The sequence below is a fragment of the Pyrus communis genome, chromosome 3, assembly GCF_963583255.1.
Source record: "Pyrus communis chromosome 3, drPyrComm1.1, whole genome shotgun sequence".
NCBI lineage: Eukaryota > Viridiplantae > Streptophyta > Magnoliopsida > Rosales > Rosaceae > Pyrus > Pyrus communis.
The window spans coordinates 24,634,577-24,759,655 of NC_084805.1; the positions used below are offsets into that span (position 1 = coordinate 24,634,577).

Below are 125,079 nucleotides of genomic sequence, written 5' to 3' on the forward strand. Positions count from 1 at the left end.
AATCTCAAAATTTAATTAAATTCACATAACAATGATAAACAAAGGCATTATCACAACTTAGGTGTGGTGAGCAATCCCATTAAAATAGAACTTAATGTGTATGTTTCATGCATGACTTGGAATAGTATTAGTCGTCGGGAGATTTTGCATCAATTTGTTTTTGTTTTTAATATGTACATATTAAAAACAAAAACAAATTGATGCAAAATCTCCCGACGACTAATACTATTCCAAGTCATGCATGAAACATACACATTTGTCTTTCTTACAATGTTTTGGGCATATGAATAACAGAAAGAAAACGGTCATGATACAAGCTGAATAATAGTACTAATTAGTAAACAACTTGTGCATGATGTTTGCTTATAACCAAGTGGCAAGAAGGGACAAATGTGTATGTTTCATGCATGACTTGGAATAGTATTAGTAAAGTCACACGGGCCAATCAACTTGTTGATAAGTGGCCCTTTACCACAGTAGTGAAAAAATGTTGTGCTCTTGCATGACGGCGTGGGTTCAAATTCTGTTAGTGACTAATCTAACATCTAACTTACTAATGTTATCGCTCAACTCAAAAAAAAAAAATCGAAATGTATGTAGTGGATAAACACAATCTCAAAATTTAATTAAACTCACATAACAACGATAAATAAAGGCATTATCACAACTTAGGTGTGGTGAGCAATCCCATTAAAATAGAACTTAATATATACATATTAAAAACAAAAACAAATTGATGCAAAATCTCCCGATGACTAATACTATTTCAAGTCATGCATGAAACATACATATTTGTCCCTTCATGCCACTTGGTTATAAGCAAACATCATGCACAAGTTTTTACTAATTAGTATTACTACCATTCAACTTGTATCATGACCGTTTTCTTTCTGTTATTCATATGACCAAGACATTGTAAGAAATAATGTTGATTATTCAAAACGAATCAACAACTAGTTGCACAGGGTTACAATGAGTGATACTCCCATCTTGATAAAGAAAGAAAGAAAAAAAAAAAAAAGGAAGTCGACTTCCAAACTAAAATAAAATGTATATAAATATAGAAAATTGTTATTAGCACTCCAAAAATCTCATTTGGCACTCCAAACTTTCTATAATTAGAAAGAAAAATACACTTGTGAGGAGTGTAGAATGAAATTTTTGGAGTGCTAATAACAGTTCCCTAAACGTCTTAACAAATATTGCACATGGCATTGACCTAGACTTTCGCGAATAGACTTATAATTTCGGGTATCTAATAAACATCCAGATTGAAAATATTCAACGATCTACAAAATTTTCTCATGGAGGTACCCATTTTTTTGCCACAGATACCAATATAGAGGCTAAAAGATAATACGATATTAAATTCATATGTGGTTGAGATATTTATGAATTTAATCATTAAAATGCATAAACTCAATTATACATTCAAGCAAAATCAATTCCCGAGGTTTTGGTCAACAATAAAACCGCTTACCTATGAGTTCATCTATAAAACATGCAAAGGCGATATACTTTTTAACCACAATTCTATGTATTGTGAATTTTTGTCCGCAACTTTTGTGGCATATAGAGGCTAAAAGATACTACGATATTAGATCCATATATGGTTGAAATATTTATCAGTTTAATCATTAAAATGCATAAACTCAATTACATATTCAGGTCAGATCAATCCCTGAAGTTTTGCTCCACAATAAAAACTGCTTGGCTATGAGTTTGCCTATAAAACGTGCAAAGACGATATACCTTTTAGCCACAGTTCAATGTAATGTGAATTGTTGTTTGCAACTTTTGTATCTAATAAATAATCACGGTTAAAAATATTCATTGATCTACCAAAAGTTATCATGGACGTACCCATTTTTCTACCATAAATAGGAATATATAGGCTAGAAGATTCTCATTTAATTGAAACATACCAAATTCATTAAACACTCTAACCAGAAGCTCATATCGATTATTAAGCTAATTAGTACTCTAGAAATTTAGAGATGTCAAATGATGAAGAAAAGGAAGAGGAAGAGGTTTGGATGACTACGGAGGAGTAGATGGGAGTGCAGAATGACAACCATGGGAGATGGAAGGATTTTTTAAAGATAGAGAGAAGGGGATTTGCTCCATGGAGATGACGGACTGGTTAGGATTTTATTTTTTATTTTTAAGTAGATTGAGTTGGATGTAAAAAGAAGTTTGATTGAGTTGAGTTTTGATAAGTAAGGACGGTTTTGGAAATAATGTTGGGTGTAAATAGATAATGATATATAAATCAAATACAATGTGAATATAAAAAGTAAGCAGGGCGTTGAGATACAAAATATGGGTTCAAATAAAATTTCCTAAAAAAAAATAGAGCACTTGGAGCTAACAGAAGACTTAGGACAAACACCGAGCGCAACAACGTTTTAGGATATATACAGCTGACTCCACTTAGTACGGTAAATCTTGGTAGTTGTCACGTAGACGAAAATTTTGAATTGAAAACGTATTAAATTATTTGCATTAGATTCATGTACAAATATTGAATTATTTGCATGAAAAGTCTCTTTTGTTAGGCAAACGTGTATGAAGGGGCTCTTTTGTTAGGCAATCGATAACCATTCAATTCTTCCAACTCATCTTGCCTATATAAGTGACTCATACCATTTCACATATGTAAAACAAATAAAGATGGAGATCTCACACATAAAACTACTTCCCCTACTACTTTTCTTCCTTCTAAACTCAGTTTGTTCTACAACTTCGAACCCGATTTCGGAAAGCTTTGTCCCTTGCTTTTCATCCCGCTTACATTCTAACTCAACAAGCAAAATCATCCTCACCGAAAGCACTTGGGATTATTCCTCAGTCTTGCAATCGTCCATACAGAATCTCCGATTCTTGAACACATCAACACCGAAACCACATGCTATTATTACTCCTTCTCGATACTCTCATGTTCAGGCAGCTGTGGTATGCGCCAAGAAAGACGGCATACAAATAAGAATCCGAAGCGGGGGCCATGACTACGAGGGCCTATCTTATGTATCCGAAGCTCCTTTCATCATCATCGATCTTTTCAATCTTCGGTCTGTCGACGTTGACATAGAGAATGAGAGTGCTTGGGTTGAGTCAGGTGCTACTCTCGGAGAGTTGTACTACACAATTGCACAAAAGAGTAAAATTCATGGATTTCCAGCAGGGACATGTCCAACTATGGGTGTGGGGGGACATATTAGCGGAGGTGGATTTGGCACTATATTCCGAAAATATGGTCTAGCAGCTGACAATGTTATTGACGCTAAGATTGTTGACGTTAATGGCAGGATTCTCGACAGAAAATCCATGGGAGAAGAACTCTTTTGGGCTATTCGAGGAGGGGGAGGCTCAAGCTTTGCAGTCATTTTGAAATGGAAACTTAGGTTGATTCCTGTTCCTCCATCTGTGACAGTTTTCACAATTTCACAGACCATAGAACAAGGCGCAACCAAACTATTTTCGAAATGGCAAAACATTGCAGATACGCTTCATGAAGACATTTTCCTACATTCAGTCATAAGTGTTGGAAATAAAGCTGGCGCAAATGGTGGCAAAACTATTAATATTGAATTCGGTTCCTTGTTTCTTGGGCCAGTCGAGAAACTTCTCACTTTGATGCAAGACAATTTTCCGGAGTTAAGTTTAGACCGCAGCAACTGCACTGAAATAAGCTGGATCGAGTCTGTTCTATACTTTGCCGGCATGTCGATAAACGAGTCGGAAGCTTTGCTTGGGAGAACACAACAATCTAAGAGCTTCTTCAAAGCAAAATCAGACTATGTGACTAAACCAATTTCGGAAGCTGGCTTGGAAGGTTTATGGCAAACACTGATTGAAGTGGAAGCTTATTTGATATTGACACCTTATGGTGGAAAGATGAGTGAGATTTCGGATTCGGAAACTCCTTTCCCACACAGAATCGGCAACATATTCGGAATCCAGTATATGGTCACTTGGGATGATGGCAAGGAAACTGAGAAACATGTTGGCGGGATGAGAAGGCTGTATGACTACATGGAACCATATGTTTCAAAGTCCCCAAGAGGTGCCTATTTGAATTATAGGGATCTAGACTTGGGGAGGAACAATGCTTGTAATACAAGCTATGGACAAGCAAGCATTTGGGGCTTAAAGTATTTCAAGAATAATTTTAGGAGACTTGTTCATGTGAAAACCTTAGTTGATCCTGGTAACTTCTTTAGGAATGAACAAAGCATCCCTGTGTTCCCATCTATTTGATTTGGGAACTTGTGATAAGTATCAAGGTTTTTATTTTATTTTTTTAATAATAATAAAGGATTAAGCGAGATTAATTTGTCAATGAAATGTCACAAGGTGCAAACCATATACCCTTAAACTCGAAGAATAAGGGGAAACTTTCTTGTCCCAAGTATTTTCAAATTTTATCACACCAAATTATCCCTTTGTTCCCATCTAGGAAGAAATAGATTGTTGGTATTGAAAATTTACTAACTCAATACCAAAATATGAGGATGGTAAGTTTACAAATTTTATCACACCTCTCACTTTACTCACTTTGTAAATGAACCGAAAGACAAAAGAAAAGGAAGCAGCAAGCTCTTGGGAAAAAATGCTCTGTAAAAGTTTTTAACTCTTATTGATTGTCTGCCCTCTCATTTTCATATTCTTCCCATACCCTCATATTTGTGTGGTAACGGTTAAGCCATGTCAATATTTTATATTCTTATTACTTTTTGTTTTATTATTTCTATAAAAAAAATTAATATAAAATGTTGATGTAACTTAATCGTGACCACACATCACAGAAGGGTATGAGGAAAGTATAAAAATGGAGGGCAGACAATCCACCTCCATAGAAATTACTCTAAACGTACGTGGACATCTCTCTTATAGATATTTTACAAGATTTTATAAACATAGCATTGATTGCTATCCATGCTAAAAGTCATATTGGCTGCTTGCATACAACAATTTCAACCATTGTCATTTATTCTTATTCGCTTTCATTTTGCTTTTGACTTCCAACATAGATGAGTTCAAAACTTGGAATTAGTTTTCCAGTCAATCATACTAATCAAAAGTGTCATATTTCTTTTTGTTCTTTTTAAATGATAAAGGATTAGGTGAGATTAATTTCTCAGTCAAAGGTTACAATATGCAAACCATCTACCTTCAAACTCGGAGGGAAACTTTCTTGTCACAAGAACATTTCCAAGGATTCAATGCAGAGTTTTAGATTATACTATTGTTTGTCACGATGGATCCTGAAAAAGATTTAGGTACCCATGTTTAGTGGGCCACCAAATTGTGCTTTGAGTTTCATAGAAGAACATAGGAATGGTCTTGCTAGGCCTAAAACTATGGCTAGAATTATATTGTAATTTTTTTTTTTCAGGGGTTTAGTTTCTACTTCTCTAAATGTTAATTTGGGATGGTGTTCACACTTCTTTTTAACTTCCACACACTTCTTTCAATTTTTAGTCATCTTATGAAAAAAAGTAAAGAAGGTCAAAGGATAAAAATTAACAAAGTGTATGTAGGAGGTAAAAAGATGTGTGGATAGCATCACCCTTTAATTTTTAGACAATCTTGAGGATCTTATTATCTCTTGTGTGTTTGGAGTTTGTCTTAAAAGTAGTGTACACACCTTTGAATTGAAAATAAATGAACGGAGAAACAAACAAAATATAACTATGAACATTATTTTATTAACAGAAAACAAATAAAAGAGATTACCACGATGACTACAAATTGATGGCTACATCATGACTAAGTTGTTCTAAAGTGAATAACAAGTATCCTATTTATAATAAATCAAACCTAATCTCTAACAAAACCTAATTCTAATGGCTGAGCCCAAATCCTAAACTTATTATTTTCCAACATCCCGGTCAAACTCATGACGGTAAACAAATGAGTTTGCCAACAAGCAGATGTGGATGCAGGCTCCATTAGTCGGACAGACAGCCAAGCTCTGCTACGTAGACAGACAGATAAGAGGCTCTGCTACGCTAATGGATAGATTCAGATAGGTATATTCACATTCCAGCAGACAGATGTTGAGAGTATTGAACTCGGTGGATGAGAATTCTCATATCACAACTGCAGTAACAAATAAACAAAAACAAAAATTATCACTTGAGCGGTCACAAGTCCAAGCGCTAGACTGACAGGCAAGCAAATTCTAGCAAAACTAATCCGTGTAGGCCTCAAAAGGCCTAACAAACAGCCAATAATTTTTTCCTTTTTCCCAACAATTCAAAAACATTCTCATCAATGTAAATGGCCCCATCATTCGGAATACGGTCAAGGCTTAAAACACATCATTTTTCAATGTACCAATCTTGTTTAATCGCAGATCACCAACTTCAGAACTTCCTCACTAAATCATTCACAACTCTCTCATCAGGTACAACGGCAAGCAGCGGTGGTGGTGGTCTCCAGCTTGAAGACAACAATGGTTAAAGCAAAGGAGTCACGCTGGTTCGATCAGATAGCAGGTGGCAAACAGAATTGTGCTCGTCAGATTCGAGTCCTTCGGGCTGCGGGTCGGGCTAGCGGGTCCAAATCAGGCAGACAGTGACATCGAAGCTTTAGCGTGATGGCGGTGCGAGACAGAGATTTAGCAGTGGAATGGTGGCTCCAGCAGCTGGGCACAACTCCGGCTCCAGACTTCGACATATTCATTTTATAATATTTTTAAAACGACCACAAAGTGTAACCCAAACTAGAAAACAAAAATAAAAAATTTTAAGGAACAAAACTAGACAAAACAAACAGTGGAGATAGACAAACTAATACAAACAACACACGAGCAGTTTAAACTCCGAATGAGAAAGAAGAGAGTTTTAACAAAAAAAAAACTCATGATACTATTCACTTTAACGAAAAATCATATTTTTACACTAAAAAGTCAATCATGGTACTATTTACCTTACCATTTATTTTATCATTATCATTGAAACTCAAAGTTTTCAAACTCTTTTCATTAGTTTTCCTTAGAAAAAAACTAGACGAAATAGACAAGGGAGATAGACAAATACAAACAAAACAGAAGTTCTTTTTAAACTTTTAATGTAATCTATAAATGGGTCTTTGTTATCATATAAATTGCTGTTTATATCCATGGCTTTAAGCCGGGTGCGTTTATCACTGCCTGTAAATTGTCCTACTTGTTGGGAAATGCAAACAATACACAAGCGGATTAAACTCCTAGGGTGCGTTTGTTGCACCGGACTGTCTCGGACTGGACTAGCTTCAGGGACTAAGTTGGACTGGCTTAGACTAGACTAAGCTGGACTAATTTAGTGAAGCGTTTGGTGTAGTGTCGGACTAAGAAACAGGATAACAAGAAAAATGAAAAAAAAAAACCCATGATATATTACAAAATATTTTATTTTCTTCAACTTCAATTTCAACCAAATATTAACGTTATTCCTGTTAAACATTTCATCTTCTCCATGTTTAAAGTATGTTGGTGTCACTCAAATACCGTATTTAATCCAACCTCCTTTCTTCTTCTAGCAATTGCCACCAGTGCCATCTACCATACTAGATATTGCAAATTCTTGAGATTTCAAAACCAACAATTGATAATTTGTTTCACATTTAAACAAAAACCCATCCACAACAAAGCAACCCATCACAATTTTTTCCCAAAAATATCAAATTTACACAAAAGAATCAATGTGGGTTTTGCGAATAAGGAAATATACCAACAAGAACAAATAATACAAAAGCCATACATCAGATCTAGCAAAAACATATACATACATATATGTGTGCGTGTATGTATATGTGTGTATATATACATATATATACAAACCCAGAAAATGGGGCTTTCTATAATCTCAGCTTAAATTAGAAAGAACCACCATTGCAAACACCATTAAACCAAACGGAACATATTCAAAAAGCTGAAATTCATATTATATTACCAAAAAAATAAGCAAATCTGAGGAAGATCGAGGATATATGTCATTACATCTTTCCATCTGAAAATATCAGTTCTTCGTGCCCAGATGGACTTCGCGGCCAACATCATCTGAATTCAACCTCCTTCTGAGCGAGCTGACGCGGTGCTACGGCAGTGGTGGCCATCGTCGAGACTTAGATAGAGAGAGCGGGAGATGACCTTGGGAAATGGAGTGGGGTGGCGCCGGCATCGATCTGGGTCTCAGATCGAATCGACCCATCGGTGGGTGCTAATTCGATTTTGGGATTTAGGGGTGGGTGGTAATGAGATAGAGCAGGGAGAGAAAAGAAGATCCATGCAGGGAAGGAGTGGAGGATTTGATGTCGAGGTCGTTGATTACGATGAGCAGTGAACAAACGAAGCAGACGAAGGAAAGGCTTAGCAGTCCGCTGCATTTTGGGGGGTTTCGCTAAGAACCTCTAACGAGGTCTCTAGTCGAGGCGAATCCCGTTTAATCCTACTAAAACTAGTCCCTGGGATTACCAAACACGGGACTACACTAATTTTTAATGTAGTCCAATCCAGTGAAGGTTAGTGAACCCAAACAAACACACCCCTAAGGATCAAACCTTAGGTACCGTTTGGTACGTGGGACGGGATGGAACAGAGTGGGACAAGACGTTCCGTCCCACGTTTGGTGCGCCTAAAACGGGTGGAACGAGCTGTTCCACGGGACGAGTTTTGGGTGAATTTTCGTTCCACCTCACCCCCCTGGAACGACTCGTTCCACATTTGTGGAACACAAAATTATAACCTCTTCGTCTCCTTCTTCTTCCTCCTTGTTTCCATCCGAGGGCATCTTTGCTCCCGCTCCGTTCCATTCCGTCATGTCCCATCCCGTCCCGTCCCATTCTGTTCCGTCCCGTCCCGTCCCATTCCGTTCCGTCCCGTCCCGTCTGCATACCAAACGATACCTTACAGAACGAAACTAGACGAAACAAACAGCTTAGATGGACAAACTAATACAAACAAAACAGAACCAGATTAAACTCCGAAGGATTTAACCTGCTCTGATGCTAAGTTAAAAATAAACAAACGGAAGAACAAACGAAATATAACTATGACATTATTTTATTAATGGAAAACAGATAAACGAGATTGACAAGACGGCTATAAACTGAGAGCTACATCTTAATTGAATTAGTAAATAATAAACATCCTATTTATAATAAACTAAATTCTAATTTCTAATAAAAGCCAATTCAAACGGGCTCAGTTCAAATCCTAAACTTATTATTTTTCAACATGACAAACAACAAATTTTAGGCTAAGTTTCATTATAAGGAAAATTAATGAAAATGACTTGAAAACTTTGAGTTTTAATCAAAAAGACAAAAATGTATTGTAAGTGAATAGTACCATGAGTGACTTTTTAGAGTAAAATTATTCTTTTTCGTTAAAATTAACTTCATTATATACAGGGAACTTATGTGCACATGCCTATTTGTACACGAATGTGATGCGAATAAAGTTTGAAAACCAATCATGTGCCATCATATTGATAATCATATAATCCACATGTTACAGAAACATTTCCAACAATGCATAACCGCATCTATGAGAGAAAGTCTTCCTCCAACCACGGAAAAAAAAATTAATAAAGAAACCGCTACATCATCAAAGAGTTACGCGCGACTTCAAAATCCTATGTATGAAAGCTTTAGAAGAGTCTAACATTTTTTACACTATATTCTACTTCTGGAGAAGATTTGAGCCAAGTCATAAATACAATGATCTATTCATAATTAAATTTCAAATTCTAACAATTTAAGTATTCTCATCATTTATACAAAACGAACATAAAACATTTTACTTGGTTAAAAAAAAAAAAATACCACTGTATTGCATGTTAAAAGGAGTATAACTTTAAACCAATATCTCGTCTGTTCTTTTATTTCTCATAAGAAAAATGATGATGTATGCATCCCTGCATTGAGTACGCACACCGATGATGTTTCTAAACCTTTTTAGGTTTAATTATCATACTTTACTATCCTTATTCTTTGGAATGATGGAAAGCTGACTCAACTTTCCTCAAACCAAATCCTTATTCAAGCCAGGTTTAATTATCATACTTTACTATCCTTATTCTTTGGAATGATGGAAAGCCGACTCAACTTTCCTCAAACCAAAGCTTTATTCAAGCCAAGTTGACTAAGGTAAATGTTCCTCACCCGTCTAGGCCGATACCAGCGATCTTGGTGAACTTCTTTGACATTTTCTCACTTATTATGTCCTGCTAGAGTTACTCCTTTATATTTTTCGTCTATTTACATTTCAAGTCATGTATCTTAGCTTATCGGCCTATATTTTACTTTTGTAAGCATTTGTAATCTCGACTTCATCATGAAATGATGACATTCAGTTTCTCGTTTTAGTTTTTACTTCTCATTCGCTTACTTTTTAGGTAAATACATGCAAATTCACATTAAATTTTAAGTCTTCATTTGCTTGAAACATGAAAAAACTTAATTGAATCAATGTCTCACTCGGTGCAAAATTTTTTGGTTAAGAAGTCAATTTGACAAGCAACCTTTACACACACTCAAACACAATCTCTGTATGTTGACAACCTCCAATAGTGGCATGCTTATTTTCTTTTTCTTTGAGTCATCCCATGACAATGAGACCGAAAACAACTTACAGTAAATACATGTTCAATCCAGTTCAGACTCTACCTAAATTTTGACACCAATACGATCATAGTGATTAATTGATGAGAGTGTCTCATCACCAAATTAATAAAAAAGAACTGAACTTTAGGAACACTGTGGACCGTATTTAGCAAGAAGTTATATCAATCAACTATATCATTAGTTTCTCTACTACGTAGTTATCTGTCTCTAATTAAAGTGTTAAAACACTTTTGTCATGGCATCTCCTGGATCCTAGCAAACCCAGGAATCTTGCCTCTAAACAATAGATTTGGTAGTTGCATGTCTAAAGATGTCTTCAGTTAAATCCAGTGGCCAATATTTTATAGCATATATATATGTATATATATACCTAGTCGAACTAACAAAACTAATTCAAAACTTAATAAAGATTATTACATGGGGGTTCCTTCTTTACATTCTGAATGGACTTGTACAAACTAATTAAGAAAATTAATGTTTATTAGAGTGCTTTGGCTCTTTAAACCCTTTACGAGTGTCCAGATTTTATGTTGATATATGTAACTAGTAATTCCTCTTTGTAAATAAAATAAGAATTTTATATGTGTATATAAACTTTTATTATCAAACTGTGATTTGCAGACGAGTTAAAAACACAATATTAGCACAAAAATTAAGTACAAACCAGAGGATTTAATGCATTATTTGATGGTTATATGAGAACATAGCAAAAACAACGAATTGGAAAAAAAAAATTAGGGAAAATTTAGAAACTAGCTATTGTCCATGCTCACAATTCACCTAATGATCTAATTTAATTAGTCAACATTACCAAATTTCCTTCAAACATGGCGTGCCTTAACACTATATATCCTTGGTGGAACTACATATGTTTCCAATAACAACCCACCAAATATATTCCACTGTACATCTGTAATAATATTGGTAAAGCGCTGACCGGTTAGAGGAGTGGAAAGTGGTGCAGATATTAACCCAACTGAAGTGGCAGATATTTGAATGTATATGCTCAATGTTGGCCGCATATTTACCAATATTTCAGTACCATGGCAGACAAAGCTTCTTTAGAAAATACAAGAATAGAACTTTCTTGAAAAGTCCAAAATTTGAGTGCAATGAGAGAGTAAATGAGGCATGGGAGAGAGAGAGAGCAATTAGTGGGGTGTAATGATGAGTCTGATGGATTGGTTGGGTGATATGGTGATGGAAACCAAAGGAAAATTCTAGAGATCCCACCTGAGAGAAGCAAGAGAAGCGTGCCACCCGTTCCATTTCTTTCTACGATGGCGGACACGCGTACAAAAAGGGTAAAATCCTCTCAACAAAAACATTGTCGATGATCAACACGTGGAAAGCATGTATTGAAGGCAGAGCAAAACCCAAAAATGTCCAAAAGACCACAGACGGAACGATGCAATTGAAGGAGATTTGGAGAGATGCATTTGAAGTGAACCTATCCACGATGATCCACGCGTTGCAAAACAATGGAAAACGCGTGAGAAGGCTGTGCAAAAGAAGAAAAGCAACGGGCAAACTACCATGTGGCCTGCTTTAATTCCCATTTTTTAAATCTTTTTTTGGTCGTGGCACCCATGCATTCAATTTCTTTATCCAATTTTTTTTATAATTGTTTATTGTTCACTGTGCCATGGCCTGGTTTAAGTTTTAACTCCCATTTTAAAAAAAAAATTTGTCCTACCACCGGTTCTTTAATTATTATTTTATATTTCTTCGTCTCCCAAATGACGTATGTGGGTCAAAGAACAGTGCAGAGCACCTTTCCGTATGTAGACTCACTCTACCAAGGGGCAAAATTGCCAATTCATGTAGCATCTTTTAAAAAGCTGAAAACCATGCGTTAGATTAGGGGCAAAATCAGAACGGCACTGTTAATGAACAGTACAAATAGCTGAGCTTTAGTATATGTAGAATATAGAGCACTTAGAACTAACAGAAAACCTGACGGAAAACGAGCGCAGTGACATTTTAAGATTCATACAGCCGATTCCACTTAATAGAATACGGCTTTATTGTTGTAATTATTCCACCATCACATAAATGAAAAAATTCGCATTGAAAATGTCTCTTTTGTTAGGCAAACGTTTATGAAAAGCTTCTTCTGTTAGGCAAACGTTTGTGAAAAGTCTGCCTATATATCTTTTCAAGTCTTCCAACTCCTATTACCTATATAAGTGAGCTCAAAGCTCATACCATTTCACATTTATAGAACAAATAAAGATGGAGATCTCACACATAAAACTACTCCCCCTACTACTTTTCTTCCTTCTAAACTCAGTTTGTTTTACAAATTCGAACCCGATTTCGGAAAGCTTTGTCCCATGCTTTTCATCCCGCATAAATTCTACCTCAACAAGAAAAATCATCCTCACCGAAAGCAGTTCGGACTATTCCTTAGTCTTAAAATCTTCCATACAGAATCTCCGATTCTTGAACACATCAACACCGAAACCACAAGCTATCATTACTCCTTCTCAATACTCCCATGTTCAGGCAGCTGTGGTATGTGCCAAGAAAAACGGCATACAAATAAGAACCCGAAGCGGGGGCCATGACTACGAGGGCCTATCTTATGTATCCAAAACTCCTTTCATCATCATTGATCTTTTCAATCTTCGATCTATCGATGTTGACATAGAGAATGAGAGTGCTCGGGTTGAGTCAGGTGCTACTCTCGGAGAGTTGTACTACACAATTTCACAAAAGAGTAAAGTTCATGGATTTCCAGCAGGGTCATGCCCAACCATCGGTGTAGGGGGACATATTAGCGGAGGTGGATTTGGTACTATACTCCGAAAATATGGTCTAGCAGCTGACAGTGTTATTGATGCTAAGATTGTTGACGTTAATGCCAGGATTCTCGACAGAAAATCCATGGGAGAAGAACTCTTTTGGGCTATTCGAGGAGGGGGAGGCTCAAGCTTTGGAGTCATTCTAGAATGGAAACTTAGGTTGGTTCCTGTTCCTCTATCTGTCACAGTTTTCAAAATTTCACAGACCATAGAACAAGGTGCAACCAAACTAGTTTCCAAATGGCAAAACATTGCAGATAAACTTCATGAAGACATTTTCCTACGTGCAGTCATAGGTGTTGGAAATAAAGCTGACGCAAAGGGTAGCAAAACTATAATAATTGAATTTGATTCCTTGTTTCTTGGGCCAGTCGAGAAACTTCTCACTTTGATGCAAGACAATTTTCCGGAGTTAGGTTTAGACCGCGGCCACTGCACTGAAATGAGCTGGATTGAGTCTGTTCTATACTTTGCCGGCATCTCAAGAAATGAGTCGGAAGCTTTGCTGGGGAGAACTCAACAATCGAAGAGCTTCTTCAAAGCAAAATCAGACTACGTGACTGAACCAATTTCGGAAGCTGGCTTGGAAGGTTTATGGCAAACACTGATTGAAGTAGAAGCTTATATGATATGGACACCTTATGGTGGAAAAATGAGTGAGATTTCGGATTCAGAAACTCCTTTCCCACACAGAATTGGCAACATATTCGAAATCCAGTATATGGTCACTTGGGATGATGGCAAGGAAACTGAGAAACACATTGGCATGATGAGAAGGCTGTATGACTACATGGCACCATATGTTTCAAAGTCTCCAAGAGGTGCCTATTTGAATTATAGGGATCTAGACTTGGGGAGGAACAATGCTTGTAATACAAGCTATGGACAAGCAAGCATTTGGGGCTTAAAGTATTTCAAGAATAATTTTAGGAGACTTGTTCATGTGAAGACCTTAGTTGATCCTGGTAACTTCCTTAGGAATGAACAAAGCATCCCTGTGTTCCCATCTATATGAGTTGGGAACTTGTGATTAGTTTTTATCATACTAATGATAAGTATCAAGTTTTTGTTTTTTTTGTTTTTTTTTTTTTCTTTCTAATAATAATAAAGGATTAAGCGAGATTAATTTGTCAATGAAATGTCACAAGGTGCAAACCATATACCCTTAAACTCGATGAATAAGGGGAAACTTTCTTGTCCCAAGAGTATTTTCAATGTAGAGTTTTAGAATATATTGCTGTCTGTGAAAATGAACCCTAAAAAGGATTTAGGATACCATGTATAATGGGCCACTAAAGTGTGCTTTGAATTTCATAGGAGAAAATAGGAATGGGCTTGCTAGGCCCAAAACTACTGCAAGAACGACAGTAATCATTTCAAGGGGCTAGTCTCTACTTTTTCTATATTTTAGTTTGGATGATGTTATCTACACACCGTCTTTTTTACCTTCCATACATTTTTTCTAATTTTTGACTGTCGGATGAAAAGAATTAAAAAAGATCAAAGAACAGAAATTAACAAGGTGTGTGTGGCAGGTAAAAAATTGTGTGTCGGTAGCATCACCGTTTAGTTTTTAGACAAACTTAAGCATTGTGTTATCTCTTATGTGTTTGGGTTTGTCTTTATAAGTAGTGTGCACAACTTTATCAAACAAGTGTTAGGCTAAGACCTGGTTTGGTACTGAGGTGATTCTGAAAAAAGCTGCTATAAAAAAAAGCTGGGAGCTGTTTTTGTGTTTGGTAAACCCTCAGCTTCAGCTTTTTTTCACAGTTTTGGATGAAAAAAAGCCAAAAACAAGAAGCTGCAAAACCTAGCTTTGAAAAACCGGCTTTTTTTCACATCTGTTTTACATAAAAGTTTACCAAACATTCTAATATTGCTTTTTTTTTTTCAAAAGCACTTTTACAAAAAAGTTTACCAAACACTCAGCTGCTTTATTTCACAGCTGCTTATTCTCACAGCACAGTTGAAGCAGTTTTTTTTCAAAGCACAGCAATACCAAACCAGCCCTAAGCTTCATGATATCCACGGAACTTATATGCCTATGCCTATTTGTACACAAATGTTAGACGAATGAAGTCCGAAAGATAATTGTACATGACCGCATCGTATTCATAGTCATACAATCCGCATGTTACAGAAACTATTCCAACAATACATAACCGCATCTATGGGAGAAAGCCTTCCTCCAACCACATTAAAAAAAAGACCCGCTACACTTCAAAATAACTTTGCACTCCTACGTATGAAAAGCTTAGATGAGTCTTAACTTTTTCTACACAATATTCTTACTCCTGGGGAAGATTTGAGCTTAAGTTATACAATGATCTAACTATAATTTGGTTTTCAATTCAACACAACAATTAAAATGTCGTGGTCATTTATATAAATTGAACTTGAGACTCTTCACTTACAAATTGAGAAAAATATCATTGATGTCGTATTGTTAGAGGAGTATAACTTTAAAACAAAATCATCTTCTTTTTCTTTCTTTTTTCCCAGAAAAAAAAAAAAAATTATTCCTGATGTATTCATCCCTTTCATTGCATACGCATACCAATGATGTTTCTGAACCTTTTTAGGTTTAATTATCATACTTTACTATTCCTTGAATAGAATGCGTTGTGTTTGGACCACAAATAAAAATAAAGTCTGTTATGGGGTCAATTTATATTTAGTTATACCCCGACTCACCAAGTTTGAAGTTCAATTTAGGATCCTTTTTTAGGACTCGGACAACCAACTCACATCAATCCAATCGGTCTGAGGACTAGGGCAGGGTTCTCCACCGAGGGCTCGTATAGGGTTCTCCCTAAAGCACGTCTGCCACGCAGACGACCAGTCCCGAGAATATCTCTTCTTCTTAAATGATGATCAATGCCTCATTTTGACATACAGATGTGACAACAACAATCGTGCGAAAATGTCACAAGACATAGCTGAAAGCCATCAACTAGGAATTGTAGTTATTATCAACATCAAATGACAGATATACCCCTCCTAGCGGAACTACACTGGGGTCATTGAGTTCACATGACCCCAATAACCCAATGTTTCTCCTTTTTTCATTATTTATTATTTTTTTTTTTTTTACCCTTACAAGTTTGAGAAAGAAATGGTTTGTTAGTGTGAGTTTTAACTTTTTTTTTTTCTCAACCTGTCTCCCCCTTGCTGCTGCTTCTTCTATTTTCTTATTTCTTTCTTCTATCTTTTTCTTCTTCTGAGGTGTTACTTCTTAATTTAGATTTCCTCTGTCCTTAAAAGTGTGCTTAACTCAAACTCTTCTTAGTTGACGAAAAAAAACCGTGTTCTTATTTCCTCTTCTGTTCTTAACTACATATTTTATGGATGTATTGACTTCTTGATTCATGGTTTATTGCAACGTGTGATGCTTGATGTTTCCTTTTACTTTTTGTTAGCGCTTTAAAGATGAACAAAAAATACAACATTACTATGTGAAAAATATGATTAATTTTTAGATTTGCTTATCATGACTTTATTGTTATATAATTGTGGCTTCACCACTGCTACCCGTGCTCCAGATCAGTAACAAGAACGAGATTACTCATTCTTCATTGCCTAGAAATAGGACCAAAGGCCTTCAAGCTCGGGACTTTAGTCAAATTCAATCACTACGATTATACAAACCTTTGAGTGATTCTTCAATCAACCCAACTGCTCTCCAGCACAAACCCAATTGCTTAGCAAAACCTCTAACTCTTCAGCTACAATCTCAAAACCTTCCTTCGATGCACACATTGCCTATGATCCCTAAGATCTAATTATAACTTTGTTACTTCTTGATATGATTTGGTTGACGTGCAATTCCAACCACCTCTGAATTCCTGTCTGAGGCAAATGTTCATTACGTAGTCCAATTTGATACTAGTGATCTCGGTGGACTCGTCTAGGATTATCTCACCCACCATGGCTTAAATCTTGTTACAGTAGTACTGTTTTCTTTACATTTTTAGCTATTTACGTTTCAAGTCTTGGAGGTCGGTTCATCAGCCTAGATTTCAGGCAAGTACACTCAAGTCAACACTGAATTATAAGCCCGCGCTCACTCAAGACACAAAAAAGAATTTAACCAAACCAGTGTGCCACTCGATGCAAAATCTTTTGGTGAAGAAGTCAGTTTTACACACAACCCCTCACACACGCTCAAATACAATCCCTTTGTTGGCAGCCTCCAAAAGTGGTGCACCTATTTTCTCTATCTCTCGAGTCATCTTGTGGTACTAAGACCAAAAGCAACATTCGGTGTAAATGCGTGTTAAATCCATTGCAGACTCTGTCCAAATTTTAACACCAACACGGTCAAAAGTGATTAATCGATGAGAGTGTCTCATCATCAAATTAATAATAACAACTCAACTTTAGGAGCACCACGGACCTTAGTTACAAGAAATTATATCATTACCTTCTTTACTACGTACTCATGTGTCTTTAATTAAAGTGTTAAAACACTCTGTCATGGCATCTCCTGGATCCTAGCAAACCCACGAATCTCGCCTTTAAACAATAGATTTGGTAGTTGCTTGTCTAAAGATGTCTTCAGTTGGCCAATATTTTATGTTATATAGGAACTTTAACGAAATGTTTCGGTACTGTTTACTTTAACAAAAAAAATCATATTTTTACACTAAAAAGTCAAACCTGATACTATTCACTTTACCCTTTATTTTGTCCTTATCATTAAAACTCAAAATTTTCAAGCATTTTTCATTAGTTTTTCTTATATAAGGGAACTTTAATGAAAGTACGATATTCATTAATACAAAAAACACATACAAAGAGAGGATATAATGCTAACATGGGCCTCAATAAAAATCTTGCTGGGGATTTCAACCCGGTTTAAGGAAAAAAGAGTGTCCTGCACAAATAGTTATCATCACCATAACGTAAACGGTTACACTTGATTATCTTCTAACAAAGCATCTAAAATAAAAGCATCGAATTAACAAAACTAATTTAAAACTTAATAAAGATTGTCACATGGGGTTCCTTCTTTACATTCTGTATGGACCTGGACAAACTAATTAAGAAAATTAATTGTTATAAGAGACTTCTTTGGCTCCTTAAACCCTTTATGAGTGTCCAAATTCTGTACTTTCATATTCTATGCTAATATTGGTTTTTTTGCCCGTTTATTTACTTTTCCACACTTAAACGTGAGCGCACAATATTATTTTTAGGAAAATACTTGACTCTTAAACCTAAAGAGTCATTCTTTTTGGCAAATAAAATAAGAATTTTATATGTATATATGAAATTTTCTTATCAAACTGTAGATGAGCTAAAAGCGGTATATTAGCACAAAAACTAAGTACAAACTAGAGGATTTAATGCATTATTTGATTTTTCTCTTAAAAATAAGAGTAGCGGGTGTCTTCTCCACGACAATCCACCATTTTGGGAACTGGGAAGACTAAGAAAGACATTTCAGCATTCCCTGACCATCATCTTGTGATTCACTAGCGTCAATAATCGAACTCAAGATGTTAGACCTGAAATTTGTCCCCAACCATTGGATCATCATATGGTTGTTTTAATGCATTATTTGATGGTTATAAACTTAAAACGACAACATGGACATTAATAAAACAACTAATTTTGGAAAGGGTTGCTCTAAGAATTGGAAAAAAAAATTAGGGAAAATTAGAAACTAGTTATTGTCCATACTCATAATTCACCTAATGACTAAATTAATTAGTCATCACCATTACCAAATTCCCTTCTAGCATGGCGTGCCTTAACGTTATCCTTGGTGGAACTGTATACGTTTCCAATAACAAGCCAACAAGTATATTCCCACTGTACACATGCGAACTAAACTAGTGGCCATAGTTAAAAAGAATAAAACACACCTAATCTGTACATCTGTTATAATATTTGTAGAGCACTGACCAGTTAGAGGAGTGGAAAGTGGTACAGATATTAACCCAATTGAAGTGGCAGATATTTGAATAGCTCACTGTTGGGATGCTTACGAATATTTCAGTACCATTGCAGACAAAGCAATATGCTCTAGGTGAGTGATCTAAGACTTATAAGTTGCTTTATTTGACATTTGCAGATTGAGTGGCTTTCTTAGGACCCTCCGGTGTCTATGGAATCAATATATTAATAGCTTATGGAGTCGATTCATCTTTTGAAATCCAAAACCTTAAAAGTTGAATGGTCTTTGCGTATTTAGCGGCATGATTTAAAAAAAAAAAATGCTCCCCACCATTTAGAAGAAATTATTAGCTAGAGATGACCGTATCATATAACACATGACATGCTCAAGTAATATTGAGCATTCATAAAAATTATAAAACCCGAATAATGAATTCAACGTGCAAATAATAATTTATCTTTTTCACTTCTTGAGTATGAACATCTAAAATAATTGTGGAGTTCATAATGACATTTCGGGTAACTCATGTTTTTCTTTGTTCTCAAGTACAAATAACTTTTGGCTTCCTTTTAAGACTAGATTCATCAGAGTTTGTTGAATTTAACTCTCTTTTTGGTTTCCTCGACTTGTAAGTTGTAAAGTTTAATGTTAATTGATCCATACAAAACACGAAGTCAGTTTAGTCCTCTTATGATTTTATTGTAACTTTCTGGAAAAAATGTCGGCAATGATTTTACTCAACATTTCCTCTTACTTTAATATATACAGTATATTGGCCGAAGATGAGATATAAATATGCAAGACCTTGTACAACTTGTTATTGTATCTTTTTCACAGTAAATGTCAAGAGTAATTCCAACGAATTTTTTTTTTAGAAAATCTTGATGGTACAATGAAAAAAAAAAGTTTAAGATGATTTACATGTGAGTTAAGCACATATTAGAACAATATTATAAAAGAAAAATATGACTTGATATGTATTTAGATGGCTTACCAGCCACAAACTAACAAAGAAGCTAAACTTGATCAAATAAGCAACATTAAGAGTAAAAGCAAAGTGGTGCCTCTAGCTTCAAGTCATAGTTATGTTCAATATAATCCAAGAAGCACGTCTGGTCAAAAAGGAATTAAAGAGGGGAGGAGAAAGAAGCTATATATTTATTTCGTGCAAGTATAATATTATTTACAAAGTTTGACACTTGCCAACATCTCTGCATCGTGAAAACGAATTAGCATAATTTTTACATGCATTTTGAAAAATACCACCATTAATCTAACATATGTATAAAACTCAATCTCTCGTTTTAAAACCAAAGTCTTCCTTTCCCAAAGTTCAAGATGGTTTGTTCACGTTAAAGTAAATAAAAGAACACTATTTGGGAATCATTACAAAGGACCATTTATCTCATTATACTGAGAAATGATACACACAGTTTATTGTTCTTTGATACACCTTTTTTTTTAAAAGAGATCATTTCCGAATTTTTTCCATCAAAATTCACGGATCAAGTGATTCGAACCTTTGAAATTTAATCAAACGGTTAAAAACAAGGTCATCTTTTAAAAGTCATAATAATTTCAAGGATTCGGATCACTTGATCTGTGGGCTTTGGTGGAAGAGATCCGATTGTCCACAAGAACTGTCGCTACAGTTTTAGCAACAGTTCGAGTTAAGAATCGCTATCTTCATACCGAACCCCTCTTTTCAATTTTTTTTTTTTTTTTTGCTTATGTTTGTTTTAGTTCTCTTACCATAACAACAAACTATCAAACTCCTATTCTTCAAAATATATTTTTTCATGCAAAATCTATTATCGTACATATTTAAACACTTGTAATCAACGATTTAAAACCTAAATTTAAAGATATTTGAATTTAATAGTGGTTACTCAGATAAAGTAATGTACGAAGAAAAAACTCAAAGGAATAAACAAAAAAAGCAGAAAATAAATAAATTAAAAAATGAAGTGGGAAAGATCGGTACCACGCTACCGATCCTTGCCCAGTCGTATTTAAATTATCGTTCAATCTATTTATTTTCACCTTCGCCTAATCGTGAAGTTTGAAGACAATAGTAATACTTTTTGTTATATTCTTGAGTGTGGAACGTCATTTTAACAATGTTTTGGGCCTCCCTACTATATTTTTCACTTATTTTTTTAGTTTTCGACTTAAATAGTCTATTAAATATAAATTTGTTGCTCAATAAATCGTAAACTTGCTTCCAAATAAATAAATGAAATAGAAAAGGATACGATCAGTACTTTGATACCGATTGTCCATAAGAACTGTCGCTATATTTTTAGCAACGGTTCGGGTTCAGAATCGCTATCTCCATACCGAACCCCTCTTTTCAATTTTTTTTTTTTTTTTTTTGCTTATGTTTGTTTTAGTTCTCTTACCATAACAACAAACTATCAAACTCCTATTCTTCAAAATATATTTTTTCATGCAAAATCTTTTATCATACATATTTAAACACTTGTAATCAACGATTTAAAACCTAAATTTAAAGATATTTGAATTTAATAGTGGTTACTCAGATAAAGTAATGTACGAAGAAAAAACTCAAAGGAATAAACAAAAAAGCAGAAAATAAATAAATAAATAAATGAACTGGGAAAGATCGGTACCACGCTACCGATTCTTGCCCAGTCGTATTTAAATTATTGTTCAATCTATTTATTTTCACCTTCGCCTAATCGTGAAGTTTGAAGATTATAGTAATACTTTTTGTTATATTCTTGAGTGTGGAACGTCATTTTAACAATGTTTTGGGCCTCTCTACTATATTTTTCCCTTATTTTTTTTAGTTTTCGACTTAAATAGTCTATTAAATATACATTTGTTGCTCAATAAATCGTAAACTTGCTTCCAAATAAATAAATGAAATAGAAAAGGATACGATCAGTACTTTGATACCGATTGTCCACAAGAGCTGTCGCTAGATTTTGAGCAACTGTTCGGGTTAAGAATCGCTATCTTCATACCGAACCCCTATTTTCAATTTTTTTTTTTTTTTTTTTTTTTTGCTTATGTTTGTTTTAGTTCTCTTACCATAACAACAAACTATCAAACTCCTATTCTTCAAAATATATTTTTTCATGCAAAATCTATTATCGTAAATATTTAAACACTTGTAATCAACGATTTAAAACCTAAATTTAAAGATATTTGAATTTAATAGTGGTTACTCAGATAAAGTAATGTACGAAGAAAAAACTCAAAGGAATAAACAAAAAAGCAGAAAATAAATAAATAAATAAATGAACTGGGAAAGATCAGTACCACGCTACCGATCTTTGCCCAGTCGTATTTAAATTATCGTTCAATCTATTTATTTTCACCTTCGCCTAATCGTGAAGTTTGAAGATTATAGTAATACTTTTTGTTATATTCTTGAGTGTGGAACGTCATTTTAACAATGTTTTGGGCCTCCCTACTATATTTTTCACTTATTTTTTTAGTTTTCGACTTAAATAGTCTATTAAATATACATTTGTTGCTCAATAAATCGTAAACTTGTTTCCAAATAAATAAATGAAATAGAAAAGGATACGATCAGTACTTTGATACCAATTGTCCACAAGAGTTGTCGCTAGATTTTTAGCAACTGTTCGGGTTAAGAATCGCTATCTTCATACCGAACCCCTATTTTCAATTTTTTTTTTTTTTTTTTTTTTTGCTTATGTTTGTTTTAGTTCTCTTACCATAACAACAAACTATCAAACTCCTATTCTTCAAAATATATTTTTTCATGCAAAATCTATTATCGTACATATTTAAACACTTGTAATCAACGATTTAAAACCTAAATTTAAAGATATTTGAATTTAATAGTGGTTACTCAGATAAAGTAATGTACGAAGAAAAAACTCAAATGAATAAACAAAAAAGCAGAAAATAAATAAATAAAAAAATGAACTGGGAAAGATCAGTACCACGCTACCGATCCTTGCCCAGTCGTATTTAAATTATCGTTCAATCTATTTATTTTCACCTTCGCCTAATCGTGAAGTTTGAAGATTATAGTAATACTTTTTGTTATATTCTTGAGTGTGGAACGTCATTTTAACAATGTTTTGGGCCTCCCTACTATATTTTTCACTTATTTTTTTAGTTTTCGACTTAAATAGTCTATTAAATATACATTTGTTGCTCAATAAATCGTAAACTTGCTTCCAAATAAATAAATGAAATAGAAAAGGATACGATCAGTACTTTGATACCGATTGTCCACAAGAACTGTCGCTAAAGTTTGAGCAACCGTTCGGGTTAAGAATCGCTATCTTCATACCGAACCCCTCTTTTCAATTTTTTTTTTTTTTTTTTTTTTTGCTTATGTTTGTTTTAGTTCTCTTACCATAACAACAAACTATCAAACTCCTATTCTTCAAAATATATTTTTTCATGCAAAATCTATTATCGTACATATTTAAACACTTGTAATCAACGATTTAAAACCTAAATTTAAAGATATTTGAATTTAATAGTGGTTACTCAGATAAAGTAATGTACTAAGAAAAAACTCAAAGGAATAAACAAAAAAGCAGAAAATAAATAAATAAAAAAATGAACTGGGAAAGATCGGTACCACGCTACCGATCATTGCCCAGTCGTATTTAAATTATCGTTCAATCTATTTATTTTTACCTTCGCCTAATCGTGAAGTTTGAAGATTATAGTAATACTTTTTGTTATATTCTTGAGTGTGGAACGTCATTTTAACAATGTTTTGGGCCTCCCTACTATATTTTTCACTTATTTTTTTAGTTTTCGACTTAAATAGTCTATTAAATATACATTTGTTGCTCAATAAATCGTAAACTTGCTTCCAAATAAATAAATGAAATAGAAAAGGATACGATCAGTACTTTGGTACCGATTGGTCCACAAGAACTGTCGCTACAGTGAAAATATTGAATAAATTAATCAAAATTAATGGACAATTTTTTTTAAAATAATTAATGGACAAGATTAAACACTGTGTGAGAGGTTAAAAACGTGTGTTATCAGTTTCCTTAGTATTTTGACATGGCCTAATCAAATTCTAGTATTCTTTTTCTCATAAAAATTGTCTGAAATTAGAGGTTAACATAGGGTGCAGGAAGAAATCGTTTAAGTTTAGGTTAGGTCAATAGTTTGTTTCCCTAAATTGTAATTTACAAAACATCTCAATTTACTGTAAGGACTAGTTTATATTCACCTCTTCAAAGTAAAGTAATTTTCATACTCTTTTATTCTCTTCCTAAATAATTTTAAGAAAATTTTATTTGAACCCATGTAACAATTTTTTTACATCAAACTTAAATTTAAATTGTTAATTGTCTATTGTTATTTATTGCATAATTACTATTAAGTACAAAATGAAATTAATAATAAAACTCAAATTCATCAATAAACAAATTAAACCCTACCATCACTTATTGTTTATCCTACATTCATTCTGGCTAAAACCCTAATAGGTCTTGTAGAGAAAAACAAGTTTTTTTTTATTGATGGATGGTGATTTTGAAGTTTTGAATCCTCCAACTAAGGTATTGACTCAATTTATTGTTCGTTTGATTTTAATTTTTTTAAGGTTTAGAAGATGAGTATTTGGGTTTCAATTTTTTTCATCAATCTCGAATGGTTTGTTAAACTTTCTACAGTTGGAAATTATGAGGAAAAACTTCTTACCAATGTTCTTAGATTATAAACTTCCTTGCTTGTTGATAAATATAAGGGGATGAATTGTTTAATTTGTTGCTTATGCACATCAATAGAAAGAAAAAAAGGCAAATGTATAGGTTTGGTAGCATAAAGAAAAAAAAAAAAAAAAGTAGCCATGGAAATGCTAGTGGGAAGAGGGGGGTGGGGGCAAGGATGCCTCTTTAAAAAAAAATTTAAGTACAGATGTTATTTTATAAAGGGAATAAGTGTAAAGATAACTTAACATTTTAAATTAGGTTTGAGAAGGTAGTTTAGGTAATAAATTTAGGTTTAAAGATAGATTAATTCTTTAATAAAAAAATAATATGATTGAAGAGAGTAAGTTATGTTTAGAAAAAAGTTATATAGGTTCAAATAAAATTTTTCATAATTTTATTAAATTAAAAGAGAATCAACGAACTTAAATAAAAGAGTAAGTTCAAAACGAAAAAACAAGAGTATGAAAGTCATTATTTTTTAAAGCCTTAATTTCAGGGTACGGTTAAGAATGAAATATCCTGGCTGATAAGGATTTAAATATAAAAATTTTAGTTATAGTCTTAAACTATAACACGAGCGCAATAGCAGCTGAATTGAGGGCCACGATAGTTAATTGTGGGCATGTCATTGTCCAATTGATTATGCATTACTTTCTCTAGACGAGGCATGGCGGTGACACAATAGTCAAATTGAGAATCTAGAAATGTGAAAGTTGAAGCGCTTTACTTTCCTTCCTTTCACGGGTCCTTTACTTTGATCCAAATATATGACAGACAAATGATAAACACACTATTTCCAACTTCTTACACGATTTTGTTCAATTTCTAACCGTTATTTTCGTTTTATTTATTTAATTCAATTGAAAAAACTAAACAGTTGTGTGAGAAAGTCATATCTGCAGATAAGGATCGAGCTTCACGGGATGTTTGTTTTTTATCTTTCCTCGTCCACTTCCATCTTTTGCATGCCATGAATAATATGTATTTAATATTTGCATGTATTTAATACGATCATTACTGACTGTCAGATATATTCATTTGAATAATATGTATTTAACACAATCATGGTCTACCCGTTGAGATGATGATTATATTAAATACATGTAAATATTGTAGCAAAATCGATATATTATATTACCTGTAAATATACATAAAATCTAATTGTTATTACACTTGTTTTTTATAATTTATTTTAATAATGAAATTTAAATATTAAGTAATAGATAGTGATTGTACAACACAAATTTATATGATTTAATATGATTTGTTTTATGGATTATTTGTCCCTCATGCTCACTTTAGGGATAAGAAAGAAAGTAAATAATCTCAATCATAGTACCCACCCAAGCCAACCCGCCTTAAGATGGCTTAGCACCACATGAAAACATAGATTGTGTGAAATTAGCTCTACATGTGGCCCTGCTTTCCTCATACATTCCCATCCACCAAATGTCCATCCCTAGTCAATATTATTATCTTAAATTTTTGGTATTTTTTTTTTTTTTGGGTAAATATTGAAAGTTTGGAGTGCACAACTAAATATTTGAAGGGCCAATAAAAATTTCATTTTTTTTCAGTGTTTTAAAAAACGGTTGAGGTGGCCACCTAGGCTGTGACATCCCACATCGGCCAGGGGAGTGATCCTTAAATGTATATTCACATCTCTACCTAGCACGAGGCCTTTTGGGAGCTCACTGGCTTCGGGTTCTGTAGGAACTCCGAAGTTAAGCGAGAAGGGGGCTAGAGCAATCCCATGATGGGTGACTCACTGGGAAGTTGCTCGTGAGTTCCCAAAAACAAAACCGTGAGGGAATGGTAAACCCAAAGCGGACAATATCGTGCTACGGTGGTGGAGCGGGCCCGGGAAGCCCAGGGGAGTGATCCTTAAATGTATATTCACATCTCTACCTAGCACGAGGCCTTTTGGGAGCTCACTGGCTTCGGGTTTCGTAGGAACTCCGAAGTTAAGCGAGAAGTGGGCTAGAGCAATCCCATGATGGGTGACCCATTGGGAAGTTGCTCGTGAGTTCCCAAAAACAAAACCGTGAGGGAATGGTAAGCCCAAAGCGGACAATATCGTGCTACGGTGGTGGAGCGGGCCCGGGAAGTGATCCGCCCCGGGTCGGGATGTGATATAGGCGCCAGGCGGCAGTGTTCCGCCGCGATTAACTCAAAATCGTTTCTTAAATCGGCAAGGTCTGTGCGGACGCTGAGACGGATCTATTAAGGGACCTGGGTGGTCCTGGGACCACCCGGAAGCCCGGACTAGTGGCTGTGAGACCTCCGCAGACCACCCAAATATGGGTATATGGTGGAGGAGAAAACAGCGGTGACGGCTGCTCTGTCATGGCCTTCTGCAAACCAGAAGGTGGAGAAGAACTGAAGAAGACGACTAACCATTTGGTAAAACGGTGTGTTTTTGCTATTGGTTTGAAAACACTCTCGTCAGGCACGTGGGAGGCCTTTTAGCCTCACCATTTTTATTAAAAAACTAAAAATCACGTGGGTTGCTTTGTTATACAGTCCACTTTATCAATTCTAATTTGTTTTCTCCTCCACCACTCAATCCTCTCATTCCTAAATTTAAGTGTTATATTTTAGTTTAAATTAATACTATAAAATGTCTTGAATTATATTTTATCTCTCTGAATTTAATTTATTTAACTTACTAATCATTCAAAATGTCTTAAGTTATATGGTATATATGCTTAATATGTTTTTAAATTTTGAACTTGTTGGATACTCTTTTTGTATTTTATCATTCTTTTATTATCTTATCCATGAATTTCATACTAGTAGAATTTTTTATGTGTCAATATGCATTTATTTACAAGATATACAAGAAATTTACCTAAATCCACCTAGGCGCCCGTCTAGATTCCGCCTAGGCGCTAGGCGCTAGCTCGCCGCCCGACTAGCACCTAGCGTTTCTTAGAACCTTTCTTTTTTTTTTTCTTTTTTCAAACGATAGCGTTAGTAGGTTAAATTGTTAGTTGTTAGAGAAGAAGAGAAGATGGAGATGGAGATGAAGATCCAACTGAGCACTAAGATGCATAAATATATTGCTTTCCGTCATTACGGTAAAGCACCCGTTGCAATTCCCTTTTTTTTCTAGTACAATAATATATGTATACCAAGAAAATATAGTATAAGGGTCTACCATAGTTTTAAGTGGCAAGTCGACGACAAACCTATTTTAAATAAGGATTTTTTAGTCCGAAACCGAAGCTCTAGTATTTTATCTAGCAAATTCAAGAAAAATAATTCTCTGATTAAAGTATGTATTTTAAAAAAAACTTGAACTTTTGGATATGAAATATTGATAAGGAAAAAAAGCTGATCAAATATATTGCACGTTCCTTTTGCCCAGAAAAATGAATTTTCTGATTCGGAACCATTTACAATATACAGGGGAACTTGAATTTAAAGCAAGAACATGATAAAACTATGTCTGGATAATCAAAACATTAATTGTAAAGGACCATGAATTAAAAGAAATGGTAGATCAAAGATGTTGACTACTGCTGACTTGGTCCATACTCCACACTCTTCACACACTTGAAGAACAATACCAGTACATACGAGATAAAAAAATATGTATTTATTTGTTGAAATCTCATGTATAAAATAATAATATATGTGACATGTGGTAGTCACAATTTGTTATTATAAAATAAGCAGAAAAAATTATACCATATTAACTATTTGGAAACAATCATCCATAACATTTTTTTCATGCCAACGCCACATGACGTTTGCATTAGCTCAAGAAGACGTTGCGGTGTCAATGAGAGAATCATGCTTCTATAAAGCAACACACACCATCATCCACTTTCCCAACACCACACCAAGCGAATACCTTAAACGAAGCAATTAGGCATGAAGCATCCAATTCCAAACGCTTCAATTTTCTCACTGTTTCTTCTCCTGATTTCAACTCCATGGGCACATCCTCAAGCTTCATTACAAGAAGATTTCAGCCAATGCCTCTCGGAAAAATCTGAGATTTCAATCCCATTCTCCACGGCCTTGATCACCCCCAACAATTCTACATTCCTCCCATTCCTACAATCCTCAGCACAAAATCTTAGGTACTTGGTCCCTACAGCGCCAAAGCCTGAGTTTATCTTCACACCATTGCATGATTCCCACGTCCAAGCTGTTGTCATTTGCTCAAAGCAGCTTGGAATCCATCTCAGAGTCAGAAGTGGAGGCCATGATTATGAGGCCGCCTCTTATGTCTCCCAAATCGAAACGCCTTTCGTCGTTGTAGACCTGGCCAAGCTTCGATCAGTCATCGTTGATATCCAAGATAACAGTACATGGGCTCAAGCTGGTGCCTCCATTGGTGAGGTTTACTACAGAATTGCAGAGAAGAGCAAAACACATGGCTTCCCTGCCGGGCTTTGCACGAGTCTAGGCGTTGGTGGGCACATAACCGGAGGTGCATATGGCTCCATGATGAGAAAATATGGCCTTGGAGCCGACAATGTCATCGATGCAAAAATCGTTGACGTGAGTGGGAGAGTTCTCGATAGAGCAGCAATGGGAGAAGACCTTTTTTGGGCAATCAGAGGAGGAGGAGGAGGAAGCTTTGGAATCATTCTCTGGTGGAAGATAAAGCTGGTTCCCGTTCCGGAAACCGTCACAGTTTTTACTGTTCCTAAAACCTTGGAAACAGGCGCTACAAAAGTCCTACATAAATGGCAACAAGTAGCTGCCACTGAGCTCGATGAAGATCTCTTCATGAGAGTCGTCATACAAGTGTCAGAAGGTAGCAAAACTGGCAATAGAACTGTCACAACTCTTTACCAAGCCCAATTCCTTGGAGGTGCTGATAGATTGCTTGATGTTGTTCAAACCAGCTTCCCTGAGTTGGGATTGACCAAAAAAGATTGCACAGAAACAAGCTGGCTCAAATCTGTGATGTACATAGCAGGGTACCCAAGTTCGACCCCACCTGAGGTAATAATCATCTTACGTATTTGTTCAGGCTCAAATAGGACTACTTATGTTAGAAATACTTCTACTCATAAGTGCTTTTGTTAAAAGTATTTTTACTATAAAATGTCAAAATTTTTATTTAAAACCGAAGTAATACTTAGAAAACCACTTGAAAGTGCTTCATGAAGCGCCTAGCTAGCAAGTGCTTTATGAACAACATCAAAAATACTTTTCTCAAAGTGTTACTGCCAATTATTTATTTAGAAAACTTTTGTTATTATAGAATGGATTACATAATACTCTTAGCAGTCCCAAATAGGCCTTTGGCGGAAACAATTTAATGCGTGAGGACGTAGCCCAATTATTTGTGTGAATCGTCATATATCGTGTGTTCTTTGCGCTTGCTTGTTTCTAAATGAAGTTTGGACATTCACCGTGTTCGTTTTACTCTTTTGGTGGATCTGCGGACTAAAATTTTATTTGTTGGTGCCTTTAAATTCCTAACAGGTTTTGCTTGAAGGAAAATCTACGTTCAAGAACTACTTCAAAGCCAAATCAGATTTTGTAAAAGACCCAATTCCTGTAAGTGGGCTTGAAGGTTTTTGGAAGAGGCTGATGGAGGAAGAGTCTCCTCTAGTAATTTTAAACCCATATGGTGGAATGATGGGTAGGATTTCAGAGAGTGCAATCCCTTTCCCCCACAGAAAAGTTCTCTTCAAAATCCAGTACCTTACCACATGGCAGGATGAGAAAGAAGATGAAGGAAAGCACATGGATTGGATCAGAAAGCTTTACAACTACATGGCCCCTTATGTCACAATGTTTCCAAGGCAGGCGTATGTGAATTATAGGGATCTTGATTTGGGGGTTAACAAGAAGAGTAACATAAGCTTCATTGAGGCAAGTGCTTGGGGGAATAGGTATTTCAAGGACAACTTCAACAGGTTGATTAAAATTAAGAGCAAAGTGGATCCTGATAATTTCTTCAGGCATGAACAAAGCATCCCTCCTCTTCCACTCCCTGCAAGATCTAGAACTCGAGGCCATCACCATACAAAACAGAACAGCTAGATTATGGTGTTTGCAGCATGGTAAGTAAGGATTTGTTTGGTTTGATAAGTGTGCTTTGTTGAAGGGACTACTTAGCCAATTATACCTGGTATAGTGATTTTCACATTCCCGGTTTCTCTATTTGCACTCATCTCTTTGCTTCCGCCTCTAGTTATTTTTTAATTTATTCGATCTAAAAACAAAGAGAGAAATGCATAGGAGAAAAAGAAAGTGTGAAAATCACCTACCATTTTATATAGACTATAATAAAGTCATCAAAGAAGTATCTTGGTCTCGCCATCCAACTGTTGTAGAAAAGTGATGTTAATGTAACTGATATGAGGGTTGCAATAATGTGTTTGTAGGAGATAATTGAAATAAAAGTTTCTTTTTATTTCATTATTTAATTTATAAAATAAGGTTAACATACTACCATCTAATCTTTTAGAAACTACCAAAATTCGAAATTATATGACTGTTTAAATAAAAGAGAAGCTTGAAATTCAAATTTTCAAAGTAATCCGAGTTATTATAGCCCAACAGACCACTTCATGGGTTATATTTCAACAACCCAACTGATTTTTAGTCTCACTTTACATCTTAAATTGAATCTGTCATATTTTGTCTCTTGAAAGTGTAAAAATTGAGCAATTTCACTTCATTTCTATAAATTCTGACTCATGACTTTTAAATGAAAGGGCAGTATGGTTATTTCAGACCGTGCTAGTTGAGATGAGCCATTAGGGTTGGCGATGTATGAAATTTTCAAACTGCCCTAAACCTCTAAAACTGCCAAATCTCTGCCGCCGCAGACATAAATAAAGTGACTTAACTCAATTTTGGCAGTTTTAATAGGTGAATGAGGTAAATCCAATTTCAAAAATATAGTAAAATTAAAAAACAGTTTCAGACCACGAATCAATAAACAAGCCTAAGAAAAACTACAAAGAAGTTTCCTCAGTTGGAAGTCTAGAGCCTGAGAACTGCAAGGAAATAAAATAATTAAGCTGGAATTATGGCGCGTTTACGTAACGGTAATGAAAATATGAGGAATTGAATTAAGGAGGAATTGAATTGAGAAGAAGTTGGAATGAGGAGAAGTTAGAATCGGATTCCTATTGAAGTTGTTTACTTAAATGTTTTGGAATCAGAATAGAATTCCATAAAGCTGTTTACTAATTCAGCAGAATCGGAATATAAACTAGTATGATTACTAAAATACCCTTGTCCCAAATCAAATATTTTATATATTTTAATGGGTTTACAAAGGATAGTCTTGGAAATAAAAAAAAGTAAGTGATGACATATAAGGAACAAAAATATTATTCCAATTGTCCAAACAATCAGTAATTGGATTATCGCCTATATCTAGGAAATCCAATTCCACCAATACAAGGAATTGAATTCCAAAATTTCTATGGGCCCCATTGCTTTTTTGATTCCTTCATATTTAGTAAACACCGTAATATTCTGTAATTGAAATTCAATTCTACATTCTCATTCCGATTATAAATACATAAACACGCCCTTAGGCTGATTTGATTGCCCAAGATTTATATTTTGACTAAACCCGTAAGGCTGGAAAACGAGGCAGGCCTAATCATGCATATATTGGGATATTTGTGGTGGAAAATGGAAAAGGGTCCTCGATTGATTCTTTTCTTGGGGATTCAGGGATCTTGTAATCGTGTCTGTTCATCGTATATCGTGCGGTCAGAAATCATTTAAAATTTAAAATTTAAAATTAAATATAAATACTACCTAACAAAAACTGATCGCACAATGTACGATAAACAGACACGATTACGAGATCCTCAGGATCCCCAAGAAAAGAACCCAGCGAGGATCATTTTCCATGGAAAATGAGTGTCCGCTGGATCCTTTTCCGTGGAAAATGAGTGTCAGATATATCAAAGTACATGATTCCGGAAAGAGATCTTTTCCGGATCTCTTCTACCAAGACCACTAGATCAAGTGATCCGGACCTTTGAAATTTGATTCAACGGTTAAAAATAGGGACCCTCTTTAAAAGTTATAATAACTTTAACCGTTAGATCAAATTTCAAGGATCCGGATCACTTGATCCAGTGGTCTTGGTGGAAAAGATCCGAAGAGGATCTCTTTCTTATAATTCCATATCAGTGTTGAGTCATTGATCAAGGTGATCTATAATTTTTTTTTTTTTTTTTTTTTTTGTGATTCGAATTAAATACTAAATTGTCATTAGATAAATGGATTCTCGAAATCTTAATTTGTTAGAAAACGGGCTAAACAAACATGCACGTGGGAAAGTATACAATAATTGAACCCCCAAATTTTGAGTTATTAGACTATCTCTAAAGAAGATGTCAAATTTTGAACATAAAATTTAAATTTTGACAGCTTATGTGGCACTTTGACATCTTTTAAAGTTTTGTTCTCCAACCAATATGTCAAATTAAATTATTATTTTATTAATAAATTATTAAACTAATTAAAATTTAATAAAGGACTTTTAAAGTTTAAGCAGCAATCTGTTCACTTTCCTTGATTGAAAAGAAGAAAAAAGTAGAATAATTGCATCGGTCAACTCAACATTAATTATAATAAATGATTAAAAATTAAAAAAAATACATTTAATAATTAATAAAAAAAACATTTGAAGCTGCTATCAAATTTGACAGCAACCTCTTTTGCTGCCAATGCATGTCATCGCCAAATAGGATTTGGCACTTCAGTTGAAGAATATTAGTGTGGTCTTTTTTACTGTTATAACTGATGTGTACATTTTGGCATCTCCTCTGGAGATGCTCTTAGGAGAGGGATCAACTTCTTGTCTTGAACAAATTTTTTGTATCATATCAGTAAAGTGTTGGATGCTGTTAATTAGGGGTGGTTTTTGTACATTACTGTACCAAAACTTCTGTACCAATTACCATACCAAATATTTGGTACGGTAAAATCTATTACCATTACCGTACCAAACTTTTGGTATATCGAATATCGGTATACCAAATAGTTTGGTTGGTATGGTATGTCAATGGTAATTGCCACTTTATTTTACGCCACTTAATTTGCCCAAAATCTAATATTTTTTTAATTAATGTAGAAGTGTAAAAAATATAGAAAAAATATATAAACGCTCGTAATGACAAGTTTTACAACTTTCGTGAAGAACTTAACTTTGAAAGTCGCCATTATAATCATATAAATCATAGATCAAAATTTAACCGTTGATTGTTGTTTACATTTAAGCTTCATTTTTCTCATCAAATTTTGTTTTTTTTCAGATTTTCTTTTTTGAAAACATGATCTATTAGAGAATGTAGGAAGATGAACGGTTTGGATCGTTGATATTATGTTCAGAGTTTTACAGTTAGTGAAAATATTGCTTGATGTTTATAAAGTTTCTACAAACTATATGACATCGACTCATATTTCAGTTAACCATAAATATCAAAACATGATATCAAAGATATGAACTGTTCATCTTCTTACATCCGCCAGATGATTATGTTTTCAAAAAAGAAAACTTAAAAAATGAAATTCAGTAAGAAGAATAAAACGTAAATGACAATCGACGGTTAAATATAAATTTAAGGTTTATGTATTATATTGTTGGATTTTGAAGCTGACCTTTTCATGAAAGTTGTAAAGCTCGTCACTATGAGTGATTGTATATATTTTTTTTTTTACATTTTTTACACTTTTACAATAATTATTATTAATTTTATTAATTTTGCCCTCAAATAATTATATAAATAAATACATAATATAATATTAATAATATTGATAGGTACGGTATACCACCGGTACTGATTTTGGATACCAATACTGTACCGAAATAGTATGGTACGATACAAATACCGTACCATTACCAATTGGTACAAATTTTTGGTAATAATTTGGTATGGTATGGTTGGTAGGGTAATTTGGTAAAAATTTCCACCCCTATTGTCAATTATGAATAACATATTTAAATGAGTTTTTATTTTCACTTAATACTACGATTTAGTGGTATTCTTCTTCACTTATAAGTGCAAAATTTTATGTTTAATTCTCGTCAAAGGCGAAATTCAATTCAAAATGATTTGATATCACTAAAATGATTCCATATCCACTAAAATGATTCCATATCCACTAAGAGACCTTCAAACTTCTATAAAGCTGCACAAGACACTTGGCTATTTCCTCAGCACCATCGAACTTCCAACAAGCAAAACAAAATGCTTCCAATCTTTTCAATTTCTTCTCTTTATCTTTTCCTTGTGCTATCAATTTCATGGGCACATCCTCCACCTTCAACACAAGAAAATTTCATCCAGTGCCTCTCACATTATTCTAACACTTCCATTCCATTCTCTTCAGACTTTCTCACTCCAAAAAATTCTAGCTTCACTGCTGTCCTTGAATCATCTGCACAAAACCTCCGGTACTTGGTCTCTTCATTGCCAAAGCCGGATTTTATTTTCACACCGGTGCATGATTCTCATGTGCAAGCCGCTGTTATTTGCGCGAAAAAGCTTCGAATCCATCTCAGGTTCCGAAGTGGAGGCCATGATTATGAAGGCCTCTCCTATGTCTCCCAAATCGAAACACCTTTCGCTGTTGTTGACCTTGCCAAGCTTCGATCCGTCAGTGTTGATATTAAATCCAACACTGCATGGGTTCAAGCTGGTGCCACCATTGGTGAACTCTACTACCGAATTGCAGAGAAAAGCCAAACTCATGGTTATCCTGCCGGGATCTGCACGAGTCTAGGAGTTGGTGGGCACATAACTGGAGGTGCATATGGTTCCATGATGAGAAAATATGGCCTTGGTGCTGATAACGTCGTTGATGCACGAATCATAGACTCGAATGGGAAAATTCTTGATCGGAAAGCAATGGGAGAGGACTTGTTTTGGGCAATAAGAGGAGGTGGAGGAGCAAGCTTTGGAATCATCCTTTGGTGGAAGATAAAGTTGGTTCCAGTTCCACAAAATGTGACAGTTTTTTCAGTTGCGAAGACCTTGGAACAAGGTGCCACAAAGTTCCTCCATAGATGGCAACAAGTAGCTCCATTTGTTGATGAAGATCTCTTTATCAGAGTTTTCATACAAGTATCAAATGACAGCAAAACGGGCAATAACACTATCACAACTGTTTACCAAGCTCAATTTCTTGGAGATTCTAAAAGATTACTTAATGTTATGCAACAAAGCTTCCCTGAATTGGGTTTGACAAGAAATGATTGTACTGAAACAAGTTGGATCAAATCGGTGCTATATATAGCAGGGTACCCAAGTGGAACTCCTACTGAGATTTTGCTACAAGGAAAAGCTACCCTACCCAAGATCTACTTCAAAGCCAAGTCAGACTTCGTCAAGAACCCGATTCCAGAAATTGCGCTCGAGGGGCTATGGAAGAGGCTGCTCCAAGAAACCTCTCCAGTGATGCTTTTGAATCCTTATGGCGGAATGATGAGCAGGATTTCTGAAAGCGCAATACCTTTTCCCCATCGAAATGTTCTCTTCAAAATTCAGTACTTGGCTGGATGGCAGGCTGGAGATGAGGCAGAGCACATGGAATGGATTAGGAAGCTTTACAGTTACATGGCTCCTTATGTCACAACGTTTCCAAGGCAGGCATATGTGAATTATAGGGATCTTGATTTGGGGACTAATAAAAAGAGCAGTACAAGCTTTATTGAAGCAAATTATTGGGGTTACAGGTACTTCAAGGACAATTTTAATAGATTGGTGAAAGTTAAGACCAAAGTTGATCCTGATAACTTCTTCAGGCATGAACAAAGCATCCCGCCTCTTCCACAAACTTAAGGCCATATATAGATGGCTAGGAGCTTCGATATGGTGTTTGCAGAAGCTTAAGGGTTTCGTTGCTATGATCTGTGTGCTCTGTATATGCTTCTGTTTAGCCAATTATATACATTGGAATAAAATTTCAGAGAAGTCTATTTGCCCTCTATTCTCTAGTCTCAGTGTTTTGTAAAGTAGTGTAATGTAACTAATTTGCACTCTGCAACAATGGGTTTATTGTGGTAGATAATTTAAATACAATATTTCTCATCATAGATGAGATTAGATTAATTGGCCAGGATAATATGCCGGCCCCTTTACACCTAAGTTCAAAACTCTCTTCTCGTTGATTAAAGTAGTTTAGAATATAATATACCTTATAAAAAATCTGGCTTAGCCCAACTTTTCTCTAATTTTTAGGCATTAGTCACTCAGCTAAGTTTTGTAAAAGAAGAATTTACTGTTAATTATACTCATCAACTAATTTGTAAATAATTCTCAACAAAATGTAGGTATCCATAAGCTCAAAAAGGGGGGAAACAGTAAGAAAATGGGGAGAGGGTCCCCAAGGCAACTAGGGGACAAAGTGGTAGTCTTTTTTTGTTATGGAAAAATCAAATTCTATTTATATTACTGTTCTCCATTCACATGCTCGGTACATCCATTCTGTAGCCACTAATTCGAGAGCTGGTGCTCCTTGGTTTCTTTGTTGTGTATGATTATCCCCAGAAAGAAAACCAGCCTCAACTTTGGAATGAGTTACTTCATCTTCAGCCTGCTAATGCTCCTTGGATCCTTCTTGGAGATTTTAATAATATTCTTTATCTAGACGAAAAGGTGGGTGGCTTAGAGTGTTGATAACTATTAGAGTGTTGATAAGTCCAGCCGAGCCTCCTTTCACCTCTAAGGCCTCACTTTTCAATTTTTATCCCAGTTAGAATTTTAGTTCGGTCATTTATCAGATCTTCAACGGAACTGTCCATCCTTCCCTCTCTTCAGACCCCCAACGCAACCACCTTCCCTCTCCCTCCCAAATCTCACGACCAAGCCTCATGCCTCGTTCCCAAAATTTCATTTGTATGCCCAATTTCCAAATTCTCGACAATCCAATATCATCCCTTCAAGCCCAATTCCTTTTTTGGGTATTCCATTTTATTTGAAGGAATTGAGACAGTTGCAGAGAGAATGTGAACAAAGAAGAAAATCTTTTTTTTTTTTTTTGCTTTGGTCTTAGATGTCATTTTACAAGAAGGTAAAATTGGTATGAACTTTATTTTATTTTATTTTTTAAAAAGTGGGTGGAGAGATAAATCAATAGGATGGGTTTATCAGCACTACGTTTTGCCTCATGAAGCTTTGTATGCCTGGCAGTTTGACAGCTTTAGTGGAATTGCTGCTGAGACTTTTCTTTGTAATTTTATTATCTTATTGGAAGAAAAAAAATAATAATACACTCAAAAGAGTTTTACTCATTAATTCAAAGGGTTGCAAACAAAAGTTAATACGTCGTTTTAATTTTCCTTTGCAAAACTTGCTAACTGACCGTTGATTGTATTTCAAGAAAATGTTCAAACGTTCTATACAGACACAAGCATAATTCTTTATAACTGATATCATTAATAAGGAAAAATTTTATTTCAGTTATAATGTTCTTTAATTTTCTTCCCGTTAATTTTTTCTTACATATTTTAGGACAAAAATTAAAGTATAAATGAAGCAGCTAACAGAAGTAAAATATTGGTGGGGAAGCAAGTCATGGCTCACCTTCTAACATTTGCAATAGTTTCTCTCTTCTCAGTTTCTTCTGCAACATATGACCTCATCCAGGAATTGAATTTTTATAGTTGCGTTGGCTTCCATTCGACAGGATCCTTGACCAACGTAAGCACATTTTTGTTCGATCCTCATTCCCCTTCATTTTCGTCTGTCTTTGAGTCCTCCATCCAAAACCTCAGATTCAACAGCACGAATCAGAAGCTTCAATACATCATCACACCCTATCTATACGAACACGTGCAAGCTGCCATCATTTGTAGCAAAATACATCGCTTGCAGGTCAGGATTCGAAGCGGGGGTCACGACTATGAGGCCCTCTCTTACAAAGCTGATGTACCCTTCATCATCATCGATCTCGTCAAGCTTAATAAGGTTAAAGTCAACAGCAAAGAACGCACTGCATGGGTTCAATCCGGTGCAACACTTGGTGAGCTTTACTACCATGTTGCCAAAAAGAGCGGAGGAAAACTTGGTTTCACAGCCGGTGTTTGCCCTACTATTGGTGTTGGTGGACATATCAGCGGTGGAGGTCAGGGCGTGTTGATGAGGAAATTTGGGCTTTCAAGTGATAATGTTGTGGATGCAATCGTGGTAACGGCAAATGGAGGTATTGTTGACAGACAATCGATGGGAGAGGACTTGTTTTGGGCCATTAGAGGAGGTGGAGCTGCAAGCTTTGGAGTTGTACTTGAATGGAAGATCAAGTTGGCTCCGGTCCCTCCGAAGGTCACGGGTTTCACAATCCCCAGAACCCTAGAACAAAACGCAACCAAATTGGTTCACAGGTGGCAAGCCATTGCATCCAAGTTTCATAAAGATCTGTTCATAAGAGTCATTCTTTTTGTGGGAAAAGGTTCCAGTGGTGGCAAAACAATCCAGGCCAACTTCAATGCCTTGTTTCTTGGCACCATTGATCAACTAGTCCCATTGATGAAAAAGAGCTTTCCCGAGTTGGGTTTGAAGCCTGAGGACTGCAAGGAGATAAACTGGATTCAATCTATTTTCTACATTAATGGTGAGAACCCAGGGCAGCCATTAGAGCTTTTGTTGGACAGAAACCATGTGCAAAAGGGCTTTTTCAAAGCCAAAAGTGATTTTGTGACAAAACCCATCTCAGAAAAGCACTTAGAAGCCATATGGAAGGTGATGCAAGACGGTGAGGCTCCTGGTATAATGATTTGGGATCCTTATGGTGGAAAAATGGCTGAGATTTCAGAAGATTTTACTCCATTTCCACATAGAGCTGGAGTCTTGTACAACATTCAGTACTTCACGAAGTGGTTTGAGGGGGGAGCTTTGGCTGAGAAGAAGCATTTGGAAGGGATCAATAGGGTTTACAACTTCATGGCTCCATTTGTGACCAAAAACCCTAGGACTGCATATATTAACTACAGGGACTTGGACATTGGAAGAAATATCAAAGGAACTTTGGAGGAAGCAAAGGTTTGGGGTGAAAAGTATTTCAAAGGAAATTTTGAGCGATTAGCCAAGATAAAGGGTAAGGTTGATTATGAAAACTTCTTCAAGAGTGAGCAAAATTTTGTGCCAATTTAAGAGTTGTTTGATTTTATAATCAAATTGACGAATTTTAATAAGACCCTCCCTCCATCCTTTTTGCTGTATTTTTTTTTTTACTGGAATGGGGGGTGAGTTTGATTGGCACGCCTGATATGCCTCTCGAGTCACTTAACTCAGTATTGGGCAGAGAGGGCTTAGCAAAGCCCAATCCAGTTGTCAGATCTAGCAAGGCTAATGAGAAGCTTAGACCAACATAGTTGAACAGGGAACGATTCCGGAAGATTAATGAATGGGATAACAATCCTTATAAGCATGATTCAGTTTTAGATCTTGATATTCAATGTGGTTAAAAAATCTTTTCCATTCAAAACTCTAATCACCCTAAATAAAACGGCTAATTGACTTGATGATCAGAATAACTTTTTATCGAAGTTCGTTTATATTTAAAACAATTAGAATTATCACAATAAAAACTAACATGACACTTAAATAAATATGTAACTTTTTACCGAAATTCGTTTATATTTAAGACAATTAGAATTATCACAGTAAAAACTTATGTGACACTTAAATAAATGTGTACGACATAGACGAACAATGAGAAACATATAAAATAGTGGATCAGTAATGTGGATAACTATCAACCCCTTGTATGTGCCGCATCACGTTTGAAAATGTCAGCAGATATGACCCCTTCAACACATGTTGCTCCTAGAAGCCTAGAACAGGAGGATCGAGTCAGGCATTTTCACCCTCAAAGAGGAGAGATTTTTCAGTGTGATCGGCACACAAGATGATATATCACGTGTTATTATACAAATGATGAGATTTGTGTTAAAAAGTTAATAAACTTAAATGTTAAAATGGTCCTTGTGTTTCAGTCATTAGGCCAAGTTAGTTCCTCTGTTTTCAATTTAGCCAATTTGGTCCTTGTGTTTATCTCTGTGAGCCAATTAAAAACATTTCCATCTAATATCTGTTAAAAAAAATTCATAAATTATTATAAAGTTATTTATAAAAAAATTTATTTGATTTAAAATATTTAAAAATGAAATAAAACTATAAAATAAAAGAAAAATTATTCTCTTATATGTGTTATTATCATATAAGAGGAAGGGTAATTATATCTTATAATTTTTCTTATGAATTTTTAAACAGAGATTGAATGAAATATTCTTAATTGGCTAATAGAGATAAACATAAGGACTAAATTAGCTAAATTGAAAACACGGGAACTAAATTGACCATATGCCTATAACACAGTGACCATTTTGACATTTAAGCTAAGTTAATAACTTAAAAAATAAAATTTCTCACCACTTACATAAAAGCATGTGGTATACCACCCGTGTTCCTGTTACAATGAAAATTTTCTCCTTGAAAAGAAAGTGAGAGCTAGCCGGTGCATTAAACTATATATGATGAAGATTTCGTTCTAGATGGAGCTTTGTAATTAGTTGGCTTGCAACCATGCAGAACTCAAAGCATATGGAAGTCCCACATGCATTAGCCTATACATTTTGCCAATTTGTACCAAGTGGAATTGGCTACTATACTTCATTAATAAGAATGAATTCAGTTGGCTCCTTCAACTAGTGCTTAACTATGAAAAGTGACAAAAAATTAAAACACTCATTAGCTTTTATATGCTTATTTTTTTCCTTATCATCAAATCATAATTTGACATTGAAATAGTTAAATATTTTATAAAATAAAATTAGATGACTTGCGTCTCAACACATTATTGATTACAATTTTAACAAGAAAACAGTAAGAGTAACTTCAAATGCCGAGTGCCAACTAAATTATAAGCAAAGGACAACTTTTGGTTTTAATGTGGCAGATGATAGATATTCTCAATTCACTCCATCGGAATCATCGCTTTCTTTGGTTTTGTTCCTATACACGCAGCGGATGAGCAGAAGTAAAAACAAGCCGAATTCAGCATATCTAATAGCTAGTTAAGTTAAATATTCCACCCCCACCAAGAAAATATACCAATCAAAATACATACATACATATATATATATATATATATATATATGTAGCCAAACCAATCTATCAAAATCTAAAGGCCTAAATTCCTGAAACAGATGGAGTTCATTGCACTACTAGCTTCTTTGTTCTTGGTCTCAATTGCTTCGGTAACTTCTGTTTCAATCAGTGTTGAAAATTTCTGTCAGTGCATGGCAGACTACAGCAAAATTTCTGACCAAAACATTCACACCTCAAACTCTTCTTTGTATTCATCTCTATTGCAATCTTCCCAGCAAAACCCTAGGTGGTTAAACTCCACATTAAAGCCTCTTCTCCTTGTCACACCTTCCCATGAGTCTGAAATCCAAGCAGGTGTTCTTTGCAGCAGGAAACTTGGCCTGCAAGTCAGGGTTAGAAGTGGAGGACATGACTATGAAGGCCTATCTTACCTCTGCAAAACCCCATTTATCATCATTGACCTCATCAATCTCCGTTCCCTCGAGGTCAACCTTGCAGATGAAACAGCTTGGGTGCAGTCAGGAGCTACACTTGGTGAGCTTTATTATAGCATTGCCACGAAAAGTGGGGTCCATGGATTTCCAGGAGGTTTATGCCCTACTGTTGGGATCGGAGGGCACTTGAGTGGAGGTGGGTTTGGAACCCTAATCAGGAAGCATGGCCTAGCAGCTGACAATGTCATAGATGCTCGGTTAATTGATGTGAATGGAAGAATCCTTGACAGAAGAACAATGGGTGAGGATTTGTTTTGGGCCATTAGAGGAGGTGGGGGATCAAGTTTTGGGATCATAGTTTCATGGAAAATCAAATTGGTTCAGGTTCCAAAAATCGTGACAGGTTTTACAGTTGACAAAACCCTAGCAGAAGGGGTTACCAGCCTTGTTCACAGGTGGCAACATATTGCAGACAAATTTCATGAAGATCTTTTCATCAGAGTCATAATTCAGAATGTGGGGAGTGGGAATCAGAAAACGGTTCAAGCATCTTTCCAATCACTGTTTCTTGGAAAAATTGACAGATTAATCCCACTGATGAAGCTGAGCTTTCCAGAGCTGGGATTGCAGGCAAAAGACTGCATTGAGATGAGTTGGATCCAATCTGCCCAGTATTTTGCTGGATTCCAAAAAGACCAGCCCTCAGATGTCTTGCTATCAAGAAATCCCCTCTGGAAGATGAATTTCAAGGCTAAATCCGACTTTGTGAAAAACCCAATACCCGAATCAGGACTCCAAGGGATTTGGGAGAGGTTTCAGCAGGAACAAAATGTGTACATAATTTTGGATCCATATGGTGGCAAAATGAATGAGATCTCAGAACATGAAATCCCATTTCCTCACAGAAAAGGTAATTTGTTCAACATACAGTACATAGTGAAGTGGGATGGAATTGGAGTGGAGGAAACCAACAAGCATATCCACTGGATAAGAATGCTTTACAGATTCATGAGCCCTTATGTTTCTAGGTCCCCAAGGGGTGCCTATATCAATTACAAGGACCTTGATTTGGGTGCCAACGAGCAAAACACAAGCTACTTGGAGGCAAGTACTTGGGGCACAAGCTACTTCAAGGGTAACTTCAAGAGGCTGGCAAAGGTGAAGAACAAGGTCGATCCAGATAACTTCTTCAGGAATGAACAAAGCATCCCTCCTCTTCCTTGTTTGTTTGAAATCACAGAGGTTTGAAACAAATGTTTCTTCAGGTTTAGGTGAATTCGCTGTCTATTCAATGCCAGGCATAATGAGTACAAGGACCTCAAAAAAAACTCTTTTGTGTCCTGTTTCTATGATGAAATCAAGTGCTTTTTCATATGCAGATATCAAGTAAAAAAACATAAGCAAAAAATCCCACTCGTAAGCTTATATGGATCAACCAGCATGTGAAAAGTTAGTCATTAGAAAAGTTAATATTTTCTTACCAAACAGTACCGAGCAACATAAGTCTTGTAAGATTTCCCATAGTGAAGGAATTAGCAGCTGGCATTTTCTTTTAGGAAAACTAATGAAAAGGGCTTAAAAACTTTGAGTTCTAACGATAAGGACAAAATAAAGGGTAAAGTGAATAGTACCAGGATTGATTTTTTTGTGTGTAAAAATGTGATTTTTCGTTAAAATAAACAGTACCACGGATTTTTCATTAAAACTCCCGTTTCTTTTAAGAATCATCTGGTATTTCATGCCACATATGTTGAAAGTAATACCGCGATTTTCTTTCTCTTACCTTCATTTCTGTTTAATCTCTGTTTTTAATTTGAGAGAGCAGATGACAAATTTGTTTCTTTCCTTTACCCACCAATTTAACTCTTAAACTACAAATTTTAGGGTTTCTCTAGTATGCACTGATGCATGGGATATGCTGAGATTTAAGCGATTAGATTCTTAGCCATTCGATACTTGGCCACACATCTTAACCTTTTATTCATTAGGTGTATGCCTACATTATAATATAGTAAAATTTTCTGCAAATTTTATAGTTACTGTATAATTTTCGGAGAAATGTGTGGTACTGAAAAATGAATAAAATATTCTTCAGATGTAGGCCATACATTATAATATAATAAAATATTCTGCAAATTTGTCTCTATATGTTTTTCGAACAAATTATTGTGTGATACTAAAACACTAATTGCATAGTGTAATAATCTACTTTTTGGAATTGGTTACTATGATACCTCTTTTCTTCAAATTGTCAAGTGTCCTTTTGTCCCGAGACATTTTTGCAATTTGCTCTCTTCTGTACCTTACAATATTCCAATTAAGATGTTTAGGAAAAGAATAAAACTTAATTCACACTCTGCCACTGCCAGGCATGGTAAGTTGATCAAGAATTTCAAGTGATGTATTTGCAGGAAAGGTTAAAGCTCAACAAAATTTATTCATCTGGTGCAATGAATTTCAAAACAAAATCTACACTCCATCACAGTAACTGGCTCAGAAACTTACAAAGTTCTTCGGTGAAAATAACAGAAACGCATTCCCGTCGGATGTCTCTGAGTCCTCAATTTCTCCAAGATTTCCAGCCTACTCAATGGTCGAAATCAACAAAATTTCAACGATTCTCACAACAATCTATGTGTACAGTTCAACACATCAGAGAACCCTTGCAGTCCAAGTACGACAAGCTTTGCAAGACTGTGTCTCAGGCTCGGGTCTTATTTACACCGGGTGTTTGTAGAAGGTCGAATGAAAAATCTTGTTGCTTCTTCGGCAGCAAAGAAAACCACTTTCTTACAGACTCAGCTGGACCGGACTGACTTGCAATGGCTGCAGAGTTCGCATTATTCTGAATAATTGTTTTGAAATCAGAAAAGAGAAGCCCCAACAATGCCGTAACAGTGGCAATTTGAGTAGGAAGACCGACACTCGTTGCAGAGTCCCGACATAAAAATGCAGATAATTCCCCCCTCAAGATTTCAACTTCTTTATCTCCATATCCAAGGTCATTAACTCCGATCCTGAAAACAAGTAACATATCGTTAAACTCAAGTACTGGCACAAGTAGCATTACGACATTTGGCTTTATATAAAGATTAGAAGAAAGTAAAGAAGAACAATAATTCCAGCAGAAAAAGATAAAGAAAAATGCAAGGGAAAGTAATCAAAGACATACCTCCCAAGCTGACCAAGGAGAACAACAATTCCAGCAATCACATTCTCAGCCATGCATGATTCCATAACTTTTAATAGCCGAGGGATAATATTAGCACTTGTCCATTCCCAACTCTGCATTCAAAACAGAAAAACAAGCAGCAAGTCCAAAAATTAGTACCTAATAAACCAATAAATTTACCAAAACCGAAATGACTACAGCAAATTGAGAAAATTCATACTCAAATGGATATTAACACATACCATGTTGATTGCAACCAACTCCAACAATGATAGGAGGTCACTGAGATCACAATCCATGAAATTGGTAGGAGTGTTTGATTGAATAGAAGCATTCATTTGGAGCCTTTCTAAAAGCAATGATGTAGCAGCATCCATAGAAACAGCATCCTCAAAAAATGGGCAGTTGATACATGGACTGAACATGGTTTGAGAATTGCTCGCAGATGGAATAAAAGAACTAGCAGTATCTGATGAGCTTACTCCCTCAAGGTATGTAACAATAGATTTCAAGATAATCACTAAATTGGAATTGCCAAAGTTAAAAAACTTCTCTCCACCCAGATAAGCAAAAACATGTAGGATAGTCAGAATCAATGAATGATTGGACCTGCTAATCTGCAAAGTATTGTAAGACATTTCGCAAATAAAACCAGTGCGGTCAATTGCTGCACATATTGATGCTAATACAATGCTCCCTGCTACCAACTCATCGGCTGATGCTGGTCGAGAGGATATATGAACCCCATCAATCAGGGTCTCTGAAGATTCATCCTTACACACCACAAATCTTCCATTTATTAGGAATTCCTCCATGATATTAAGTGGTTCCTCCAAACTACCAAATTCTGCAAATATGCTTCTCCCTTCCCAATCAGACATCACTGCACAAAGGGAAAAAACAGTATGATTAATGAACAAAATCCAGGATGAAACCAATAATGGTTTTCTAAATTATATCATAACATGATCAGGGAAAAAAATCAACAGACCTGAGCACATGTGTCCAACATAAGAATCCAAGCAGGGGTCTGACGTCCAATTCAAGCTCCCAAATTTACTCAAAGCAGCAGTGGAGAAGTTAAGCAGCAACAATGAAAACAATACGCAAACCTTTTCCCTATACAGGATCACCAAAAATAAATCAATTAGCACATATATCCACTAGTAAACTAAGCATAAGACCTCTTGATATAAACCAACTTTGCAGTTCGAAAATAAAACAAGATTAAGATCAATATAAGGACCATAAGAGAGAGAGAGAGTATTTACTTGGGAAATAGTTTTTCTTCAGTCTTGAGAGCAAGCAGAATTTCTCGCACCCTCCAATCTGTATCAGTAAACAAAGGGCATTGTATAATACAAGCTCTGAAGGCATAACGTATCCTAGAACTGCTGCTGCTGTCTTTAAAATTAGATAACACCACATATCCAAGTTCTCTTCCAAAGGGGAACACAGCTTCCACATTTCTTGCAAACGGAGCATCAGACATCAGTTCAGCACCAGAGTCCTCGAGATCACAAGCTTTTGCAGAATTACCCAAACAGTTCCCGCTCTTCCCTAGTATTTCAAGAGCATCAACTTCAACTCCACAAAAGGGTGGCCGTTTTTCTTTATTTGATAATCCTTCAAAGTAGGATTCCCTTAATGAAGGTTTAATCTTATCTGCACTGGATGCTTCAAGGCCTTGAACCTCAATCTCAGGAAGTGTAGGAGACAGTGGCATTTCCATTGCCATCCTGTAGCATTCCTCATCAGAAGCTTTGTCCAAGTCTAACAGTTTCAGGTAGTCCCCATCAGTTACTTCATCAAAACTTGGCAAAGTCTCAAAATCACTTGTAGCAGAACCGTTTATGCCTTTTCTGCTTGCTTGAGCAACCCCTATCAGCTCATTAGCATTTAATGGAACTTGTCTGCAAACATTTGCACATCCAAAGACTTCATTTTCAAATTTATCAGCCGTATTTTGCTCATTACTGTCAGCATATTTCTGCATTGCCGGTTTATCTTCAACACCTTCATTTCCCTTTTCATATAGCATTCCATGCATTGCATTACCCTGCAGACTAGGAAGGAGATATCTCCCTTCTTCATAAGGTATTTTCATTTGCTTGTCCAACAAACAATGCAAAACAGAAAGGTTTTCCTCTACCCGCAGGTGCAACTGCTTACCCTCTGTATATAAATTCTCAATTGATTCAACTACATGAAGTATTCTCTTTCTTTTCCTGCTATGCTCATTAACTCTTCCAACCCCATCAGTTCTAACAGGACTTCTGACACTGTTTTCAGCAACCACAGCAGCATTTGCCTTGCAATTTATTTTGGTAACCTCAGCAGACAAGTTGGATATTGTTGGTTGCACATTCTCTTCAACCAATTTTTCCTGTGATCCCACCAACTGTCTATCAGAAAAAGATTCCATACTGGAATGTATTGCACAACTCTCTAACATTTTTCGGTTAGAGCCTCTGACTGGAGACTCCAATATAGAATCAATACCTGAGATAGAATCAGTGCAGTTTCCTCCAGATAAAAGAAGAAATGGTGCAGTATGTTGCGTGGCTTCCCTTGCATCCAAAACTGGACTGCCAGGCTTGAGACGCTTAACTCCACTTTGAAGGTTCATCTACAAATTGCACAAGTCCATTTCAGTAAACAGAAAAGAACTACAATGTTGTGAAATTCAAATTACTGATAATATTCAGGTAAATAATGTTAAAGTCCAAGAAAGAAAGATTATGCTTGTTAAAGACAAGACATACCCAAAAATATTAAATAAAAACCCAGGCATTGGAAGCAAAACTAAATATTTGAAAGGTTAACTGGCATAAGTCAGATGTAAAAGGAAACATGCAACTCTCTGACACAAAACTACAACTACAAAATAGGTGCGAGAGTAAAATTATCACGTTTTCCCCATTTCTAAGAAGAGAACAACAGAGGAGCTGAGTATTTTCTTTCCTATGTTTCTACTTGTACTTGGAGGTAAAAGAAATGTTTCAGGGCTGGACTAAAGAGTTCAAACATATGACTCACCAACTTAAGACACCTTTTTGAAGTTTGAACCCTATTAGTGTTATTCTGGTATTATTCTAAAACTTCCAATCATCGAACCAGATTACAACACTAAGAGCCATCAGATGAATAAGGTTCATTTGTCATCAACAACGCCTGAAAAAAGAAAATAAATCAACAGTAGCTGTAGCAAATGCTAAAACATGTACGTTATGCTCCGAGTATAGATTCCTAAACACTATCATGAAAGCTAACAATACTAATTATCTACAAAATCAAATTAAAATATGGTAGCAATAGAGATTAGGCTGAAGAAAACGAACCTTTTTTGGGTCATCTATACCTTCAGCACTATGTGAGAAAGTTTTATTTAGCATACCCAGGCGCTGTGAAAATTGATCAAACTCCACTTGCAAGTGACCTAGTTCTCGTTGCAAGATACTGTTACGACTTCTTTCCAGCTTGACCACTTCTTTAGCATGTTTTTTTTTATTTTTCTCAAACTTAAGTTGTTTCTTCAAATAATTCACTTCTACACTTTCAGCACCCCTATCTTTTTGAAGTTCTACAGCAGATGCATCAATCAATTTTCTGGAGGATAATTCCACAATTTTCTTCTTAGCGTCGTCCAACTGCCTAGACAGATGATCAGCACGAAATTTTTCTTCCTTAGCCTTCTTCCAATTCACTTCCACAAGCTTTTTCTGCTTTTCAGCTTTCACCCTCTCTGACTCTGCCTCATTTTTCTCCTTTATTACCTTCTGTTTTTCAATTTCATACCTTTTGTTCACTTCGTCAAAATATGGATGCTCCAACACCAACTTCAATTCATCTGATTTACTCTCTTGGAAAGCTACCCCACTTCTATTGTTATCAGATTGGGCGTTTGGAGCCTCATCCAATTCTCTTAAACGCCTAATTTCATTTATCTCTTTCTGTAACTCATCAATCTTTTTCCTACACTCTACCAATTCCAAAGACAATCTTTCAACGTGACATTTTTTTTCCATAGTCATCTTCCTATTGGCTTCAGCAAACTTCCTTTGCTCTTCAGCCTTGGCCTTCTCTGAATTTGCAATCCCTCTCTCCTTGACCACCTTCTGTTTTTCTCCCTCAATCTTCTTGTTTGCCTCAACAAGCTTCAATGTCTCAGAAGCCAAATCAGAACGTGCTTTATGAGCTGCTTTCTTCAGTACCTCCAACTGAAACTCATAATTCTTAGCCTTCTCTCTTTCAGTATTGGCACGCTTCCTTTCGTCATCAGCCTTACTTTTTTCAGCTTTAGCAGCTTTTCGTGCTTCAGAAACCTTCTTCTCCACTTCAACATTCTTACTTTCTGAGTCTGCCTTTTTCTTCTCTCTCTCAATAAGCTCCTTGAGATGATTAATTTCCTTTTCATGGTCAGCAACTTGAGCTTTAAGAAGGTTTACTTCACTTTTATCTTCAGCATCTGCATTTTCTCTCTGCTTTAGAGAATATATCTCAGATTTCAACCCAGAAATATCGTTCTCCAGAGATGCCCTAGCAGCAGATTCTTTTACTTTCTCCTCTTTCTCAACATCGGCATTCTTACATGCTGAGTCTGCCCTTTTCTTCTCTCTCTCAATATGAACATTGAGATGATAAATTTCCTTGTCCCGGTCAGAAACTTGTGCTTTGAGAAGGTTTAGTTCACTTCTATATTGAGCATCTACATTTCCTCTCGGCTTTAGGGAAATATCAGATTTCAACCCAGAAATTTCTTTCTCCAAAGATATTCTAGCAGCAGATGCATTTTCTTTCTCCTCTTTCTCAATATCTACCCGTGCTCGCTCTTCCTCTAGTGCTGCAAGTACAGAGTTAGAAAAGCAAGAAAAGGAGGTTAGTCACTTGGAAAAGTTATAAGCACACTCTCTATCATAACTATTTACAAACTAACATTGCATATTGACTGGACAGCTTCAGAAAAGCATTTCATTTTAACCTAGTTTTGCATCTGGTTCTAGATTTCAACACATAAAGTGACATCGTGTTTAACATGAAACATACAAATCTCACAGGTAAACTAGTAACATTAAAGCATAAATTTGAACAGGAAGGGAACTAAAAAAGTATAACCTGCTTGACAACTAACTAAAACTTTAAAACTTTTCAACATAAAACAAATAGGTACCCAATTTACAGCTACTTGAAAGGAGCTTCAGACGTGAATTTCGTTAACAAACCCACAAGGCCATGTTCAGAAATTATTAACATTTCAACAGCTTACTTAACAATACTAAATTTTTAATGTCTCAAAGATCCTATAAAATTTACCTTTCTTGAGATTGGAATTCTCGGCTTGAGCTCTTTCAACCTCCTGTTGAAGTAAGTGCACAGCTTCCCGCAGTGCATTCCGTCCCTTTTCGAGCTTCGAGTACTTATGTTTCCACTGCACAGCAAGCATAAAATTGGGTAACAATGAAATCGAATACCAATAAATTCAAAATATTAAAACTTCAGAAGAAAAAGAAAAAAAAATAAATGAAAATTTGAAAAATTGAACCCTTACCGTAGCACAGCACGAATTGACCACCTGGGGATTCACTGGCCCGTCTGCCACCATTGCTGCAATCATGTCGCCAAATCAAAGAAGCTTTAGAAATGAGAGGTGAAAAGTTAACGAATTGATGTAGAGAGAGAGCGAGAGAGAGTCGTACTGGTTCTATTGCAGTGGGACGAAGGAGTTGAAGTGGTCCATTAACAAGTAGCAAAAACCCTAAATCCCCAAATTGTTGATGAATCTCTCAACGCAAAAGAGAGCGAGAACCCAACACAAATTACAACTGACCATTGAATACTGGCAGTGAGAGGAAGGAACCCTATTTGGTTTGGCGCTAGCGAATACCCGTGGCAAATGGTGATCATCGCCAGGGATGCACGTGTTCCATGCTACAACATTTTTGATTTTCTTCAAGCAGTCACGCCCTAAGTATTATTCTTTTAATAAAAAAAAATTCCAGTATACATTTCGAGATTTATTTTCATTAATGTAATTAAGACGCTCAATGGCATGTTTACATAGCAAAGCATGAGAGAAGAATAAATCAGGTAACCTAGGATTATAGAAAGTAAGGAAAGGGAATCAGATCAACTATCCTCATAATTAATCAATTCATGATTTTAAATACTCAATTACGGATTTTAAGAGAAAACCCACCCCTTACATAGAAAGTTAAGAATTGAAATAACCACACTCGTATTTTAGTAAACAAAAAAATAACTCAAAAATCACAATAATTCAAATTTTCAATACTTGAGTGAAAAAAATGCCGTGTCACCAAGTATGTCATGATGAAGGTTGTTTTTAATTGGACTATAAAAGTTCAACGTCAAGGCGCACCTATAACCTCACCGGATTGTCTCTTTTAATAACTACGATTAACATTGTACACACAACCTCATGCCGGAAGATTGTTTTTTTGGTAATTATGATGAACGTCGTACACACGAGTACTCTCCGATTACGAAGCACATTACTTCCACTTGAGTATGGTTTTCGATAATATCTTTAATTTAATAATGTCCAGACAAATTCATGATTTATTGAAAAAAAGATTCAAAAATTTGATAGGCAACCCTCAATTTAAATATTGAAGTTCTAATTTATATTCTCAATGCTATAGCTAAAGTCAACAAAACGACTAATAATAATAATACTAGGGAATTGATTGCAGACCTTTGAAAAGTCCACTCTCGAGGAAAACATGCAACAAGATAGCTTAAGAGCCAAGGCAAAATATAGACAACTTGGAGAAAGTCTCCTCCCATAAACAAGCAATGATTCCGACGACAGTAATCCATGTTATGTTAATTTGTACATGACAGCACCACAAAAATTGACACCTCCGTCCCACATGCGATGCCAACCCGAAGACGTCGATAAATTACGCGTACAGCAAATTTAGGAGACAGCAAATTAAAGAATATTAATGTTGAAATTCACTTTCACTTGCTTATCCTAACCCAATGCCGGGTGCTAATCCCTTCTTCCAAAATTATCTGACTTTCTTGGCTGCTTTCGACTGTGGAAGTGTTGCGAACACCCTGTCCCATAAACTTGAAGTTATTCCGAAGCCCTTATCTTGGATCCTGAAGTGATGATTCAAGTGGTATTTCTGCAAACACAAGCAAACACCGTGTTATTCTTGTTGGGCATTGACCGGTTCCCGTCAAGCAGAAAGTGTAAAAGATTTGTAAGTTCTGATCATGATTACAATGCAAACAGAGATATTAGGTCTAATGGGTAAAATTCCTGCAAGGATGAAAGGCGTAGTGATCTTTACCTTCAGATTTCGGGGTACCTCACTTGATGGCTGGCCGTGATGAAGATAGTAATGGGTGCAATCATACATCACGTAGCCCAATAAACCGCCTCCAAACAAAGCAGGAGCAACAGTAGGAGAGGCCATCAGCTTCACCAAGTTAAAGAACTAGCACAAATGACAATGGCGTTATGATTGGCAATGAAATTCTTTTTCATATAAAACAATCCTAGACAAATTTATTTAATGGTAATATCGTTAAGGTCTAAGTAAACCTCAAGACCAAAATTATGCAATCTTAATACCGAGAACAGTAACCAGATATCCTATCTAATCAAATTCAAAACAATGTATCATGGCCCTAGGACATGTAATTTTGCTTCCATTAGAAAAATAAATAGTTTGACCCTTCAGAATAACCATTAACCACAGTATTCTTGAACCACACATAGTGACAACGAGGCAGGACAATAAGAGATATGGAAGAATAGACATACTGGAATGCATAAAACAGCTGTCGCAGCAGGAGGGAAAACAAGTCTCAGGCCGTCCATTGGGTGCTTATGATGGCAGCCGTGAAGGAGATAATGTAAGGTGTTCCACCTGAAGCAGTTACAGCAGAACAATTGCATTAGTCTCAGTGACATTCAGAAGTTATGCATGCGTAAACAAAAACATAAAAAGTGGGGAGAGAGTCATAAGAAACAAACCAGTAGCTATTTGTTTCAAAGTGGAAAAGAAAGCGGTGCAACGTGTATTCAAGCAATGTCCAGACAAAAATGCCAGAAACAACCATCAGAACTATTTCAGGGAATGTATGGCCCATCCGTACAGACACTGAGATGGAATAGAACACAACTGGCAGCCATATGACAGGAACTGCCCACCACACCGTGCGGGTCAAGAACTAATTCAAGTAGAAAAATGAGTCAGAAATAGAGCTCTGCAAATTCTCAAGAAAGAAATTTAGCTGCATGTGCACTGTGCTACCATATGAGCATATGTGAATTAAATTTGTAACGGATTAACTAAAGGAGGAGGCAGTACCTCCCAAAATTCACTTTCAAAAAATCGAGGGCCTTCTTTGCTAACAATCGGCTGGTGAACCCACTCTTGGTATGCTTCTCCAAGATGGCCAACCTGTGAAAGATTGTGAAAAGCCAAAAGTTACAGTCAAATTCAATACAATCATCAAATACAATAAAGAGAGACGGGGTCGCAAGAGAGATCACAATGCTCATAGATTTATAAAAAAAGGAAAAAACAATTCTAGAGAAAAATGTGACATGCTATGAACTCTCTGAGAAGGAAAAGGAGGCACCAAATATAAGCGGTAAATGTCCCCGTGCAAAGAGACTGTTTAGCAAATTTCTCAGCATCTATCCAAAAATAAAAGATATATTTGGAGAAATGCATTGAAAATCGTCGTTGAAAATCTAGAAGGATGGCACTTCGTATACTTACGAATGAAGAGCCTCAGATCTAAATGGTTATACATATTCAAGTCCATATACGAACAAATAAAAAACATTAGGCAAGCCTTACCTGAAATACAAGGGCTTTATCCAAATCAACTTTGAAGTCCTGTGCAACCATCTTGTTACGTATAACACTGCTGGAGAAACAGCAAAACTAATACATTAAGTTCAATGATGCGGATCTATAGAGGACAAGAACCAAAAAGATATAATGACATAGTTGCAATAAGGATTCAGATATTAGAGATAAAAAATTGTAACATGTGAGAAGTTAGTATCTGATATTACATCTGATTATAATATCAGTAATTGAACACTGGTTTAATCTTATGGACTCAGTCTCACTGCCAACGACAATTTAAAGGAAAGTTCTCTTTGACTTCCTCAAACTATTCCGTGAAACCGACTAATACCTGCCTATAGGCCACAAATCTTTGTTTGAAAATTATCAAAAGATAAACTTATCAAGGTGAAGCAGTAATCAGCACCAGAGAAAAAATACAGCTAAGAATTTATCCAGTAAATGACGACATTTATGGCGACATTTGATAGCTAAGAATTTATCGGACTCATTTGCACTATGATCCAAATCTCGAATTTTCTTCATCAATTTTAACATGCATCCATGAGAAAAAAGATGAATCTTGACAACAAAAACGAAACACTGTATCCATAACATGATGCAGAAAGGAAATTTCCACTCAAATGCCTCATTTGAAATTAATCAAGTCACAGGAGATCCATTTTTTCTTGAAAACAAGAAAATCCAGCTTTCCCTTTTCCCTCTACTTTCCCAGCTACCAAACAGATAATCTCACTCTGCAAAAACGGCCCCACACAATATCACACAAAGTATCAAGACTCGTGCTTTATTCTCAAACCCCATGATTTGTTCCCCTTTTCTTCCATGATTTCTCACCAACCAAACAGCATTTAGCATCATGAAATTCAAAAAATCCACACTGTTCGACAAGAAAAAGGAAACCCACAACGCACCTATCGAACCCAAATTCAAAACCCACAACTTTCGAAACCAAAACACCAAAAACAAACACACCTAGATCTACAAATCGCACGAAAACTACACAAAATTTAAAAAATCAGACGAGGGAGAGCAATGGGTTACCAATTGAGAACCCGGGTCGGATCCAACGGAAGAGAACGACGGAACACGGCCACCCTTTGTCCCTCTCTCTCTCTCTCTCTCTCTCTCTCTCTCTAGAATATGAACCACCAGCACCACCACTAGAAGAGGTTTCAGCGTTGAGGGTCAAGCGGTGCAGTGGCAGAGGAATATCTGAGTCTCTCTCTCCCTGTTTGTGAAATACAAGTCGGCAGATGATTTAAAGAGATGGGACGATTTGGGCCGTCGATTTTGTATGGCCATAGCCAGCACTCCTCACGTTGGATTCCAAGTTTCTAAAACGGTAGCCAGTCTGGCAACTTTTCAAGTTCTTTTGACGATTCTTTTTAAAGAAACTAATGAAAATGGTTTGAAATTTTTGAGTTTTAATGATAAAGATAAAATAAAAGATAAAGTAAATATTATCGGAATTGACTTTTTAGTATAAAAGTATGATTTTTCGTTAAAATGAACAGTATCGTATGTTTTTCGTTAAAACTCCCCTCTTTTTACAGCGGAGTGCAGTGGGTTAATTTATAGTGTAGAAGTTGAGATGGTGTCTGTTGTCTGAGTTCGTTTTTCTTGTCAATGAGGTGGTGAGGATAAAAAAGTCTTGTGGGTCCTCCTATGGTAACTTTGTTAAGGAATTTGATTCACTCCAGACATTAATATTCAGCGCGTAGAAATCAAAATATTGACCACACAAATTGAATATGGTTGTTCTTAATTAACTTATTTCGTTGATTCATTTCACACAGATTAATGAGTCTGATTTTTTTTTCCATACAAATCAAAAATCCAGATTTTTTTATCTTTACTCCGGACATCCATAGGGATCTAATTCCCTTTGTTTTTTTTTTTTTTTTTTTGTTCGAAAATTCCATTTGTTAATTAGGGAATTTGGTTGGCCTACATGAGACATTTTTGTAGGAGAAGGGCAAAATCATTCCGATCGGTTGCCTCAACTGCCGGTCAGCGTCAACAGTTGGCTAACTTCGGTAAAGGCACCTTTCTCTCGTTTTCTCCCAACTGTGACATGTTCTCTTTGCTCAGATGATGAATGTATGGATGGTTTTTATGTGTTGTTAATACCCAACTATCGTAACGTCCTGTGTTAATATTATAGTAGTATATATAAGCTTTTATATACAAGACGTTAATAATATTGACATGTCATAAAACATAAATTACTCTCACATAATCTTAACGACATTTAAAGTTTAAAAAAATAATATTATTTTTCTCTATAATATAAAGATCTTAAATTCAATTCACATAGGTAAAAAGTTCAATATATAGTTGTAACAATTTCATTGTATAGTTTAACTAAAGTCCCTTAGTTTCGTTTATTCAAGGTTTAAAGGAAAACTTAAATTAATTACATCAAAAAGCCTTTAGACCAGTACAAATATAGTCAAGATAATACATGAAAAATCATAAAATATATATATATATATATATATATATATATATTGATTACGGAGCTACTTTACCACATATTATTCCCTCATTTCAAGTAAGCAAACATGTCATAAATCTTTTCTAACATAGAAGATATTTTAATGTCATCGCTACATTATTTGGTCTATTAATATACATCTCCGCTAACGAGCTTAATTAAGTCATGTCACTGCAATTCAATTTAGATCGGTTTAGAAAAATTCAAAACTATAACGGAACCAAACCATTACGGTCCAACCATTGAAATTTCTTTTGTAAAAAAATAATAGAAAAGCCAATCTGGCCACTATGGTTTGGTCAATTCGGCCAACTGATGCCCACATTAACATGGTACTAATAAGAAAAACATATATAATTTAGGGAAAACAAAGAATGAATCGAACCAACCAGCAAGGCTGACTACTGGTTAATTGCTGGGTATATTTACTCTGAAAGTGACGGTTCAAGTGAAACCTCTGCAGTTAAACATACACACACGTACGACCAAGTATTGCTTGTTAATTAAGTCATGCATATTAGAGATCAAGGGAGGATTATTTGATGAAATAGAACCATAAATTAGTCTCCAAATTAAAATTAAATTTAAAATATTGTTACCTTGAGATTCAAGAAGACGAACTTTTAGAAGGCTTCCCATATGGTGCAGGTACTAATGAGTGAGATCGTATGCTGTGTATCCCAACACGCCCCCGCTTAGGGATAGGTAATGGTTATGGCGAGCGGGTAACTTCGGTTATTTATCTATAACCGTTTAATCTCTTACCCGCATAACCATTTACCCGTTGGGTAATTGCATATAAACGATTAATCATACAAATAACCGCGTACCCATTTAACCGTAACCGCATATATCTGTTTTTTTACCCATTTACCGTTTTTTTACCCGTTTACATGTTTTTTTAACAATTGGAAAATTTTAAAAAAAAATCATAATTTTCTTTTTTTTTTTACCATTAAACAGTATCATGTTTGACAACGAAATGAGATTTTTCTTAGTAGCCATGCGCCTGAACATCAAACATTAATTTATAACGGCAATTAAAATTTGAAAATTAATTAGCAGCACCATCCATACACATGATCATGGAACATTAATTTATAACCGCAATTAGCAAGATGAAAGAAAACACTAATCAGACACCACTACAATTGAGATCGTCACTCTGAAATTAATAGACCGAGGCCCCGTATCCCTTCCAAGTTCCAACCAAAATACGTTCAGCATGCAATGCATGATAAATAAACTTGAACTCAAAATTAATAAGATCTTTCCGACCTGAATATTTATTAATTTACGGTTTTAGTTTTTTTTTCTTTCTTTCTAATTTTATATATATTAAAATAAACGATTAAATATGTAACCGTTTATAACCGTGGGTAATACCTATAAATGCTCATTTAAATTTCACGGATAAACGGTTATTACATATAATCGTTTATTTGTCTAAACGGTTACCCGTAACCGTAACTGTGAATTTTAAATGGGCAGGTAACTGCGGTTATCTAAACTCATGGGTATTTTGCCGATCCCTACCCCCATCAAACAAAGCAGGAGCAACTGATGGAGGGAATAAAACCATAAACAGAACCAGAACTAGCAGACCATGTAGATTGATATATCAGAAGCAGCGTACATAAATATGTGTGTATATATCTCTACTAATTAATAAAACACTCATTATCAACCAAAATTTTATGAAATTACTGGTTTAACCCTCTAATTAAAACAGAACATGAATAAGAAATATGGTGTAGAAATGTAATTTCACACAATTAGAAGACTTAAAACAGCGGCAGTTGCAGGAGGAAAAACAAGTCGCATTGCATCCATAGGGTGCTTGTGGTGGCATCCACGCAGAAGATAATGCAGTGTGTTTCCCCTACAAAAAGTTATTAGAAAAAAGCAATTCAGTTCATCCATGTCAACTACACGATTTATGAAGGCCCTCTTATATGAAAACAGAGACAATCATCACTTATAGGGTTTCAACTTTGAAGGCCACAATATATGGGTTATAACCTATCCCCCTTTATACTACATTGCAACGGGATCTCCTTATGAAGTTCCTTACTACGGGTTCGTTTGGATGTGTTTTTAAAATGATTGAAAGTACTTTTAGATAAAATTGTTTTAGGTTCCAAAAGCACTTGAAGTGCTTTCTGCAAAAAACGCCAGTTATGTGCTTCTTCAAGGAAGCACTTTAAGTATTTTTCCAGGATTTACTTACATTTTTACTAAAGATTGGTTTTAAAAACATTTTCACCAAAAGCGTTTTCAGTCGTTTTAAAAGCACACTCAAACGAGACTTTAATTATAATAATTTTATAGCTAACTACATTTTGCACACTTCAGAGCATTTACAATGGGTATGTCAAAAAATTTTGTCAAATTCTTAATTGATGGTTGATGTTGCATTTTAAAGCAGATAATGATAGGAATATCAAATTTTTAAACCAAACTTGTAAAATCAAATGATGTACGTCACCAATAGAAAATAAGCACGTTAATCAATACTTAAGTAATGATTCAATTATCAACATTCACGTAATTTGGTTTACAAAATTTCTAAACATGGTCTCTCTAGCACTACCCTTTTAAAGCATGATGTCAAGTCCCTTATTATAGGAAAACTAATGAAAATAGCTTGAAAACTTTGAGTTTTAACGATAAGGACAAAATAAAGGATAAAGTGAATAATACCAGGATTGACTTTTTAGTGTAAAAATGTGGTTTTTCGTTAAAGTGAACAGTACCGTGAACTTTTCGTTAAAACTCCCCTCTTATTATATTCCAACCAGTATGTTAACTATTATTTTATTATCATATAGGACCACGTTAAAATAAAATAAACAGTAAAATCATTTTTAAAACTTTATATCCTAGTGGATGGTTGAACCATGAATTAATAATTAAATAAAATAGCAACTGAAGGTGGAAGAGCAACGTCAAAATTGACACTGGAAACAACCAATCCAGGTTACCTACAAGATTACACACTAAGGTTTTAAAATTGTATCAATTTCTAAATTTTGTCTCTTTGAATGTTTAATTATCCATTAAATTGAAGAGTGTATTTGTCAATGTGGTGCAAATGTGGTTTACAATTTAGCCCATATAAGGATCTCAAGTTTTCATCATATCAAAAACCAGACCAAAAAATTTCAATACCTTGAGGTGCGATATGAGAAAATTAAAACATCGCGGCCTATTTTAAAAATTACCCCAAACCTAGGGGTATATTATAAGGGACGACAAGGGGATTTTTGTGGCTGTGTCCTGCATGAATTTCCAGGATATTTTCTTTCCCTTGCAGACAAAAGCTATGGCTGCAAGGGCATGTTCATCTTGGGCGGACTTGAGGGGTTTCAGAAATTTCTTATTGGAAGGAGACTCTCTTCAGATTGTGACGGCTCTCTATGATACTTCCATTAACATGTCAACATCAATTGGGCAATTAGTAGAAGACACAAAGAGCATTCTCAGTGCGATCACTGAAGAATTATGCACCCATATCTGTCGCCAAGCTAACATGGTTGCTCATAGACTTGCTAGGTTCGGTTTAAATGTTGGCAGCCAGTGTGAGTGATTTGCTCAGCCTCCTAGCTTCCTCATTGATCTCCTTGTTGAGGACACTATGTAAGTTGTAACTGATTATGGTCTTTGGTTGAGATTTCTTTTGGTCTCTTCCTGAATGAATACAACTCAATCGATTTTATCAAAAAGGGTATATTATTAACCCATAGTTTTATATCATACGTGGCGTAAACCATGTACTGTCTGTTTAGTTTTCTTGTAAGAACCCAGATCCTCTCTGGATCTAATGATTCTGAGCCTAAGGATCAAATGATCCAGGCCGTTGAAAATTGATCTAACGGCTACAAATAGGGGCCCCTCTAAAAGTTATAATAATTGTACCTGTTGAATCAAATTTCAACTGTTTGGATCATTTGATCCTTAGGCTCAGGATCATTAGATCTGGAGAGGATATGGGTTCTTCTTGTAATACCCTAGGTTGTTCAGTAATCATTCCTTTTCATTATTCATTTTTGGAAAAATTCGTTTGGTAATTTAAAAAAAAAAAAAAAAAATTAAAACTACTTCTTGAGTTTTCAAAATTTCTTCTGTTTTGAGTTTTTTAACTGAAAACTATTATTAGTTACATAAAGAATAAAAACTGAAAATTAGAAACAAAATAATTATCAAACGACTCTCTAGCAAGCCTTGATGGCTATATATTATGTAAGCTTGGTTTTTTGCCATCACCACCAATAATCAATATGATGATCATGGCTACGTTCGGTGTTTTGTAATGGTTCCCAGCCAAGTTGAAGATGAGTTATAAAAATATGTTGGGCCCTTTTAATGAAGAATATAAACATGTAAAGATCTCTATGATGTGATGCCAACTTCGTATTGTAGTTTAATGATCTAGAATGACCATCTAAATTTTAACTTTTTAAGCATCCATTCCAGCATCGTTGTAGTTGTGACATCCCACATCGCCCAGGGGAATGATCCTTATATGTATATTCCCATCCCTACCTAGCACGAGGCCTTTTGGGAGCTCACTGGCTTCGGGTTCCATGGGAACTCCGAAGTTAAGCGAGTAGCACGCGAGAGCACTTCCAGGATGGGTGATCCATCGGGAAGTTCTCGTGTGAGTTCCCAGAAACAAAACCGTGAGGGCGTGGTTGGGGCCCAAAGCGGACAATATCGTGCTACGGTGGTGGAGCGAGCTCGGGAAGTGGTTCCCCCCGGGCCGGGATGTGACAGTAGTCATCCAAACAAAAAACTATTCATCAGTTGATTATCATGACGAAATTTCACGTAAATAATTATCTTAATATCGTTGAAGTTTGTATTTTAATAAAAACACATAGAAGTAGCTTCTTTCATAATTATAATTTCTGAATCAGTGCTCGATTTCGAAAAGAAGTGAACACATGAAGTTGTTTGCATAATATTTTATTATATTTATACGAGAATTAACGTTAAATTATGATGTAACATAAAGTTTATAAAAAATCTCAAGAGAGAATCTCTTAAAATTTCTATAATTTATATGGTTGGAGTAGGACCAAATCAATTATTGACCGCTGCCACTTGCCCGCCCCTGAGGCTGAGAGTAATCAATTGTTATTTTGGATAACTACAATATGTGCTTTCTACGCTTTTCAGATTGTTTGCACTTTGGTACCTTGACTTTATTTCGTTTCAAGTTGGCCTTAAACTTGTGATTGTGTTTTTAACGAGGCCAAATTATGATGCCGTTACACGAGTTGAAAAAAGTAGTGTCCCGTGAACATATTTTGAAGGGTATTTTATTAGTACAAAGGATATTTTACATTAATTTACTATTAAGAAAAAAGAGAGAGAGGTTGGACCCGAGAACCAATGGTTGGCTCTGTGCATCCGGAGGAGTTGTGGCCTGTAATCATCAAGGTTGAAAAGTAATTCCGACAGCCCCGCCCCACCCAAACGAAATTCCACAACGCTCTCAACATACGAAATTCCAAGTCGTGATAGCAAAGTGAGTGAAGGTCACCGGCATGGAAAATCGATACCATATGACAGCATTGGAAGTTTCTTATATTCCAAAGCCAAATAATTAGGTGTGGCGTCTTTCGCATTCGGATTGTTACGAATTTTCCATGAACTCCATTTGACGTTTGGAAAACGTTATTCTAGCACAAATCTATGACGTCATTGAATAATGCTTCATGTGACGTATTTATATTGAGAATGAATCTCATATTGATGAGATAACGAACTTTACATGGGTTTATAAGTTGAGTTACTCTTCATATTACCAATTGGTTTTTCAGTGGAACCTCAACTTTTTTCATGGTATCAGAGAAGGTTGAGTTACTCTTCATGAACCCAACTGCCACACACGCTCAACGTCACCCCGTTTGTGCTATCCACGTGTTTGACTTGAAAATTTGCTACATGTGAGGGTGTGTGTTGATAATGAATCCTATATTTATAGTATGAGGGACCTTACATGAGCTTATAAGTAAATTGTGTTGAACAAATTGAGTCTAATTAATTGCTATAATAAATCACATAGAAAATCAAGAAATAATTCATGCAATTATATTTCACAATTATCTATACACATGAGTAACCAATGTTCAATGAACATGACATAATGGATTATAAAAACCTAGAAAATACAATCGAAGCAAGTGTTTGACACTTTATGACAAGTTTACGCCCCACTACGGTGCTCATGGTTGATCGGCGCATGTCTCTCAAGATACAACGACCACGTCCTTGTAATAGTAGCACTCCAAATCACAAGGCTCCATGAACCATGATTGTGTTGAAAATCCTCATATGGACTCAATGAGATTCTCTAATATTTAGTGCACTTTATGTATGATTATGTAAATAAATGAAAAGTTATTTTTGTGATTATAGGGGGCTTCCCTATTTATAGAATGTGAGATACCTCTTTGGAAAACATGTGACTATTCATGAAGAGTCAAAAGTTGTAACACTTCATTTAAGTGGACATATCTTTCTACCAAAAGGCTCAACTTCTAATTTTCATTCAATTAATAAATTTAATATTATAATAATATTATTAAATTTTCCAACAATCCCCCACATGAATGGAAATTGACTCAACACTATCAAACGACAATGCATACACTAGAGAGAGAATTCAGTAGGAAAAGTACCGCATCGAGATAAGTGGCTTTTGACTTTGAACATTCCGTAGTGAATTACTATCGGATTTACTTGGCTAATTAGTGAACATGATATCTTGAACTGCTCGGCCGTTTGTGTAAATCAAGACAATAGTAATCACACAATACCCTTCCAGACATCCCGTGGTTGCTCGGTTGTATTCATTTTGATCCTGAACAATTCTTGGTGTCTCATGAGTGCTTTTAGAGAACTAAGCCCTTCAAAAAATTCTCATATGAACGACCCATTCCTCACTCAAGATAAGTGACTTCCCATTAAGAGTATCCTACAATACCCCACTTGTTATTTCCAAGTATTCATTAAAAGTAAAGTTTATCCTAAATACGCTGCAGATAGCACTGTTTCATCATAGAACATGGGTAAGAGATTATCTCCACAGTGCTCCCATTGAATCATCCACAATTCGGTTGTCCATTTGAACCTAGATCTTGGAATCTCCACTCAGCTAGGTTGGGTTGTCATTATGGTGATTCTTAAGACGTAGACTTTTAACCCATTCCCCTCGATGATACAACTAACTCTCTAGTCAAATCTTTAATTTATTGGATCCACCAGGTTGATGACTATCACTTATGGTGCGCGCTTCAATTTATGAAATTATATTTCATTCGAGAGTAGTTGTTTTCCAATGTTAAGTCCTTCAAAACATATGTTAGGACTTAAAAAGTAATTTGCTAATACTCGTGTACATTCCCCCACATTTAAGGTATTTGCTAGAAGATCTCCAACTCTTCAATACCTTAAATTTTCAATTATAAGAGTAATCGTTATCTCTTTCTAGAAGCAAGTTACCTTTACATTCTTTTTAAGTATATTTCATTCTCAAAAATAGCTAAGCCACTTCCCCACAATTCACACACATTGCAGTTGCTTTGAAGCTATTAATAATTCACTTTCATACTTTAAGAAGTAAGAAACATGTGAAATATAAGTTATCCGTCTATCTTCACATGCCAAGCCTTTTAGCCTCACCAGCCCTTCTAATTAGGAAAACTTGGCACTTTATTTTAGAGGCACCTTCATGGTTCTTAGCACTTTAAACTCTCCAAGTTCTCATGGCTAATGCCGTGTAAACACATTTCAAATACGTTTGTAGTGTACTTAATACAGATTAGTCCTAAAAAGGACAAATGCCTTTCTACACTTAGTCAAATACTTTTAGCGTCCACAACATCGCTCACTTCTTTTAAATTTGAACAACTGTACAAATAAATGAATCATGTCCATATAACCTTTTAAAATATATGGAAAGATACAAGATTAAACCACCACACTATCGTGGAGAAAAGCTTGATGCACTTCTTCTTGATGCACTTCTTCAACGTTTTGTATTATTTCACTATTTGTACCACTTTAGAAGAATGAATAAGTGAAGTTTGATAGCAAACCAAACCTAGCAATTCTTATAGTACATGAATTTTCATCAGCATGTCGAGACACCAGTCCCGTAAATATGCACTTATTCCAAAACTTCGCACTAACGCACACATAATTTCCCAAATTCCTATGGGAACATGTATATGGAATTGTCAAACAGTTGCATCCTTTCACTAACCACCACTTGTGTTTTGAGTCACAACTCTTCATTAAGAGTTACTCAAACTTTGACTTATGCAAGTCTAACAATTGCATCCCCTCAGACAATCTTTGGTCTTTGGTTGAAATGCTAAACTCTTTTATCTGGAAAATATGATATTTCCTGTGTCAAAATGGTTCATCCATCTTGAACTAGAATTTGTTCATCCCTCCACTTCTAATCAAGAGGTCCTGTTATCAAATGGTGCGACTCGTATAGAAGAATGCACTGGATTTTAATACCTAGATTTCCAGTTGATAAGATTCTCATACAGAACACGAATTTAATCACAATAAAACGATCAATTTTTTAAAGTTCGCATTTTGTAACTCATAATTGGATATATTGAAAATGGAGGGAAATGGTCGTGCCGCCATACACCAAAGTGAGAAAAGACATGTCCAATTTAATATGAACATATAGATTTGAGTTCAACAAACAAATATAGCAAACACAAGAATTAACACATAATTGTCATGTTCTTCGAAATAATATGTGATCGGAAAATATTTTGTCTACAGCCGAATCATGCACCAATTAATGTAGCAACCAAACCAAATAAATTTGACATGACTATATGGAAACAAAATCATAGTTTTATGCAAAGATTAGTTACCATACCATTCTCTCACAAAATTAAACAAGAAGAAATTATGTCTCTAGGACCAAGAATTATTATATCACGCATCATTTAATTCTCAAATAAACATAACAATCAAACCATAAACTTGTCTTTAGATTGTGGGAAAAATTGAGTCTAATTGGTATAATAAATCACATAGAAAATCAAGAAATAATTCATGCAATTACATATCACAATAATGCATGCACATGAGTAACCAATGTTAAATGAACATGATATAATGGATTAGAAAAACCTAGAAAATATGGTCGAGGCAAGTGCTAGACACTTTATCCTTAAGACAAGTTTACGCCCCACTATGGTACTCATGGTTGATCGGCGCATGTCTTCCAAGATACAACGACCATGTCCTTGTAATAGTAGCACTCCAAATCACAAGGCTTCATGAACCACGATTGTATTGAAAACCCTCTCATATTGACTTAATGATACTCTCTAATATTTAGTGCATTATATGTATGATTATGTAAACAAATGAAAAGTTATTTTTGTGATTATAGAGGGCTTCCCTATTTATAGAATGTGAGACACCTCTTTAGAAAGCATGCGACTATTCATGAAGAGTCAAAAGTTGCAACACTTCATTTAAGTGGACATATCTTTATACCAAAAGGCACAACTTCTAATTTCCATTCAATTAATAAATTTAATATAATAATAATATTATTATTAAATTTTTCAACAAATTGTGCTACTTTTCATATTGCTAATTAATTTTATGATGTAATCTCAACTTTCTGAAACGTCATTGAAATGTAGTGAGAAATGAGAATCTAAGATCTCGTATATATAGTTTAGATCTATGATATCTTTTTTATCTTAAGGTCGACCTGTTTGTGCTAGTATGATATGTCATGGTTTGACATTTTAACAAGATAATTTATGTGTACCATAAGAAAAATCCAATATGAGGCAATTACTACTTCCAAGTGTTACATTAAGACTAGTTGAGACAAATTTTGACTTCAAATGCGTAAGATGTTGAAATTTTTTAGATTGACGGGCCCAGGAGGTTTACTCTAATGATACCAATACAGTCTCTAACTTTACCACCTACCCAATCTGTCAGGTATGAGGTTTTACTACAAAATGCCTCAGTAGTTAGAGTAAGATAATCATATTTAAAGCCACACTTGTTGACTTCCCCCACTGGTGTGGGATTGCCAACACGCCCCCTCACGTGCCCCATTTAGTGGTTCACACGTGAAAATCCACACATCGGCAATTGAAACTTAGAGGTCGGCTCCAATGGAATCCAAACTTGTTTTCAATCTTTTTCAAGAAGTGACTCTTAAGAACTCAAATGCCGGCTCTATATTAAGAGTCCCAACTTGTTTCCAAGCCCACACTTTTTGGTGACAAGCCTTTAGCTTGCACGGGCCCGTAATCGTGGGCTTTGATACTATGTTGAATTTTTTTTTTAGATTGACGAGCCGGGGGCCCCACTCTAACAACATCGATATTGTCCACAACTTTACCACCTGCCTAATCCGTCAGGTGTGAGGTTTTACCACAAAATGCCTCAGTATTAGTTAAAGTAGGGTAATCATATTTAAAGTCATCCTTGTTAACTTCCCCCACCAATGTGGGACAACCAACACGCCCCATAACATGTAACCCCATTTAGTGGTTCACATGTGGAGATCCACACATCGGCAATTGAAAATTAAAGGTCGACTCCAATGGAGTCCAGACTTATTTTCAGTCTTTTTAGGAAGTGCCTCTTAAGAACTCAGAGGCCGGTTCTATGTTAAGAGTCCAAGCTTGTTTCCAAGCCCATACTTCCTTATGACAAGCCTTTAGCTTGCACTGGCCCAAGCTTGTTTCCAAGTGACAAGCACACTCTTCCTTGTGACAAGCATTTAGCTAGCTTGTTTCCAAACCCACACTTCCTTGTGACAAGCCTTCAAGCCTTTGGACCTTTGGCTTGCACGGGCCCAAGCTTGTTTCCAAGCCCACACTTCCTTATGACAAAGCCTTTGGCTTGCACGGGCTTAAACTTGTTTCCAAGCCCACACTTCCTTGTGACAAGCCTTTGGCTTGCATGGGCCCGTAACCGTGGGCTCTGATACCATGTTGCAATTTTTTAAATCGACGAGCCCCGGGGGGGGGGGCTTCACTCTAACGACCCCGATACTGTTCCCAAATTTATCACTTTCCCAATCCGTTAGGTGTGGAGTTTTACCATAAAAAACCTCGGTATTAGTTAGAGTAGGGTAATTATATTTAAAGCCAACCTTGTTGACTTCCCCCACCGATGTAGGACTGCCAACATAAGACATATTTGGCTGGATTTAATTTAAGATCAAATGCTAGCTGAACAAATTGAAATTATCTTTCTAACACTTTGGACAACAAAAATAATCAATATTCAATTGTTTAGAATGCTGCTTCTATATATGTTATACAAGGGTTATCCTTCAACCCTCAACGTAAATCAAAATCCCTTACAACTTCACATATTGGTTTCCCATTTCTTCTTTTTCTTATTCTTGATCTTCTTCATTTTCGTTCCTAATTAAATGGAAAAATAATCAATATTGAATCACGCCTGTTTCAGAAAGCATAATATATGGAACGATGTATCCAACGTAACATTGTCTCTGCAACATCTACTCCAGAAATTTGGCTCGTGGGAAGAGTTCATATCTAGGATCGTCGCCTCGATGTTTATAAAGCGGCATATCCAGGAGTTACAGTTAACTTTTGTTAAGGAAGATATCTCGGATTGATTATGTCAATATTGTAATTTGATATGTAGTTATTCACTAGTCTGATTGTCCTTGTTTATAGGCATCAGTATAGGATTATGATTGTATAGCCTCCTTATATATTTGTAACCCTAGCTTTATCGTAATACAAGAAAGAATTCCAGCAGCTCTATCTTTTCTATGATGGTATCAGAGCACTGATCTGGGAATAAAGCAAAACACAAAAGCTACCCTAGCCAACGCAGGCATGGGTGACAAACCAGAAGCACAGTCAACCTCTTTAAGCATGACTTCACACCTAAGGTGGGACAACCCTAACCACTCACTCTACCTTCACCATTCGGACCAGCCTGGTGCAGTCCTTGTACCGTAGCAATTAGTGGAGGACAATTACAATACATGGGCTTAGTCCATGACCATGGCCTTAACGGTCAAGAATAAGCTTGGACTCGTCGATGGCACAGTCAAGAAGGCGCATGAAGACAAACCTGAATAATTGCAGCAATGGAACCGATGCAATAATTTGGTGAAGACGTGGCTTTTAAGGTCGATGTCCAAGGAAATTTCAGGGAGCGTCATCAACTGTAAAGATGTTTGACAAATGTGGCTTGACCTACAAGAAAGATTTTTCCATGTGAACATCGTCTAACTATTTCACATAAAGAATGAGATTCACGGCTGCGTGCAAGGAACCATGACAGTAAGTTCCTACTTCACCAAACTAAAAAGTCTCTGGGATGAATGAGATGTATTATGTTTGATTTCGGCATGTAGTTGTGAAACAAAGAAGGAGATTGCTTCGTATGTTAAAACATCATGAAGTTTCTCATGGGGTTGAATGATTCTTACGCCACCGTTCGCAGCAACACTATTCTCCTTAAGCCACTGCCCACAATAAACAAAGCCTACTCATTAGTTCTTCGCCATGAGCGACAGGCATAAGTTTCCAGTCTACCTAACCAGAAGCTGCGGCATTTGCCGTGAAAACCACTAGCCGAGAAGCCGAATCAGATGACGGTGGACTTCGATGTGGGAAGTGCAACAAGACAAATCACACTACTAAAAATTGTCGTGCTCATCTCAAGTGTACCTTCTGTGGATGGAAAGGTCATTCTTTTGATTTTTGCCGCCAAAGGAAGGCAACCGCTGAAAGTGAACAAAGTCGCCATTTCTCCTCCAAAGGCAATCAAGTTGCAACCCACGACAAAAATGAAGTGATACCTAACTTTCCTTTTTCCCAGGAGGATTGTAAGCAAATTCTCCAGATGCTGAACAAGAGCAAATCATCTTTTGCCAACCAAGTGGGTAATTCTTCAAATCATGAAGAACTTTCAGATAAAGCTTTTTCTTTCACACGCAATGGCAAGAAAAAATGTTTGAATTTTGGATAGTGGGGCCACAGACCATATCGTTTGCAGTCCTGATTCCCTTACATCTTCAAGACCTGTTGAAAACCATTCCATTGAATTACCAAATGGCTCATTTGCTAAAGTCACTCATGTTGGACAAGTTGTATTCTCTCCTAACCTTGTCCTTGATAACGTTTTGTGTGTACCACTCTTTATGTTAAACTTGATATCAATTAGCAAATTAGCCTATGACTCATTATACATCACAATCTTTCCAAAACCAATTTTGTGCCATACAAGACTTACGCTCGGGGAAGATGATTGGGATGGGAATTGAACGGGAAGGACTTTATTATCTTGACCTGCCAAAGAAAGGAACATGCCACACCGTCAAAACCCTACCTTCTAGCTTTTGGCACCAACGTCTTGGGCATCCATCGCATAAAGTTTCTATGTTATTTCTATTTTTCCAAAATAAGTCATGTGATTCAAATAAATGTTTCATTTGCCCATTGGCCAAACAAACGAGATTACCGTTTTCATTGAGTTCCATATCCACCAAGTCATGTTTTGAGTTAATCCATGTTGATATTTGGGGTGGTTATCAAGTTTCTTCTATTTCAGGTACAAAATATTTTCTCACCATTGTTGATGATTACACTAGGAGCACATGGCTTTATTTGATGAAACACAAATCCGATACAACATAATTCCTTGTCCAATTCATCCACATGGTAGAAAATCAATTCAATACTAAGGTCAAAATGGTTCGAAGTGAATGGTCCTAAGTTCAAACTTTCCACTTTCTATAATCTCAAGGGAATTGTTCATCAAACTAGTTGCATCAACACATCCCAACAAAATGTTGTCGCTGAACGTAAGCATCAACACTTGCTCTATGTTGCTCGAGCCTTACTTTTTCAAGCTAATCTTCCTAAAAGTTTTTGGGGGATGCAATCCTAGCTTCTGCCTATCTCATAAATCAAACACCCATACCCATTCTTCAAGGAAAAACACCATATGAAAAATTGTTTCACAAGGAACCGAATTACTCTCACCTACGAGTTTTTGGACGTTTGTGTTTTGCATCAACTTATGCACAAAAGCCTTCAAAATTTGACCATCGTGCACGTCGTTGCATTTCCATTGGTTATCCATATGGTAAAAAAGGTTACAGATTATTTGATCTTACCCTCCAAAAGGTTTTTGTGTCACGAGATGTTTTTTTTTTTTTTTTTTTTTTAAAGAACAATTTCCCTACCACACCTCAGACATTTCCGCTGCCCCTACTTCCTTGTCCATTGCGAACTCCTCACCATTGCACTTAGATATGGACTCTTTCCCTCCCATTATTCCTCGGGACATCACACCTAACAACTTATCTTTTGACTTTCATGATACCCCACCAACACTAGACACATCACAGCCATCTTTATCCCCGTCGCCAATACCGAACATGATCTTGCCTTCTTTAGAAACACCACCTACTGCCCTTATTTCCCCAGCACCCACCAATAGCCCTCTCAGCCCTGCCCCTCGACCATTACCACTCCATTGCAGCACACGTCCCACTAAGACTTCCTTATTTTTGCAGGACTTTCACGTTGAGACATCCCTCTCGTCAAGGACTTTCACGTTGAGACATCCCTCTCGTCAAGGCCTGCTCCGACATCTTCAACAAACATGGTTAAGTCATCAGGTACCTCTCATCCACTCTCTCACCACTTATCATATACTCGTCTTTCACCCCACCATAAAACATATACATCTAACCTCATGGTCATTAAAGAACCCACAAGCTTTTAGTAGGTTGTTCAAGACCCCCATTGGCGTGCTGCTATGCAACATGAGATTGCCGCTCTTCAGGCCAATCACACTTGGTCTCTTGTGCAATTGCCACTCCACAAACGACCCATTGGATGCAAATGGGTCTATAAAATGAAGCTAAAACTCGATGGGACAATCGAGTGGTACAAAGCATGGCTGGTTGCGAAGGGTTAAAGCCAGATAGAAAGGGTTGATTATAGAGAAACCTTTGCCCTCGTGGCCAAATTGACTACTGTCCGTGTGCTTCTTAGTGTGGTAGCCTTGTGAGCATGACACTTGCATCAACTAGACGTCAACAATGCTTTTTTACATAGTGACCTTGACGAGGACGTTTACATGACCTTACTTCCTGGATTCGGACGAAAGGGGGAGACTCGAGTCTGTAAATTAAACAAATCCCTGTATGGTCTAAAACAAGCTTCGCAACAATGGTTTCTTAAATTATCCAATGCACTCAAGGTTGTTGGGTTTCACCAGTCATGGTCTGACTACTCACTGTTCGTCCGAAGTCATCAAGGTAATTTTATCACTTTGTTGGTTTATGTTGATGATGTAATACTAGCAGACAATAATTTGCAAGAAATCGAAGAGACCAAGCAGTTCATTTCCAAATGTTTTAAACTGAAAAACTTGGGCAAGCTCAAATATTTCTTAAGGATAGAGGTTGCATGATCAAAACGTGGGATCACTCTATGCCAACGGAAATATGCATTAGACATATTGGATGATGTTGGGCTCTTAGGTGCCAAACCTTCACGATTTCCGGTTGATCAAAACATCTTTCTAACACAAATGGAAGGGAAGCTACTCAGTGATGCATCTCCATATAGACGCCTTGTAGGTAGACTAATCTACCTAGCCATAACAAGGCTTGACCTAGCCTATATGATTCATATGTTAAGCCAATTCATGGAAAAACCTCGACAACCACATCTTGAGGCAGCACACAAGGTCCACAAATACATCAAAAATGCACCTGGGCAAGGTATCCTCTTGCCTTCTACGAGCACATTACAATTGAAGGCATTTTGTGATGCCAAATGGGCTGGATGTAAGGATACCAGGAGGTCGATAACAGGTTATTGTGTTTTTCTTGGTCAAGCACCGATTTCCTGGAAAACAAAGAAACAAACTACCGTATCTCGCTCCAGTGCAGAGAACGAGTACCGTTCCATGTCCACTCCATGTTGCGAGATTACATGGTTGAAGAATATCTTGAAAGATTTGAGGGTGAGTCACCCACAACTAGTCACATTGTTTTGTGACAATCAAGCAGCACTACATATTGCTTCACATCCTGTATTTCATGAACGCACAAAGCATATAGAGATCGATTGTCATCTGGTAAGAGAGAAAGTTCAAGGAGGGATGATACGTACAGCTTACATACGAACAACTGATCAACCAGTTGACATATTCACCAAGCCATTGAGTTCGACATAGTTTGAGACATTACTCAGCAAGTTGGGTGTGGGGGAGTGTTAAGGAAGATATCTCAGATTGATTATGTCAATATTTTAATTTGATATGTAGTTATTCACTTACTTATTTAGTCTGATTGTCCTTGTTTATAGGCATCAGTATAGGATTATGATTGTATAGCCTCCTTATATATTTGTAACCCTAGTTTAATCGTAATACAAGAAAGTATTCCAGCAGCTCTATCTTTTCTATGAACTTTTTGTTTAGAAATTATCATGTCTGTGAAGTGAAACCAGGCAATGTTGAAGTTTCAATTCTTTAAGAATTTTTCACAGGCAATGTTGAAGTTTCAATTCTTTAAGAATTTTTCAGAAGTTGTATTACAACAGGCTTTTATATATGCCTTCATAGAGTGGCAAAAATATTGATTTACTTAAAATAGAAGAGATTTTCTTCTTCTGCAATTGTTTAAATCTTGGTCTCTGATATCAATCTATCCGTTTGATAAAACATAAACCAAAAAAATATGAGCAACGAGACTAATTGACACGAAAGTTACAGCTATCACAGATGTTACTGGAAAGTTACGGATGAGTTTTCATTTCTAGGAATGTGAGGATGTGAGACATGTAAAGCTCAATGATCACACATATTATACCTGTCAATTTAGTTTCTGATTTATCATGAAAGTGAAAATTAAGTCCATAAATGATTTTTTTTAGAAAAATTAGTCCTTGAATTATAAAAATTTGGCAACTACATCCTTAATATTATATTCAATTATCTGTCAACTTCAGTCATGTTACTTGTATGTGATACACATTGGAGGGTAGATTAATATTTTTTCATAAAGAAATAATGTATAAAGTTAATTTTGGAGGGTAAATTAGACGTTAGATTTGCAACCTATATGAAATGTTATTGGCTTATAGGCGAAAAAATGACGATATTACCCTCTAAAGTGTGTCATGTAACTTCATTTGACGGAAAATTGGATAAAATAGCTTTAAATATAATAGTAGGGATGAAATTAGTAATTTTTAATGAATTTAGGGACTTATTTTACTAAAAAATAATTTAGGGACCTAATTTTTACTGCAGTGATAATTCAGAGACTAAATCGGCACTTCACCATATATTATCCAAGTGTTTGGCTTACTACCATGTGTTGTTTCACATCGGAGAACTAAGAACCTTGCCGGGAGGAATTTGGCCACTCCCCCTATAGGTAACTCAAAAACACAATTTTACTCCCTGAAACTCAAAGTTCGCTTCACTTTAAACCCGTGAACTCGATTTTGATTCCTCTTTGCGCCTTAAAACTTGAAAATCGTCTCTATAGAACTTAAAATTTGTTTCACATTGTGTTGATCTGTTAATTTCTTATATGAGTTTGATTTGGGTGCGCTAGGCTAAACAATTTCTTTTTTATTCTTTTCATCTCTTCAATTTCTTTTAAACTTAATATTCTGTAATTGTTGAATGTGAGCGCAAAATGGAGATTTATAATCAAATTTAACACATGTGGCATAATCTTATTAGGTGTTGGGTCTCACATATGTTTTAGGAGGTAACCTATAAGTTTCAGAGAGAAGAGAGAGTCTACAAGTCAAAGTGGAACGAATTTTGAGTTTCAAGAAGTAAAGTGGTGACTTTTGAGTTATAAGGACACAGTGAGATCAAAATGAAATTCCAAAGGGGTGTAGCTAAACTAAGCCTTTTTTTTTTTTTTTTTTTCAAGTGAACATTGCATTGTTTTTTTTTATTAAGCAATGATATGGTATTTCATTGATGAAGTATTCGGAGAATAGCAGCAACTACAAAGAAACAGGAGAAGCTCCTGCTACATCAAAGAACTACTGTCCTACGACAATACATCAATAATAATATTCAGTGGTTCCTCGAACCAAGTGCAGTCGCTCGGGGATGGTTACTTGAATTTGCCTTTGAAAGGAGAGAAATTTACAAGACATGAGTTTACCGTCTCAGGTATTTAAATTCAAAAACGAAATGTCGTGTGATGAAAATTTTACGCATATTATTATTTTATTGAAATAGGACATTATGATAGCAATGAATCTATTTCATATAAGTCATTCTTCTTTGAAAGAGATTGGCACTGCAAGGATGTAGAGAATAGCATCACGTTAGAAAATCAAGAAACCTTGCATAAACTGATTGACATGTAAAGAATTGGATAACTCTTTTAATTTGTTTTGAAATCGAACCTATCTTTATTCCATCACTATTTATTATCAAAGAAAATGAACGTAACTTTCATTGCTTTACAATCATTCTTTTCACACTGTGACTTAGTCTTGGGGAGAAAGTGTCCAGAATTTGCATCTGGACAAAGATATATAAGGCAATATAGCCCGATAATCTGACCAAATCAGCCTCTGCCGGAGCAGTAAACACAGAAAAATATGCCTTTGGTTATTTAGTTATTATTAGGGTATATTATCAATTTCCCCCCTGAACTTGTGACCATTAGCCAATTTCCCCCCTCAACTTTAATTTTGGCCAATTTCCCCCCTGAACTCTCATGATTAGTCAATTTCCCCCCTCAACTTTAATTTAGCCAATTTCCCCCCTCAACTCTTATAATTAGTCAATTTGCACCCTACTGTTAAATTTTTAATTTGATCATAATTAAACAAGTGTGTGTAAGAAACTAAATAAGATGTATGTTAATCATGTTCCTATATCTTTATCCTATTACAAATAGATTAAAATTTAGAATTTAACAATTTATCATAAATAGTATTATTAGTCATAATAGATGGAAAATTTGTTATTATTTCTTCTTCTACATGCTTTAAACCCGATTCATAACTTTTTCTTATAATCAACCCATGTCAGATACTAACTGTATTATGTTTTTGTACATTTTACCCTATATTATGCAGGTGAGTTTATGTTAATTTTAGTACTTTGTTGGAAGCTATTAGAAAGATTGAAAATTAAGAAAAGAATAGATGGAAAATTAAAAAAAATAAAAAATTAACAGTAGGGTGCAAATTGACTAATTTTGAGAGTTGAGGGGGGAAATTGGCCAAATTAAAGTTCAGGGGGGGGAATTGACTAATTATGAGAGTTGAGGGGGGAAATTGGCCAAAATTAAAGTTCAGGGGGGAAATTGGCCAATGGTCACAAGTTCAGGGGGGAAATTGATAATATACCCTTATTATTATAGTTCTGCTTTTCATGGTTTTTAATTTTAATTTTATTTTACAAGTTAGTATTCTTCCAATTGGACCCAGATAATTTAGCCGCATGCTTTGTCTTGGTATGCATAACATAATGCTTGATCGTAATTACAAAAAATCACAAGGAATAGAAAATTAATTGAAGAACACTCTTTGAAGAAACTTTGGACTTAATGGATGTGTTTGTTCTTAAACTTTAGCTTAAGTGGACGTTTAAGACTTATCCAGCGTCTATATTGCAAAGCCGGCTTTTTTTTATAAATTAAGTTTGTTTTTCTGCCTTCTCTATAAATAACCAACCTCGTACATCAATTGCTTCACATCTCTCTTAATCCCTTCCATTTTTCACTTGCAATAAACTTCACATACAATCCCATTGAAGAAGTTGAAAAATTAAGATGGCAAACCAAATCTTGCTATTGACTACTTTCCTAGCCATGACATGTTCGCTGGTTGTTGCGTTCGAGCCTAGTCCGTTGCAGGATTTCTGTGTTGCTGATACTACTAACTCAGGTTCGTCTTGAATCGTTTGGTTAAGTTTCGCAATGATGTTTAGTTTACATTAAGATGTATACCTCTGATTCTACTTAATCCTACAGTGACTTTAATTTTTATGTTGGTTTATTAACAGCAACAAGAGTGAATGGGCTACCTTGCTTGGACTCCAAGCTAGCAACAGCTGAGCATTTCTTCTTCAGTGGACTTCACATCCCGGGCAACACCTCAAACCCTGTTGGTGGAAAAGTCACCCCTGTCAATGTGGCTCAAATTCCAGGACTCAACACCCTCGGCATCTCACTCGCTCGCATCGACTACGCACCAATGGGTGTCATCCCACCCCACACTCACCCCCGCGCCACTGAGATTTTAACCGTCTTAGAAGGCAGCCTCGATGTTGGCTTCGTGACCTCAAACCCCGACAACAAGCTCATCTCAAAGGTCCTTAACAAGGGCGATGCGTTTGTGTTCCCTGTCGGACTCATTCACTATCAGAAAAATGTGGGCACTGGAATGGCCGTTTCACTCTCTTCTTTGAGCAGCCAAAACCCTGGAGTCAACACCATTGCTAATGCTGTGTTTGGATCCAATCCCCCAATTTCAGAAGATGTCCTCGCCAAGTCTTTCCAGGTCGACAAATATGTTATTACTAGTATTCAGGCCAAATTTTAGATGTTTTCCGTGGAAAATAGTATCCAATAATTCACATCATCTCTCCGTTTGTCCTGTCGTTTTCGCGTATTGCGAGTTAGGTTTGTTTAAGTGTACTAAAATCTCAATGAAATCGAATGATTTTGTGTGAAATTGTTCGGTATTTGAGTCCCTTTTGTGGAAGATATCATCTTTCTTATAGTAGCAGAACTAGTGAAACAATGAAATTAATGTTTACAAATTGTGAAAATACTCTCCAAGAAGAAAAAAATCGTGATTTTTCATTGAAAATTTGGTTCTGCTTGAAATTTCTTCCGATTTCCCTGCGACGGCAACGCAACATTGAACCGGCAACACGAGTGTTCTTTGGAGTTTAGTCGCAAACCAGCAACAAACCAGCTATGATTTCCTCACACAATAATCCAGCTATAAACCTAACGTTTCATCTTCTTATTTTATGCAATAAATATGTTAAAACAAGACACATTTTTGTTATGTAGAACTCTGGCAGCATTTCACTTTACTTCCTGATGAAGGCAAGAACTCTTGTGCACTGCATTTTGATTCATTGTCCAACGACTCAAACGTAACTGCATTAGTGGCTTCAACTCGATTTCATAACTTGTTTACCAAGGGAATTGTTTCGTGGAATGCAACGGTCTTTAAATCGGAGCAGTTTAAGGAAATTAGCAGTGCTTATGACAGATATGATGAGAGCAGATTATGTAATAACTCGGTTGCTTCATGTGTGCTCGGAAGTTAAACGTACAAGATCAACCATCTTCTCAATAGTATAATATACAAAAATGTATGTGTGTGTATATGAGTTTTACCTCTGAATACCACCGATAACGTTAGCGGTAACCACAGAACTCAGTCAATGATATTAACTGCTACTCGGTGAAAACTTTCGGGCGCGCGTGTGCCATCTACATTTGACAATAAAAGGAATACTGGGAGCAGCAGTAATCTACATGTACCTGAAGTATGGGAGTTTGGAGAACGCCAAGTGAAGTTAACTAAGGGCTTCCAAATGCAGGAGATGGTGGAAAGTAGGCAAATGCAGCCTAGTTCAGGTGGAAAAAACGAAACAAAAATGTCAGGTGCTCTCAACTCATCGGGCGTATGCCCTGCTGTCCGACAACTGTGGAAAAGCGGGTAAGTAACTGAGATTTGCAGAGAGAAGGTCGTCAAATGATGAGCAAGAGAAACTAGCCCGAAATTAAGAAATCGGTAAATAGAAGGCTTTGGTGACAATATTGTAAGTGAAAGAAGGCGGAGAATAGATCCAGGGTTTTTGAGACGCTTCCAGGTGCTGGTTCCATCTTTTTCTATCATTCTTTAATCATTGAAAGGAACTGAGTTCTGATAGGCGAAACCCCTCGTTAACATTCCCGTGAAATACAAGACAATGTTTCTGTAAATCCGATGGTTAACCATGACTGCAGAAGTTTCTCACCATCTAGTAACAATGTTGCTCAATAAATTTGGTGTATAAACGAGCGGCTCATGGCTGGTATTTCAGCACGCCGAGTCTACAGCAGAACAACAGATATAACGAAAAAGTGATTCGGATATCGCAAAGAAACAAAAACTATCCAAGGAAACGAGAACTATGTACTAATATTTTGTATCTGTAACAATTTTACAGTTTTATAGTACAACACCTCAAGCAGGGTTGCCAACGAAAAGGTTGAAATTTCTTTGTATCACACTGAGCCTTTCACAATCAGACTACAATTCGAGACTTGAAGAACACTATATCCGAAGCAAAACTAGACAGTCTAAATTGAGATTGGGACAGAACACCTTGTCATGGACATACTTTCACCAGTCTCCTTAGAGTTCCGATCAACTTCGACAAAAAAAAGAAAGTGATTGTAAGAAAGAGGGTTACAAGCCGACCTCCAAAAAGTCCGGCAAGAACTATAAGAAAGAGAACCAGATACCCAAAACCCCCTTCTTTTCGTTCTCTTCCCTTCTTTTCAACAACCGGTGGTGTTACTTCGCCAGCCAATGATCCTCCACCGTTATCAGAAACTCCGTCGGAGCCTTGGATTTCAGACTTCTCCTCTGTATCTAGTGAGAACAACGATCTGTTTTCGCTTTCTTGTTCCTCTTGTTTCTCATCTTCACGTTCTTCTTGTTCTTCACATCCTTCTACCTTATAATCTCCGAGGAAACTAGAATCGCCACTGTACAGCACAGGCTCCAGCTCCTGCTCGTTTTGCTTTCCCCTTCGACGCAACTTCTTAGGCACAAATTTCTTGATAAGTTTAGCTTTAATCTTAGAATTTTTCATACCCCTATTCTTCTTATCCCCAACAAATTCACCTTCTTCTTCGCCACCCTCCACGAGCTTTATCTTCTGATAATCCTTCCCCAATAACTTAACCAACGACACATCACCGACAGTCTTATTGGCACAAACCCTTCTCTTATCCACCACCCTCCTCTTCTTCTCACATTCCACCCCAAGCAACTCATCCAAACTTTTTTCACCGGCGGTTTTATCAGCGCAAACACTTACCTTCTCCGCAGGTTTCGTCTCCTCACATTCCATACCAAGCAACTCAATCAATCTTCCCTTCTTGTTAACATCAACAATCTCAATCTCTTCAATGGCAGAATCTAAAATCAGAGTCTTTTCTCTCGCGGTCACTCCCTTCATATCATCACTCGAATTGAAACCATTCGAAAACAATAAAAACGCAGAAAATCTCTGAGCCATAACAGATTTCGCATTCGAACATGGTTTCAAAAACAAAGCCAAGTGCTTACCCGCGTATTCCAGAAGCAGAAGCAGAAAAGCGGACAATGTGATCCCAACCACGAGCTTCTTGGTGCTCAAAGCCAAAACCACCACCACAATAATCTTCATCACCGTCGTCAAAATCACCCCCCAAATCCCGCCGACGCATTCTCCACCACCGACAACACAATTCTCCGCACGATTTTCAAACTCAGTAGCCTCAACGCCACGATCAACTTCTGTGGGCTTCAAATCGACATTTGACGAATCTGGCGAACTGGGTTTTACCAAAACCGGCAAATCGCTCGAACCCAGTTCACAATTCGGAGCGATCCGATCGTCGACCCGGTCATCGACCCGATTATCTTTCTTCTTGCTCTTGTTCTTATGCTTGTTCGACGGTTTCTTCAAGTGATCCCGGTTCTTGACGAAGAGGTCGATGAGAGAGGCGGGAAACCCGGTCTGAACGAAAAGCGAACCGCCGCGTTTCGGCGATTGGAGGTCGGCGACGAATTGGGAAATCCGTGTCGCTCGGGTCTTCTTCCACGGAAGCGGCATGGTCACTAAAAATTTGGGAACAACAAAAAACAATTGGTTTCGACAGGAAACTCAATTTCTGAAAAAAATATATTACTGGGTTTTAATTTATAGCAGCCGTCGTCTACTATTTCGATTAAAAATTAATTAAAAAAAATTACAGAAAAATAAAAGGGTTTTGGGAAAGCGAGAGGAAGTCAGATGGGGGTGAAAGGTTGGATCTTTGAACGCGGCAGGTTGAAAATTCCTTTGGTGTCTTCTTGTTACTCGGTTTCAGGGTCCAGAAATTTTTTATTTGTTTCTGTCGTGTCGGAAATTGTTTGGTAACGGGAAGAGATCGATCCGAATTTCTCCCATCAAAGGTTCAGGATCAAGTGATATACGCTGTTGAAATTTGATCCAATGATTATAAACAATGAGAGCTCCTTTAAAAGTTATAATAATTGTAACCGTTGGATCAAATTTTAACAGTCCGAATCACTTGATCCTGAGCCTTTAATGGAGAAATCCATATCGGATCTCTTCCCTTTGGTAAAGTTTTTGTTTCGGTATTTTGTTGGATTAGTTTTTTTGTTGGAAGAAATAGAAGAGAGACGTTTTGGGGAGGAGATAAGTGAGGAAGAGGAAGAATAACTAATTTAACTAAAACAAAGAAACGGTTTTGAAATTGATGTTGGTTACGGTGAGTATTATTACATTGATTTGATTCAGTCTTTGTCTAAATCCTAAGTTTTTTCCGCTTAAATTTGTATTTATACAAGCGATATTTAAGAATAAAATAATCAAAAATAGGATTTGTGATGCAAGGGAAAATGCATAAACTAACTCTCATGAGCTGTATACACTTTATTTTCTGATCATATACACGAAACACAAGTTTAGAGTAATTATGCAAACGATTCTTAGACAATTGATGTAGTTTTTGGTTCTATAAAGTATTGAATTTGTAATCTGTAACTTATATTCACCGCTTACCACTAATCATATCAACATGCATGGTTAGCAGGAGGCCATGCTTATATAAAACCAAAGTAGTTCTTGAAATAACACTTGAAACAACCCTAAAAGAATTTACACAAAGTAGCTCTTGAAACAGTAGCACCTTTGCTAATATCCTAGTCCAAGTATCCCATCCAATTAAACTTATTGTGCATGAAAATAATAGATATTATTCGATCCAACAACTAAATCATAATAGGCTAATGAATATACGAACAAACTACATCGAGTATCATTTGCATGGTTGATTGTTGAATTCGATTCAACAACTTAAAAGACGTCGTAACTCAATGTCTTGCCTTTATTAGGTGTTTAAAAAAATAAAAACAAGTTTAAAATCACAGTAGACTAACGAATATACGAACAAAATTATTTATGATTACAAATTAAAGCAACATTTTGACTGACTTATTAATGTATAAAATTATAATAAAAAATCATAACTAACCTATCTCTAATAAGCAAATAACAGACATCAAATCATGCAGGAACTGGCATATGTAAGAACAAATGTCACCAACAAATCCACTTTCAGCCTTTCATGTGTAAGATATCCCCCATTCCCACTCCACACCGAAAACCACCCGATACCAATATTATTGGATCAAGTTAGGATATTTCTTGGATGGGACCCAATATTTACCATGATGTGATTATAAAATTTAGAATCCGATGGCTGCTAATGCTTTTATCACATAAAGATGGAAACATAAATATATATTATATGTACACAAATATCTGAGGTAATTAAAGTGAGAACGGAAAGAAGAAATGAAACAGGCCGGTTGGCTTAAGCACTAAGCACGTAGAATATCACATATTCACAGCCCCTTTCGAGGGTATATATACGGTTAGGATTGATTCGGTTTAGGTCTAAATTTATCCAGATTTTCGATTTGGATTGCTCGTTTTCGGTTTTTATTCCAAATATATTTTCTAATCTGTTATTTTCAAGAAAAAGAATATATAATAGACCGAAACACTAATATTTGGCTTGATATCTAATATGTCGATAATACTCATCAGATTATTTCGGTATATGTCGATATTTGTTGATATCTATGCAACATAGTTCATATGACGTATATAAGCTCAACAAGTGTTTGACGAAATACCTCAGTGAATAAACTGAATTTTTTACACGCTCCGCTCTATTTTTATTGAAAAATTAACCTTTAACACTGAGACTCCAATTGTTCAAATCTTAAATCTGCCACTGTTGACTAACAATAGCTCATTGCATATTTCAAACATTATTTAGTTAAATAGGTTGCTTGTTAACATCAAATAAAGATGATGGTTGAAAAAAACAAAACAAAACAAAACAAATAATGCATGCATGACTTTGTTGTGCTTTTCACATAAAGCTCTGTAGACTGTTTGCAAAAAGGTTTAATCTCTCCTTGCACCAAGGAAAGCTAAAACATCTCAATTGGTAGCAGATTATCTTGTAATATACGGGTAAATTTAATAGAGTCTTGGTGGAATATATTCTATTTTCACAAGAGTAAGTTATTGCAACTTTATCAAGTGCGCAATTTAAAAAAATAATAATTAAAAAGGTTTTGCTCAATGAACTCATGTAAAATGTATAATTTTTTTGTCGAGGGAAAGAGATTCTATTAAAAATCATCAAAGATGTTCATATAATATACATGTTAACGTGCATCTTAAAACAACTCAAGAGACTACACATGTCAAATGAACATCATAACTCTATAATTACAAACACATCAACAACCAAATACGTTTCCTTAATCAAAGAGGACCTTTAGTTCACTAAACCCTAGTCACGAGAATTAAAACATTGCAAACCCAAAAACTATCGTGAGGCTCCATGAAGAAAAGATCGTACGATTCTTTAATGATTTTGTAAACGTGTATTTAATTATGGAGAGGGTTACAGGGAACCAAAAGGGAGACCCCATCCCCATGAAGTTGGTGTACCTTTTTTCTTACATGTAAAAGACCAGAAAATGCTGGCGTAAAACGCAGGGGTGTTAGGTTATAGGAAAACTCGAATGAGAAACACATGGACTGATGATGATTGACCTCAATTTTCTTTTAGTTTTTACTCAATATGGTCACATGGTTTTTTGAGGTTTGCTTCTTTACTACTTCAAAGTTCAAACATCAGTACAAAAGCAAAGTTGAATATGCTTGCTTGTACATGAAAGCAATGGTTGAAACATTGAAAACGTATGAAGATTATAGTTTAACAAGCGTAGGTAGATAAAGGAGAGATTTTTAAGTGTTATTGTCATATATATATATATATATTTGTGCTTAGAGTTGTAACTTACACCACATATTATAATGGGTTAGGATTAAGGGACAAATATTTTAGACACTTCTATACTCCTTTTTAACCATTAGATTTTATAGCATCTAACGATCTTGATTAAGTGACGTGGAGGATTTTAATGACATGGATTATAATTAAAATAGAATAAAACTGAAAGAAAAAGGCAAATCAATCTAACGTTGGAACCTAGGGAGGAGGGACTGGCCACGAACATGAGAAGAAGGTGTAGAGAAAATTCCAGCGCTTTCACTACATATTGCTTTCATTCAATTGATACAAAATCAAGAAGCGCATAAAGCATATCAAGCTATCACTCGATCTAAATCCGAAATCCTAATTCTTTATTTTTGCTATATTTGGGTGATAAATTAGACTGAAAAAAAAAAAAAAAAAAAATTCTTCCCTTGTTGGCCAAAAGGCAAGAGCAGCGTGAGGCCACACATTAATCTCAGATTCTCATCTTTGTTTGCGTGAGGCAAGATCAGTGTGTGTAGGGTTTACAGGTTTGGGTGATAAACCCTCAAATTTACATCTTTCTCTTTGATCACATAAAGCTCGCCAAAGCACTCACTCACGTTTTTGTTCTTTAGCAATTATGCAAAGCAATGGAGGTCTTCCTCTCCCTCCCTCCAAAGCGTGGGTGATTTTTTTTTCCTTTTTTAATTCCTCTCAATTTTATATCTCTATGTTTTAATCTTTATTTATTTTTATTAGTTATAACGCACGCCATTGTCCACGTTATTTACTCTTTAAAAGCCGCTATACTTAATTAAGACCGTTGAATTTTATAAATTTAGTCGCTAAAAAGGAGTAAAAAAATTTGTCCAAATTTTTGTTCCTTCATCTAACCCTATTATAACATATGTTTTTAATCATTCATACCAAATATCAATTCAATTAGGGTTGAGCTTTGTTTTAAACATGATTTAGATGGAATTTAGTTTATACACTCGCACTTTGGTAAAGGTTTACTTATCCCATGCAAGTTACTCGATTTACATTCATAACTGATGGAAAAGTACTAGTATGATACATAACCGATTAGGTGAATGACAACTTAATAAGTTTAGATGTTGTAACATGTGTAAATTGATGTTGTAGTACTCCAATCATTGAACACGTGCGCTGTAACATGAGTAAATTGATGTTGTAGTACCTCCAATTATTGAACGCAAAACCAATCAATAAAGTAGCCGACTTTTTTGGTTTATGGAAAGCAAAGCTGGAAGCACATTGCACGGTGTTAATTTAATTGGATATCTCCAATTTTATTTGGACCTTTTGATTTTGTTCAATAAGGAGTGGTAAAGAGCAAAATTCCATAGGAGAGGGAAGGGAAATTATTTGCCACTCACCATTGACCATTGACCATTGACCATTGACCATTGACCATTGACGAACAACACGAATTCCATTTTATTTAATCATTATCATGCGCATGCATTTCATCATCTGCAATCAAAATCGCAATATTAGCCCAACATTGAAGTCCAAAACTCTGTCTGAGTACCCATTTAGCCCGACATTAACATGGACTGATGGGCTATATGCCCGAGCCCGAGCCCGAGCTTCCAACCCCAATAACTCTTTAAGGCAGTTATCTACAACGATTGAACTCGAGCTTTATTTTGAGAATATGCTGGGTAAAAAGAAAGAAATCTTAAGAGGTGGATTTGTTCTGGTGATTATGATCTTTCTTTTAAACTCACTGAATTTTGAAGTCAAACATATTCATGTAGTTTAATGTAAAAATATCGTTTGTACTTAAAAAAATATCTTAAAAAAGAAATTAATTAGGGATGAAGATCGAGTGTCAATTTCATATTTAAACCTTAAAGTAGAATCCTAATAGTTTTTTCTCATCCATTGTTCTATTTCCTTATCATGTTTGTGTAAAACAAATAAGTTGGGCTTTCCAATTCTAACTACTAGGTTAATGTTAGAGGGCTTAGATGTTGTGAATATGATTTTTTTTTAATTACAAAAATAGCGTTAGTAGATTAAATTGTAGTTGTTAGGGAAAAAGAGAATCGATAGAGATCAAACTTATATCAAAGTGCCTAGACATTGTTGCTTTCCACCATTGTAGTAAAACAATTGTAAGTTTGTAGAAAAATGTAACATAATTTAAATCCATTACACACATATATGCTTCTATAGCTTTTGTCCATCTTTGTTTTGCTTGAAGCAAAAGAAACACTGGTGGGTATTCTCTAATAATTCTTAAACAAAAATCTCATAAATCTTTTAATAAAAAAAAATTGAATTAAAATGTCCATCCACCATAAACCATAAAAAAAATGCAACAAAAAAGAAAAAGAAAAAAAAAATCCAAAATATCCAAATTTGAATATGGTATATAACTATAGACAGGAGGTGGAGTTGTTAGCGACCCTGCCACTTTTGAAAGTGCATGGGGTTGTAATGGAAGTTTAGATTGGCCCTACATAATCGTTGGAAATTTGTTGGTTGGTACAACTCACACACAATCAAGTGACTATTTCTACGATTCGAACTTTGAATGAATATAAATTTTGATAAGTAGACAATTAATACCATTCACCTAATTTACTAGTACCAATAAAATTGTAAATTTTCTCATTTTGTAATGAAAAGTACTTGTTATTGTATTATCATATTAATTTTCGATCAATGTGCTTGCTAATAAACCATAAATCAATAAAAACATGACACACGTATAATAAGTAATCTAAACACATTATGATTGCCGACTTGGCCACATATGTAGATGTGGGATGATGTGGCTCAAAAAATAATCCAAAAAAATATCCAATTGTTTAAGAATTTTGGTATAGATCCGATCTTCACCAATTCTTCTTCCTCTTACCACCTAATAATTTAATACAACAATGCTATCGTTTGTTTAAAAAAAAAATCCAAATTACAAACCCACAAACCATCTTGGTTTTGTGTCTCAGGCAATTTAGGGCAACTCGGACAGCATATCGCCCCTAAAGTTAGAAAATCCCTAAGCCCTACAAAAAACAACCAATAATAATCCACATTCGATTCTTGAAAATACCCCTATTCTTCATATTTCACCGGAACTCACCCTTTAAAATATAGGAAAACTAAAGAAAATAGCTTGAAAATTTTAAGTTTTAACGAAAATGACAAAATAAAGAGTAAAGTGAATAGTATCAGAATTGACCTTTTAGTATAAAAATGTAATTTTTCGTTAAAATGAACAGTACTAGACGTTTTTCGTTAAAGTTCTCTTAAAATATTCAAATTCCCATGCCATTTTAGCCAACTACCCGTTCCTATCCATCCGAACACGGCAAAACCAAACCTATCACGCTAAACATTTTCCCTCCCTTTCCCTTCCATTTTCCCAGCAACCAAACAGGTCTCAAGGAATCTCACCCACCCCGCCCCCACACCCCCCCCCCCCCCAAAACAAAAAAAAAAAACAAAAATTAGAGAAATTCTCCACATTCAGTGGGGCCAGTTCCACCCACCCCGCCCCACCACCACCCACACCCCCCCCCCACAACAAAAAAAAAAAAACAAAAATTAGAGAAATTCTCCACATTCAGGGGGGCCAGTGTGGCAACCAGATCGGCGCCAAGTCATGGGAAGTGATTTGTGACAAGCACGGTATCGACAACACCCGAAAGTACAACGGTGACTCCAAGCTTCAGCTGGAGCGAATCAATGTCTATTACAACGAGGCCAACGACGGAAGGTACGTTCCATGCGCGGTGCTCATGGATCTGGAGCCCGGGACAACGGACGCAGTCAGATTCGGCCCATTTGGGCAGGTTTTCAGACCTAATAACTTCGTGTTCGGGTAGTCTGGGGCAGGGGGACAATTGGGCAAAGGGGCATGATAAGGAGGGCGCCGAGCTTATCGATTCCGTGCTCGATGTGGTGCGAAAAAAGGCTGAGAATTGCGATTGCTTGCAGGGTATGGTGAAAATTTAAAACAAGATTTTGGGTTTGAATATTTTTTATTTTTAGGGATTTGATCATGCTTTTGTTTGAAATTTGTTAGACAATACAATCTTAATTGGAGTCTAGATATGATTGTAATCCTAATTGTAGTTGTATGCCTAACTTGTAGGGATAATATCTTGCTGAGCAAGGAATGTAATTGTATATATTTCTTATTCACGTATCAATGAAATATATTTTCGGGTCGGGGTGTGTCCAGACTTGATTTCGAAGGCGATGATTGGTGTGGGTAAGCGACGTGGCGACCTCTATCACATTGTGGCCCTTGCCTCCTCCATCCCATCCCATCACCCCCTTTGCAACGTCGTCAACATCCTGTCCTCCCTATGGCATACCACCTTGGTCACCCTTCCCCTCCTCGTTTACAAGCTTTAGCTTCTAGTTTTTTAAATTGTTCTCTTGATTTTAGCCATGTTTGTGATGTTTGTCCTTTGGCGAAACAAACTCGTCAACCTTTAGGTTTAAGTTCAATTTCAACGACTTTTCCTTTTGCTTTAATTCATTGTGATATTTGGGGCCTGAATAGTCAATCTTCCCTTTCTGGAGCTCATTATTTTTTAACAATTGTGGATGATTTTTCTTGCTTTACGTGGATCTTTCTCATGAAACATAAACCAGATACTCAACAATTAATCAAGGATTTTTTTGCTTATGTCAATACCCTATTCCATACTAAAATCCAATGCATTCATATTGACAATGGCGGCGAATTTCTTTCTCTTCGCCACTTTTTCTCAGATAATGGGGTCTTGTTTCAAACTTCTTGTGTTTATACCCCTTTACAAAATGGCGTTGTTGAACGCAAACATAGACACCTCCTAGAAACCGCACGCACATTTCGCTTCCAATCACAACTTTCTCTCAAATTTTGGGGTGAATGTGTTCTTACCACTACTTATCTAATCAATCGTCTCCCCACCCGTCTTCTCCATAATAAATCTCCCTTTAAGGTCCTCCATAACAAACCCCCAACCTATGATCACTTCGGCGTTTTTGGTTGTCTCGCCTATGCCACCTCTGTTATTCCACCCACTAAAATTTCCCCTCAGGCTCATCGTTGCATCTTTCTTGGTTACCCTCATGGCCAGAAACCATACAAACTATATGACCCAGAAATTCACTGCACCTTCACAAGTAGGGATGTAATCTTCCATGAAGATTCCTTCCCTTATGCCCTTAAATCCACCCCTACCCTATCGCTCATGCCTACCCTGCCTATTCCTTTTCTTATGGACCTTTCCTGTCCACTACCTCTTGTCACTACACCACCTTCACCTCATGCCACCTCATCCACCTCTACATCTATAGCTCCATCCCCTGATGCCACCTCACATGTCCACCATTCCGCCACTACACCCCCGGCCCCACCTGCTTTCTCCACTGATATCCCCTCAGTTTCAACCCAACTACCCACGAACCCCCACCTCCTCGCCCACGTCTCATTCTGACATTCCCCGTGCGCACCGCACATCTTCCCGTACCCATAAACCCTCATCATATTTAAAGGAATACGTTTGCTCGTAGGTGATTTTGCCACCACACCAATCCTCAACTTCGCAGCCCAGTTCTACAAAAGACACACGATATCCACTTTGTAATTTTATTTCTCATCACCGTTACTCTCCTAAACATCTTTCATATATATATATATATTCTGTCAGTCGGAATGTGGAGCCCTCATCTTTTGCCGAGGCTGTCAATGATCCTCATTGGCGTCGAGCCATAAATGAGGAACTTCAAGCATTACATGCTAATGGTACTTGGACCTTGACTACCTTGCATCTGGCAAAGTTCTCATTAATTGTAAGTGGGTGTACAAATTGAAGTATAATTCTAATGGTTCCATTGAACATTATAAAGCTCGCTTGGTTGCTAAAGGTTACACACAAGCTGAAGGTATTAATTATCATGACACTTTTTCTCCTACTGCTAAGATGATTACAATGCGCTGTCTTCTTGCTCTTGCTGCTAGTCAGTCTTGGTCTCTTCATCAGCTCAATGTTAATAATGCTGTTTTGCACGATGACTTACAAGAGGAAATTTATATGTTTCCTCCTTCTGGTCTTCGACGATAGGGGGAGAATCTTGTGTGTCACCTCCACAAATCTCTTTATGGTCTCAAGCAGGCTTCTCGCCAATGGTTTGCCAAATTCACTACTGACATTTTTTCTGCTGGTTTTCAATAATCAAAAGTAGACTATTCACTGTTCACCAGAAAGTTCTGACTTCTTTCACAACCTTACTCTTTTATATGGATGATATTGTGATTCCAGGCAACGACGTCAGTGCCATTGATTCTCTGAAGTCTTTTCTCCGTGATCATTTTCGGATAAAAGACCTTGGTGACTTAAAATACTTTTTGGGTACTAAGGTCTCTCGATCTCAACGGGGATTTATATTTCACAGCGTAAGTATGCATTATAGATTCTCAAGGATTATGGTTTTCTGGGAGCACGGCCCATTGCTTTCCCTATGGATGATAAAAAATTATCTGATTAAGGAGAACTTCTCAAGGATCCTAAAAAGTATCGGCGCTTAGTAGGACAGTTAATTTATCTTACCATAACTTGACCAGATATCACATATTCTGTCCATGTTTTGAGTTGGTTTATGCACGAGCCACGTGTACCTCATATGGATGCTACGCTTCATGTTGTTCGTTATTTGAAATCTACTACAAGTTAAGGCTTATTATTCCGTTCTAACAACTAGACCAAGTTAGCTGCATTTTGTGACTTTGACTGGGCATGTTGTCCTATCACTCACCGTTCGACTACTGGGTATTTTGTATTCTTAGGAAATTCTTTGATTTCATGGTGAACAAAAAGACAGAAAACCGTGTCACTTTCTTCAGCTGAGGCAAAATATAGGGCTATGGTAGGTGCTTGTTGTGAGTTAGTTTGGCTTCAATTTTTGTTGAAGGATTTGAACATTCCTTTAAATGGTCCTTCCATTTTATTTTGTGATAATCAAGCAGCATTACATATAGCCGCTAATCCGGTTTTTCATGAGCGGACTAGTCACCTTGAGATGGATTGTCACTTTATATGCAATAAGATTGCAGATGGCACTATAGCAACACAGTATGTTGGTACGGCACACCAATTGACAGATTTGTTCACTAAGCCTCTTGGGAAGGACACGTTTTCGACTTTGATACGCAAGTTGGGTGTTCTTGACATTCACTCTCCAACTTGAGGGGGAGTGTTAGACAATAGAATCATAAATGGAGTGTAGATATGATTGTAATCCTAATTGTAGTTGTATTTCTAACTTGTACGGATAATACCTTCCTGAGCAGGGAATGTAATTGTATATATTTCTTATTCACGTATCAATGAAATAGACTTTTACCCCATATATCTCTTTCTACAAAATTGAATCTCAATTGGGTTTGTAAGGATGTTTTCTCCCATTTTGATAGTAAGTGTTTTGAATTTTGCAATTACAGTAATTTTCTTACTAAGTTGTGTTTCTTTTCGGTTTAGAATTTCAATGGCTGATTGATGTGAATGAAATGATTCAGCTTTGTAATGTTGGCCATGTGTTTTGAACAGGATTCCAAGTATGTCATTCTTTGGGTGGTGGCACTGGCTCTGGCATGGGAACTCTTCTTATTTCCAAGATCCGGGAGGAGTATCCGGATCGGATGATGTTGACATTCTCTGTCTTCCCGTCTCCAAAGGTGTCTGATACGGTTGTGGAACCATACAATGCCACCCTTTCCGTCCATCAGCTTGTCGAAAATGCTGATGAATGTATGGTTTTGGACAATGAGGCTCTGTAAGACATCTGCTTTCGTACCCTCAATCTATCCAACCCTACTTGTAAGTCCAAATCTTGATATACGGTGGCTGATAATGACAATGATTTTAGAGTGTATAATGGTGTTTTCTGTTTGATTTTATCTTAAGTTCAAAAGGATTCTGATAAATTAGCTTACGTCATAAATTATGTGCATGTTCGTGTGAATTCTTGTGAGATTTTGAAAAGGAATGTAATGTGATCCTTGTAACATATTTCTTTGCACGACTAATGCAGTTGGGGATCTTAATCATCTCATCTCTGCTACCATGAACGGTGTCACATGTTGTCTTCAGTTCCCTGGACAGTTGAACTCTGACCTACGGAAGCTTGCACTTAACCTTATCCCATTCCCGTGGTTGCCCTTCTTTATGGTTGGGTTTGCACCCCTAACTTCAAGAGGATCGCAGCAGTACCGTGCTCTGTCTGTGCCCGAATTGACCCAGCAGATGTGGGATGCCAAAAACATGATGTGTGCCGCTGACCCACGCCATGGACGTTACCTTACTGCGTCTGCCATGTTCCGTGGTAAGATGAGCACCAAAGAAGTTGATGAACAGATGATTAACGTCCAGAACAAGAACTCCTCATATTTTGTTGAGTGGATTCCCAATAACGTTAAGTCCAGCGTGTGTGACATCCCACCCAAGGGTCTAAAGATGGCATCCACTTTTATTGGGAATTCGACTTCAATTCAGGAAATGTTCAGGAGAGTTAGCGAGCAGTTCACAGCTATGTTCAGGCGAAAGGCTTTCTTGCATTGGTACACAGGTGAAGGAATGGATGAGATGGAGTTCACCGAGGCCGAGAGTAACATGAACGATCTAGTTGCTGAGTACCAACAATACCAGGATGCAATTATCGAAGAGGAGTACGAAGAGGAGGAAGAGGAGGTTGGTGCTTGATGCATCGTGTTATCGTCATAGTTTCTCAGTTTGTGTAAACTCGTTATGTCTGTTGGCTTAATTCGAATGAGTGATTGTCTGGTGTGAACTAGTCCATTCCATTTTTGTTCCATCTGTTTTTTAGTAGGGAAAAATATATCAGAGAAGAAAAATATATTAGAGAAAGAAGGGAGGAAGATAGGGAGGAAGAGTTTAGTTTATTAAAACTAGCAAATGAGCACACACTGTCTGTGTGAACAAGCGCTCATCTCCTTCCACGTTATCTTCAAGTGCAACCGCTTCAATTTATTCAAACTATCCAAAAAACATCATGATTTCACTTACGTGTATGAAAAAAATGATAGTGGGATAATTCTCTTATTAAGTGCACATTTTTTATCTTATGTAAATATTTTGATATAAAATTACTATTTTGCCCTTCTTATGTAAATATTGTGTATCAAAAGTGAGGGCAAAATAAGAAAAAATGGGAAAAAGTTCAAAAGATACAAAATTACTATTTTGCCCCCCTCATGTCAACATTGTGTATTCAAAAGTGAGGGCAAAATTGGAAGAAAAGGGGGCAAAAAGTTGACAAGCCCTCTTCTCTTAATGGAATAGATAGATAAGTCTAGTTCTTAAGTTTAGAATTATTTTATTATCAATAATTGTCTTTTTAATGATAAGATTTATTATAAAAGTTAAATTTCTTCCTAATTATCTCTTTAATTATTTCTTCTTAATTCTTTTGTTTTGTTATTTCCTATTCTTCTTCCTGCTCTAAACCCTATTTATCGTTTTATTCTTAATTTTTATAATCAACCTATATCACAGGGTAATTGTATTTATCTACTATGACATTTTTTAAATTTTTTTATAATCATCTTTTATCACGAATTGATGTGTTTTTCTTGTAGGTATATTATGCTTTTGTACATTTTAGGTAGGTTTCATATCTCACTTATATGTATAATAGACATTCACATATTTGTTACTTGAGTTAGCGTCGTATGTTTTAGATGGATTTGTGTTAGTATATCAGTTTTTTGTTAGAAGATTTTAAGAATTTATTGGAATTAAAAGATGCATAAAATTTGAAAGATTTTAATTCATTTCTTATATTATTTTTTTTAAAAAAAAGAAAAAAAATAAAGAGAAGATGATATTAGCTAATAACCATGTTAATTTTTAGATTCAGATCCCCCTAAAAAAAATATAAAGAATAACACAATTTTTTTTTATTATTACTGTTTACAATTGTCTTCATGTGCAATTTGTAGTATATTCATAAAAGCTATGCAATTTATAGTTTTTATTTAATTACTGTATATCACATACACTGCCTTTCATCTGTCATTTCTTTTCATATTTCCATCTTTCTTATTATCTGTTTTCAGTTTAAAACAAACAACAAACAACAAAAGCACAAACATAAACACCGCTGATTTTTCCTATAAAATTGAAGCAATTAATGTATCAATATCAAGGCATATAATAATTATAAGTTAATTAGTTCTTAATTCCAAATAAAACGAAATTTAGTTCTTAATTGTTTTATATATGAGTAATGCAAGCTTCTATATATAAACTTTGACTTGGCAATTCTTAATTTCTTAACATATACGGAAAGTTATAATTTCAATGCCGGCAACGATCGATGCCACCACCTGAATAAAACGATGTAATAGATGACAAGCTTTGAGTTAAACAAAAAGATTTTCACACACGGTTAGAAGCCAGACTTTTTCAGTGCACAAACAATACGAACTCCTACTCTCTCTATAAAGGTAGCAACATGCTAGGTCTTTATCCACAATTCAAGTTTACTAATTTCCTTACAAAGTTTAAGCAAATCAAAGAGCGCAAAAGATTTTTCGAAATTCCAATGGCTTCTCAGCTTCTTTTGTTGGCATTCCTTGCCATATCTTCTTCCATTGCTTTGGCATCTGACCCAAGTTCACTTCAGGATTTCTGTGTCGCCGATAAAGCCTCAGGTACCTAAGCTAAAATCATACTTATATTTGAACATGTGTGTACATAATATCAGTCAGCTAGCTGGTAGGAATTATATTAGTTTCTAATGTATTTTTTCCAACATGATTTCAGTATCCGTGAATGGTTTTGCGTGCAAGGACTCCAAACTCGTCGATGCCAATGACTTCTTCTTCAGCGGACTTCACCTACCGGGCAACACATCCAACCCAGTTGGCTCACGGGTGACCCCTGTTAATGTAGTCCAAATTCCAGGACTTAATACTCTTGGTATCTCCGTGGTGCGTATTGATTATGCCCCATGGGGTACTAATCCTCCACACACGCATCCTCGCGCTACTGAAATCTTGACAGTTCTGGAAGGGAGCCTCCAAGTGGGTATTATCACTTCCAACCCTGAAAACCGTCATATCACCAAGGTGCTTCAGAAGGGTGATGTGTTTGTATTCCCAGTAGGTCTTGTTCATTACCAACACAATGTTGGAAATAGTAATGGAGTTGTCCTTGCTGCTCTTAGCAGCCAAAACCCAGGTGCCATTACCGTTGCAAATACAGTATTTGGATCAAAGCCTGACATCCCCGCTGATGTTCTTGCAAAGGCTTTCCAAGTGGATAGCAACGTAGTCTTCAATTTGCAGGCAAAGTTTTAGAGTTCCATTTGGAAGGATCACCGATTCAATTGAAAGGGATCCGACTTACAGTTCATTGATGTTTGCAATATACTGTTTAGAAAATTGTATAGGTTTACTTATCAGTACAGTGAGCATGTTAGTCTACTATTTTGTAATTTTTGTTATTTTAAGAACAAGGGAGTACTGTAATTGTGTTTGATTCCCATACTTCAAGAGGATAATTGACTTCTCCTCATATAGAAATATAATCAAAGCTGGTCTATTTTGCTTTATTTGTTGAAGAAGAATCATGGACAGTACTTCTAGCTCATGAAAATAATTTTTTAAGTTGACTTGTTATGTAAACAAACGGATTTTTATTACAAATAAAATAGACGATTAAGCGATTAGCTCCTTGGTGTAGGACATTTGAGTCTACGGCAGAAAGTAGCTAGGGAGGCCTTTCCTCCAAAAGTTTCGAAATCTACCCAGTTTCAACCTTTCCGGAACTCCATATATGCATGAAAATCCTTTAAGCAATTGAAAGCTAGTTTCCGAACCAGAAATGTCTCTTAAAATGCTGACAGATTTGCTTTCTGTGAACTTCAATATATATCATTACTACACACATGTATGATTTTCCTTCTTTTGTGGCTATAGTTTAAGAAATCTGCCCTCCTTTTTTGATATTCATGTTTTTAACTAGCAATGGTTGAGCTTGTTTATAAAAAAGGGTTAAGCTAGGCAACAAATACAACTTTTGTTCCAAAAAAAAAGAAAAAAAGAAAAAAAAAACAAATACAATTTGGATCAATATACAAATATCGATCATCTCGTTGGCAAAGCTTCTCCTCTTTGTTTTCACTATATAGAGGAAGTACATATAAAATTTGATGGTTTAAGCTGTTACTTAGTACTACGGTATAACGGTATTCTTCTTCACTTGTAAGTCATAAGTCTTAGGTTCGAATCTTGTAGATAGGATTTAGTAAGGATAATGCTAGGGAGACCAAAATTTTAAACTAAATGACGTGTAACCAATAGGAAATAAGAACATTAACTAACACGTAAATATCAATCCAACCATCAACCATCACATCATTTGGTTTACAAATTTAGTTTAAAAATTTGATCTCCCTAGTATTATCCATTTAATAGTATTTCATGTACTTTGATTATCTAAGAGTCATCATAAGTATTTGGTAAGCTAATTGGTTTCATGCATCACATTAATTTTGTTGATGAGTTCAATGTATGGGATGGGGGTAAAGCCTATAATTCATTGTAAGCTTAGATTTGTCAGGACAGTTTTTGGATGTTAAGTAAAAGTAAGAGTTTATTCTCTTCCATTCTATCAACTTGAGATTTCAGTAAGAATCAACAAGGCATAGATTTCGTTTATTCTTGACTATTTTCGTCTCAACAAGAAATAAGGATTTATTGTAATGAAAATAGGGATATACACTACCTAACGAATTTAGACAAGGCTTGAAGCCATGTCTGCTGCTACAAGACCAGGTCAGACTGGATGGATGCGTCTACTTATTAGATTATGATCTGCAGGCTAGATTAATGGACATTTTGGATGTCTGATATACTTAGCTTATCTGCAGCCTAGATTAATGGACATTTTGGATGTCTGATATACTTAGCTTATCTGCATAGTGCGGAATGGTCTATGATTTCATTAAAGACGAAATGAATAGTAATTTAAGTAGAAGGTGGTTCCAACATATCATAAAATAATTGTCGGTATCAGATCGCATATTCAATATAGAGAAGTTTAACAATTTTTAAAGTTTCATGCCTTTGTCTGCAAATTACATCTTATTGATTATATATGTCCCCATTTACTCCACACTTTATCTTAGTTTGATCAAGTCAAAGCAAGACAACCCGCTTTCAAACCAAAGTTTCTTGAAGACGAAAAAGAACCTCCAATATCATGAATTGTCAATATTCTGTTTAATGCTTCCAGCCGCATATGGAATAGAATATTAACCATGTTGATAGAATATGATTTTCAGAATATGTATCAATCTATACACTCTATTAATTAGAGAAAAAGCAGAGTAATGTAGATGCTAATTAGAGTTTTTATAAATTTTATTCTAGAAAGCCAATTCAAATTTGTGAGTAATATGATATTTCTTTATCAAATTTGACCTGGCAAGTAATTTCTGTTACACTGTTTTTGTGTACCTGGAACACTGTCACACGATGTTATAATTCCATTCAAATTGTAACACTTGTATTTTATGATTATATTAATACAGCTTAAAAATGGAGCATATTAACTATTTCGTTTATTCAAATGATAACACGCGAAAAAGTACATGCGGCAAGTGTTTCAGCTATGACATAAAAATTTATCGACATAAAGAGAGGAAACCTTCCTTAATGCCAGCATGCCCAGCAACAATGCCGGCACCTGAACAATAAAGTTAATCAGATAAGTGATGACATATACATGCACAAGTAGCAGCTTCCTATGAAAAACTTGTATTACGCGGTTACAAATTAAGACTAGACTTTTTCAGTTCGTAGGAAACAATACATGTGTGCAGGGATACTTCTCCCTATAAAAGCAGAGACACAGATAGGGTTTCAATCCACAATTCAAATTTATTCTCACTTTCACAAAGCTTAAACAAAGTTGGTCAATCTCTCTCTGCTTACTGTCTTGATCAAATGGCCTCTCAGTTTCTATTTTTCGCATCCCTTGCTGTAACCTTTTCCGTTGCTTTGGCATCGGACCCAAGTTCTCTTCAGGATTTCTGCGTGGCTGATGCAACGAGCTCAGGTAGCTCAAATTGTCTTTTCGTATATTTTCCGTACATTTCCCAAAAAATAAATGCATGCATCATATATATCAATTGGTAATTATGTATGTTGCTAATGTTAATGTACTTTTTCATCGTGGTTTCAGTACTGGTTAATGGTCGTGTTTGCAAGGACCCTAAGCTTGTTGAAGCCAACGATTTCTTCTTCAGTGGACTTCACCTAGCAGGCAACACATCAAATGCAGTTGGTTCACGTGTGACTCCAGTTAGTGTAGCCCAAATTGGAGGACTTAATACCCTTGGCATCTCTGTTGCGCGTATTGATTTTGCCCCATGGGGTCTTAACCCTCCACATACACACCCTAGAGCTACTGAAATTTTGACAGTCCTGGAAGGGAGCCTCAAAGTTGGTTTTGTCACCTCCAACCCCGAAAACAACCTCATCACCAAGGTGCTTCAGAAGGGTGATGTTTTTGTGTTCCCAGTAGGTCTTGTGCATTTCCAGCAGAATTTTGGACATGGTAATGCAGTTGCCATTGTAGCTCTCAACAGCCAAAATCCAGGTGTCATTACCATTGCAAATGCTGTATTTGGATCAAAACCTGATATCCCTGCTGATATTCTTGCAAAGGCTTTCCAAGTGGATACAAACGTGATCTACGGTCTTCAGTCCAAGTTTTAGAGAAATTCCAATTTGGAACCCCTGATTCAATCAAAAGGGTTTTGTAGCTCATTTGAAGTGTGTCTTTAGAATATTGTTACAGTTTCTTTTTCATCGCAGTCATGTTGGTCTACTGTTGTGTTTGATTCAAAAGATTTATTTGTTTACGCTCATAAGATGTGATCAACTTGTTCTTTTGTTTACTCTATCAATTTGTTCTTTTGTTTACTCTATTGCTCCAAGAATTAATAAAAGGAAATGTTCACCACCATATTTTGTGCCTTATGCCATAGAATTTCAAGTAAAACATGAGTGCTTTGAGTTTGGAAAACTGTTTCTGTTGGAAATTCAAATAAAAACAGGCTGTAAAAGGTTGCTTCTAGCTGTTAGTTTCTTTACAGGTTGTATCCACACATGCTGCAACTACAAAGACTAAAGTTTCCTCCATGTGCTAGCTGAAATGGTGATGAAAGACAGCAAGTGTGCTGCCATGTGATGTGCTAGCAGGAAGACAGCAGTGTGCTGCTGTGTATTAGCCGAAAGAGTGTTGATTGCAAGCTGGAAAGATAGCTGCATATGTGTGCTAGACTGTCCAAAGTTCTTGCATGTGTTTTAAAGGGTGTAAAGATGTTAAACACCCCATTCATTGCATGTGTTGTTGCATTGTTTATCAATTTCTGTTTTGTATAAATAGGCCATCTTGCTAAGCTTTATAGCATCCCATCCAAATCCCATTTCCATTCTCATTTTCAGCTTGTAAGCTTTAAGAGTTGTAAACTCTTCTAATATTTCAAAGTGTTTGTTATCACCAAGCTTGCTACTTCTTTCATATATCAAAGTCCAAGTGTTTTTTTACCAAAGCTTGTTGCTTCCCTCCTTTCTCTATTTCTTTGTCCAATTTTATTGAGAGTGAAAGTGAGAGGTGTGATAGAGTTTGTAAACTTATCACCCACATATTTTGGTATTGAGTTAGTAAACTCTTGTGAATACCAACAATTGGTATCAGAGCCAGAATACCATTCTGGCAAGTGCAGTAGCTATGGCGTCCCATTTAGTGCAACTCCAAGTTCCCACATTGAAGAAAGAAAATTATGAAAGATGGTGCATCCAATTCAAAGCATTGTTTGGATCACAGGAGCTATGAGAAGTTGTCAGTAGTGGGTATGTTGTACCCACTGCCGAGCAAGAAGCCGTATATACTGCGGATCAAAGGAACACTCTCAAAGACTTACGAAAGAAGGACCAAAAGGCGCTGTATCTTCTATACCAGGGTTTGGAAGATTCAACGTTCGAGAAGGTTGCAGAAGCAACAACGAGCAAGCAAGTATGGGATACACTCAGTACAATCTACAAAGGAGTAGATCGAGTCAAGAAAGTGAGGTTACAGTCACTTCGAGCAGATTTTGAAACTGCTCACATGAATGAAGGGGAGAGCATCTCCGATTATCACTCAAGGCTCATTGTGATAGTAAATCAGATGAGGAGAAATGGCGAGAGACTCGATGAAGTACGAGTTATGGAGAAGATACTCCGATCACTCACATCTAAGTTTGAGCATGTGGTGACTGCCATTGAGGAATCCAAGGATTTGGAGGTGATGAGCGCAGAGGAGCTACTAGGATCCCTCCTAGTTCACGAGCAACGCATTCAGAAGAATGCAAACCCCATAACGCTAGAGCAAGCTTTGGAGTCAAAGTTGAATATTGACAAACCAAATGGAGCTCGTGGGCAGTGGAACTCACGTCGTGGGAGTTCATCTAACCGTAGCCGAAGACGAGCTCGAGGAAGAGGTCGAGGCTATGCACAAAATCGAGGTCAGTCTCAAGAGTGGAGATCTACTCGAGGAAAGGCGCATATCCAATGTCACAATTGCAAGCAATATGGACATTATGCCAATGAATGTTCACATAAAAATGGTGAGCATGTCAACATGGCAGAATCAAGTGGAAATACTGATGAAGAACTTACAGTCTTGCTAGCACACCATGATTCCAGTAGCCAACAAGATGTTTGGTATTTGGACTCTGGTGCAAGAAATCACATGTGTGGAAAGAAGGAGTTTTTTGCCGAACTAAAAGATGGGGCCTATGGATCTGTAAGTCTTGGTGACTCTTCAAAGTTGCCAGTTGAAGGCAAAGGGAAGATCAAGATCATCCAGAAGGATGGTAAAGAAGAATACATCTCTGATACCTACTACATACCAGGTATGAAGAGCAACATTCTAAGCATTGGTCAACTGCTCCAGAAAAGGTACATTATACATATGGAGAATATGTTTCTCACTCTCAGAAATGCAAGGAGAAAACTTATTGCACGTGTTCAAATGTCAAAGAACCGAATGTTCCCGTTGAAGTTGAACACAAAGATTGGGAGTTGCAACATCGGTGTGATGGAAGATGAGTCATGGAAATGGCATCTTCGATTTGGCCATCTTCATTTCAATGGCCTAAAGTTGTTGTCAAGTGGAGGAATGGTTCGTGGTTTACCCCAGATTGAAGCCACACGCCAAGTATGTGAAGGTTGTGTGCTTGGCAAGCAAGCATGACTATCGTTCCCTGTTGGTGATACATGGAGAGCAAAGGCACCATTGCAGTTGGTGCAGACAGATATATGTGGTCCATTGGATCCCATGTCTTATGGAGGTAATAGGTATTTTATTACCTTCATTGATGATTTCAGTAGAAAGACTTGGGTCTATTTTCTCAAGGAGAAGTCAGCTGCCCTAAAAATTTTCAAGGAGTTCAAGGCACTCACAGAGGCTGAAAGTAACCACAAGCTTGTGGCTGTGAGATCAGATAGAGGTGGAGAGTACACCTCCAATGCTTTCCAAGCATACTGCAAGGAGTAAGGAATTAGGCATCAACTTACTGCTGCCTATACCCCACAGCAAAATGGGATAGCCGAAAGAAAGAATCGAACCATCCTTGACATGACAAGGTCCATGCTTAAGGAGAAGAATTTGCCAAAAGAGTTATGGGCAGAAGCTGTAGCTTGTTCGATTTATTTGTTGAATCGATGTCCAACAAAGAGTGTCAAGAGGATGACACCACAAGAGGCTTGGAGTGGATACAAGCCGAATGTTACACACCTAAGAATTTTTGGGTGTGTTGCATATGCTCAAGTTCCAGAAGCCAAGAGGAGGAAACTTGATGATAGAGGTGAGAAATGTGTGTTTGTGGGCTATAGTGAAGAGTCCAAGGCATACAAGCTCTACAACCCACTAACTGGCAAACTAGTGGTTAGTAGAGATGTCATCTTCAGTGAGGAAGAAACATAGAAGTGGAACAACAAAGAAGTCAGTAAAGAGAAGATCGTCTCCACTGATTTTGAAGAACCAGAAGTTGTACCACCTATTGAGCAACAGCCTGCTCAAACAATCACAACAACTCCAGTGCACAGAATTGCAAGGAGTGGTCCTACATCTAGTGAGGAAAATAGCTCCTCAACTCCAGTGAGGTTAAGGAGTCTCACAGAGATTTATGGACAAGAAGAAGAAGAAACCAATTTTTTCTACTTCTATGCAGACCATGAGCCTCTCTCATTCAATGAAGCTGTGGAAGAAAATTGTTGGAAGAAAGCCATGGAAGAAGAGATCCATGCCATCGAGAAAAATGACACTTGGGAGTTGACAAAGCTTCCACCAAATCAGAAGGCTATTGGTGTTAAGTGGGTGTACAAGATCAAACGCACTGCAGATGGGAGTGTAGATCGGTACAAATCAAGGCTTGTAGCAAAGGGCTACAAACAGAAGTATGGAGTGGACTATGATGAAGTCTATGCTCCAGTTGCAAGACTTGAGACGGTAAGATTACTAATCTCTCTTGCCGCTCAGCATAAATGGAAAATTTATCAATTAGATGTCAAGTCAGCCTTCCTTAATGGAGTTCTTGAGGAAGAAGTGTACGTGGAACAACCGGAAGGCTTCCAAGTACAAGGAGAAGAAGAAAAGGTGTATCGTTTGAAGAAGGCTTTGTATGGCCTCAAGCAAGCACCACGAGCTTGGAACTCAAGGATTGATAACTACCTTCACCAAAATGGATTTCAGAAATGTCCATACGAGCATTCAGTTTACATGAAGAATGGTGCAAAAGGGGAGTTCTTAATTATTTGTCTCTATGTAGATGACTTGTTGTTTACAGGAAACAATGAAGCAATGTTCTGTGAGTTCAAGCAATCCATGTTCAGTGAATTCGAGATGACTGACAATGGATTAATGTCTTACTTTCTTGGCATAGAAGTGAAGCAAGGAAGTGACGGTATCTACATCTCTCAACAAAAGTACATGAGAGATATATTGGAGAAATTCAATATGGACAAGTGCAATATTGTCAACACTCCAGTTGCAACTGGATTGAAGCTGTCCAAGGAAGGAGAAGGTGAGTTTGTAAACTCAACCGTGTACAAAAGCTTGGTTGGAAGCCTAAGGTACCTTACAATCACAAGACCTGATATAGTTTATGGTGTTGGACTCGTGAGTCGATACATGGAAACACCAAGGGAGTCTCATTGGCTGGCCGCCAAGAGAATTTTGAGGTACATAAGAGGTACTCTAAACTATGGTCTATTTTATAATTTTGGTGAAGATGCAAAATTATTTGGTTATTCAGATAGTGATTGGGGAGGTGACCAAGATGAAAGGAAAAGCACAACTGGCTATGTGTTTTTTCTAGGATCAACAGCTTTCTCATGGACTTCAAAGAAGCAATCAATTGTTGCTTTGTCATCATGTGAAGCCGAGTATGTTGCTGTAGCCTCAACCATGTGTGAGGCAATTTGGTTAAGAAATCTGTTGAAGTCAGTGTGTCATCCACAAGTGGAATCGACTGTGATTCATGTGGATAACGTGTTTGCAATCAAACTTGCAAAGAATCCTGTTCAACATGGAAGGAGCAAGCACATTGATACCAGGTTCCATTTTCTAAGGGACCATGTGAAGCAAAAGACAATTGAGCTTGTCTATTGTCACACAAAGGAACAAGTGGCTGACATCTTCACTAAGCCACTACCAGTTGAATCATTCCAGTTATTGCGTGAAATGCTAGGCATGAAGGCGTTTTGATTTGAGGGGGCGTGTTGGAAATTCAAATAAAAACAGGCTGTAAAAGGTTGCTTCTAACTGTTAGTTTCTTTACAGGTTGTATCCACACATGCTGCAACTACAAAGACTAAAGTTTCCTCCATGTGCTAGCTGAAATGGTGATGAAAGACAGCAAGTGTGCTGCCATGTGATGTGCTAGCAGGAAGACAGCAGTGTGCTGCTGTGTATTAGCCGAAAGAGTGTTGATTGCAAGCTGGAAAGATAGCTGCATATGTGTGCTAGACTGTCCAAAGTTCTTGCATGTGTTTTAAAGGGTGTAAAGATGTTAAACACCCCATTCATTGCATGTGTTGTTGCATTGTTTATCAATTTCTGTTTTGTATAAATAGGCCATCTTGCTAAGCTTTATAGCATCCCATCCAAATCCCATTTCCATTCTCATTTTCAGCTTGTAAGCTTTAAGAGTTGTAAACTCTTCTAATATTTCAAAGTGTTTGTTATCACCAAGCTTGCTACTTCTTTCATATATCAAAGTCCAAGTGTTTTTTTACCAAAGCTTGTTGCTTCCCTCCTTTCTCTATTTCTTTGTCCAATTTTATTGAGAGTGAAAGTGAGAGGTATGATAGAGTTTGTAAACTTATCACCCACATATTTTGGTATTAAGTTAGTAAACTCTTGTGAATACCAATAGTTTCTGTGTTTAGGCTAAAAATGAAAAAGCTTTTCATTTCCTTTTAAGCTTGCAATGCAAAGTGGACTTCATTTAGAGGCGCAAAACCCAATCCAAGGAGAATAACTGCTCTGAAGAATATCGGCGTCCTTCAATCCCTAAATATTCACGTCAGTCGACAAGGCTCTGCTCAATGTGCTTCATACTATCGCCTAACTGTCATGGCGTCCAATTTTGAGCCAAGGATGGAACCAGTGGTACCAAATTATCAATCCTGCTAGTACCTATCATGCAGAGGCCTAGCAACAGAGTAACCACTGAAGAGTATATTCCTTCATTCTTGCAAACGTCAAACCTCCTTTAATCAAATGTTTAGTTGCACACTTGCAGTAAACCTCCTCCACCTCGCTTGGCCTAACAGGACCAATAAAGATGTGATACCTCCAACTTTTTACATTCATCATTTTTGAAAACTATAAATTATTTTCAAATTGAATACAAAGCAACCCTAAGCAATTGAAAGTGCTTGGTTGCCGCTAGCTAGTTTCCAAAGCAGTAATGTATATCCAAATGCTGGCAGATTTGTTTGGTATCCTTTCTTTTGTGAATATATTTCAAGGAATCTGCCATAGTCTTTTCGATATTCATGCTTTTAGCAAAGCTTGAGCTTGTTTATGAAGAATGGTTAGCTAGGCAACAAATGTACATATACAATTTATATGGAAAGATCATCTCCCATGCAAAGCTTCTCCTTTTTGTTTCTCAAACTATATGTAGGAAGTACATATACATAAATCTGTACGTCACATTGAGTTTTCCACATAACTTGGTCCTCATTCTTTAGGGGTTCAACTCTCTACCCACTGCGAGTCGAATAATAAACCTTAAGCCCAAAATAAATGGTGGAAGCCTGGAAGTTATCAATTGCAAGTCTGCAAACTGCACCATATAATAATCAGCTGAACCAAAACCCATTCTCTCAACAAGCCTCCTCATGTGTGGAGCGTGTGGCCATTGAGCCTAATTAACACGGGATTACCCTTGCTATGAGAAATGGATGCGTATCTATTTTGTTAGGGCAGCCTAGATTAATAATGCATTTCTGATGTCTGATGTACTTAGGGTTTATGTGCATGGCCGAATGTGTACATATGATTTCATTTAAAAACAAAAAGAATAGTAATCTAAGGACTAGGTGGTTCCAAAATATCATCATAAAATAATATTAATCTAAGTTTAACATTTTTTTAAGGTTTACTTATGTATGCAAATTACATGTCTCCATCTACTCCAAATTTTATTTTAGAATAATGTTAAATAGACTATTTATTTAAACCATATTTTATAAATCATACGATGTATTCTCTAAAAACTCTTAATTTGTTTTAGTCAAAGCAAGACAACCAACTTTTAAACCAAAATTTGCTTGAAACAAAAAGAAACCTCCAATATATGAATCGTCCATAAATTCTATTTTATGCTTCCAGCTGCATATAGAATAATACTAGATCTAAGCGACTGCAATCTTGTTGAAGGAGCAATCCCAGATGATATCGGTTGTTTGTCCTCTCTAGAGGACTTAAATCTTCGGGGTAATGATTTCGTTAGCCTTCCTGCAAGCATTAGGTGGCTTGATAATCTCAAGTTTTTGAACTTGGAGAGTTGCAAAAGTCTTCAAGAATTACCAGACCTCCCATCAAATGAAGAATTAACTGTAACAACTGACGACTGTACTTGCTTAAATTTGTTGCCACATCCACCAAATATAAGTAGATTAAGGTGGTTTTTTTTAAGAGCACTAAATTGCTACAGATTGATTGGCAATGATGTTAGACAAATAAGGAATATGATTGGAGTCCTTGTGTAATTGTATATAATATTATTATTGGAATAATAAGCCGTCCTACAGCCGTCAAGCCGTCCTACAGCCGTCAAGCCGTCCTACAGCCGTCCTACCTTGTCCTACCTACACACTAGGACGGCTACCTTGTCCTACCTACACATTTGTATCATGTATATATATCCTTGTAATCTTGTAGAGAAATATAATGAAAAAATTAAGCATTCTCTTCCATAAGCATTCTCTTCCATTTTTTCACATTCACGTATCAATAACAAATATATTTTTTAGCCTACATACCTTTTTCTACATGGTATACAGAGCAGGTTTATAACCCTAGCCCTAATTTTTTTTTCGGCAGCTTTCTCTGCCGTTCCCATGGCTGTTCGTGGCCCGTCCCGTCCCTCCTCTGCTCGTCCTCCCCTCCACTGCACCTACTGCAATTTTGATTATCATACCCGAGACACCTGCCATAAACTTCATGGCTATCCCGTTGGCCATCCCCTCCATGGCCAACCGTGGCGACCACCGCGCCGTGCCACTGCTTCCAGTTCTTCCCGCAGCCATGCACCTTCCAGACCTCCCCGGCAGCCACGGTTTTCTGCTTCCCGGCCCCATAATTTCACCCAGGCCAATCACGTGCAAGGCACCCAGGCCCCCGCCTCCTCTTCTACTCCAGCGACCCACCAAGTGCACGGGACCCAGCCCACTTTGCATGACTTGCAGCTTGCCATGCCTGACCTCTCTGCCGAGCAGCACTCCCGTGTTCTAGCTGCTCTACGTGACACCACCACCCCTCCTCAGGCCAATGCCGTGCTCACTACTGATTTTGCCCAAGGTTTGTTACCTGTCACCTCTCGTCATGGTCAATGGATTCTTGACAGTGGTGCTACGGATCATATTACTTCTTCCACTTCATGTTTGGTTAATTGTTCTCCTTCACATTTGCCGCCTGTTTCTTTGCCTAGTGGTGCTTCCGCTCCCATTACTTTTACCGGCACTCTTCCTTTAAATTCCTCAGTTACTTTGAAGGATGTTTTATGTGTCCCTAATTTCCGAGTGGACCTTTTATCGGTTGGTAAACTTACAGATGGATTATCGTGTTCCATAACCTTCTTTCCTTCTTGGTGTGTTTTGCAGGACTTGGTTTCGAAGGCGATGATTGGTGTGGGTAAGCGACGTGACGATCTGTATTACCTTGTGGCCCTTACCTCTTCTCTCCCCACCCGTCAACCTCTCTGCAACATCATTACCATTCCCTCCTCCCTCTGGCATAGGCGTCTAGGTCACCCCTCCTCCACTCGTTTGCAAGCTTTAGCATCTAAGTCTCTTAATTGTACTTTTGATTCTAGTCATATTTGTGATGTTTGTCCGTTGGCAAAACAAACTCGTCAACCTTTTCTTTTGAGTTCAATTTCATCAATTTTCCCTTTTGCTTTAATTCATTGTGATATTTGGGGCCCGAATCGTCAATCTTCTCTTTCTGGTGCTCATTATTTCTTAAGCATTGTGGATGATTTTTCTCGCTTTACGTGGGTCTTCCTCATGAAACATAAATCCGACACTCAACAATTAATTAAGGATTTTTTTGCTTATGTCACTACCCAATTCCGCACTACCATCCAATGCATTCGTACTGACAATGGTGGTGAATTTTTATCTCTTCGTAGTTTTTTCTCTGATCATGGGGTGCTTTTACAAACTTCTTGTGTTTATACCCCCCAACAAAATGGCGTTGTTGAAAGAAAACATCGTCATCTTCTTGAAACCGCTCGCGCCCTTCGTTTTCAATCCCATCTTCCTATCAAGTTTTGGGGGGAATGTGTTCTTACCGCTACTTATCTCATCAATCGTCTCCCTACCCGTCTTCTCCATCATAAATCCCTATTTGAGGTTCTCTTTTCGAAAACCCCATCTTATGACCACTTCCGCGTCTTTGGTTGTCTGGCATATGCCACCTCTGTCACTCCCACCACCAAATTTTCCCCTCGGGCTCATCGTTGCATTTTTCTCGGTTATCCTCATGGACAAAAGGCCTATACCCTTTACGATCTCGACAATCACCGCATTTTCACTAGTCGAGACGTCATCTTTCACGAAACTACTTTCCCTTATGCCGTTTCTCACCCTCCTATCCCATCCTCTTCGCCTACCCTACCCATCCCACCCCCTCTGGACTTTACATATAACCCACCCCTTCCTGCCCCGATGCCTCATCCTCCTCCACCTTCCTCCCCTTCCACGCCTCCCACAGATTCCCTTGCTGCCCCATTACCCATTCCTCCTCATGCCCCTGCCCTCTCGGCATCCCCTCCTCCCCCCCCCCCCCCCCGCTACTTCCTTACCTTTCACCTTTTTACCCACGGACATCCCTACTTCCCCACTACCTACCAATCCTCCCCTTCCCCGCACCTCTTCCCGTGCCCATAAACCTCCATCCTATTTAAAAGACTACATTTGCTCGCAGGTGATTCTGCCATCCCACCCATCTTCGACTTCGCAACCCGGTTCTACACAAGGTACGCGATATCCACTTTGTAATTTTCTCTCTTATCACCGTTACTCTCCCAGGCATTTTTCTTACATTAACTCTGTCAGTCGGACTGTGGAGCCTTCCTCCTTTGCCGAGGCTGCCACTGACCCCAAGTGGCAACGTGCTATGACTGAGGAGCTTCAAGCTTTACATGCTAATGGTACTTGGACTTTAACTTCCTTGCCCCCTGGCAAAATTCCCATTGGTTGTAAGTGGGTGTACAAACTCAAGCACAATTCCGACGGCTCTATTGACCGCTACAAAGCTCGTTTGGTTGCTAAAGGCTTCACTCAGGCTGAAGGTATTGATTATCATGACACTTTTTCTCCTACTGCTAAGATGATTACGGTGCGTTGTCTTCTTGCTCTTGCTGCTAGTCAGTCTTGGTCTCTTCATCAGCTTGATGTTAATAATGCTTTCTTACATGGTGACTTACATGAAGAAATCTATATGTCTCCTCCTCCTGGTCTTCGGCGACAGGGGGAGAATCTTGTGTGTCGCCTTCACAAGTCATTTTATGGTCTTAAGCAGGCTTCTCGCCAATGGTTTGCCAAATTCACTAGTGCCATCATTTCTGCCGGTTTTCAACAATCCAAAGCTGACTATTCATTGTTCACTAAAAAGTCTGGTATTTCTTTCACAGCTTTGCTCATTTATGTGGATGATATTGTGATTACAGGCAATGATACTAGTGCCATTAATTCTCTGAAGTCTTTTCTCTGTGATCATTTTCGGATAAAAGACCTTGGTGATTTAAAATATTTTTTGGGTATTGAGGTTTCTCGTTCCAAACAAGGGATTTATATTTCTCAACGCAAGTATGCATTAGAGATTCTCAAGGACTATGGTTTTTTGGGAGCACGACCCATTGCTTTTCCTATGGATGACACAAAATTATCTGATAAAGGAGAACTTCTCAAGGATCCTGAAAAGTATCGACGATTAGTAGGTCGGTTAATATATCTCACTATCACTCGGCCGGATATCACCTATTATGTGCATGTTCTAAGCCGTTTTATGCACGAGCCAAGGATATCTCATATGGATGCTGCGCTTCGTATTGTTCGTTATTTGAAGGCTACTCCAGGTCAAGGTTTATTATTTCGTTCTGACAACCAGACCAAGTTAACTGCGTTTTGTGATTCTGATTGGGCAGGTTGCCCTATCACTCGCCGTTCGACTACTGGGTATTGTGTATTCTTGGGCGGTTCTTTGATTTCTTGGCGGACGAAACAACAGAAAACCGTTTCGCTCTCTTCAGCAGAGGCGGAATATAGGGCCATGGCAGGTGCTTGTTGCGAGATAGTTTGGCTTCGTTTTTTGTTGAAAGATTTGAACATTCCTTTGGATGGTCCTTCCATTTTATTTTGTGATAATCAAGCAGCGTTACATATAGCTGCCAATCCTGTTTTTCATGAACGAACTCGTCACATTGAGATGGATTGTCACTTTATACGAGATAAGATTGTAGATGGCACAATAGAGACCAAGCATGTGGGTACGGCACAACAGTTGGCAGACTTGTTTACCAAACCTCTTGGGAAAGAAAAGTTTTCGGGTATGTTACGCAAGTTGGGAGTTCTTGACATCCACTCTCCAACTTGAGGGGGAGTGTTAGACAAATAAGGAATATGATTGGAGTCCTAGTGTAATTGTATATAATATTATTATTGGAAGAATAAGCCGTCCTACAGCCGTCAAGCCGTCCTACAGCCGTCAAGCCGTCCTACAGCCGTCCTACCTTGTCCTACCTACACACTAGCCGTCCTACAGCCGTCAAGCCGTCCTACAGCCGTCCTACCTTGTCCTACCTACACACTAGGACGACTACCTTGTCCTACCTACACATTTGTATCATGTATATATATCCTTGTAATCTTGTAGAGAAATATAATGAAAAAATTAAGCATTCTCTTCCATAAGCATTCTCTTCCATTTGCATTCTCTTCCATAAGCATTCTCTTCCATTTTTCCACATTCACGTATCAATAACAAATATATTTTTTAGCCTACATACCTTTTTCTACAAATGAAGCGAAGAATAACATGATATTTTTGATTGGCAATGAAGGGAAGAATAACATGATATTTTTGATGTTACATCGATTCCTTCAGGTACTCTCTCTCTCTCTCTCTCTCTCTCTCTCTCTCTCTCTCTCTCTCTCTCTCTCTCTCTCAACTTGTTTTCATTAATATAATTGTTTCTATGTTACAGGGAACCCCTCCTTTCGTCGTCCACAGTTTCAATATTGTAGCTCCAGGAAGTGAAATGCCAGAATGGTTCGATAATCAAAGAGTGGGAGATTCGTTAGTTGTAATGGTGCATGATGATGTACATCCAACTAAAGGCAAGTTGATGGGTTTTGCTTTATGCGCTGTTTTTGGACCTCAAAACCCAGCTGCCCTTGAACTTGATTGTGAATGTCATGCATGCGGAATTAAATGTCATTCGATAGTAGACGGATTGATGAACACCTCTTTGCTTGTGAATGGGGTTTATTATCATAAAGCTGGCAAGGTTCAGTCAGATCACCTTTGGTTACTCTATCTTTCTTATAAACGTGGTGATCCTAATAATTATTGGAAAGGTGACTTCGATGAATTTGAGTTTTCATTCAAGACCTTTTGTTCGGGAACGGAAACCAACAAATGTTTGAAGTTGAAGAAGTGTGGGGTGCGCACGGTGTACGAACAAGATGCAGAAGACCTCAACACCCTCTACAATAGCATTTCCCTTTACGAGCCTATGGACGACCCTCATTGTGCTCTCCCCAAATCGGCAGACGTGCAAAGTGCCCTTAATATGAAGCAAACAACTGAACATTTTGGTGGTGCAGGATCAAGTGGAAGCTCATCAGTCTCTGCTAAGGAATCACTTACCAAGAGCTTGAAATACGACTAATCGTCTTGTGCCAATTTAATCATCCGGTTTCTCCAAAAGAAGTACTTTATAAAGGGTAATATGCTTTCTCAGAATTCATTTCAGTAAACCTCCTAGTTGCAATTAGTCCTGTATTGAATTTCTGTAAACCTCTGCCTCATTACCTGTTAACTCGTTCTGGTGTCCAAAATAAAGCAGCTTCCTTTAACAAACAGAAATTCATTGACAGAATCCTTATGCAGTATTTTATTGGATCACGAAACTAAAGCCACTGAGAGAGAAAATCATCTATGTTATTAGAAGTATGCGAAACAATGTGGTCAATAGAATATCCTCTAAATCTTTTCCTTTAGCTCTTGGAAATATGATGCGTTCATGGTGTTTTCGTGCTTTAGCATTTTTCTCCGTGGAGACTTCAAATTTTTTGGTATACAACCTTTTCTGTCAATTCTCAAACTCAGAGTTCTCAAACCATTTTCGACATTGCAGTATGCACTGTTCTAAAAATATGTCTAGAACCGCCTACACCATAAGCGGCTGACCACCATCCCGATTAATATCAAGGCATTTGAAAAATTAAGAAAGGTCACGTAAACCTGCCTAGCCGCCCACCTAATCTCCACGGCACCCACCTAACCCGTCTAGACTCATCTAGGCACCCATCTAGACTTATCTAGGCACCACGCTTTGGTCGCAACACTTACTTAGATAGAAAATATATAATTTTCATTTTGCATTGTATTATTTCAGTACTTGTAAGATACTTGTTAAATACTTGGATGAAGGTCATTAAATAATTGTTTGTTTCTATGTTTTCAATATGTTTTAATACTTTATAATATATATATATATATATATCATTTTATTTTGCAATTTATGCACAATATAATTATGTATTTTTTCTATGTATAAGTAGACATTTATATTTTTATGTTAGATAAAATTAAAAATCCGCTTTAGCCCTGCTTAGGTGTTAGGCCCCAACTAGCTACCCGATAAACTTTTAACGTCTTTTAGAACTTTGACAGTATGTAGAACATTACGTAACAAGCGAATTATATAACAGTTCTACTTGTTGGAACCTGCAGGATATTTATTGTAAGGCCGAGTCCTTTTCTGGTTTGCCACTTTTTTCTTCTTTCCCTCTAGAATTTGGTTCTCGTCTCTTGAATTAAAATAGGAATATAAATGCTTCTGGTTTTTAGTGACAAACTAGAATTTGCACCCGCGCGTTGCTGCGAGATTGAAAATTATATGAAAGATTATGCACCTGCAATCTTTATAAACAATGTTCGAGTCAAAAACTGAGTTACAAATGCAAATGCAATTTATACACAACCTCATCATGAATGAAACAAATTTAAACATCTAAAGAGAATTCTATTTCTTCAAAGCAGAAAGGGGAAAATAATTGTTTCCTTAACTATTGAGGGAATACCTGCCAAATAAAGCTTACTACATTCTTAGACTTTTCATGTGCTACATGCAACGAACGTAAAGCTTGGATACCAGACTTGCTCCCAGTTTGAGTTGTATCCAAAGAAGGGATAACTGACATTATTTTGCAATAAATTGCAAAAAGTGCCTTGTACAGCTCTCCATGCTGCAGAAGAAAACAAACACAGTAGTCAACTAATGATGTACGATGATAAAACCATAAGGCAAATCAAAAGGTGATGGTGATAATTTAAAAAAAAAAAAATGCATGACAACTTCAAAATTGAGTTTTGGAGAGAGAGAGAGAAAAAGAGCAAAGAGAGGTTGTAAGCAAAGACCAAATATATAAGACTTTTCATTTACATGCATCCCAAATTAGGGTTCCAAAATCACAATAATTCTGGAAATTCAGGTTCCAACATTCCAGAAATAATTAAACAAAAAGAAAAAATTAAGAGAAGAGAGGGAGGAATAATGCATACCAAGGAAGAGAAAAAGCTGGAATGGATCGAGATGTTTAGGGACTGAAGTGAATTGGTATCTGGGTCTGTTTTGTTTTTTCTTGAAGTTATAGTAATTTGTATGCACCATCCATTTGTATTTATAGTAATTACTTGCACAAATCTCAATCACCTTACAATCTATCACTACACACATGTAGTTCATACAAAATTGCAGGAATAAATTAAACTAACAAATTAAAAGAAAGGGACAAATAATGCATACCAAGGAAAAGAAAAAGCTGGAACCGACCCTGCCATGGTATATAGGCATCTCAATTTTCAATACCAATTACCCTTCTCAAATCTAAACATCTCTCTCTAGTCCTCCCTCCCATACCAAAGTCCTCTCAACACCGCATCACATAGTAACACAAAATCGAGTTATTCATGATTACTCAAATCCCAAGTTGGGTGAGTGACTATAAATTCTCAAGGCATCTAGTGACCAAGAGAATGACGCTCAGTCTTACCTTCAAAAATAGCCATGTTAGGTTATTGTAAAAATTATGATCCACTTTTATCATATTTATTAAACTCTAAATAAAAGATTATGAACCATTGTGTTATTTACATGTACCAACATGCAGGAAAAACATAGGGTTTCATATTCCAAGAGAAAAATAAGTTAAGGAAAAACCTCAACACCTAACCTTATTATAATGGTGGCTGCTGAGTACAGCATCTGATCGTCTCAAGGACCTCTTTGAAACCGCCGTGGAAACATGTGATTGGGAATCTAGATGACAGCCTAGAACAACATTGTATTTCAAAGCCTGATATTCATAAAAACCTGTGTCAGCTTTAAAAAATCTAACTATTTTCTGAATCACCAGCTACAATTCTTTAAAATCAGTTTCCTGGAAACAAAGATCATTCAAATGTCACTATTATTAAACCTATTAGCAGGAACAAAGATTCTTAAACTTCCTATCTCCATATATGAATTTAAGGAGGAGAGAAAAACAGAGTTATGCAAGTATAGAGGTGCAGTGCAGTTGATTTTAAGTTGTCAATGGGAGAAAATACCTGGAGTTGGAGATAAACTTGGTGAAAGTAGAAATCTTCAAGCTGCAAACAAATTGATCCTGGTTTTTGTCACACAATGTCCTTTCATCAGAGAAAATTATAGCAAAACTTTTAAAACTAAACAAAATTGTGTGAAATGATTAGGAAAGCAGGATTTTTCCAGACTATGCAGAGAAATAAAATTTAAATTAAAAAAAAAATGTGAGTTCAAATAGAACTATATAGAGGTACAATGAGCAGAAAATCTTATTTAATGATAGTCTTTTAATTTATCATAGGTTTTTTTGTTACCAAAATTTAACAATTCAAATTAAATTCACCAAAAAAGCATACATGTTTTTTCGTTAACTTGTACATACATTTGTGAATAATTAAAGAAAAACGGCAGTTTAAAAATCTCACTTCTTCAACAGAATTTTGTAGGTGGATATAAGTATTTTGATTTTGTAGAAGCAAGTTGGATAACATGTAAACATACATAGATTACAATGCTGAGAAAATAAGTCTTTATCTTTTATAGTAATAAACTATAATTTTAAGAAATTTAATTACCATTTCATTCAAGAGTAAAGTTTGAACGCCTTGAAATTTGTGGAAGCTCAAAACCTGCAATATGAATAGTGACAAAAAGGGCTCAATTGTTGAGAAGCATTTGTAAAGAGGAACTCAACATTGGACCTCTAGCAATCACATAACTTTGCACAAAACACTCAGGTAACTTTACCAGGATTACACAAAAGAGACAAAAACAGAAGAATAATTCCATACCTCTGAATCTCATATGGGAGACCAGTAGATTCAAATGAATTGAATGGTGGAGGCACATTAGCACCCTTGCAAAAGATGTAAATCAGATCACTCTGAGCAGATAAAAAATTGATATCAGACATCCAGAGAACAGATCATCATTCAGGACAAAGTTGAGTTTGAAGTTCTTTGAACACCATTCGGAACAAATTCCCATGTTACCTTCATTTAGGACAAAAAATTTACAAAATTAAAGTTGGGTTTTTCATATTCTCTATTGGGTATCGAAAGTCGTGGGGAAAGATTGGAAACAACCAAACCAACATCCAATTTAGCACACACCTAAGAAAAACAGAAGCAAGAAACAAAACAATGAAAGATCATAAAAGGTTCAACAATACTAAACAAAATTACAGTTGGATTTAAAGATGCATACTCAAGCAGCTCCTTAGTGCTTTCAAATATGGCCAGGTCTTCTTCCTTGAGATTCAAGGATACTTCTATGCCATCTCCATCTCGTGTATCCATTAACACAATTAGATTCTTGAACTCCGTACCTGAAGTCACTCATGGTGGCTTTCCCCATCCAAAATCAGGTTCATAGAAAGGAAACCTGCATCAACTGCTGCAACTATAAGTTTCTACATCACTCCTTACCATGAGATTCCAATAATCCTTGAAAAATTCCCATACATCGTTTTATTTTAAATTCCCTTAAATATTCTAACACATTGATATGTACAAATTTTCACAGAATTAATGTAAAAATTACCTTTTTTTGGAGACCACAACCTCAAAAACCGCTACTTAACCCAGAAATTTAATCACAAAAAATTCTGCAAAACCTAAAAAAATTTATTAAACTGACATAAAACCAAACCCAAAAATATAAGGGTACAATTCTACAAACTCACCAATTTAATGAAGAATTCTCCAAAACCCAGAACCCTCTGCCAAATGAAATGGTCAAAGCATGGAAAGTAGACTCGAGAAATCCAATCGTTAAAAGCCATCAAAGGAAAGGTTGAAGTATAGCTATAAAAACAGGTCCAACCAAGTAAAGTAATCCACTTGGTTATTAAACGTAAAATTCTACAAAATCACTAAAAACTTGTTAAAATTCAATTATATTAAATCACAAATTTGAAGCTGATTTTGACATGCAATAGGTCTAAAAGGTACCTGAGGTGATAAGGTATGGTTTGACATCTTCTTCTTTCTTCACCTCTTTCTAAGGTGCTCTTTGCATAAACTACAGTAATTAAAAAAATAACCCAATTACGTTGTATTAATCTGTAAATACAATTAAAGGTCCACCAGAAAATTATATAACTCAAAATTAAACAACACCAAGATGAATTTAAGCAAAACCTAGATCAGATTCTAAAGGGGTTTATCAAAAATAATAATTTAATCAGAAATTAACACTAAAAATAAATAAAAAACCAAAAAAATTGCAATTTTATCGTTTCTTTTCACCTTTTAAGTTCCTGAGAGTGCTGGAAAGCTCTCGCTTTGCCATATTAGCTTTCTGGGCTTCTACTTTGGAATCTAAGTGAGAACTGAAGGCCCTGCGGGAGCAGAAGAGAAAGCAACCTCTAGCAACAGAGAAAGCAGTGAAGGTTTTTTAGCAAGAAAGTGCGGTTGGTAATTTGTGAGACAAAGATCGCACGGTGGAAGAGGGAGAGAAGGTAGCCTTGGAGAGCGAAAGGAATCGAGGTTCAAGAGCGACAGAAGCAGGGAATTGTGAGAGAGAAAAGTGGAACGGAGGGAAAAGTAGAGAAGAAAGGTCGAGAAGTAGTCGATGTGGAGCGATGAGCAACGCGTGGACAAACGGCATAATGGAGAAGAAACAGAGGGCATTTATGCCATTGAAAATGACAAAAGCTGAGGAGTGATCGACAGGTGGAGATGAAAGGCAAAGTCGTCTTTTTACTGTTAAAAAAAGGGAAAAAAATGGGCAGATAACAAATGAATTGGAAGGCACTTTCGTCCGCTTACTGTTAATGAACAGTAATTTTATCTTGTTGAGTATTAGTATATACACACATGTATGTATATTTCTCTGCCACTTTGCATTTATTATCCCTTTTTCGAGGAATGGGCCTTCGTTGCTACCACCAGACAATGGCAATGGCAATGGCATCCCCCTTTTCCTCTTGCCTCTTTCTCAAATGGAAAAGAAACAGTGAGAGAAATAAAATAATAACATGCATAAAAAAGAAAACCCACTTTCAGAGAGAGCTGCAACAGTCGGTGAGGGAGTTCTTGAGAAAAACAATTATATATATATATAATAAACAAAACAATCACCAATTGTTTTACCCCGTGGATAAACACATTGGTTTTTGGACAAAAAAATGATAAACAAATAGACTGCAGGACAAAACAAATGATTATAGTTGTTAGGAGTTAAATCCAGCCACATAGTTTGTGGCGCCAAAAAGGAAAAAAATTATAAAAATATTGTTTGGATTTTTAAAAGCAAAGAACCGCAGATGATGGAGAACGGCACCAGAAAGCAGAAAGGACAAAATGGTCAACTCACTGCACAATTCCAGAAAAAGACAAAAATTTGCTCAGCAAGCGAGGGACAAAACCGGGTGGGCACTGTTAATGAACAATGCCAATCCGCTGAGCTTTAGTATATATAGAATATAGAATATATTAACCATATAAAATAAGATTGTCTGAGTAAAATACATGTATATACTTGTCTGAAATATATATTCTTTTTATTAGAGAACGAGCAGAGAAATAGGTGTTAATTAGTAGTAGTACATTTTTTTTTCCCTGGAAATCCAATTCAAATTCTAGAGAAAGGAAACATTCCTCCATGCCAGCAGGCCCAGCACCAATGCCGGCACCTGAAAAATAAAGTTATCAGATACGTGATGGCATATACACAAGCAGCACGTTCCCATGAAAAATTTGTACAATACGCGGTTACAAATTAAGACTGGACTTTTTCAGTTCATAGGAAACAACACATTCAGAGATACTTCTCTCCATAAAAGCAGAGACATAGGTAGGGTTTCAATCCACAATTCAAACTTATTCTCGCTTACAAAGTTTAAACCAAGTTGGCCAATCTCTCTCTGCTTACTGCCTTGATCAAATGGCCTCTCAGCTTCTATTTTTCGCATTCCTTGCCGTAACTTCTTCCATTGCTTTGGCATCTGACCCAAGTTCTCTTCAGGACTTCTGCGTGGCTGATGCAACGAGCTCAGGTACCAAGAATCTTTTTTTTTCTTGTTTTTTTTCGTAGTACGTATTTCCAAAAACCAAATACAGGCACCGTATCAATTAATAATTATATATGCTGATATTAATTTTTCTCATCATGGTTTCAGTACTGGTGAATGGTCGTGTTTGCAAGGACCCTAAGCTTGTTGAAGCCAACGATTTCTTCTTAAGTGGGCTTCACCTAGCGGGCAACACATCAAATGCAGTTGGTTCACGTGTGACTCCTGTTAGTGTAGCCCAAATTGGAGGACTTAATACCCTTGGCATCTCCGTTGCGCGTATTGATTTTGCCCCATGGGGTCTTAACCCTCCACATACACACCCTAGAGCTACTGAAATTTTGACAGTCCTGGAAGGGAGCCTCAAAGTTGGTTTTGTCACCTCCAACCCCGAAAACAACCTCATCACCAAGGTGCTTCAGAAGGGTGATGTTTTTGTGTTCCCAGTAGGTCTTGTGCATTTCCAGCAGAATGTTGGACATGGTAATGCAGTTGCCATTGTAGCTCTTAACAGCCAAAATCCAGGTGTCATTACCATTGCAAATGCTGTATTTGGATCAAAACCTGATATCCCTGCTGATATTCTTGCAAAGGCTTTCCAAGCGGATACGAACGCGATCTACGGTCTTCAGTCCAAGTTTTAGAATATATTCCGATTTGGAACCTCTGATTCAATCAAAGAATTTCATAGTTCATTTGAAGTGTCTTTAGAAAATTGTTACAGTTTGTTTTTCATCGCATGTCATGTTGGTCTATTGTCACTACTAGAAATTTCCACTTTGCCGGCAAAATTAGTTTGTCGGCAAAAGTCAAAATTCGTCGGCTAAGAGCCTTTCCCAACGAAAAATTTTGTCGGCAATTTTGTCGCTAAAAGCATGTCGCGCAAGATCTTTCTCGACAAATCTTAATATTTCGTTGGCTCATTTTTAAGGCGACAAATCTCAGCCGTCAAATTGTGCCCGTCACCAAAACAACATTGTAACAAAATATTTTGTCAGCACAGGTTGTTTTTTCACGATGAAGTTATTTGTCGGCGTAGTGATCTTGTCGCGACAAAACATTTTGTCGGCTTAGTGATCTTGTCGCGACAAAACATTTTGTCGGCTAAGTAATCTTGTCGCGACAAAATGGTTTTTCGGCTACGTAGTCCTATGCCAACAAACTGGTTTGTTGGCTCAAATTACTTGTGTAGACAAAATAATTAGTTGGTTGAATCTTTTGTGAACAAAAACATTTGTCGTCTAATTGTTTTTGTGCCGACAAAACATGTCAAGTCCAATATTTTCTAATTTTTATTCACATTTGTTTTTAATAATATTTTCAACCATCACAAACAAGCAAGCTTAAGAGATCGAGAAGGGGCGTGAATGAAGAATTAATGTAGGAACAACATCAAATTCATGTAATATAAAATAATGTAAGGTTCACAATTCGATTTAGTTACAAAATACAAAAAAATCTATATTTTCATTTCAACATTGCTATAATGTAGATAAAATATCCTTAAGTATCACCATTCTCACTATAGTCCTCATCACATTGATATTCAGCATCATGAAATTGGGAAACGATGAGGATCATCATGAAACATTCCAGTATCAAACAACTGTAGAAGAAAAACAAATTAAAAAAAATTGATTAGCAAACTTTAAGGGTGCTAAATATCATTGACACTAAGGAAATGCAAGGCCACACTAGAGTGGTATTTCTAAACAAATAACTTGTGAAACCATAAATGTGTAAACAACAAGATAAAGATATCTACTAATCAAGTTAACTGACCAACACCATGCAGCATCACAACCTAGAAAAATTACATGTTTAATAGATACCAGGTAATAATCAAGTTAGCATCAACTACTTATATGTAATTCATCACTGTAAACAACAAGATAAACATAACTGCAAGGCAACATGATTCTCACACTCTGTAAGCAAGGCAACATGATAAGTAGATGATATAAATCCTTGAAAGGTCTATAATGTATATAAACATAACACTACCAACCTAGCTAAATAGGTTATAACTCTAGAACATAAGCATATGCACCTGGAAACATAAATAAACGATACTAAAGCACCCTAATTCATCACTGTTTATAATCTTTATTAGTGTAAACAAGAAGATATAGACATCTACTAATCAAGTTAATCCTCAAATATCAAAATTACCTGGCGTGAATGATCCTCACGCTGGTCTCTATGCCGTGCTGATACCAGTTGTAAGCTATCTAGCTCAGAATTCCACTTAGCCATAGACAACCTGCAAGTGTTATAGAAAGGAAAAACAAATATGTCAAACCTAAACCACAATATCGAAAAATTACATTGGATATCTGGAATTAAAGTCAAAGGACATTGTTTTTACTAATATTATACAAATGGATGCCCAAATCAACCAAAAATTGGAAACCTAGATCGTTGATTACATTCATTACATGATCATTATCACTTCCTATTTCATTAATAGGTCGCGACACTGGTTGTGGGTTTGAACAACTTGAAACAGTTCTCAATCGTTCCCCATGATGAGTCCATGTAGTATAATTGAATGACATTCCATATCTACCCAAATCTTGCTGAATTTCTCTCAATGACTTCAATCTACAGTTGTTGCAATTCTGGCATGGGCACTTAGTATAACCCTTAGCGTTGACATGTTTGCTTGCCGTTTTCAAAAATTCTGAAATCCCATTTAAATATTCCCTACTCACTCGATTCGGATTTCGTATCCATTCCCTGTCCATGGCATATAAAGTATCTACTCCCTGTTTACAAATTTAATTTTACATGCAACATTCATTAGGACCAGCAATAAAACAATGAATAAGATAGGCTGAGGGTGACGGTGTAACAACATACCTTACCAAAGAAAGCAACTAGCCTAGAATATAATCAGATTCTTCAGTATATAAGCCCAGCCTTGTAACCGCCATCTGTATAGGAAAATTGAACAAATTTAGAGAGATATATATATATATATATATATATATTTATATTCCAATAAAAAAATTGAATGGAAGGTAAAACAATTGCAGATGAGAATTAGAAGGGGAAGAACCCACAATATACTCGCAAAAGAATCGAAAAAGAAAAATGAAAACCCTAAGAGAATTACACAGAAAACTAATGGGTTTATCCATCAGAAACGTAAATTGAAGATGACAATTAGGAGGGAAAAACCTTTTTTAGGCTTTGACTTTGACGATGGTTTCGATTTCCACCGGAATGAGGCTGTCGGTCTATCTATTTGCAGCGACGGAGATGGAGGTGGAGAGGGAGATGAAGGTGGAGAGGGAGGGAGCAGGAGTGGGACGGAGAGAGATAACCGCTTCGTGCGCTTAATTCTTAATTTTTTTTTCCAACTCTGCGCGTCTATGTTGATACCGCTCTTTTATCCCGCTCGCGCCTCCTTTTAATTTGTTAAATAGTGTTTTCTTAAAGTTTAGAATTGTGAGTGACATGCATGGTACATTCAAATAGCACTGGCTAGCAATTTGTGCAATTAAATTTTGTCTTCTACTGATTTCTAATTTTAATAGAGGGTTCTGATTCGATTTTTTTTGTTATGTATAATCTTTAGTAGTTATGTGCCTTGAGTTGACCCTAACAATTATCTTTACAAATCATTCATATCATACATACCATTAAATTTTTGAAGTGTTATACGTACAAAATAAATAAATTTAAATCTACTTAATAAATATATATATATATATACACACACACACCATTTAACTTGATAGGATACAAATTTTACGAAACTAATTTGAATGATCCAACCGTCAAACTTGTTTGTATATCCATCGAGATTGCATCACCAAAAAATTGCAAAAAAAAAACCATTCAGAGATCAAGTAACGGGAAAAAAAATTTCGACGGTTATCAGTGAAAAATCACGATTTAACGGTTATTTTAACTCCGAATTTGATGATTTTTTACAGCTACACTCCTTGACCATATACGAGTACAATGAATGAACTCGATCTTCAATTTAAAATATTTACAGTAGTGGATACCACAAAATCTTATGTTATACTTAATGAAAGTATGAATAAACTCTTAAGTGTTAGTGAATCTATTATTTTGATGGGATACGCATTCTACGAAACTAGTTTCAAAGATCCAACCGTCAAACATGTTTGTATATACTTCGAGATAGCATACGCCAAAAATTGCAAAAAACAAACATTCAGAGATGAAATAATGGGACAAAACTTTTCGACGGTTATCAACGAAAAATCACGATTTAACGGTTATTTTAACTCCGATTTTGATGATTTTTTACATCTACACTCCTTGACCCTAAACGAGTACAATGAATGAACTCGATCTTCAATTTAAAATATTTACACTAGTGGATACCACAAAATCTTATGTTATACTTAATGAAAGTATAAATAAACTCTTAAGTGTTAGTGAATCTATTATTTTGATGGGATACGCATTCTACGAAACTAGTTTCAACGATCCAACCGTCAAACATGTTTGTATATATTTCGAGATCGCATACGCCAAAAATTGCAAAAAAAAAAACATTCAGAAATCAAGTAATGGGACAAAACTTTTCGACGGTTATCAATGAAAAATCACGATTTAACGGTTATTTTAACTTCGATTTTGATGATTTTTTACAGCTACACTCCTTGACCCTATACGAGTACAATGAATGAACTCGATCTTCAATTTAAAATATTTACACTAGTGGATACCACACAAATCTTATGTTATACTTAATGAATGTATGAATAAACTCTTAAGTGTTAGTGAATCTATTATATTGATGCGATGCGCATTATAGGAAACTAGTTTCAATGATCCAACCGTCAAACATGTTTGTATATACTTCGAGATCGCATACGCCAAAAATTGTAAAAAACAAACATTCAAAGATCAAATAATGGGACAAAACTTTTCGACAGTTATCAACGAAAAATCATGATTTAACAGTTATTTTAACTCCGATTTTGATGATTTTTTACAACTACACTCCTTGACCCTATACAAGTACAATGAATGAACTCGATCTTCAATTTAAAATATTAACACTAGTGGATACCACAAAATCTTGTGTTATACTTAATGACAGTATGAATAAACTATTAAGTGTTAGTGAATTTATTATTTTGACAGGATATGCATTCTACGAAACTAGTTTCAACGATCCAACCATCAAACATATTTGTATATACTTTGAGATCGCATACGCCAAAAATTGCAAAAAACAAACATTCAGAGATCAAGTAATGGGACAAAACTTTTCAACGGTTATCAACAAAAAATCACGATTTAACGGTTATTTTAACTTCGATTTTGATGATTTTTTACAGCTACACTCCTTGATCCTATACGAGTACAATGAATGAACTCGATCTTCAATTTAAAATATTTACACTAGTGGATACCACAAAATCTTATGTTATACTTAATGAAAGTATGAATAAACTTTTAATTGTTAACGAATCTATTATTTTGATGGGATATGCATTCTATAAAACTAGTTTCAACAAGTGGGAAAGACCCGCCAAGTTTTTTCATAAATAAGAATCCTTATCAAACTGAAATCGGATGGCGCGAGAGAATAATATGGGAGGGAAGTCGGGATTAGCATGCAATTGGGAAGGAGATCATGAGGCGACAAAATAGGATTAGCATGCAACTGGGAGGGAGATCATGATGTGAACCGACAAATGGGGGATGTGAACCGATTATGGGAGGGAGATCATGTGGCGGCAAAATAGGATTAGGAAAAAATGGGAGGGAGATCATGCAATTGGGGGATGTAGGTTTGGATTGCCTTGGGAAATTTATAAGTTTGTTCTTATAATTATATATTATGTTTTTATAATGGATGATTACGTACAACCGTATTCAAATTTACAATTGTGATTGACTAATTTACTAATAATTGATCATAACCTAAACCAAGTTATCTGTTGTTAGAAAGTAGTTTGGAGTCAAATTGATAAGAAGAACTTTTTCACTACATGATCTAGATTTACAGTTTTACAACATAATTTTCGCATGAGAATATTAGTTAGTTTGCATTGGAATGTATATGGAAGCGAACATAAAGAGATTGGGTTAAGTTGCAAGACTAATACTATAAGGAATTTTTTATTTTTCCAAACACTCACATATTATGAAATCAAATTGTCAATATAGATTATTGATGGCATAAAACTACAATCCAGAAATATGAAATGC

The 125,079-nt window shown here is 36.4% G+C and overlaps 16 protein-coding genes across 28 annotated transcripts; 11 read left to right on the top strand and 5 right to left on the bottom strand.

Moving 5' to 3' along the window:
• The first annotated feature begins 2,668 nt into the window (after positions 1 to 2,668).
• On the top strand, positions 2,669 to 4,348 carry LOC137729582 (tetrahydroberberine oxidase-like). Its single transcript, XM_068468557.1, has one exon. It carries the CDS (start codon positions 2,674 to 2,676, stop codon positions 4,258 to 4,260), a length of 1,587 nt encoding a protein of 528 aa, XP_068324658.1. The 5' UTR covers positions 2,669 to 2,673; the 3' UTR covers positions 4,261 to 4,348.
• An 8,501-nt stretch (positions 4,349 to 12,849) lies between these two features.
• On the top strand, positions 12,850 to 14,451 carry LOC137730266 (tetrahydroberberine oxidase-like). Its single transcript, XM_068469324.1, has one exon. It carries the CDS (start codon positions 12,850 to 12,852, stop codon positions 14,434 to 14,436), a length of 1,587 nt encoding a protein of 528 aa, XP_068325425.1. The 3' UTR covers positions 14,437 to 14,451.
• A 14,287-nt stretch (positions 14,452 to 28,738) lies between these two features.
• LOC137729078 (monolignol oxidoreductase AtBBE-like 15) lies at positions 28,739 to 31,406 on the top strand. The gene is made up of 2 exons (XM_068467900.1): positions 28,739 to 29,978; positions 30,465 to 31,406. Exons 1-2 carry the CDS (start codon positions 28,893 to 28,895, stop codon positions 31,026 to 31,028), a joined length of 1,650 nt encoding a protein of 549 aa, XP_068324001.1. The 5' UTR covers positions 28,739 to 28,892; the 3' UTR covers positions 31,029 to 31,406.
• A 3,800-nt stretch (positions 31,407 to 35,206) lies between these two features.
• LOC137730078 (monolignol oxidoreductase AtBBE-like 15) lies at positions 35,207 to 37,005 on the top strand. Its single transcript, XM_068469144.1, has one exon. The coding sequence runs from the start codon at positions 35,213 to 35,215 to the stop codon at positions 36,803 to 36,805; it is 1,593 nt and encodes a 530-aa protein (XP_068325245.1). The 5' UTR covers positions 35,207 to 35,212; the 3' UTR covers positions 36,806 to 37,005.
• A 1,534-nt stretch (positions 37,006 to 38,539) lies between these two features.
• Positions 38,540 to 40,114, top strand: LOC137728489 (tetrahydroberberine oxidase-like). The gene has a single exon (XM_068467265.1). The coding sequence runs from the start codon at positions 38,540 to 38,542 to the stop codon at positions 40,112 to 40,114; it is 1,575 nt and encodes a 524-aa protein (XP_068323366.1).
• A 2,011-nt stretch (positions 40,115 to 42,125) lies between these two features.
• LOC137729639 (berberine bridge enzyme-like 22) lies at positions 42,126 to 44,396 on the top strand. Its single transcript, XM_068468633.1, has one exon. It carries the CDS (start codon positions 42,172 to 42,174, stop codon positions 43,753 to 43,755), a length of 1,584 nt encoding a protein of 527 aa, XP_068324734.1. The 5' UTR covers positions 42,126 to 42,171; the 3' UTR covers positions 43,756 to 44,396.
• A 205-nt stretch (positions 44,397 to 44,601) lies between these two features.
• On the bottom strand, positions 44,602 to 51,598 carry LOC137729638 (uncharacterized). 4 transcript variants are annotated; one of them, XR_011068022.1, is made up of 9 exons: positions 51,228 to 51,598; positions 50,993 to 51,107; positions 49,021 to 50,522; positions 46,951 to 48,308; positions 46,671 to 46,798; positions 45,922 to 46,562; positions 45,680 to 45,792; positions 45,013 to 45,524; positions 44,602 to 44,809 (listed from the first exon to the last, which is right to left on the bottom strand). XR_011068022.1 is itself a non-coding variant. In XM_068468632.1 (9 exons), the coding sequence occupies exons 2-9, from the start codon at positions 51,279 to 51,281 to the stop codon at positions 45,209 to 45,211; spliced, it is 4,227 nt and encodes a 1,408-aa protein (XP_068324733.1). In that variant the 5' UTR covers positions 51,282 to 51,283; positions 51,376 to 51,598; the 3' UTR covers positions 44,849 to 45,208. The 4 variants fall into 4 exon arrangements, 2 of the variants coding, with proteins under 2 accessions (XP_068324733.1, XP_068324732.1); XR_011068023.1 differs by having other exon boundaries at positions 44,621 to 44,803; XM_068468632.1 differs by lacking the exon at positions 44,602 to 44,809 and having other exon boundaries at positions 44,849 to 45,524; positions 51,228 to 51,283; positions 51,376 to 51,598.
• An 857-nt stretch (positions 51,599 to 52,455) lies between these two features.
• On the bottom strand, positions 52,456 to 55,828 carry LOC137728055 (dihydroceramide fatty acyl 2-hydroxylase FAH1-like). 2 transcript variants are annotated; one of them, XM_068466939.1, is made up of 7 exons: positions 55,586 to 55,828; positions 54,526 to 54,595; positions 54,028 to 54,120; positions 53,691 to 53,887; positions 53,478 to 53,583; positions 53,002 to 53,148; positions 52,456 to 52,833 (listed from the first exon to the last, which is right to left on the bottom strand). In XM_068466939.1, exons 2-7 carry the CDS (start codon positions 54,574 to 54,576, stop codon positions 52,714 to 52,716), a joined length of 714 nt encoding a protein of 237 aa, XP_068323040.1. In that variant the 5' UTR covers positions 54,577 to 54,595; positions 55,586 to 55,828; the 3' UTR covers positions 52,456 to 52,713. The 2 variants fall into 2 exon arrangements, with proteins under 2 accessions (XP_068323040.1, XP_068323039.1); XM_068466938.1 differs by having other exon boundaries at positions 54,526 to 54,592; positions 55,585 to 55,828.
• A 21,014-nt stretch (positions 55,829 to 76,842) lies between these two features.
• Positions 76,843 to 77,850, top strand: LOC137728983 (putative germin-like protein 2-1). Its single transcript, XM_068467800.1, has 2 exons — positions 76,843 to 77,010; positions 77,129 to 77,850. Exons 1-2 carry the CDS (start codon positions 76,896 to 76,898, stop codon positions 77,665 to 77,667), a joined length of 654 nt encoding a protein of 217 aa, XP_068323901.1. The 5' UTR covers positions 76,843 to 76,895; the 3' UTR covers positions 77,668 to 77,850.
• A 1,391-nt stretch (positions 77,851 to 79,241) lies between these two features.
• On the bottom strand, positions 79,242 to 80,983 carry LOC137728982 (uncharacterized). The gene has a single exon (XM_068467799.1). It carries the CDS (start codon positions 80,954 to 80,956, stop codon positions 79,460 to 79,462), a length of 1,497 nt encoding a protein of 498 aa, XP_068323900.1. The 5' UTR covers positions 80,957 to 80,983; the 3' UTR covers positions 79,242 to 79,459.
• Positions 80,984 to 92,520: 11,537 nt separating this feature from the next.
• On the bottom strand, positions 92,521 to 92,838 carry LOC137729486 (uncharacterized). The gene is given in 1 exon segment (XM_068468448.1): positions 92,521 to 92,838. A coding segment is annotated over 1 exon segment (318 nt).
• Positions 92,839 to 94,790: 1,952 nt separating this feature from the next.
• Positions 94,791 to 95,547, top strand: LOC137729485 (putative germin-like protein 2-1). Its single transcript, XM_068468447.1, has 2 exons — positions 94,791 to 94,899; positions 95,012 to 95,547. The coding sequence occupies exons 1-2, from the start codon at positions 94,791 to 94,793 to the stop codon at positions 95,545 to 95,547; spliced, it is 645 nt and encodes a 214-aa protein (XP_068324548.1).
• Positions 95,548 to 98,199: 2,652 nt separating this feature from the next.
• LOC137730024 (putative germin-like protein 2-1) lies at positions 98,200 to 98,973 on the top strand. 2 transcript variants are annotated; one of them, XM_068469094.1, is made up of 2 exons: positions 98,200 to 98,314; positions 98,438 to 98,973. In XM_068469094.1, exons 1-2 carry the CDS (start codon positions 98,200 to 98,202, stop codon positions 98,971 to 98,973), a joined length of 651 nt encoding a protein of 216 aa, XP_068325195.1. The 2 variants fall into 2 exon arrangements, with proteins under 2 accessions (XP_068325195.1, XP_068325196.1); XM_068469095.1 differs by having other exon boundaries at positions 98,200 to 98,311.
• A 7,196-nt stretch (positions 98,974 to 106,169) lies between these two features.
• On the top strand, positions 106,170 to 113,090 carry LOC137729012 (uncharacterized). Its single transcript, XM_068467829.1, has 3 exons — positions 106,170 to 106,473; positions 111,089 to 111,148; positions 111,249 to 113,090. The coding sequence occupies exons 2-3, from the start codon at positions 111,116 to 111,118 to the stop codon at positions 111,933 to 111,935; spliced, it is 720 nt and encodes a 239-aa protein (XP_068323930.1). The 5' UTR covers positions 106,170 to 106,473; positions 111,089 to 111,115; the 3' UTR covers positions 111,936 to 113,090.
• Positions 113,091 to 114,116: 1,026 nt separating this feature from the next.
• LOC137729013 (uncharacterized) lies at positions 114,117 to 117,442 on the bottom strand. Of its 8 annotated transcripts, XR_011067956.1 has the most exons (11): positions 117,107 to 117,440; positions 116,810 to 116,879; positions 116,542 to 116,719; positions 116,400 to 116,463; positions 116,064 to 116,249; positions 115,850 to 115,969; positions 115,649 to 115,740; positions 115,433 to 115,486; positions 114,881 to 114,939; positions 114,505 to 114,627; positions 114,165 to 114,319 (listed from the first exon to the last, which is right to left on the bottom strand). XR_011067956.1 is itself a non-coding variant. In XM_068467831.1 (10 exons), exons 5-10 carry the CDS (start codon positions 116,153 to 116,155, stop codon positions 114,293 to 114,295), a joined length of 402 nt encoding a protein of 133 aa, XP_068323932.1. In that variant the 5' UTR covers positions 116,156 to 116,249; positions 116,400 to 116,463; positions 116,542 to 116,719; positions 116,810 to 116,879; positions 117,107 to 117,441; the 3' UTR covers positions 114,164 to 114,292. The 8 variants fall into 8 exon arrangements, 2 of the variants coding, with proteins under 2 accessions (XP_068323932.1, XP_068323931.1); XR_011067953.1 differs by lacking the exon at positions 115,850 to 115,969 and having other exon boundaries at positions 114,117 to 114,198; positions 115,433 to 115,483; positions 115,647 to 115,713; positions 117,107 to 117,437; XM_068467831.1 differs by lacking the exon at positions 115,850 to 115,969 and having other exon boundaries at positions 114,164 to 114,319; positions 114,881 to 114,922; positions 115,433 to 115,483; positions 115,647 to 115,713; positions 117,107 to 117,441.
• Positions 117,443 to 118,745: 1,303 nt separating this feature from the next.
• Positions 118,746 to 119,516, top strand: LOC137730049 (putative germin-like protein 2-1). The gene is made up of 2 exons (XM_068469114.1): positions 118,746 to 118,857; positions 118,981 to 119,516. The coding sequence occupies exons 1-2, from the start codon at positions 118,746 to 118,748 to the stop codon at positions 119,514 to 119,516; spliced, it is 648 nt and encodes a 215-aa protein (XP_068325215.1).
• Positions 119,517 to 125,079: the final 5,563 nt, after the last annotated feature.

Coding starts and splice junctions, on each gene's coding strand:
- LOC137729582 (XM_068468557.1), top strand. CDS start 2,674: ATGGAGATCTCACACATAAAACTACTTCCCCTACTACTTTTCTTCCTT.
- LOC137730266 (XM_068469324.1), top strand. CDS start 12,850: ATGGAGATCTCACACATAAAACTACTCCCCCTACTACTTTTCTTCCTT.
- LOC137729078 (XM_068467900.1), top strand. CDS start 28,893: ATGAAGCATCCAATTCCAAACGCTTCAATTTTCTCACTGTTTCTTCTC. Junction 29,979..30,464: donor CAAGTTCGACCCCACCTGAG/GTAATAATCATC, acceptor AATTCCTAACAG/GTTTTGCTTGAAGGAAAATC.
- LOC137730078 (XM_068469144.1), top strand. CDS start 35,213: ATGCTTCCAATCTTTTCAATTTCTTCTCTTTATCTTTTCCTTGTGCTA.
- LOC137728489 (XM_068467265.1), top strand. CDS start 38,540: ATGGCTCACCTTCTAACATTTGCAATAGTTTCTCTCTTCTCAGTTTCT.
- LOC137729639 (XM_068468633.1), top strand. CDS start 42,172: ATGGAGTTCATTGCACTACTAGCTTCTTTGTTCTTGGTCTCAATTGCT.
- LOC137729638 (XM_068468631.1), bottom strand. CDS start 51,293: ATGATTGCAGCAATGGTGGCAGACGGGCCAGTGAATCCCCAGGTGGTC. Junction 46,799..46,950: donor GAAGAAAAACTATTTCCCAA/GTAAATACTCTC, acceptor GATCCTGTATAG/GGAAAAGGTTTGCGTATTGT. Junction 45,793..45,921: donor AGTTGGTTGCAATCAACATG/GTATGTGTTAAT, acceptor TTTTGAATGCAG/AGTTGGGAATGGACAAGTGC.
- LOC137728055 (XM_068466939.1), bottom strand. CDS start 54,576: ATGGTTGCACAGGACTTCAAAGTTGATTTGGATAAAGCCCTTGTATTT. Junction 54,121..54,525: donor ATAAAGCCCTTGTATTTCAG/GTAAGGCTTGCC, acceptor AATCTTTCACAG/GTTGGCCATCTTGGAGAAGC. Junction 53,888..54,027: donor TTGAAAGTGAATTTTGGGAG/GTACTGCCTCCT, acceptor TACTTGAATTAG/TTCTTGACCCGCACGGTGTG.
- LOC137728983 (XM_068467800.1), top strand. CDS start 76,896: ATGGCAAACCAAATCTTGCTATTGACTACTTTCCTAGCCATGACATGT. Junction 77,011..77,128: donor TGCTGATACTACTAACTCAG/GTTCGTCTTGAA, acceptor GTTTATTAACAG/CAACAAGAGTGAATGGGCTA.
- LOC137728982 (XM_068467799.1), bottom strand. CDS start 80,956: ATGCCGCTTCCGTGGAAGAAGACCCGAGCGACACGGATTTCCCAATTC.
- LOC137729485 (XM_068468447.1), top strand. CDS start 94,791: ATGGCTTCTCAGCTTCTTTTGTTGGCATTCCTTGCCATATCTTCTTCC. Junction 94,900..95,011: donor TGTCGCCGATAAAGCCTCAG/GTACCTAAGCTA, acceptor ACATGATTTCAG/TATCCGTGAATGGTTTTGCG.
- LOC137730024 (XM_068469094.1), top strand. CDS start 98,200: ATGGCCTCTCAGTTTCTATTTTTCGCATCCCTTGCTGTAACCTTTTCC. Junction 98,315..98,437: donor TGATGCAACGAGCTCAGGTA/GCTCAAATTGTC, acceptor TCGTGGTTTCAG/TACTGGTTAATGGTCGTGTT.
- LOC137729012 (XM_068467829.1), top strand. CDS start 111,116: ATGATATTTTTGATGTTACATCGATTCCTTCAG. Junction 111,149..111,248: donor TGTTACATCGATTCCTTCAG/GTACTCTCTCTC, acceptor TCTATGTTACAG/GGAACCCCTCCTTTCGTCGT.
- LOC137729013 (XM_068467830.1), bottom strand. CDS start 116,155: ATGGATACACGAGATGGAGATGGCATAGAAGTATCCTTGAATCTCAAG. Junction 115,714..116,063: donor AGCACTAAGGAGCTGCTTGA/GTATGCATCTTT, acceptor ATCTTTTGCAAG/GGTGCTAATGTGCCTCCACC. Junction 114,325..114,504: donor GCAGCCACCATTATAATAAG/GTTAGGTGTTGA, acceptor CTATTTTTGAAG/GTAAGACTGAGCGTCATTCT.
- LOC137730049 (XM_068469114.1), top strand. CDS start 118,746: ATGGCCTCTCAGCTTCTATTTTTCGCATTCCTTGCCGTAACTTCTTCC. Junction 118,858..118,980: donor GGCTGATGCAACGAGCTCAG/GTACCAAGAATC, acceptor TCATGGTTTCAG/TACTGGTGAATGGTCGTGTT.